Raw genomic sequence first — 110,049 nt, 5'->3', positions numbered from 1 at the left:
CTGTGTCCTGCCTACAAAACATACAGGACACAACCTTTCCTCTGCATTGTGCAAAAACTTGCTGTTTTTGCAGGCTCAGACATCAGGGAGAGTAACTACATTCCATGAGAACATAGCCAGCAGGAGCTCTGATTTGCAGCACAAAGCACACAGAGTGATTCTGCACTCTTTGTACCATAAATGTGACCACAACTGCAGAAACTGATGGTCAGTATCTTGCCTTAAAACTTAAAAAAGCTGGATATAACTGAGTAAATAACTTCTGTCCGTCTTCTCTTTTTTTGGTATTCATCCTTAATCTGACAAGATCAGCTGAGGGGTGCAGAAGTATGTAGGCTACAGTATGAAGTGTGCAGGGTATGTTTGGCTGAATTGCATGCATGGGATCCCCTCTTTTGGCAGCAAGCAGACACTTACATGCACTCCAGGATGTCTTTGTTTACAGTTTTCTTATTTTTTCAATGTTATGTTCTATACTTGCACATATGACCATGCATTAACCTATATATTCTTTTTTCAAGCTGATAGGATGGTTCCTGATAGCCAGCATCATGACTGTGACACTGATTTCAACATGTGTCACCCACTGTTGCTCCCCAGTCAGCTATCTTCAGCTCAAGTTCTGGAAAATTTACTCAAAAAAAGAACATGAACTCTTTGAGATCAAAGCCAAAGAGCATGCAACCAAGCTAGCAGAAAGAAATACAAATTGCTTTTTTGAAGCCACTGACCCAGCACCATTTCATACTCCCAGCAATGAAGACTGGCAGAAGATTTCAATCTTATATACCTTTAATTCACAAGAGCAGTATTACAGCATGATACACAAGTACGTGAGCACCAACAGAGGCAACAGCGCCAAATTCAGTGACGAAGGTCAGGATCTCACTGTTTTAGCATTTGTGGATGAAACCCAGACAAGTGTTTCAGGGTTGTAATAAAACAAATCCTTTGCAATGTTGGCAGTCTTTTTAGCCCTACTGATATAAGAAGAGTCTTATTCTCTGCTCTTACTGAAATCTATGCAAACTGAAAGTGAAAGCTGATAGTTGTAATCCTCAATAGATTTGCTTTTAAATACATTTTAATCCTTTTGCTTTAGTACATTTAAATGGGAGTTTTCTTATGCTGTTGTCCATTAAGAAGAGTTGTATGTAAAATAATCAGAATCCACAAAGATGTCAGCACATATTATGTCAAATTATTATCGATACCTTAAAAGCACTAGGCAGGTGGAGTGACAATACCAAACCTTATCAAAGAGACAAAAAAAGGAATGGAAGATTTGATCAGAAATTCAGCTTAGTTTATTAGCTCTCTCTTTACAATGAAGCTTTCAGAGAAGCTTAGAGCAAGCTGTAGATCAAAAAATTTAGCTTGTATTAGGCTCATGTATAACATGGCGGTGTAGGTGAAGCTTATATATTAACAAACATTAAAAGCACATTCAAACATTTAAGGACATTAAAAATCTGCAATCCAAATTAGTAAGTAGTAATATTCTTATCAAAGAACAACTTATTATAAAAAATAAAGATACAAGTTTTGAATGAAGAATAATAAAGTTCACTTTTCTTCTGAAAAGCTGTTGTTTAAGAAAGCATTTCAGATCTCTAAGTCAGATTTTTGGTATGGGCTGTCCATTTACTTCTCCCAGAAATTCTCTTTTTCTGCACAATAAACTCAGAAATTATTCAGACAGACATACAGGAATCCCAATAAGTTATCTGTTACATTCATTTTGCAAGGAAGGAAGAAGGAGAAAGTCTATTTTAACTAGCTGAATATAACAAGCTTGGAAGCTTCTTTCTCACTATTAACTAAGAATATAACACATGAAGGCAAAACAAGATTTAATTCTGCTTGTAGAAAAGAATTTTTTAAAAATATTCATCATGGTCACTTACTGGATCAGTCTCTTTTCCTTCCAAGAAACTTGATGATTATAGAGTAACATGCAGGTTGGGGGCTGACCTCTTAGAGAGCATCTCTGTAGAGAAGGACCTGGGTGTCTCGGTGGATGACAAGCTGACTATGAGCCAGCAGTGCTCTGGTAGCCAGGGGGGACACTGTGGTGCATTGGGAAGAGTGTGGCCAGCAGGTCAAGGGAGATGCTTCTCCCCCTCTACTCAGCCCTGGTGAGGTCATATCCGAAGTGCTGTGTCCAATTCTGGGCTTCTCAGTAAAAGAAGGACAAGGAGCTACTGGAGAGGGCCCAGCAGAAGGGCCATAAAGGTGATTTGGGTCTGGAGCATCCTCTTACGAGGGGAGACTGCAGGAGCTGGGCCTGTTTAGTCCAGAGAAGAGAGGATTGAGAGAGGATCTCATTAATGCATCTCAAAGGTGGGTGTCAAGAGGAGGGTCCCAGACTCTTTTCAATGGTGCCCAGCAACTGCAGGGGGAGCAATGGCCACAATCTAAAGCACAAGAAGTTTCACCTCAGCATGAGAAGGGTGGCAGAGCACTGGCACAAGCTGCCCAGGGAGGTCATGGAGTCTCCCTCTCTGGAGACAATTCAGACCAACCTAGATGTGCTCCTGTGTCACCTGCTCTAGGTGACCCTGCCTTGTCAGGGACGTTGGACTAGATGACCTTCAGAGGTCTCTTCCAACCCTAACAGTTCTGTAACTCTGTAAGAAAACAAGGACAGTATAGGTTATTCATTTTCAAGATAATAATAATTTTTAAAAAGAGACTATTTGGATAGTGTTGCTGGAAAAATGGCCATTGCCAATGAACAGCCTTTACTGTGGTTGGCCACATGTACATCTCAACCATCAAAAACCCTACTGAGGGCTCTTGCACAGGCAGTGAAATTCCACAACACATCTCAGCTCTAATTTAAAAAACAGTAAGAATAATTAAAAAAAAAAAAAGTCAGGGAACTTTGTTACTAGTTAAAACATATTGTTACACATACATTTGGCACTTCTTACTGGTAGCAGGTAACAGCAGCTGGGCTGAGACCAAGGCTGGATAACAAATAATTTAGTTTTTGTTCCCTACAAAATTGCACACTTAAAGCTCCGTTCTGCTATGCCACCACTGTACCACACCATTAAGGCAAGCAAAGGGAGAGAGATTATCATGAGGACTATATAGGTCTGGTAAGAATGAACCCAAAGTAAGAGATGCCCCCACTTAGCATGATGAAGATGTAAACAGACTGAGAGAAAAATAGGAGAAGAAGGTACAAAACACTGATAAAATTGGAGTTAACTTGGGGCTACACTGAACTTAGTTGTTGGTATTCCAGTTTAAAACAAGCATTTTGGTGAGAAGAGGGTAAGCTGGCTTTGTGGGTAGGGTGCTGTGCTAGGACCTGGGGTTCTGTCCAACCCTTATCCAGACATCTTGCATTACACCAAACAACTTTAAACCTTTCCTATAACTTGGGTTTCTCTAAGGCTGCTCCTTCTCTACTTCCCAGTCGTGTTGTGGCAACAAGTCCACTGCCAAGAGGAAGATGTTCAACAGCTGGTGGTGAAGGCCAGGTAAGAGCAGAAAACACGACCACCAAACCAGTTGTGTGGCAATCTCAGAATTTTAATTCAGGTTTCCTTAGGCAGGTACAGATCGACAATGGCTACATGTTAAATATATCGTGCTTTGCTCAGTTTGGTCACAAGATCAGTGCTCTTGGAGAGAAGGCTGACATGAAAAGGCCCATAGCTTGGTGAGACACATGCATTGCTGCACTTGTCAGAGTGCTGAAGCCTGGTGTGTACACAGGACTGAACAGAAGTGACAGCAAAACTGCACGTAGGGCCTGAAGGTCTGGAAAGAACACAACCAGCATCAGTGAAGACCCATCCCTCCCTGGTTTCAATGACAGCAGGATGTCCAGTGTGGAGGACAATGAATGGCAAGGCATTACACATCAAAACATGCACCTGTAAGCAAGACGCTGCATACAGCAGTCACAGCAGAGGAATCCTTTCTGGATAACCACATACAGCCAGGGAAATAAAGTGCCTGTAGCAGCCATGCTTTGAAACATTACTGACAAAATGGGAAAAGGTCATCAGCTTTACCTGAAAACAGCTGATATACAGATGAATAGTTACCACACACTAAATACTGAGATAAAATTTCCATTAAGCTCAAGAGCCTGGGTATGTGAGAAAGAAGGGCAGATCTTTTTGATCTTTTTTACTGATATCTGTGTCACAACAATTAACATTGCTCTACCCCGCCCTGCCCCTCCTCTTTGCTGCCCAGCTCTCTTCACCTTTCAACCAGGTGACTAGTGCAGCTGACTCAGCAAAGCCGTTTTTACCCTGTCTTCTTCTGAAACAAAAGACACAAAATATCCCCCAGCAAGAGTTTCTCCCAATATTTCTTTCATTTGTTCCTTCTGTGCTTTTTGTCTTCAGGCTTCCTTAAAAATGTAATTCCTATTTCTGTCACAGCATCACCCTTCAGCCTGTCCTGCAGGAAGGAAACTTCTGCTGCTAAGTGAACCTGGAAACAATCAGGTGTGATCAGTTAAGCAAAGAAATGCCCAGTTTTCCACCCTCCTCCAGTATAATGAGCTTTTTCTCTCTCTTACCACAAGAGGACCCCCTTTCTCAGATTTCACAGGAAACAGATAGCTAGATTGTTTTAAAATAGCTTTCCCAACTAAGCTAGTATGAAGGCAGTTTATAGACACTGGAATTTATAGCACATTACCCCTCTCCCCAGTGCTTCTGAGACCCTAAATTGCATACTTGATGATTTTGTCATCACAGAATTTCCTGATCATGTACTAAGACTTATGATATAATACTTTTGCTAATTAGTCTTGTATCAGATACTATAATTCTGAGACTGATGTATGTACATAACACCACAGGGTTGAGTTTTTTGTCTCTTGAAATATAAGATATATGCCAAATTTGATATTGACAAAAAGATAAAGGAGCCCAAAAGTAATCTCCCTGAAAAAGCTCTACAGGTCAGAAATTTTCAAATTATGCCCTTTATTTTTTTCTTTGCAAAAACCTTAAATTTAAGAACAAAATTTGGATTGCCATCTGATACACTTCTGATGCTTTGGTTTTAACATTATACTCATCCACACTTTGTTCTCTCTTTCAGCAGGTACCACAGTAACCTAAGAATATTATTTATCTTGACATATTTGGAAAGAATCAGGAATGACTATTACTGGCTACAGCCGTGCAGGGAAGTGTGATAGGCTCCAGGAACAGTGGAGGAACCCAACATGCCCCTCTGTCCCTCCACTTTAAGTGTTACCTGGCTTCCTGATCCCACCTGGCTTTTGCACCCAAGTCAGACACTGAACAAGCAGGCAGGGACAATGTGGAGGTGAGATAATCCATGTGCTTCTCTACCTCAGGATCCAGGATCAGCCTTGTCCTCTTTTATCTAGCTATAGACATTTAACCTGAGAGGTTAAACAATACTGTATTTCCTACTTTTATCTGAACAAGTGATTTTGTTTTCCTGTGCTTCTGTGAATTAACAAAGAATGGAGAAAACAGATGTGCCCTTCCTTACCATTTCCAAGGCACCTCGAATCACCCCACAAAGGAGGTTACAATAGCAAAGTGACGCTCGTTCTGCTGGCAGCTCCTCCACAAAGTCCACTAGTGGGTTTTTGTCCAGTATTAAGGAGAATTCATTCCCTGTGGCACTATTGCAGCTCACACTAGGGGTGACTCCAAGGTACATCTTGAAAGCAACCTGCAAAACAATTAAACTCTGCTGCTTAAATGTGTTGCGTGCAAACCAGAGGTGAAACTTTAGAAAGAAGCATCCTGTAGACAAATTTTACACCAGGAAATAAGTGGGGAGAGCCAGACAGGCTAGAAATCAAGTACATTTGTCTCTTTTGTGATCAGCTTGAGCTAGCAATGCAAATCTAGAGCTATGTGATGCTCCAGGAAAACACAGCAGAGAGCTGTTCTTCTTTGAAGTCCCTATATTTACAACCACACAAAATGGTTTTACTGTTATCACTCGTCTGCTTTCAGTCATGTCATACTCCCTTGGGACCATTAGCATCTATATTAGGTCATTCACTACCTCTCCAGCAACTTTTAGAATCACAGCTCAAGATCTCCCGCAACTCTGATCTCTCCATCTGCAGTCGCTTCAAAAAACAAACAGCCCACAAGACTTCCAAGACTGCAAACTTAGCTGGTTAGACAGAGTGCTGCTTGCTTTCTTTCCACTGCCGGTGAATGCTACTGTGAATGTGCCACATCTGCCCTGCCAGCGCCATTCTGCAGCAGTGACATCACGGCGTTATCTCGGCAGGGCGTGGGCAGGCGGGAGAGCGTCGGGCTGCGCCTCCTCGGGAGAGCTCTGCCCCGCCGCGCACCGCTGCCAACGGAGAGAAACTGCCTCGATTTTCACCTCCTTAGTGAGTACCAGACATGGATGCATTCCAAACAATCCTGAAGTTCTTTATGAACCGGAAAACCGCTATAGGTTACAGTTTTATGGCGCTGCTGACAATGGGAGGTGAACGTGTGTTTTCTCTTGTTGCTTTCAGATGCCCTTGCAGCAATGAAAGCTTCAGGTACGGTTTGGTATTTCTCTTCTCACCAGCTCTTGTTTTGCTGGTTATTGGATACTTCTTGAACAGCAAGACCTGGAAACTCTTTACAGGCTGCTGGGTGAATCCCAGGAAAATATTCCCCAGGGAGAATATTTGCCATTTCTTTTACGTCTTTGGACAAATCACTTTAAATGCTCTGGTAGCCCCAGTGATGTGGCTTTCCGTGGCTTTGCTGAACGGGACTTTTTACGAATGTGCCATGAGTGGCTTGAAAAATCCTGCCTACTTACAAGCACTTTGCCACAGCAAATCGGAGAACTGCTTTGAAGAGCTACACCTGGTAGCCTGTGACAAAAGCTCCCTGCCCTTTTCAGAGAGTGATGAACTAAAAAGAACACTTCAAGCACAGTCCCAGGTAAGAAAAATTATAAATGAAGAGCATTATCTGGGTTGTACTGCTGCTGGGATTTATCTGTGGAAGATCCTGATGTCAGAAGTTTCCTTAAAACTGTTGGCTTCGTGTAAACAATGTTTTGGCAGCCTTGCAAAATACAGTCAATCCATCTTTTGGTTCAGTTTGAGCTGTTCCGTATTTCTTAGGGGTCCTCACTGGTGGCGGGGTCAATAAGACCAGAAAACATAAAGCTTTCTTCCTGAATGGAGATTGTTCTATGGAGAGAAAAAAAAAAAAAAAAAAAAAACCAACTGGATTGCTTAGGCAGCTGAATTAACAGATGTCACCCCATTAAAGGGGTCTGTCCTGTTAAAAAATTTGTGCCACACTCCCACACTTTAAATCGTTGTGATAACTGTAGGGAATTTTTAGGTCACTAACAGCAGAAAAATACTGGAAAATAAGATTTGTGAAATAACATTTGATTGCTTACATAATGTATTTCTATTTGTGTTCCTCATTTTCATGATGCCAAACGTGAGCATGTTTTTGTCCTGCTTGGAGGAAGTGAGAAACAATAAAGCAAGCAGATCATGCAAAGCTGAGATCTTACTACATTCTACAGTGTTTGTGCAGTACAGTTTTGTTCTCTGCATTGTAATGCAAATAAATTCAGAGGCAAAAAATCAAAACGGTGGAGAGAATAAAAAAAAAAAGCTACAGAAAAGGGAAAACACTCTGTGGAGCCAGCAGGTTTTTGTCAGGAATTGTATCCATCTGGAACAATTTCCTTTCCAAGAGCTGGTTTTATTTTTAAGTCCTCATGCAAATAGGACAAAGACTGCACTGCAGACAAAGCAATTTGTTTCATAGTTGTAGAAAGCAACAACAGATAGTGCTTAAGACTTCGAGTTGTATGTATGGGAAATACTGAAAGACCAGGGATTCAGTTTTAGCATGAGAATATATAAGTTCATTTTCCAAGCTGCAAGAAAGTGAAAAACTACTAAAAAGAGAAATTTCTCAAATACCCATAAAAATCACTAGTCAGTACAAAGTGATTGGGAAAAATAAAAAAAAGTTCCAACTATTCTTCCATACCAGTTCCTAAGAATAGTTGTTTGTCAAGCTTCTCTGTTTCACAGACTTCCCTGAAGAAATTTTCTATATTCCATCAGCAAAACACCGATTTTTACTGGTGGCTATTTTTTTAACATCAGTGCAAGAGTTCACATGAGAAAGGATGCAGCTCTCCATATCATCACCATTAGAGCATGGGAAATCAGTTCCAGTTCATACAAGCCTCTGAGTCCTAGAATGTTTGTCCCACACTGGAGCTTTTTCCAGTGCTGGAAAATAAGTTTAATTTTTTTTTTTTTTAAACACATCGCAGTGGATTAGTCAAGTAAAACCATTGGCTAGGCCAGTGGCACAAGGCAGGAAAAAATGTGTCCACACTGCTTTTCTCCTTAGAGGAGAACATCCTACAATAACCATTTCAAGAACATTTTTCCATCCTCTCCCCTTGCTGAGGAAGTAATTGTGGAAGTAGCTCTTTCTTTCAAAATGTTGCTGACAGAATTTTGTCCAAATCTGAAGGTGCTACAGAAAAAAGAAGTTGAGTAATGCTGTTTAATTATGTTGTTGTTTTGTTGGAGGTTTTTTCCTAATAAAAAGAAGTCAGAAAACAAAACATCTAACAGTGGTCACAGTTTAAAAGGTTGGTTGATCTGGGACAAAAGTTACTTGCCCTTTTTGGTTTTGTAGTTCTTCATTATTCAAGATCAGTAATTCTTGTTGGGTAGTTGTATGTAATGCATTCAGGAGTTAGAAAACGCTTTAGTCTTTACCAAAGAGACACCAAAAGGAGCAGTATTGAGAAGCCTCTATGCTGATGGACTTACTCTTTCTCTTCAGTCCTGTCTTGGTTTGAAAAGACAGGTGTCTGCTAAGGAAGGCAGGAGCCTTCCTTGAAATGGAAAATGTAAACCTCCTCCCTCTGAATTATTATAATTTTGAAATTAAGGGGCTCTCAGGCAAATGGGAATGGGTATAACAGTTCTTTACTAGGAAAATAAAAAATACAAATGTAATAGTACAAAAAAGAAAACAAACCACTGACAGAGTCAGAATACAATTTGGCATCCTGTGGGTCAGGCTGTTGGTAGCAGTCTGATTAAATGGTGGCTGCAGTCATAGAGTGACAGATGTGGTTCTGTTGAAGCAGTGATCCTGTAGAAAGGTGTAAGTTTCCTCTGAAAGTCTGCTGGTGGTGTAGATGGGCCTGGTCTTCCCATGGGAATCCAGTGGAGAAAATAGTTGCTCTTCTGGGAATCCAGTGGGAAAAGGCTGCTCCTCTGGGAATGCAGTGGGAAAAGGCTGACTGTGGTGTTCCAAAGCTCAGATTATATCCAGGTAGGAATGCTTGGCTCCTCCCCCTGGGCAGAGCTTTTTACAATGGGATGATGTAATTTCAATCAGTCATGCAGTAAGACTCAATGGCCCATTAACAGAAGATGTCTCCCAGAGGGAGGATTGTTTGTGGAAGGGATAAAGAAAAACTGTCCAATTAACAGAAGATAACTGCCCCACCTTTAACAGATGGGAATAGAATACACATCCCCATTTCCAATCTAAGGCAAGTCCCCATATGGATGTCCCACTAACATCAAGGCCAGCACCAAATGGAAACAAAGTGTGGTCACTTTGTCAGACATTCGTGATTCAAGTAGCATTTTCACTTGGGTCTTTTTAACCTGAAATTGATTTTTTTTGCCTTCCCAGATTTTAGGCTGGTGTGTGATAGTTACCACAGCTCTCCTGTCCCTGCTAACCACTTGCTGTGCCAGCTGCCAGTCAAAAGTCAGCCACCTCCAGCTGATGTTCTGGAGAGTGTATGAGGGGACGGAGAAGGAGCAACTGGAGCAGATTTTCCAGCTGTATGCCACCAAGCTGAGTGAGAGAAACCTGAAGTGCTTTTTTGAAAACAAGGAACCAGAACCCATTTCCCTGCCAGCTTTCCAGGCATGGGAAGATGCTTCCCAGCTCTACTCTTTCAGCAGCAGCAAACAGCATTATAGCACAATTCACAGGCTAGTTGAAGAAGGCCAGAAAGGAATCAGTGAGGAAAGAGAGACAATGCTGGACCTTGCAGACAGAAGGGAAATACCATAGACCATTTCATAGAATATTTTCAGCTTTTAAATATCTTGTTATATGGCACACTTCTAGCTGGTTTCATCTCTATATTTTTTCACAATTTTTCACAATTTTTTTACTCTTTCTTCTTCATCATGTTTCCTCACAGTTAGATATTTGCTCCAAAAGGATGGAATAAAATTATTTCCCTACACGAGTGAAAAGGCTGCAGTACTCCATGGCACCCAGAGTTCATGTCACTGGCTCAGCATCAAGAGCTGACAGCACAAAGAAAGGAATAATGGCTTCTACAAGAGGGTTTTAACAATATGCTGTGCAAAATGTGCTATGGTGTGCTTGTCCTATGTAAATCTACAGATTGTCAACAAGTAAAGTGATTTGAAGTGTGTGAATATAATAACAAGATATGTGTGGCTTTCTGACAGCCCACAGAAAGTAAAGGTTTTCCGTCCAGGTCATTTCCAGGCCAGTTGCAGATACAGCCTTGTTTTGAGGCACCAGTGGTCCCTCAAGGCTTCTCTTTGTATGGATATATCTTTCTCTTTGTATGGATATAAAGTTCTACTTTTGAGTGAGTTTCAGGCACTGGGTGCAGCCTGTAGTGCTATGTAATATTGTTGTTTCTGGGCCTGCAGCCAGTCTACAACAGAGGGCCTGGAAGGAAATTCCACTTTTTAAGACAAGAAAATATTTTTTCAGAAGACTGACTTTCATATTTTGAATATCCTAGGAAAACTTTGTGTCTGGAGCAAGAAGAACCGGCAGGTGAGGGAACTGCACAGTCAGTACCTCGGACAAATGCATTTCACCCCAGAGCCCTGTGCTTTACCTCACCCACTTGGAATTCATTATATGCCTCTCAGGGTGTTCAGAGTATTTGCAAACACTATATAAAAGGAGAACAAAGTTACTTTCCCTGGAGTGGCTGGGCAGGCTTTTGTGCAGCATTTTATTGCCAGTCTCTCCGAGTCTGCAAAGAATCATAGTTTTGCTGTGCTTGAATCATGCTCTTCTCAACAAACCAGGATATCCTGCCCAGTGAGTGAGTTCTCATACTCACTGGTCTTCTTCAGCAGATAAAAGCATCTATATACAGATCATTACTCTTTATGAAATAAAACACAAGCGCTAATTCAACACTCTGCTTAGAATTTTCTCCTTATGTTTTCAAGAACTTGTGACCTTTGAGACAATATTTTAAAGTTCTTTCATCCCAGATGACCCACTTAGCAGAACACTTAAAACATGTTATATGCTTAAATGAGCCTGCTGCAGCTGAAAGCACAGATGCAACACTGCCAAAATGAAAGTCACAACAGCAGATGTCTGGCACTGTGTCTGGCACATACACCAACCATTTTCTCCCCAGGAGCTTCTCCTGGTATATCATCTACCTACTTCCAGGCTATATGACCCCTCCTATTTGTCTGGTTTTACCTTTCCTTATGAGAACTGCCCCAACATCTTCTGTCCAGCTCCATTTCACCTCCTCCTTGCCCACAAGGGGAGATAGCACACCCTCTAAGTGGACAGCTCTGCTACCTGGGCCTAACATCCCTTTCCAAAACTGTCTCTCCACCTCCTTCCTCAGAAAATCAAAGCAAGTAGGGATGCAACGCAGAGGACAGCAAGTAGGTTAATGAATTGATCAAAGAAATATGGGAAACAAGTGGGTTGATATAAAGATTAGGCCTCCAGTATGATATAATAGCTGGGACACAGAGGCAAAAGCATAGCTGGTAGAGGGAAAGGTAGGAGGACAGAATGATCTCACTTAGAGCTTTTGGTATCCTCTTTTCCCTCAGAAGAAGGCTTAGGGCTCTCCACCTGAGTAGCCCAGGCCATCTGAAACAGCAGCACTTCCCAGCCCTATCTATCTGCTTTATTGTGGAGGGGCAAATCCAAGATGAATTTCCCTCTCCTTCTCCTTGCCTGCTTCATGTTTGCAGGTAGCTCATGTTGAGAGTGTCTCCATCCCCAAGAGCAGCTGTTGAACACTTTGTGCTGCAACGTGTGCCTGGTAGGAGCCTAACTCTCACTGATCCTCATTCCCAGGGCTGTGTGACTCTTTTATCTTGCCAAAACGCCTGTGACTTAATGCAATTTCCATGTGGATCCTAGAATACTTCTATAAAAACAATCTGAAATAACAATCAGTTTGACCTTATGTTTTCAACTGGAATGTGGGTTTGGCAAATTTAACTTAGTCCTTCAAGGGGCTATTGCAAAAGCTGCTTCCTATCAACATTGTTCCTGAATCCAGCTGCCATGGCAGCTCAGAAAGAGACAGACTGTTGTCAACACTGTCCAAAACAAACTGGAAAGAGAAAAAAACACCCAACAAATAAAACCAAACAGCAAGATCAACATTTTCTGCTGGAAAATTTAGATTTTGTATTAATTCTGATACCCATAAAAATATGAGTATACAAGAAAATAGAAAACTCGTGTTTAATCCTCTGTGCTCTCTCCCTCAGTTTAGTCTTGAAATTCTCTTAGCTCTTCTTCCACATCTGCTGCTCCATCAAACTTGAAGCCTTTGTTATAAGAATAAAGACTTTTTAACCATGCTAAACTCTCATATGCTCTCAATTTAGTTTCAGCTGTACTTTGCATTATGGTATGATGAATCTGTCCAAATTCTATTGTTAAAAATTCCTGTGTAAAAGAGAACTTACATGAAAACTATGCAAAAGAAGTATCTGGTTTGCACCAAATTAAGGCCAAATTGCAAACCTATATATTGAAAATTGTGAAAATGTCTTGTCAGGAACAATAATTTAAGTGCATAAATAAGCAAATCAATGAATATAAAAGTTTTTTTTTCTTAAAACCAGGCAATAACTGAACAGCAACTACTTTAAAACTACCATTTACAGCTTCTCAGAGGATAAAACAAAGGTCTTTTCAGTCTTTGTGACTCCAAAAGACTAGAAGGTAAAATGAATGAGGTGGTTTAAAACTTGTATCTCATAAATCTGTCTCGTTTTTATCCATGAAATGGAAGAAAAAGAATATCTGTTTAGACATGTACATAGGTTTGCCAGCAAAATTATGCCCATATAAAGCAAAACCTCACTTTTGAAAATGTTATTTGCAACTCTATGACATTATATATTGCTTAATGAGAAAATAAGATCTATGCAGTCTGAATTAAAAATGTATCTCTGCCCTTTTTCAAAAACTCAGTCAGCATTCTATCTCTCTTAAGCAGCAAGAATAAAAATCATTAACGTTTTGATGGTGCTCAAACACAGCCTAGAATTACTGAAATATTTAGGAAGCCACTAACTTTTCAGTCCCTCTACATACTACTGGGGACTTCTCACTTCCAAACTTTTTATGCATAAGTCATGACACCAAGTAAGTAAGTACAGACTGTAAAAAAAAATGGAAACCATTATTTCAGACAGCATAATAGCAAGATCAATGAAGGACCAGAATTCATCTGCTTAAAAGGGGAAAGGCAGCCAAAATGATATTTCTGCTAGCATACTTTTCATTCTTAGCATTTTTCCAGTCAGTGTTTGGAAAGAGGAAGATATATTAAAGGTCTTGCCATCTGTTGCTGATTCCAAACTTCTCTTCTGACCTTTTCTTTACTCTCCACAGTGCAGCACTTCAATGTCCTGTTTACTGTCTACCACAGTAGGCTGTATTACTTAGCACAGCAACCTGCTTATGCATTTCCCTCTCCCTGCTGAGATCTAAAAACCAACATTTACCAGCTTCATAAATTCTGCCAGCTTCTGTCAGACCTTAAAACTGGCCATAAGTCAATATACAGGGACCTTGTGTGGCAGCACCTTCCATGACAAGGGGAAGGACTTTTCCTGTCCTACAGCTCTGGACAGAGGGGTGGCATGGTTGGATTACCCCATCCTTTGTTATTTCCCCCCTCCCCCTCCCTGCCCAGGGAGCTCTCTTCAAAGAGCTCCAGAGATGTTCATTTCCTGCATTCACAGGGTACTGAGTGTCCACAATAAAGCCCATCTCTGCAGCCACTGCTTTTCAGGAACAGATCTGTCCTCAGGCACAGCAGTGTTTAATCCAGCAGCAGAGCCTGTGAGCCAGCTTGCTGTGGACCAGAGTGTGTGACTGGGCTGCTTCCACCTGTGGCACACACAAACAGGTCGTAGTGCTAGAGAAGGCAATATAAACATTAGATCTAAAACCAGAAGCTGTTTTTTGCAACTCATTTGATCAGATCAATTACATCAAGGTCCTTTGAGGAGAAATTAAATTAAAAATTTGATTTTGCAGGATTATAGAGAAAAATTATCAACCTAATTTCAAAAGTAATCCTCAGTTATATTCAGATCCAAATTCAAAATCCCATCTTGGACATTTCTTCTTTAGTTGGGCTTTGTCCTTAATATCATTCCTCAGTTGGTTTCCATTTGTTACCCCAATTTGCCAGAAAGCCTACTTTTACATGTCCTGTTTCATCTCTTTTTTAATTCAATCCCAACTGTAACCCTGCCAAGTCACAGGACCAACATGAGAAGACAGTGAACACCATGGGAACTCAGTGTAGAAGGGCTCACTTTGGCTCTGTGTCAAAACTTGCTGGCCCTTCTCCAGGCCAGTATAAATTAGCAGTAAAGCCCAGGCTTTACAATCTGAACCAGTGGTGGAAGTTTTAAGCTCTCAGTCACTGCTTTAGGTGCACCTTTCCTCCAGTATTTATTTCTTAATCTGGGAAGCTGGCTCTGTACTCCTCATTTTATGTTTTTTTTTTTTTTTTTTCTTTTGCTTCATCTCTTTCCATTTCCACAGGGAACATCCACAGCCTGATCTTACAGACTTTGTTTTCCAAAGAACTGAAGGATAATAGCTATGTTAACAGGAGGTTTGGCTTTAACTACTTGAATTGCTTAACTGTCTTAATTACTTTAATTTTGAACTGGTTTTACTCATCCTCAAACATCCTCTGAAGACTTAATGCAGTTAAGTATTTAAGCACTTTCTCCTGGCTGGGAACACTCCTGCTGAAGAGTTAAGGAGAGCAGCTTCATGATTCTGAACTAAAAAGTTTAACAGAGTATTTGCAGCTCCTTACTGAGTCACTTTAGACATGTTTTGTTGGTATGTGTCTCAGACAAATGTGCTTGAAGATTATTTAAAAATTGTTTTGCCAAAGAAATGTGAAAATGCTGTCCATATCACATTTTGCCTCAGAAATGTTTTACTCCTACTACAGAACTCCTTTTTGTTTGCTAAAAATAGTCTTTCAAAGGGACAGTGTGCTTTAATGTTTGTTCTAATCTTTCCAAGTAATTTTTTACTGTTCTTAATAAGTCTCTTTGGAAGTACAATCTGCAGAGAAATAGTGTCTTTTTCCATTGTTAATTTCTCACTGTACTTTGCTGATGAATAGCATGTATCGAAGAATGAAGGTTCAACTGTAATAATGCATTTGTAAAGAAGGGAACTATGAGGAAAAAGACTCAGAAAACCAGTTATCTAACATATATCTGAAAATAAAGTACCAATATCACCTGAAGAAGAATGTAAAAGTGAACAAAAATGTGATTTTGCAGCCTGGTATCATTTTTTTAAATGAGGCAGTGTATTTTAAAACAGTGACTGAAATGCTGCTTGTCTCATCAGTTTCATTCAGCTGTCTTCACCATTTCCAATGGATCATCTACCCCAGCTCAGCTGCTTACCAGGAGGAACTTTGTTATGTAGTCTTATTTCAATTTCTCTTTGAAACTCCCTGGGATTCTAACTTGCCAATGGGGGCAAAAGTACATCTTTAGAGACCTGTGTCTTTCTTGTCTGACAGAAGTGTGAACAGCTACTCAATAAAAGGGAAATTTCCACCAAAGTAGGTGAAAGTACATGCTCTGATTTTATCTTTTTGATCTTATAATTAGATTTGTGGGTAGTCAGGAAAATATTCCTCTCATTTTCCTTTCTTACAGTTCTTCTTTGCTACCACTGAGCTTTTCCATTTTGCAGAAAATCCTGCAGCTTATTCTTAATATTACCATTTTAAAGTAAAAAGATATCTAAGAAAATTATAGCAATGATGAGAAGAGTCAAATGGCAGAAGTAAAAATATCAAAGTTTAACATCTGTATGAGACAGTTAAGACATGCTCCTAGGAAGAGAAAAAAGGAAGGGAATATATGATTCTAAGCTAAGATCACTGAATCTGATGACGCTTTAGAAAATGCAAATCTTATTTACCTGTGCAATCATGTCTGCAGTTTCAGAGTAACTACGGCACTTTTTCACAGCTGAACGAGCCAAAAAGTCATCAATCAGCCTTACGCCAATGCTGTATCCCCTGAGGAGGAAACAAGGAAAGGCAACATTTGAAATGGGGAACTTCTTTCCACCTGCCATCTCCCTAATGCGTCTCTTGGACTTCCTCAGCAAAACAGCTGCATGATCCTAATTGAGGGACTTTAGTGACAACACATTCTTCTTTCTACCACATTTTACAGCACAGTGGGACTGCTGTTCATGTAGTCATTTAAGGAATCATACTTCTTTAATCATGACAGTCCTGGCAAGGATTATATGAATTGTCTACACAGTTTGTACATTGTCTATATGTATAGACACCAATCCTGGGCACCCTCATTGCAGCATTCAGCTGCCATAGGAAATGCACTCACACCTGATCTCTTTCACTTTCTCCTCTTGCCTCTTCACCTCATTTTTCACTCTTCCTTCACAATTACCTGTTTGTCTTTTTTTCTAACATGTTATCTCCCTTCATCTAACTAGTTGACGAAAAAAAAAATCCAGAAGTTGTTAGTTAATGCATGTTACCGATAAGTAAGGCTTTATAAAGGGCAGGCCTTGTAACATGGCTCCAGCCTGTTACTTAGGCTAAATAGAAGGGAAATATGGGAGAGTGACTCAGCTGGAATAAGGGTAGAGAAACATCAGAGATGAGAACATGAGAGATGTGAGACGTGCTGCGTGACTGCCACATGTCCACAGCATGTCCACATCATGGTGTATGGTGGTTGGTTGACTTGGGCTTGTTGTGCCTTAAAGCTGTGAACTGTAAACTGGTAACATGCTAACTGCTTAAAAAGGCTGGGTTTTTGGCAATAAGGAGCACTCCTTTGTACCTGCCTGGGGTCCCTGCGTCGCTCATTACTGCAACAAACCCAGAGGTTTTGTACACTGCCACCTCCATTTTGTATTTAAAATACTACAATTAAAAAAAAAAAACAAACAAAAAGGGATGGAAGATAATGGAATTTTTATAAACCAAATATTCATTCCTAGCTCTGACATATTAACAAAGGTCAATAACTTCTTAGTGTGCAAAACAGCTGTGACTCCAAACATTTTCTGAAAAATGGAAAGACATCGACACAAACATTTTGTAAGAATAGGTACTCAGCTCAGAAATGTTTTTAGGAAATTCTTCATTCCCAGTTATGTGGATATTGGCAGTGTCTGCTTTTTTGTCGGAGGCCCTACACCCTCAGTGAAGCAGCCTGAACTCAGTAGAGTTTCTTACTGGTTTGTGTACAACATCTTCGGCTAGAAGACAGTGAGCTGATAATGAGACAAAAAAGTGGATTTGGCAGTGTGAAAATTAAAACTGCAGTATGTCATGTGTCTAGAAACAATTAAATAGTTATCTATTGCCTAAGTATCAGTATCAATAACATTGGCAAATGTGTCATCATAATTTAGCAAGGTATGTATTAGTGACATATGAGACTATTTAGATACATTTCAACTTTTATGCCCTAGATTTGTGAAGCTAAATTAATAATAGACGGGTAAGCAGCTACTTAGCAACTGTACGGTGAAAAACACCCTTCTCACTACAGACTATATACGTACACGGAGAGAGAGGTAAGTACACTGTCCCCACATGTCACAGGTCTGCTGAGATGTGAGGTTTCTTTGTGAAGCTGGGCTGTTTCATAATTACAGGAGTAAAGAATACATTGTTTTAATGAAACCTGTCATTATATTATCAAGTCTTCCTCAAAACAAAAAGATTTTCTAGAAACAACTGCAATAATGAAAACATAAAGAGGAAAATCTGTCTTCACATCTTCCAAAACTGTTCTCTAATTTCTACCATGGCATCATTGAAGAAGCCTGTGCATATTTTAAATGTATGATTTTCACCAGAGCTGAATGAGAGATGAATATAAAAAAGTATCTGAGGGATGTTATCCCTTATCAGTTTGTGAATAAATTACTTTTCTTTTTCCTAAACAATGATTTTTTTTGTTTGTTTACTCTCATGGATAGTTATTGGACTACAGCTACTTTGCAAACTTTCAGGTTAATAGTAAAGTGGTCAGGGTATTCTGTCCTCTGTGATTTTTGTAAAGCCATTTTGCATGTCCACTTTGCCCAGAAATACAAGCCTTACTGTTCTGACAAAGGCCTTACTATATGTTCTTGTTGACCAGCTAAAAAGTTGTTTCTTGCTGATTCTCCATTGTATTGTGACTTTTATGGTAGTAATGCCTAGGAATCTCAGTCAGGATGACAGATTTGTCAGGACAGAATGTCCTGACAAATGAACATTGGATCTTCATTTTCCAAGGAGGTTATCCATATAAAAATACACCTTCATTGACATTTTGTGCTATTTCACTTATTGCTGTATGGTCTTTTAAAGGTGAGAGGCTTATTTGCCCCTGACCAAGTGAGGGATATAGGATATAAATTTTAGTTTATATTAATAATTAGCATAACTAAAAGATCAGCAAGGAGCAAGTGTAAGCTATGAAAACAATCTTGACACTTTTCCTCAGAGAATTAAAAAGCTAATTGTTGTTCATAATTCACAAATTAGTGTTGTTTCTGTTGACAGAATATTGAACCTTTTCCCTGTCTTCTCTGTAACCATAGACAGAAGGCTGGAACTTGTGAGATAACAAACAAAAAGCTGAAAGGTAATATATATGTAAACAAGTACAATTATGGATAAAACTGAACATTTAAAGCAGTACTTACATTCTATCTAAACAGTCATTGACATCTTCATCTTTTTCATAGTCCTTGCACAGCTGGGCTACCAAAGCTCCATATGTGAGTACAAAAAGTTCTCTGCTCTGTCAGTAAATAAGAAAATCAAAAATGAAGAGAGCTAAAATCCAAATCTTCCATGTTTTTAAGCTGCTGCTCATTAAAAGCAAGTAAAAATAACATTTAAATTAATAAATAAATTTTCATCCATGGATGCATAATCACTGAAATCCACATTTCAAGCATGACAGAATCTGTATTGATCCTCACTTGAGTTTGTAAGGGATTTTGGTTGTTAGAAATACAATTTCTTGGTATACTCAGAGTTACTGTCATCAGTAATTCTTGCATCTTGAGTGTATGTATGCTGGATTGTCAAATGCTGTCAAGTGCCATCCAAGAATAATAACAAACAGCAGCAGGAAAAGAGGCAATGAGCTATTAATCCTTCTGCAGTAGCACAACAGTTCACAAAGGTAGGGTTCATCTGATTCAAATTATTAGTCACCTTCTCTAAAAAAATTAAAAGTAGATAAAAATTTAGCTCAAAATAATTAAAAATACTATAAATCAGAACAAGTGTAAAGAATAACAAGATGAAGGGGATGGTGAGGATTGCAGCCCCCTGCCTGAGGAACATGGAGAGCAACTGAAGATATCTCTGCAGTGGTCCTGCCACAAGCACTACTGTGGGGTCTTCAGGTGTGCAACAATTTAGAGGAGAGTTTCCTTCTGTCCCTGCCCTGTCAGATCACATCCATGCACTGCACAACTGTCTGTATTTAGCAGGAGTAGCAGCTGTCCTTTAAGTGAGTTGACTCTTACTAAACTTCTTGGACAGGAATTAATTAAAATGCTACAGCCCTGTGGCATGTGGTCAGACCAGAGGTGCTTTTTGTCTCTAGCCTGTGGAAAAAAAAATAGTGAATACCACTAAAAACAACAGAACAAATCACACTAGCAAAGTAAGAACAGCTAGGTGGAAAAATTTCTTTCTGCTCCCTTTGCATCAGAAATTTGGAGTTTAATCAGTGTTGCTGTTTTAACAAGTCACTGTTCAAATTCTTAAACAGAACCAGTTTCCAAACTCATTTTAGTGATAACTCCTGTTTAAAATAATATTGTACCCTTGGCCAAATTCTCAGTAACAAGTTTTCAGTGGAGTAAATGGATGTCATACAGGTCCTCTATTGTTTCGTTATTATTGTTCAGCAAAAAGTCTCAGTTGCAACAAGAAAATTATCTCAGAGAAACTTAAGCATAATATATCAACATAATCAAATTTATCAGCCACATTTGCAATCCACTGGAATACTTTTTGACCATAAAAGAGTGTAATTATATTACACTCTTCCATTTATTTTTCAGTGGAGACCTCTGTCCTCTTTTCAGAAATTGATACAATATTGTCTTAAAGCCTTCTGGAATTTTTCCACTGCCCAGTTCCTGTCAAAAATCACCATTCACCATAGAGCCCTAAGGCTCTAAACTCCTGAAGAAAGGTTTGTGTGGAATAGCACCATTCAAGCATAGAACAGAGATCTCCTCTTGTGTTTCATTGAATGACCATCTAACAACAGAGGTACATAAACTTACCTGGAATTTATATCTTAGACCATAAGCACTTGAAGCACTTAGACTTCTGCTTCTGAATAGACTGGAGTCTCAGAAACTTTGTGCCCCTCTTTCCCAAGCCTGTACAGAATCCCAGCATTAGGAATAGTAGCCATAAATGCTGCCTGCAGCTCTGCTCTTGTACCACCAACCTTATCCCTATCCTTTCAGTACTTTTAGATTGTTCAGAAATAGGAGTGTATAAAATGCATCAATAAAATAATAGATTGTTCTTACTCCATGCAAAATTTTAATAACACATTACAAAAATGTCTTACTATTTTGTGGTTCTCCTGCTTTCTTCCTGGTGACCGAGACATGCTGCTTGTGTAACTCCTGATGTGTTTGATTGTCAGTTTATATCTTTTCTTCCTCAAGCAGCACAGTTTTATCTCAATCCTCTTTCTCTTCTCTTTTCTCCTCTCTGCTCTTCTGTCTTTTGCATGAGATGTGTTTGCTGCAGTCTGTAATGCTGCTGATGCTCCTCCTATTCTCTGTGTGCACTGAGCCCTTTGGGAGGAATTTGACTGGCAACAGATCTGCCACTGTCCACAACATAAATAATCACTCTGTCCATAGGAATGGTTTGTAATCAAATACACAGCTAGCATACATGGGAAGTCAAACAGGACAGGTCTTAAATTTTTAGGGACAGTTGTTGTATTTTGTTGTTTTTATCAGACTTTGGTGTTTGGAGAGCTAACAAAAACTTCCGCTCTAAGGAATAAAAACACAATTGCAAGATGCTGCTGTACCAGGGAAAAAAATTGATTGTTTTCAATCTAAAGAAGCTATAGTAGTCTGCCAACTCTGACTGCTGTAGTCTGGTGAGTTTATATATGCCTAAGTTGGGGAAGTGTGGCTTTTAAGGCACTGCTACCACCACATTTGTGTAAAGCTGCCAGGGAAGATTGAGAGAACTCAGCTTCCCAGAGGAATAAATTCTGTACCTGTACAGCTGACAGGTTGTGCAAATGGCACTTTCACTAACCATGTTTCTAGGGGGTATTTTATCATTCTTAACCTGTTATAGTCCCTATTTCTTAATATCCTTGCAGTGAACATCCAGGCTTAGTTCATCTGTTTTCGCCTGTGGTAAATTTGGCTTATGTGGTAGTTTTGATTTGCAATGAACTTCAACAATGGCCATTGGTGAATTTAGAAATTAATCAGGTAGTTGTTATTCCTTATAGGACTTACCTGCACATACATTCCAACTCTCAGGAAGGGAAGCAGTAATATATGGGCTCCTTGGAATGCCATGCTGTTATTCAATTTCTATTAACTAATAGATCCAGTGCTAGAATAAAATTACAGATCTTTACTATTACAGATACACAGAAGGCATTAAGATGTGATTCATTTGGGATAAGAAAGATTAGTTTATTTTAAAAAATGGTCATTTAAAGTTATGACACAATTCAACCAGGAAAAATAGGGATTTTCAGCTTTTTCTGTGTAAAGCTCAGTCATCCTAACTGCTTTTATTTCACACAGAATGAACTTGTATTGACAATTTTACAATGTAATTGCCTCTTCCATTTTTTTCAGGTGCTTTTCTGACCCTGTAAAACCTTATTCCTTATTATAAGTGAAACAATTTTAGGTGCTTCTCATACCTAAATGTTAATAAATTTTAAAAGCCAGGCATTACAATTCTCTAGATAGTTACTTGCATTTCTAAACTGAGTCTGAGATGGGTTTGTTTCTCTGATTGTCTCCAACAGCAAGAGTGACAAGCACCAAACATGCCCCACATTGCAAAAGTAATCCCATATTCCACAAGAAAGTGTACTGTATTACATTAAAAAAAAAAACCCAACCTGTAAAAGACTATAATTAGTATAATTCAACTTTAGTGAACCCACCACAAAGCACTTAAGACTACTTATAAATGAGCACAATTCTGCTTATCTGGTTCAGAATATATATGGATTAATTACTTCAGCCTGCATTATTAATACCATAATTACGTGGGAACCCCGTGCACCAGACAGTGCAATGTATGGCAAGGACACATCAACATTCTTTGAAAAACACAGACATGCCCACGCGCACACAAGTAAATTCACACATATATTGCTATGTATTGAGTAGAATGTACTGCATTTCAAAAGGTTTGCACATTATTGAGAAAATGAGGCTGAAATGGTGTGTCCAAATAAACTGGGGATTCAACAGCTCCAGTGAGGGAAACAAGTCCTTGGTGGATTGTCTTGCAGTCCTGTGAAAAGAGTAGAGGGGGGCACACATCTGGCAGCTGTTTTAATCCTGAACATATACTTCTTAGGAGTAATCCAAGGCAATTGGAATAGTGAGAAAGTTAGAATCACCTTCCACTTCCCTTTCTGTCCTGTTTTTCAGGAGAGAAATTTAGCCTTCAGACCCAAGGTCAGTCTTCACAGTGCTTGAGCATTAGACTACACCAGTTCTCTTAATTCCCATCAAACTAAAAAACAAAAACCAAATACAAAATATACCCTAAAGCTCAAAAGCACAAATAAAAGCATGCACCAGCACTCTGTCTCTTGCAATGGACTGGCTATTATGGGAAAGCTGATACCTGTAGAGGCAAGTACATGATAAGTGCAACGTAAAAGTAAATAATAAATTAGATATTGCCTAATTAGAAAGAGTAAAAAAGAGAAAAAGTGAAAAAATTATTTGATCCAAAACAAGAATGCATAAACCACAAAACACAAGTGTCCAAATTAGTAAAATACAAGGTCAAGATTTTGTTTGCTCTCCATTTTTCAGATGGATAGACCTTGTATTAAATTTTCTCTGACAGAAAATAGAATTCTTTCAAATTACAAGAAGGTAGGTGTTGAGGATTTGAAGCTATGTGAAAAAAAGAACACAGGTTTCTCATATCACGCATGAATGCTTTTACTAGAAGTCCAGCGTGGCTGCTGCTCTCACCTGGCAGATCACAGGACATGGGCAGTGCTCCCCTCTAGTTCCACAGGAAATCTGATACTTTCATACCATGCTTTCTAACATGCACAGGTGGACTTGACATCCATGCAAAATAGAACTCAAAGTGCAGCTAGAGGAGCCACAGAACATCATCCTTTCAACTGCTAACTCAGTAATGGAAATATGTGTGCAGGACCAGAGAGTCTCCGCATTCAGTCTCCTCCTCCAAACTTCAGTTGGAAAATAGAAGATCACTTCCCTCTTCCTCCCTACCTTTCCCTGGCCATTAGATAACAAAATCCTGGTCTTTTTTTTTTTGATCCAATAAATATCAAAATCCTCTCTGTGGCAAAACTAAGCACAGCTGGTAGAACTATAGCAGGAAAGCTGGAGAAGTCAGCTTCTTTGCAGCACAGTCACATCTCATCACTAATAATAACTGAGCTTGTGGAAGAAAGAGATGAGTTTTTTACTAGATCAGGTGGAGAAGGGAGCTGAAACAAATCTCTCTATTCTGCCATGGTTGCTTTATTTCAATAAAAAGGAGAATAAAAATTGTTTGCTGTGTATGGGAAGGTGAAATATCTATTCCAATAACCATGTTTCAAAACAAATGACAAATTATTCTCACTCCTTAAAAAAATATAAAAATCTCTCCTCATAAGTGAGGTTACTGGCAGTGAGTTCAAGCTGACAGAGCCCTGCAATATGAAAAGCAAAACAGTGACTAAGGTTTGTTAATGGATCCTATTTGCCTCAGATGTCAGCTATAAGCATCTTTTTGCCTCACAGGCCAGCAAGCTGTCACTCAGGTAGTGGTATTTTGGATTGCATCCAGTCCTAACTCTTCCTTGGAATTGGATAAAGAGCCTAAATGTCTACCTTAGGACCCTGGGTTCCTCTGCAAAGGCAAGTACTTAAAGGTTTGAAGTGCCACCCAAGCTCTTAATTGGATCCAACCCTGTAATTTGTTCCATAATAGGATGACCCAGCAGGATCATTTACAGCAGAGCATGAAAGCAAATGCCAAAGAATGAAAATGCAGAAGTACAAAGTTGTTGTATTGATTGTATAAATTGCCTCATTCAACAGCCTTAGGCTGACTATTAATATTTCAGTGTTGGATACCACTTCAGTTTCACATCTAATGTGTTTATTGAGTAAACAAGAGATGCTTGGGAGAGCCTTCTTCCCTTATAAACAAAATAAGACACAGGTTCCAAAAGAAATCTCAGAAGGAATCAATCAGAGATTTTAAAATGAACTGAGGCATAATGGAAGTTTCTTATAAAATGATTTTGTAATAGCCTGATAGGTTTATTCCACTGATTTTTTTTAAATATAATGTCACTAGTACAAAAAAAAAAAAAAAAAAAAAAAAAAAAAAAGTTACTGAAAATCCTGTGATACTGAAAGGTTTAAAACGGCAATATTCAGATAACTCTGGGATTTCATTGTTACTCTGTCTAAACAACTAAGAATGTAACAAGTTCCAGAAAAGCTGTGACAAAGTGCTGTTGGATGTTTCAGCATGTTTCTGTACTGCTTTTAGTTTTGTGTAACAGTGTCACATTGTTTGAGAGCCAGTTACCTGCAAGGACCTCCTTCCCAGATGGGCACTGGGGATGAGAGAGGCAGGCGTCCACCCTAACAGTGCACTGGAGGAACAGGGTCCTGCCTAGTGAACAGGCAAGGCATGTGTAACATGCCATCCTTGTGTACAACAGCTGAGAGAGTTTCTCTGCCATCCAAGCAGACACCATGGGTGCTAAAACCACTGTTCGAGATCAAATTTATTATTAGCAACCCTCTCTGCAAGGGGAGAGAAGAGGCTGTGCAGACACTGTTATATCACACAACCAAGTCCACACATGCTGGAGATAGACATCTGTAATGGGAAGGCAAATTTCCCCATAAACTTTCTGGCTAACTTTTACTTTTTTTTTATTTTCTTAGTAAGAATGTTTATATGACAGACTGTCAGACTTTTCAGTCTTTAAACACAAGTATTTGCATATTCAGATCAGCCTAGGTTATGCAATGCATAGAACTACTGGATAGTGTAACCAAAGAAAGAGTGCAATCCAGAGATAATCATCAAAAGTGAAATGTTTTCAATTTTTCAGACCCCTGCTTAAGGCTTGATTTGTGAGAGATGCTCAGAGCCCAGGTTATCTACCCCAATATCCAGAAGCCAGCTGTGGAAATGCTTAATTGAAAATTTTTTATCTCTGTCCATGGAATAGGACTGACTATACTTGCAGAAAATCTTAGGACTCGTAATCACAAGCACACTATATAAACACCAGCTGGCTTGACATTTTGTGAATAGCAGATTTTATATATACATATATATATATATATATATAATGAAAAAAAACCACCACAAAAAAACCCAAAAAAACCAAACAACAACCCTCCCCCCCCAAAAAAAAAAAAACAAAAACAAAAACAAAAAACAAAACAAAAACCAAAACCAACTTTCCAAAGGAAACATTCAGCACTGTCACAAAAAGAGACACGTGGGCTTCTTGCCACCTACAGGTGAAACACTAAAATCCTCATGATCCAGCAGCTACCTACTTCTCAGACTCTAGTGCTTGGACAATGAATTACCCCAGAATGGACATCAAATGCAAACAGCACTGCAATTCTAAACATTGTGCAACTTCTGGAATATTTTACAAGTTTATTTTAAAGTGGAAGCATTCATTTTTTTTTAACCAGTCCATTTGCCAAGGATTTGTTTGGATGATCTTTTATGAAGAATAGCTGGAAGGCTCCTTTTTTTTTTTTTTTTTTTTCCCTAGTTTCATGCCATGTTTCTGCTATTACTGTTGATTAGCAAACAGCTTGGCAATTAACGCTGATAGGTTAGCCATCAGTTTGATAGCCCTGCATGTCATCCAAAAGGTAGGGGGAATTTATTGTTACTTTCAGACAATTAGCAATGGGCTGGCAGAGCTCACAACAGCCTAAAAGCTCAATTTTCCCAAACAGCTGAGATAAATTACTGAATCAATTAAAACACATCAGTGGATGTCTGCAAGCATACTTAAAGCTAGCAAACAAGCCACTGAAAATTAGTGGGAAGAGAAAGATTAGTAGGGGGTGTTTGGGTGTTGTTTGGTGGTGTTCATTTCAAGCTGTTGCTGTTTATTCTGCTCTGCCATTGACACTAGTAAAATATAACTAAAAGCTAGTACTGACTAAAAAGAATTTGGTAAAGGATAGGATCTAAAATGGCTTTCCTTCCAAAGTGGTTAACTTTTCTAAAGGGCAAAGAGGTTGTTATTGCCAATGCAATAATTGCAATATTGACAATTGGTGGGCAGCAACTTTTCTCTTTTTTCACATTCAGCTGTCCTTGTCATGTTGGACAGAACCTTATCTATGGGCTGGCTTTCCTAGGAGTGCCTGCACTGATCCTTCTGATTGTTGGCTATGCCCTGAACAACCAGACTTGGAGGCTGGTTATGGGCAAAAGGTCTCATTTTGAGAGGGAGACTTCATCAAACTGGCTGCTGAAATGCAAACTAGTCTGCTTTGTTTTGTGCAGCATCACAGGGAGGGCACTGGTTGCTCCAGTCACGTGGCTTGCAGTCACCCTGATAAATGGCTCATATTATATCTGTGCTGTGAGCGAGTACGTCCCTGTGTATTATTACGGAGCTGCTCCTAACCTTACCGCTAGTGAACGCAGTAGGATATTGGCTACGTTTCCCTGCAGGCAGCTGGTTCCTCCAGAGCTGACCCGGGCAAGAGATGAAGTGATTCTCCTCCTCCGATACCAGTCACAAGTGAGTAACTTCTGTTGCCTGTAAACTTGATGGTAAGAGGTGAAGCTAATTCAGCAGGCATAAAACAAGATCAGTGTCCTCTGTCTTGAGTGCTAAATCTGTGTGTTTTGAAGCATGTTCTTTTCTTTTAAGTGGAACAGAACTTCAGGTATATAAATTACTATACCTGCTTGTCCCATTTGTTACCTGCTGCCTGAGGATATGTTCTTCCTTGTGTAGTATCCTGAAAAGTAAGAGCAAGTACAACAAATAGAAGTTTAAGAGCTGGGGAGGGTATGAAGTTTCTTCACTAAAGCAGAAGAAATGTGACTAAGAGTCTCAGGCTGTGAGAGCTTCTTGTGAATTCATGGAAAATCTTGGTGTTTAGATCAGACTCAATTCCAAACGTTTGCATACTGGGTAAATAATAGAAGAAGCATTAAGTTGTCACTTCAGAGAATTTTTTTTTTAAACAAGCTATAAGCTAATATAGTCTAGAACCTGCATGGCCTATCTTATAACAATAATAGCTGAGAAAGCAATAATCTTAAAACTGCACAACAGAACTTTCTTGAACTTGAAAGGAACAAGTGATTTTAGTACATGGCTGCCTCCAGTAGGCACGGACTGGGTTTGGTGGTAACAGATGGTTTCCAGGCTTATACCTTGTTAATGCTATTATTTAGGAAAAGCAAGTTAATCTTATGGGTTTTCTGGTGCTCAAAAGTTACCACTGTGAGGATTTTCAGGTCTAACAGTTTTTTTCTTTTGGTAAGGTGGCTGGCTGGCTTTTGATTGCTGTGGTAGTCATCACTGTGTTCCTTTCTTACTGCCTGGCAAGCTGTTTCTCCCCACTCAGCTTTCTACACTTCAGATACTGGAACAGCTATGTCCACAATGAGCAGGAGCTCTTTGATGAGGCAACAGAGCAGCACTCCAGGCTCTATGCCATGCAGAATGTAAAGAAGTTCTTTGGCTTTGTCCCAGGAAGTGAGAATGTAAAGGAAATTCGTATCCCATCTCTCAGGGAGTGGCAGGCCATTTCTGGACTGGCCTTTCTAAAACGAGTGGATGAGGAACACTATGATTACAGCCTCCTCCATGACTGGGCACTCAAGGAGCGTGCAAGTGGAAAGTATCTGAGGATTGATGAAGACCTTGGGATCATAACACAGCTCTGAAGATCCAAGACCCCACAATACTTCACAGAAAAGCAGGAACCTGTCTAGCTCTATATCAGACCTGAGCTGTGCTGGAACTTTCCAATACAGTATTACATTGATGTATAAATTATGTGAGCAAGTGCATCTTGTTAATGTAGTCCTTCAGCACCTGCTTACAGATGCCTTTACTGATGGCATTTTGATTCCTGTGGGATGTGGTGATATATGCCTAGATTAGGGTGGCCCATTTCAAGTTTCAACTCTCTGCTTTCTAATAGTTGTGCTGAAAGGATAAGTTCGTACTGAGAAAGTTATTTACAAATGCTTTTTTAGTTTTCTTTCCATTAAAAGGATCTTTAAGATGTAGATCTTGGTTGAATCCTATGAATTGGTCCATTCTGTATGGAGCAAGGGCACCTATCCAGCTTTTCCTTAGTGGCACCTAGAAGAAATTACTTATTTCTCCTCTTCTGCTATTTTTCTTTGTATTATATAAGTAATCTACACTGAGCTAACTACTAGTTAAATCTGGGGCTACAGTAGCATGCAGGAAACATATGGGGAAATTTTATCATCAAAGGCTGAGTTTAGATACAATGATGAGAGAACTTTTAAATTCTGATAAGGAGAGAAAATCCCCACTGAGGCACATGGTGGGGGTGTGTAACAAATAGCAGCTGTATGAACAAACACTTGACATACGGCAAACTGAGTTGAAATGTATTCTGGCTGAAAGAAATAGCAAGGTCAATTTGGAAATGCTTCAAAATCTCCAAGGTGTTTGTGTGCTTGTCTACTGTACAAATAGCAAATGAGGATGGGAAAAATCTCAGTCTGTACAGTAGGGTTTGCTTTGCCTCTGTAAACTTGCAATTTATACATAAACTGGGCCTATGAAAATTACTGTGATTAAAAACTACTGAATTTTGTGAAAGAAGGCTTAATGGTGTTTTTGTGTTAAGTCAGTTTGGTATGATATGATATTAGTCATCTCCTCTCTAACCCTCTGTGCAGATGCTTCTAACTCTAAGTGGGAGGGAAATGCGTGCCATAATTTTTTTAATGCTTCCTGTATTGTCCTGCCATGTACACATATACATGTGGGCTCCAAAGCCAGATGCTATCTGCTACTAATAAATGACCCCAGGGGCTTGAAGTGGAAAAATCGAATTATTTAATACATTTTACTAGAAAATGCACGAATCAGAACTGCTTTGTCCCTCCCCTCCTCATCTGGATAGGGGAGAAAGACTATAAGGAAAGGCTCATGGGTTGAAATAAGGGCAAGGAGAGCTCACTCAGGAATTACTGTCAAGGGCAAAACAGACTCCACTTGGAGAAATTAATTTATTTTATTACCCATTAAATCAGAGTGGGATAATGAGAACTAAACCTAAATCTTAAAGTACCTTTCCCCACCACCTTCCTTCTTCCTGGGCTCAATTCCACTCAGAAGTTTTCTAGCTCTTCTTCTCCAGTGGTGCAGGGGGTGTGAGTGAATGGGGGCTGCAGTTAGTTCATCACATATTGTCTCTGCTGCTCCTTCCTCCTTGGAGGGAGGGCTCCTCACACTCTCCCCCTGTTCCAGCATGGGATACTTCCTCCCAGGACGAAGTATCTGATGTCTCCAGTGTGGGTCCTTTACAGAAACTGCAGTTCTTCATTAACTGCTCCAGTGTGGGTTCCTTCCACGGGGTGCAGCCCTTCAGGAACCACCTGTTCCAGGCTAGGTGTGCTGCAGGGTCACAAATCCTGCCAGCAAACCTGTTGCAGTGTGGGCTCCTCTCTCCACAGGTCTTGCCAAGAGTCTGCTCCAGCACAGGCCCCCGGTGGGGTCGCAGCCTCCTACAGGCACCCACTTGCTCTGGTGTGGGTTCCTCCAGGGGTTGCAGTTGGATGTTTCACCAGGGACCTCCCTGGGCTGCAGGGGCACAGCTGCCTCACCGTGGTCTGCACCAGGGGCTGCAGGGGAATCTCTGCTCCAGAGCCTGTAGCAACTGCTTCCCTCCTTCCTCACTGAGCTTGGTGTCTGCAGAGCTGTTCTGCTCACTCCTCTCTCTCTGACTGCAATTTCTGTTGCTCGGGATTCTGACTGGAATTTCTGTTGCAGTGTTTAGCACCGTGGCCCTTCTTAAATCTGTTATCCCAGAGGTGCTGCCACCATTGCTGCTGGTGCTCAGCTTTGGTCAGCAGCAGGTCCATCTTGGAGCCGGCTGGTGTCAGCTCTGTGGGACACAGGGGAAGCTTCTGGCAGCTTCTCACAGAAGGCACCCCTGCAGTGCTCTTACTACCAAAATCTGGCCATGCAAACCTAATAAAAGGTAATGGGGCTGCATTGTTTATGTGAACTCCTTAGGAAACAAAGTGGTAAACACAATTTCTGATTTAATTTTAACAATATTTGTATTTTTTTATTTAAGATGGAACACATGCAACTGATTTGTGTATCTGAAAGTTTAGATAGAAACCCCTATGCTGATGTCTGGATCCAAATGACAAAAACCTGCTGCCTTTAGTCCACGTGAATTCTTTCCACTTCTATTGTTTTTACAGTACTACTACAAAATGACTCCATATTTGCAGTTAAGAGTAGACTGTAAAATTCTTCTTAGATCTTGCTTACCTAATTTTTAAATTAGGCTTCATGGTTTCTGATTTTGTCCCAATTACTACTTGCCCTGTATTTTTCATAAGAGTAAGTAATTTAAAATACAGACTGGAAATACTATCTGTCACTGTGAAGTCAGCTTGCCAATATACTAACAGACTATCACCTTCTTAGCATATATTAATCCATATACTACTAGAGCTGTAGTATTTTAAATTTTGGGGTATATCCCTTTACTCCTTGGCTCTTTGAAACATGTCATGGATTGGTAGCAAAGGCACAGCTTTTAAATTAATTCATGATTACAGACAAATCTATGAGTTGGTACAGTTAAACAGTCAAACTGTGCCTGCTGAAATGAGTAATCTTCTACCCAGGAATCCACTTAGAACTCCAGTTTGCTCACTTGAAATTTATTTTCTTTATGCCCATGGTAACTTTTCTGGAAACCTTGGGCTTATAAAATATACCTGTGGGAAAATTGCCAGCCATGGGGCCAGGAACGGGATGCACTGTACAACCACTCTGTGTACCACGTACCCATCAGGTCTGCTGTTGTTTAGCCCTCAACAGTCTTAAATTCATCGTGGCAGGCAACCCCAAAGCATGGCAGCTCCCAATACCATTAGCCTTGGCGACTCCTATTCTGCACACACATCATGGCAATACCGCCGATGTGATGGGACTCCTGAAATCCCGGTGAACGTTTCCTGGGAAGTTTGCAGGCGCTGTTTAACTTCAAGCTGCAAATCACCAGTGGCATCTAATAAACTTCCAATTTCTGGCAGAAATAGCATTCAGCTGCCTTCACGGTACCCTTACGCAATACCTAGAGCGTCGGGTTCGAATCCCCTTTAGTTTGCTGATCCCTGTAAATTTTCAAGGGAAGAACGTCCAAGAGTGAACCATACTATCACTAGTCTGTGTCACACAGGGACTGCGGACCTCAGCTTTGCCAAGGCCGCCGCTCCCGGGAGGCGCGGGAAGCAGCGCGGGCGATGCCAGCAGGATCCCTCCTGCACGCCAGGTACTCCGTGCTGCCCGGAGCTGAGCGGCAGGCAGCGAGTGCCGGAACTGACGGAGCTGCGGGCACCGCGGCTGTGAAGGCGACCGGGGACCAGCCAGACCGGCTCCCCGTGCGCGGCCTCCCGCCACGGCAGCACCGCCTCCGTCCCTCCCTCCCTGTCTCGGTGCAGCCCAGCCCAGCCCAGGGGCGGCATTCCCGCCTATCGCGAGCGCGAGGCATGCTAGGAAGGGCCGGGACGGGGCCGGGACAACGCAGGCGCGGGCGGGGGTGGCGGCGGCGTCGCGGTGCGGGCGGCCCATGGCCGTGGGCGGCGGGCCACGATGACCGACTACAGCGAGGAGCAGCGCAACGAGCTGGAGGCGCTGGAGTCCATCTACCCGGACTCGTTCACGGGTGCGGGGCCGCGCCGGGGCCGCGCCGGCAGCCGGCGTGCGGGGGGAGGAGCGGGAGGCCGCGGCGGGGCTCCGCGGGTCCCGCGGGGGTTCCGAGCCGCGCGGCTTGGGTGGGTGCTCGGGATGTTGGTTCGCTCTCCCCGGCCGGGAAAAGCAAAGCGCTTGATGGCCCTTGTGGCCCGGTCCGTGGGCGCTGCCCCTGCCGCGTTTAGCGCCGTGGCACAGCAGCCAGCCCGGCGTGGGCAAGCCGGTCCCCTGTGCTGGAAGGATGCTCTTCGGAAGAGCCTTTCAAAAGATGCAGCCCTAGGAATTAGTTTGTGTGCCGACCGGTTTTCCTTTCCGGTAGCGAGTTTGTCGCGATCGTGAGGCACTGGATGTTTTGGGGTGCTTAAAGGTGCTGTTTCCTCCGTAAATGTATTGCCAGTACCTGCCTCACTCTATTGCAGATGAAAAAAAGGCAAGCTTTAATTCCCTGCGTGTTATATTGCTGGAACTTTCATGTTGTGGATACATTGGTTCGTCAGTTTTCAGGATTTTCAATTTACCATCAAACAATCAAGAGTGTCTACCGTGCTGCCTAATCCAACATGATTTTTGGCATTCTGTATCCAAGGAATGTTAACAGTGGAAACATTGGGGCATTTTTTGTTTCCTTCCTGTGCAGTATCTACTCTACCTAGAGTTCCACAGCATCTTACTTGGCAGGAACTTCACCACACAAACATTTGTCCAGTACAATTCCCTATTGTTTCAATCTGAATTTTTTTCAGGTCTTTGGTTTTATGTTAAAAATTACTTAAAAGTATATGAATTGATCTCTGGTAGCTGGGGATGCTGGCTATCTGATAGTGATAGGGAAGTCATATTCTTTCATACAGCCTTTACTCTGATACTTACTCAGAGTTATTGTTCACTCATGTAATGCTTTTATGCCCAAGAGAAGAGAGGGGAATAAAGATCGTAGTAGTACATTAGCAATTAGGCAAAATTCAGTTGATACTTTGAGAGCATGTACGCTAAGTTGGGCATAGGTTATAACAGACATGCAGAGCAGTCCTTACATGACTATATGGTCTGCAACCCACAATTGTGCAAAGAGGGTTTTAGCCTGTGAAACACAGGTCACAGCTCTTCCTGTGTTGTGTTGTCTGTCTTGTAGCTGCCTGATTCACACACTTTCATTCTAGTACGTTGCTTGGTTAGTAGCATTTCTTGCATTAAGCAAGAAGTTTTATATATAGGTTCAATCATTCTGTAAAAATAGTCCACGGTCAAGAGTGCACTGGATGCTCATCAGACACATTTAGTGCAGTAAAGCAAATTAGCTTTGGTGGCTTTCTGCACGCAATCAGTGCACTACCAGGAGTTGTTTGATTTGATTTGCACTTTCTGGAACACTGAAACTTCCAGAAGAGAAAGTTTTCCAAAAGTGGTATTGTTTGATGTATGGTCTCATTCAAAGAGCACTCCAGGCATCACATCGTATGGAAAATAGCTCTTAATTGAAAAGTATTACCTTAATAAGTTAAAAAGGCCCTTAACACTGTATCAAGAGCTTGCTTTCTTTAAGAAGTTCAGTTTCACTGATGTGAAGAAGTAATTGATTTAAGGACTCTCCCTGACTCTTGCTTTTTTTCTTTGAACAGTATTGTCAGAAAAGCCAACAACTTTCACAATCACTGTGACATCTGAAGCTGGAGAAAATGATGAAAGTAAGTTTATCATGTCTTACTCAGAAACTTCTCCTGTATATGTTTAAATCTAATTCGATCACCAACAGCTATGTATACCTCCACTTAGATCCTTGAAGGGGCCTGGTACAGCAAACATTCCTTTGCAAATGTAGTTCAAAGATTTGGGTGATCCTCATTTAGCTTGCAGAAACGTTATGCTGTCATTGTAGCACTGCTTTCTGCTGAATCTCAAAGGCTTTGTAGCATAGCTTCAAAAAGTATGGGTTGTCACCATCCTTCCAGTGGCTTACAGACACGTTGTGAGGGGTTTGGCAACTGTGTGTATGCCAGCTACGTGGGAGAGTTGAGTCTGTGTGCTGTGAATGTGCAGCCTTTAAGGAGCAGTTCCAGAGCAGAAGGCTGTGGGTCCCAAGTCCCTGTGTATTTGTTAAATACCAACAATTGTGTGGGCATATTGTAAGCAAGCCTTACTCCAAGTTTGAAAGCTGCTATTCGGGATACTATAACAGAAGGAATAAACAGGTGCTGCCTTACTTAGTTTTAAAGGAGTAAGTCCTGCTTGGAGCAGGTGTCTGTGTTGTACAGACTGCTGTGCTGCTGAGAACTGTGAGTCTGGAACTAAAGGAAAGCTTCTTCCTAGTATTCTGGGAGGATGTGTAAAAGGAACTTGATTCTCTTTTGCCTTGTTTCCATGTTACCCTGGCTCTGGACAGCTTCAGATTGAATGCATTTTTCTTAGGCAGTTCTCTGCTTAATAATTTCTACTGGACATAGTGTGTTTGTCCACAGTGTGGAGCCCTGGAACCCAACACAGAGGTTGATACCTCAGCCAGGCACACAGGATCTGAGGTGTTAATATGCTGAGATTTTCTCTAGTTCTGTTATTATGACTCTTGCTGTGTTCCAGCTTTAAGTAGAATATGAGGGAGATTATTGCTCTAGTACCTGTCATAAAAGATTTTTCAGTCTTTCTAAAGACCTTTCAGACATGAGAAGGTTTTAATAGCTTGTGCAAGTGCAAACTTTATCATCTTAATTTCTTTGGACTCTTGGGTTATGTTTAAATCTGTTCATATTGTTTTAACATCTGTGTAAGAAGACTGTCCCTTTGGGGCAAGAATATTTTATATTCTATAATCTTTAGACTGTTGATGCAGTAGGAAAACATACCATTTAAGTTATACAGAGTTATCACCATAAGAATATGTGTTTGTTTATCTTGTAGCTGTCCAAACAACCCTTAAATTTACCTATCGAGAAAAATACCCTGATGAAACTCCACTATATGAAATTGTCTCACAGGAGAATCTTGATGATAATGATGTCATGGACATAATAAAACTGCTAGAGCAGCAGGTAAGGAAAACAGAGTATCTTGGAATAGCTTGATACCACTTCACACATTGGCTGAAATTTCTCTCAAATCACTAGTTTTTGGAGGTATCTGCTACTGATCTGAAACTTGTTCCATACTATAGGGACCTACTTTGTGGTTTGAGTGTGGTGAATGACATCACTGAGGTAAGATATAGGGCTAATTCACTGTGCGCAATAATGTAGAATAATGAAATGGAAGTGCACTAGGGCTTCCCTCTTTTCCACTTCTAGCTCATGGTGAATTTGTATATATATATATAATTTGTGAAAATAAGCCAGCTCAGTTTCATTTGGAAATATTAAAAATGCCACATTGATTTTTGATAATGTAACTGTTTGAGGGTGGATCTCATCAACCTTTGGGATCACTGAGAGTGCATTGTGAAGGAAAGAAGGAAGCACTTCTTTGGTTTCAGGAATTTTTGACAAGTCCTCACTGCCTTAAAATTGCCATAATGTTTAATGGGCATTTTTTTCATTTTCCGTTTACTTCATATAAACTTCCTTCCATCAGCTGATGTTTTCTGATTTTCCGGGGAAACTGTCTCACTTCAAAGGAGCATGTAATAGAATTAAGGAATAAACTGTTCCAGGAGAAGAAAGGTTCTCAGTGACTTGTCTCTTATGATTTCTGATATTTAAATTTTACAGTTGTGTTTCTACTGTAGGTTTTGTTTTATTAATGAAAAAGCCTTTCAGAAGATGTCTATAATGTGTTAATAACCTGATCACAGACATTCATCTTTGTGTTTTGCTGCACACCCATTTGGGGATAACTGACTGGATTAACTGGCCAGTGGAATTTGAAGTTTACAGCAAGCTTTTAAGACTGGTGCAGAATGTGTCAGCTGTGCCCTCTGCATTTGCACAACATCCTGCTTTCTATAAACGTATTGATGCATTCAGGTTCTTCTGTTTGAAGTTGCCCTCTTTGTGTTGTAGGCAGAAGAAAATTTAGGAATGGTAATGATCTTCACTCTAGTCTCAGCAGTACAGGAGAAATTAAATGAAATAGTGGATCAAATAAAAACACGAAGAGAAGAAGAGAAGAAACAGAAAGAAAGAGAAGCAGAGGAAGAAGAGAAGGTATGTAAAATAATGTCTTCAATGAAAAAGAATTTCAGCTTCTTTAAAATGCATTGGTTTGATGCAGGAGCAGTTCTCAGTTGCAGTGGGAAAGGAGCAGCTATCCTAAAGATGACTTAATTGAAACATAAGATTGTTTAATGAACTTAAGTGATATTTTTTCCCCTTTTTTCTTAAGCTGTCTTTTTGGAGTCTAACTGCATGTTCACAGTCTTCTAGCTTTACTTCCTAAGGCAGGGATTTTTCCCAAATGAAATCAGATTTGCTGTAGACGTTTTTTTGCTGGAAGAAGGGGAAGCAAGAGGGAATGGAGAGCAAAAAAGGCTAGAATATGTCATGCTGCACACGGGCTCCATGGTTTGAGGAAGGCTGTCTTCCTTGGAAGACTGAGTGGATAGGGTGGAAGCAGTGGGACCAATCTTCAAGACTGGTTTGCCCTCCTGTAAAACAGTTTCACTGTTCATGGATCGTGCTGTGATAAGTCCAACTAATGACTCCTCACTCACTTTCTGAGAAATAGCTGGAGGGTGATGGGACTTGGAAGGTTCTGTATTTCAGAAAATTGGCAAAGAAATGTCTGAGAAAAAATACTATTTTTTTCTGTTTCAGCAATACAAAAGGATTAATATATTTTAATAGGCAGTATTTTGGTGTAGATTGCACTTACGGGTTAATAAGAAGTGCTGCCTACTTATAAATAAGCAATATTAGTGGGGAGTTGTGAACTATTGCACTCTAGGTCCAAAAGGAGTATGCAGGGTTCTTCTTTGAGTTTCCACCTCAGTATAGTTCTCTAAGGGGAAAGTCCCATGACAAAAAACACAAGAATGTGTTCTTTATTTACTCTCAGAATTAAGATTAATTTCTCAGAATACTTCACAGCAAGCAGTGTTTCTGGACTGTTGTAATTTAAATAATTAAGAAAATGCTTATCTTCACCTGTAGCTTTGCAAGTTGTGTTTGCAGCCTTGTTTTCTATTCTTCCAGCAACGTTTTCATGGCACTCCTGTTACCATTGAGAATTTCCTTAATTGGAAAGCCAAATTTGATGCAGAACTTCTAGAAATAAAAAGGAAAAAAATGAAGGAAGAAGAACAAGCAGGCAAAAATAAGCTAAGCGGTATGTTTTAATACTGGTTGTGAAATTTCTGCAATGCTACCAGCCGATAATGACAAGTCTAAAAGTAATTTTTACACAGATGATAGGTCTTGGCATCCTGCTCCATAGTCTACATGGCTTAGTTTTGAACTGGTTCTCCTGTGATGTTGGATCTACTTTTGACCTGATACCTGAAAAAACATAACCACTGTGGTCATGCTGTATCACTGTTCTGTTTTCTCCTCACTTCTGGCTAGTTTTGATAAAATTTGACAGAGATGGAAATTGTAATGGTATTAAGCTTCATAAACAGCTCTACAGGACAGGGGACATACTTGATTCCTCTCTGAAGGATATGCGTTTGGGAATCTGCAAAGATAACAGAAATCACGCTTCTAATTTTTCTGTTCTTTTAAAGTATTGTTAGTATGTGGTGTCTGTTTTCCTCCATACAAATGTAGTTTATAAAAGCTTCCCTATAGAAAACCAAAACCAAGCTTATTCTTGGATGTCATTAGTGTAATTCCAGTATTACCATGGACACCAAGCAGTGTTGTTTGTGGAAGCTTGCATGAGCAATGTAGATGGAAGATAAATGATTTATGTGGAAAGAGTCCTGAGCTTTTCTTCCTGTCCTTCCCAGTCAGAAAGGCTTCACTCTTCTGTGTTGTTGTCTTCAAAGCTGTGTGTGTGTATAGGAGCTGGTGATTTGTGCAGATCCAAGTTGCTTTTTGAATGGGAGAATATATGAAAAAAGGTGGAGGAGTCAGCTGATTTCCTTCCCAGTTCCCACAGAGGATTTCTTGTGGAATGCAAGATGAAGAGTAAAGCAATAAGGACTGAACACAGGCTGTGGGGTGTAAATATTTTCTGCCCCCCATTGTTAAAGTCTTAATAACATTACAGTGACCCATTTCAATTGTTGGCATGGATGAATCCTGGATGGTTGTTTTGAAAAGACTGAAATACACATGCTGACTACTGTTGCCTTGGGTTGATAGTTGCTTCAGAACTGTACTTGCTTATATATTGGTTTTTATTTTATTTCTAGGTAAACAACTGTTTGAAATGGATCACAACCTCGACACCTCTGACATCCAGTTCTTGGAGGAAGGTAAATTCCTGTTTGATTCCACAACTGAAAGTCAGTGGCTTAAAAAGGTCAAAATTCCTAAGGAAAATCTGTGTTATATTTCTGACTTAACATCTTTTATCAGAATCCCTTTTACATTGGAAGAACTTTCTGAGAAGTACTGCTTTGCAGAGTGAACAGAAGTAATTTTAACTTTTCTCAAAAACAAAACCTTTTCAAGAGGATGAAGTGTCTTTATTTGCAGCCTTGTGCTTGAGGTGATCTTATTTACATTGGGAGCAAAAGAAAAAAAAAAAAAAGAAAATAAAAAACAAACTAAAAAACCCCAACTCAACCCTGATTTTTCTTTTTTTTTTCCTAATACCTAACCTGATTTCAAGCATAGGTCTTGAACTTTTGTCACTTTTTCTCTGAACCTCAGCACCAATTATAAACATCTTGCACATCAAAATAAATGTTATTTGCTTCTGTGCAGTGCATTTCTTTTTCATGGTTTCTGCAGATGGGCCTGCCTAAAATACAGACCTGGTGCCAGATGAAAATTCTGTAAGCCTGTGCCAGAAAAATATTAAACTTGGAAAACCAGTTGGAGATAAAGCACATAAAAACATATATACTCACAGTAACTGTTTAATTTGCTGTACCGCTTTTTAGTATCGTAGTTTAAAATACCTGAGTTTTGAGGTAAGACAGTTCTTTAATACAGCTGCATTATCTACTGGTATCATAAAACACAGGCAGAAGAGGGTCAAGATTCTTCTCTGCAAGTAACAATTAAAAAAAAGTTTATGAATGTCAGTGAGTATAAACTTGAAATTGTAGTAATAGGGAAGTTTAGTTTCTTTTACAGGGAATGATTTAATCTTGTCTTCCTACAAAATACCTAACGTGAAAATGGTTTGTTGATAGCACATTTGACTGCCTCAAGGGAGAAACAGACCTCTACCTGGGCTATGTACCCAGGTGATTTGGGATTAATGCATTAATTTGTAATCCTGTTGCTACTGGTGATTAAAACTCCCATTCTTATTGCTGCTTGCATTCTGTCATAGATGCAATAGGTCGCTAAGTCTGTTTTAATATTACAGTAGCATGTACTACTAATTTTTAGAGGATAATGGCATTATCTTGTGTAGGTGCCTTCAAGTCCAGTGAAATAATAGAAACTATATTTGGTGACCAGAAGATGTCACTGTTGATACATAAAAATAAAATAGCAGTCCTCAAGTTTTATCCTTAGGTCAGCAGCATCTCTTTCAGAAGAAAATGTGAAAGTAGCCAAAGCTTCATCTTGCTTGTAAAATTTAAATCTGAAAGCAAATACATGTATGTCAGCATATGATGTGTAAGGAATTTTTTATGAACCCTGTGCATTTATCTCACTAGGATAGTAGTAATTATTCCAGCTGTGAGGTCCAGAGCTCCAGCTTTGGCTGTCCTGGGGAGATAGAATCTCTGCTTCTAGCAAATAGAAATGTTAATTTCATGCTCCCAGTGAATTCTGAGGTTCTGTGTGACATTTCTCTTGACTGGGTTTTGATACAAAGAAAAAGATAAAATGTGGCATTTACTTTTCCATATCTATATGATGTATAAAGGCCAAGTAAGTTAGCAGCTACCTGCTGCATTGAAGAACTAATACAAAAAAATCTTGTATGTTTTGTTGTTAATATTTTCCTTCTTGCATGAAAATAAAGTATCTTTCTATTCCTTACAGCTGGAAACAACGTGGAGGTTGATGAATCTTTATTCCAAGAAATGGATGATTTAGAGTTGGAGGATGAAGAGGATGACCCTGACTACAACCCTGTTAATTTAGATAGTGATTAGACTTATTTGAACTGATTCTGTCATCAGTATGGACATATGTAAGAAGAGAGGGCCAGGCAGGAAAGCCACAGCATCTGTGGTTTTAGTAATGTGTATTGTTTTTCTTTTTTCTTAAATTTTTTTTCCAAAGAAAAAAACCAACAAATTTTAAATCCAGGAGAATGGTCTTCTGATGACTTTCACTATAAATAAATTTAATATTTCAAATGAAAAATTTGAGAAATATTGATCTGTCTGAAAATGCTTTTCTATTTTCTCTCGGTTTTTTCTCCCTACTTCTGTAATTGTCCTTTGAAGAGATGTGGCAACATGCAAGATGGAAGAATGTTACAGCAAGCACTAAACACACCTGCATCTGAATGCTGAGAAGCTTTTCTGCTGTCTTCCACCTGGGATAAACATGGGCAGCTTTGGTCAATAAAAGGGATCATATACTATGCAGTTATTTATATTTTTTGTTTCTTTTTCCTGTGGAATTTTTTAATAATTTAAGTCAGTTCTGGTGCCCCAATTTATCAGCTCTAGATAGACAGCACTAGTCACCTTTGTTGTATAGCCTTATTAAAGTCTAGTGGAAACCATTTCATACAATTAGAGTGAGATTTTTTGCCATAGTCATGAACAATATTTTCAAAATGGTGAATTCAGGTCAGTAGGGAAAAAATCATAATGTGAAGCCTCTTGAAGCTTGGTTGGTTTGTTCAGAGAGGATTTGGTTTTTTTTGAATGTGTGCCTCAGTGAACTTCTACGAAAAATCAATACTCACCTTAGGAAGATTAGTTTGCTTTTAGCAGCAGACTGTATTGAAACACTATGAGTGGAGTGCACATTACAGCAGCAGGGTTTGTAGAGTGCTCTATAGGTTTGAATGTAACTGGTGTAGTTTTAGAAGCATTGTGTTGGCAGCCTGTGAAGGTTAGCACAGAATGCCGTCAAGCTACACATCAACTTGGGGATGTTGCCCATCCTTCAGAGTTGTTTCTGGAGCTAACAGCTGTTAGACTCCTCCCTTACCACCCCCAAAAAGCCCAAACACTGCAAGAATTGCAGTGTTTAAACATGCTGTATTTGAAACTGCAGCGCTGGAAGGATGATGGTGTCAAAAAACAGCTTTCCAAACAGAGAGACAGGCACCTCAATGATTAAACACTGTGTGCTGAATTTTAAATACTGTTAGTAGACTGCCTTAACTGTGCCAGCTTCAATCTTTGAAGAGGGTTGCACTAAAGTATCACATTGCTTAGAGGAATAATAAATTTATGAATTTTAGTATTTGAAAATTCCATAGTCAAGATGAGAAGTTTAATTATGGAATTAATTTAATTGTTATAAGATTCTCTGCTCATATTGCTTGAGAACATCTGTTTAGGATGACCTCCTTTAACCTTTTTTCTTTTTTTTCATTCAAGGTAAATGAATTTCTAGTACATAGAAATAAGTGTTCAAGTACCCTGTAAATACTTTTATAAATTAACCATGTGCCTTTGTTCCTACCATCGACCCTCTGATCTTTTTAATTTTGGCTACTAAGAACTCTAGATAAGCATCTAGGTTTCAGTGATGTTTTATGTTTCAAAGCAATAAGTAGGATCTGTGCTCCAACACCGTTACCAGATACATTAAAAAAATTGTGAGCTAATGTGATATTAAATCTTGTCTTTTCCAAATAGACAGTTGGATTGAAAGCTTCATAGTTACTACATCCAGTTTCCTGTGTAATTGCTAGGATGCTTTAAAAAGCTCTTCAGCACTGAACTTAATTTATTTCTGATATGTCTCAACTCAGCTGCATAAAACCCCATTTAATTCCTAAGGCTGCTTTCTATTTCCAGCTTTGTATGTTTAAAACTGGTGTTTTTTCGTAAGAGGAGTGAATTGGAGCTCTCTAAATTTGGACCAAATCCAAGAATCCTGTGTAGTCTGTGCAAATGTGGTAATCAGAAAATTTTCCAAGTGGATCACTGATAAGTCATCTAAATATGAAAGTTTCTCATGAATTGTATTTCTAGAATAATGAAATTTTCTAGTCTGTTTTCACACTAACATATTTATTGGTTTTCATGCAGAGAATGTATAGCTTAAAAATGTTAAAATTATGTAAAACAAGTTAAAATGTGAAAATGTGTTTTTGCTGTTAAATTTCAAAGCAGAGGAAATAATAAGGGTGAAGTGACAAAGAAATTGCATGAAGTCTGTTCCTCCAGGTCTTTGGAAGAAGTTGCAGCGACTCAGTCTGAACTGCAGATTTGTTTAGCTTTGTTAGCAATTAACATCTGTGAAATAAAAAGGGAATTTGAGAATAAGCTTGGCTCTGTGTGTATGTTAGTTTGCTGAAATGAACAGAGAGAAGGGGTCTTTTGCTGGAAAAAGTTTAGCTGGGATATTTAAATTTGCTTATCTATTTTGGACTTAATTGAAAACTAATTTGTATTAACTAAATAAAACCCCATTTATAAACTTTGACAGAATTACAGTAATCTAAAATCCTCAGGCTGACAACCTCTTTTGTATATTGTTTTTAACTGCCTCAGTCCAAAGCATGCACTGTAATGCATGGAGGCAATAGTGAGTTGCAACACTGCAGCTTGACCAGAGCGAATTTAGTTTTGATCAGGCTGAGTGTTTTGAATAGTTGGTGCCAGAGCTCTGTTAAAATTCAGAGGATGGTGCCTACCACATCAAGATGCTGTGGGTAAAAATCTCAAGCATGCTGCAAAGCCTAGGATTTTGCATCCAGATTATGATTGCATTATTGGCATCTCCTTTTCTTTCCTTCCTTCCATTTGTTTGAAACCTGCATCACAGACCAGGGCTAACACAGGAGCTGAAAGTCCCCCAATTCCCAGGAACTCTCTTCCCTAGTCTGAGTCCCTCTAGTGTCCTAAGTATTTAAACTTTTCACAGCTTAAAGGCCACTTCTACATACTTACTGAATGAATGTACTTTCATAACTATGTTTTAAAATTTTATGTGTATTTCAGAAAAATCAGTGATTTATGGATTGTAATATATCTGTACATGTTTACATGTTTCACTGCTTCCAAAAATGACAAGTTCTTATTGCCAGAGCACATGAAACATGAGAGAAAGCAGTTATTGGTAAGGCTCTTATACCTGTATTTAGGTGTCAGCATAGAAGGCAGTCTAAATGAAAAGGATGTATCTAAATTTACTCCAATTACAACAGGTGGATGCCAGATACAGCTGGTAAAGCAAAACCACCCTGTGCTACCTGCAGCACACTTCACCATCCCACCCAGCCTTCAGCTCCTCTCCTGGAGGGACAGGGCTCTTACATTCAACCAGAGCGACACATCCTAAGTACAGTAAAGTGCCTCAAACACCCAAGACACTTGTTTCAGCAGACAGCTCAAGTCTCCTAAATGGCATTTACCCTGCACAACAAAGGCACTAGTCAAAAGGCAGTGTCCTTTTGGGATATACATTATAAAACACACAAAACCCAGAAATGTTAAAAAAAGGATAAAGTGAAGATGGAATAAGCACTTTTAAAAAATATATTAATTTTATTCATTCATGGTAAAAAAGGAATATTTTCTTCCTCTACCCCAAAGGATTGTCTTGCACAGCATCTAAAGCACACACACTCTTATTCTGGACACCACTTTCTTAGACGTCTTAGCCAATGCCAACACTGCTCCACTTCCTAAGCGCATGTATTCAAGTGATACATCTAGAGGAGCCAGCTACTTGAAAAGAACTTTACTAGTAAACTAATCCCTGGTGCAACAGACTGAACTATGAAGAAATAGAGGACTGGTTACAGTGGCAACATATACACATTTACAGAGGCAAACCATGACCAGGAACTCCAATGAAGTAGTTCCATAGTATCTTTATCCACTGCTGATTACCAACAGTGCATAATTTGCTACAAGACAGTAGGTGTTGCTAATTCTAAGCAACTAAGAAAATAATACATTTTCTAGTAAGACAAAGACCACAATACTTCAGAATTACATTTGTATCAGGGTGCCAGAATTGTCTGAACACAAAAACTACAGGTTTACTCCAGTGTTGTGCTTTCCCAGAGCTCCCAATATGTCCCAAATTATGGAGACATAATTTAAGTCTTAAAATTGCTGAGTTAGGGTCCACTGTCCAGAAGTTTAATGTTTTGCACCTAGCAAGTTCCAGGTTACAAAGGTATCATTTAAGGAATCTTCTCTGATGTTAAGACCTGAGAAGCACGGCAGCGAGCCTAAAAATAGGTGGGGAGAGAGGAAAAGAAAATACTTTAATGAACAAAACTAGGACTTTAAAGAGCTTCTTCCAAATTATCAGTTTAGTAATCTTAATGAGTGTTAGGGATTACATTCCATCTCATTTAAATGGGAGCTTCCAAAACAACATTCTAAACAATGGATATTTTTAAATATAAATCAAATTTCTGAAAAGAAGAAAAAAAAAGTGGCAAACCAAAACCAAATGAACACCACCACCCACACCAAATCCCAAACAACACCTTTTTTATGCTGTGTCCCAAACTTTAAGGCTTTTTTTCCAGTAGGAAGAGAGGATGGTCATGTTTCACTGATATTTCTGATATGTTCAGAGCCAGAAAACACTTAAGACAACACCTCATTTCAACACAAACATTAATATAGCTGAGCAAGTGATTCAGTTATTTCATAGTTTAAATAAAAGTGTGTCCTGAAGCTTGAACATGCTGAACAGTGCTGATACAACACCACAGAATTGGAACATGGGTCCTCAGAATCAATTTTTTAGTGTAGGAAAGAAAAAGCTTAAGAAACAAAAACCACATTTGACAATCTGCTGAAAACTTCTAAGGTCTTAAAAAAGGTAAAATGCCCCAAAGTCAAATACATGGATAGGATTTATAAAAATTTCAACAGCTCAAACCTCTGAACGAAATTTTGCACTGTGAATGTAAGTAACTTACATACTCACAGTCAGGTATTTAGGAGAAAACATTGTAAGAAAATGGAAAATTTAAAAAAGCCTAATTTACATCTGGAAACAGCTGGAAGATTCATACAAGACCTAGAGGTTGTCAGTTGCATCAAGGTGGCATCCATTTACATGCAAAATGTTTTTGGTTTTGATATTCTGGGATTATATAAGCAGAAAGCAGGAGAGAAAAAGATCAAGGAAAGTGAAAAGATGCAAAAAGTTCACCATGCAACCATATATGCATATGCATTCAAAGAAGAGATGCAAATGGTCTTAAATTTTCACAAACAGAAACTGTTTTCTGAGATACTTACAGCTTTCTCTTCCAAAGAGAGCACCCCATCTACAGCCACTATCTGATATTGCTTTTCTTTTAGACTACCCACAAATTTCCGAAGTAGTCTGAGACCAGTTCCATCACTGTTTTGTTTCAGCAGTTTCTGCATTTGTTGGGAAGAACATCCCGGGTCAAACAGCAGCAAACATAAGCTTTTGTTCTTCTTCTCCTCTATTCCAACAACAGTACGACTATGACCTATTATCAAAACAAGAGTTTCCGTAGTTTAGAAACACATAAATCCCATTTACTACCTTGTAACTTAAAACTGATTTTCAGATCAAGGAAGGCATTACTCAAAATTTAAGAAGATCATTGTAAGAGTACATGTCAAAAAGTTGAGATCCCAATCACGTTCAGCTCTTCCATCCAATAAAAATACAAATTTAATGTTGCTCTTACTAAATAGGAAAATTACAGGAAATAAAACTATGCCTTCAACAACGAAGAAGGACTAAAAAATGCTGTTCTGAACTGCAGTACACATAAAGAGAGATACATAATAGCAAGAAACCAGTATATTGTGACACTGACCTTGATGTTGTAAGTAGATAGGTGGTTTGGAAGTACACACCACCTTTGCACCACCTTCGTTATCTGCAGAATAGTAATGCAAAATCCATTCAAACAAGCGAGGATGTGTACCCATAGTACCAGTGGGTTTGTGAAAGTCAATTATTTGGCACCTACAAAATATTGAGAATTAAAACAATAATAAAATTTCAAGCAGGTTGCTTCTTTTCACCTCTGGGTCCCTGCCTCCTGTACCCAGTGGTCCTTACTACTTTCTTATTTTTTAATACAGGAGTAGGGGACACATAATTACAAAGCAGTGAAACATACTGTCAAAAACTGGAAAATTTGTTACATAAGAAAGAAGTGCTCTACTCTGTTCAGTCTAACAAGGGCTTGTGAAACTTGCAAAAATTAATGTTACATTTTTTGGTATGTTATACGTGTACACTAGAGAATCCAATCAAAAGCCACAGAAAATAGCTGAAATTCAGATTCTTCTTGAGAAGAAACTTTCAGAGAAATTAAGTTTTTAATCAATGCTTTAATTTATGCATATGTGGCACAACTCTGCATCAAGTCTCAATGATCTAAGCAGTTACTCAATTTATGTACCTCCTATAAGTAGTAACATGTACCTGTAAGTAGTTATACAGCTTCATGCTGCATTAAATCAGATTTGTTTATATATGGTTAAATTTAGTCACTAAGGTGGCTTTGTCATCACACAGTTGGGAATTCTAACCTTCAAAGGTACAGCATTTAAAGCAGCAGTTAATAATAACAACCACAACAAAAAGCAATATTTACTTTATCCTGAGACTGGTTAACAGTGAATAAATTTCACATGCTCCTATCCATGCTTTGGAACCATGTAATCTGTTGTTGAAGTGAGATGCCCCATGAGGATCAAAACCTTCTCTCCAGGCATCTTCAATCATGGACTGAATCTTTGGGATACTAGGAATTAGTGTAGTATCTGGAACAGAAAAGCTTTTGAATTGTTGTTACAGTGACTGAAATAGTCTATTAATTAAAACTATTCAGCTTCTTTTATAACAGGCAGTTGATGTTACAAAGATGCACCAAAAAAACTAAAGGTAAAACTTCAACCACATCATTTCTTGCCAGTATTCACCTCTGACTCTTCCACAGTTAAGTACCTTGTGAGACTTGCTGTGTAAATGAAAAAGCTAAACATCAGTCAGCAGCTTGTCATCCAAGGTACGTGGAACAAACAGCATTTTGTTTAATACCTCTCAGGCAGTCATTGTAGAAGCTGTTTTGCAACAGTGAGGAAAGGAGCATTTGGAAATTCCTGTAACCACAACCCCAGCCTCTGTCACCCAAAGATGAGTGGAAGTGATCTACTCCCGCTGAAAGCCACACACGCCTCACATCTTTGTTCTCATTCTGATAGTACTTGCACAATGCTTCAATGACTCCTAAAGAAGACAAAATAAGAAGCTTATTTGTAAAATGAGCTACTAAATATACCAGAAGATTCCTTCCCCAACTTGGAACAGATACAGATTAATACAATTTGTTTTTAAACTTCATTACATTTAGAGCCCAAATCACAAAAGCAGTGGATTTTGCCCCTATTTAATTTCAGTGGTCTTTACTTTGATGAATTTATGTACTATGAAGCCTTCAAAACTAAATCTATTTTTTCAGTGTTGCTACACAATGATTATTTTAAATGAAACAGCTTGGACTAAATGATAAACTGTGACAGTCAAAGGAACTATGACAATGATATAGAAAAACTATGTTACCCGTAAAGCATTCCTGTGCCCCTGCCACCTCTAGTACAACATCATCTTAAAATCATGGCAATACTTATGCATACTATGTAAACCTTTTATTCCCCCTATCTTATTTTTCCTGGAGAAACTAAGAGGGAAAAAAAAAAAAGAATTACAGAAAGGGCACAGAACTTGAGAATTATTGTAAATATTTTGAAATAACCCTCCTGCAGGATATTCTAATTTCTCCTTTATTACATGAAAATAGATGCTTGGGAATTCTCTCTCCAATTCATGCCTGTAAATTCTCAAAGCCCTTTCATAGCCATGCTGTTGTGAAGAGAATTATTCCATAGTCACCACAAATTATTTTCTAAGAACCTCTCTGAAATCTAAATCATTACCAAGAATGAAAACTTTAAATGTGTTATTTCCACGCAATCTGTTTGACAGAAGAAATTTTATTTTATCTGTCAAAAAACAAGTGGATATTTTGTTAGCCAGAACCACTAGCAATAGGCTCAAAGACCTTTGAATTGTGGTCTTGTGGAAAGATAAGGGAGAAAGGGTCTCTGCATTCGTTTGAAAGGAACACAGAGACCCATCTGCCCTGTGTTTCTGCACCAACTATAAAACATTTAAAAGAAGATGTATCAAGTAGATGCCTACTCCTCCCAGTCCTCTCTTAGGCATTGTAATCAGGTGAACACTGCGCTTACCTGCAACCAGCTTACACAATATAACAATTAACAGAAACACAAGACAAAAAGCTGCTGTAAATTTGAACAGCTACACTGGATTAGAAACCAATGAGTACTAAGCAGTAATCAAGCACAGAGTCAAGGGCAACCAGCTTGTGATAAGACATTTGCATCTTCTGATACATACAATACATCTATTTGTGCCCTTAACTAGACAACTTGGTTCCAAGTTCCACAGCAGAAACAAAAAAGACCAAAAAAACAAAAAACCAAAAAAAACAAAAAAAAAAACCAAAAAAAAAAACCAAAAAAAAAAAAAAAACCAAACAAAAACAAACAAACAAACAAAAAAAAACCAGCCTGCAAGCTACAGTGCAGATTAAAACAATACCAAGATTTAACACTTGGTATTATATTTGGTATATACTTGGACTATTATACTTGGTATTATACTTGGACTATACTTGGACTATATACTTGGACTATAACAATTTGGATTGATCTAGAAAAAAATGCTTAGAACTAGGACATAGCAAATATTAAACAATGAATTATATGTTTTGTTAAAGACTGGTTTGGTCACTACAATCTAAGGTCTAGAAAGTACAGTTTTAGTTGTACAATTTCAGCATCTTTACCTGATGTCTTCGTCTTCCCATCATCTATACCAGAAGCCAAACTTTCCATCATGTCAGCTTTTCTCTTATGATATTCAAAGGGCTGCATCCTTCCTCTATCAACTTCTCTTTCCATATTCTTTAAAAATTGCTGCTTGAAACCACCAGAATTATCCAAGCCATACTGTCTCTGTTAGGGATGCAATGTGCATGATTTAAATCACATTTTTAAAATTCATCTTTTGTCCATGCAATTTCTCAAAATCACTACCAGTAACGTTGAAAAATTTTGACACATAAAAACTTCAGGATTACAATTATTTTAGACCCAAAGACCAAGCCTCATTTCTGAACATGAATGTGAGACTAAGGAAGCCACACCTGGAAGAGCAGATGCATGCCTCTGCTCCCTCTTGGCAGAGCCATCAGCACAGAGGCAGTCTGGCAGGGAGATAGTGTGAGTGGGAAGTGAGTTACCAGGGCTGTGAGATGGGAGACAGAGGGAAGCAGGACCTGGAGCAGGTGATGGTATGCCAGTAAAGGACAACCAGGATGCTCAGAGCCTTTGGCACTCTGGCAAGGAATATGCTCTAGGCTGCACTGCAAGGCAGAGCACAAGAGCTGGCTAGAGTACAGGCAGCAGGTGTGTTGAGAGAGCAGAACAGCAAGCACAGGGAGCAGCCAGCCCCATCACCACTGAAGGCTATAAAGTCAAGTAGCTCAAGGCTGTCATGTCCAGCACTCTGCCAGGATCAGCATTGCCAAGAGACTGAATTTGCTTCCAACCCATCCCTACACCATTACCTCAACACAGACTGTGTGGCTTGCACAGTCTGACCTGGTAAGGCCATTCCAGGACATTACAATTCCAAGATACTCAGCTTCTAAAGGAACAACTGGTTTTAAGTTTACCATTTAGAAACAAGAGTGTACCTGCAGCTTTTTAAATTCTTCTCTCTCTCGCTTCTCTTCTTCTGATCTCTGCCGTTCATCTTCTTCAGTTTGGAGTTGCTGAGCCAGCTCTAGATCTCTAATGTTTCCACCTACCCCAGGACAACATTGCAAAGTGAGGGGACTTGGTCAGGAGGGTAGTAATGCTTTGAGGGATCAGTTGTTTAATTTTTAGAGATTCCTTTCTAAGCAGACATATGTAAACGCAACCGGGCATTAATTTTAGGAGATGCACCCCGCATTATTTTGAGCTATTAGCAACAAACACTGAACAGGACTGACTGCATTCAGTCTATCAAGACTCAGACTCTTGACTCGCACAAAGTTTATGCAGTTACTGGATAATTTGCCACTTACTTGGCAAATAATGCACATACCTGTAGCACTGAGAAGACAGTTTTTGTTTACTGTGTTTCACTTGCCTTAGCAAGAAGTCTAAGTTCCTTTAATATCACTTATTAGCATCTAGGACCATTGCTAGCAGTCTCACAAGGAAGTGACAAAAATTTACAATTGGAGAACTGATAGGGAATCTCTAAGATTCTCTTAGATGTGTTATAAAATAAAATTTAGATTTTATACTTTAACGCTACGATTAATGAATTGGCAAACTATTTGCAGAATTTAATTGAGAAAAAGAAGTTTTCATAAGCTATAAATTCTCAACTCATCACAGTGGAACATGCCACTGTAAACTCCATTTATGTAAACCTTCTATAGAGCTAGACAAAGAAATATATAATACTCTTGTCTTTTAAACATTTTTTGCTCCAAGTTTTTCTTTTGGCTAACATGCATTCATTTACTTAGCAACCATGCACAGACAAAGATTTCCTTATTAGCATGGCAATTAAGTAGAGCACTTGGTCTAGTGATAGGACCTTAGCTATATTAAATTCATTATACCTGTGTCCAAGTTCCCTTTGAATACAGAAATATTTTTTTTTAATTTCACATGAAATTCTACATTACAACATGCAAATATCCGCAAATGCTTTCAAGTATTATCAAGCCTGTACCCTTTCACGTACCTTCTGAAAAGTTATGTTCCTCTAAGTGTAAATCCACATGTTCTTCAAGAATCTGAATGTCTGTACAGGTAAGGCTACACATAGGACATTCATACAGCTGTTCACCATTTCCTGTGTCTGAAAAAGAAATGCAGTTTCTTGATTAATGCAATTCCTGTGGTTCTTTGATGGAATCATCCCCTAACTAATACACAGTCTAAAACAAATACACAGTAATGAAGTTTGTGTTGCCACTGAAATTCCCCAGTGAAAGGCACCAAATTCTAAACAGCTGTTACTCTCTTCACCACTTAAGAATTTGTATCTAAATACATGAAAATTTTAAGACATATCTTCCTTCTTTCAATTTTTTTCCCTATTTAACTTACAGATCACAATTTGCTATGATAATATTTGTATCAGGAAATGCTTAGTCTGAAATATCAAACCATTAATAAGATGTGTTCTGATAATGGGAAAAATTTAACATTCATGTAATAACACAGCTGTTTTTGGGCTGAAAGAATAAAAAGTGCTGTCATTCTTATTTTGTTGGTCTTCCCACATCTCCTCAAATAAATGTTCTTTCTGCAGTTTTAGGATTATTATTGAGGGTACCATGTAGTATAGGTAAAGTTCAAAAGAATTTCTGGAGATCATGTAGTCCCTGGTAGAATGGTCACATGAAATAGCTTAAGTTACACATAGCTTTTCCCAGTCATTTTTTTTTGAATAATTCCAAGTATAGACTCTCCAAAAACTCCCCAGAGGAACATATTCTAGTGTTTAACCACTTCTGCAGTAAAAAGAAGCGCTCTTGCATTTAAATATCATTCCTCTTACTGTGACTTGTGCCCACTGCCTGTTGTTCTGTCACTGGGCAGCACAGACAAGTGCCTGACTCCACCTTTACTGCTCTCCTCGAGTCCCTAGGATTTATCTGCACAACCCTCGGCTCACAAGACACAAGAACTGATATCCTGTGTTAGCAGTTTCTGGAAGGCATTTGTCCCAGCTAAAAGTTTATGACTGGTTGGAGGAAAACTTGGTGGTATAATCATCTAAATTCACCAGAAGCATTTAATGCAACACTGCAAAATACAGTTTTCTGAAACCTGTTAAATACATAAAAAAACAAAATACCTAATAAAAAGAATACAACTATTTTAAAAGCAGAAACTGGCATGCAGGCAAGTAAGTTATTCAAGCTCTGCATTATTTGCACACATGGAGGTAAAATGCTGTTCAATGCTACGACCTGGGGGGTGGGGTGGGTGTGTTCTTGGGTTTTTTTTTTGTTACGAAAAACATTTTAATCCCAGATTACGCAGTGTGGTTGACTGTAGCGGCATATTTTGCATCCTAGCCATCATTTCTCTAGTTGGTCAGTACACGCAGCTTGTTACATCACAAATGCTAGTCTTCTAAGGGTATTACCCATTATATATATATATAGCAGAGACCTTTAAGTTTCTGAAATAACTACCAGCATTCCGCCAGTTAGTCAAAATAAAACTCTGATCACGCCCAGAATAAACTACACTATCTAAATACGTCACTACTTCCTTCGTTCCAACTTCATCCCCCGGTCGGTTCTCCGTTGCCACCTCCGATCCCCGCGGAGAGATCCCTCCCTCCCCGCCTCCCCGCCGCCGCTCACCCGTGCCCGGGGCGCCCAGCAGGTGCCCGTGCCGCGCCCTGACGTGCTCCTCCAGCTCCCGCCCCGCCGCCTCCCCGCAGAACGGGCACTCGGGCGGTGCCCCGGGGCGGCGGGAGCCCGGCGGGCCCGGCTCCGGGTGGGCCGTCTCCACGTGCCGCCGGAGTTCGTCGCAGCCCACGGAGGCGGCGCAGAGCGGGCAGCGGGGCTGGCGGCGGCACAGGGACGGGCGCCGTGGGTGCCGCCCGGCCGCCGCCTCGGAGGGCAGCGCCCGGCCGCACGCGTCGCACAGCCCCATGGCGGCGGTGCCGCGGCCGCGCGGCCCCCCAGCGCCTTCCCGCCCCCGCGCGCACTTCCCGCCCCCGCGCGCGCTTCCCGCTGGGAAGCGCCGTTCCCCGGCCCGGGGCGGGCGCGTGCCGCGCAGAGGCTGCTGGGAACGGCGGGCCCCGCCCACCGGCCAGTGCGGCGCGCGGCGGGGCGGCGTCCGCCATCTTGCATCGGTGTGTGCTGCCGGTGCGGAGCGCTCCGGAGCGGCGATCTCGCGTTTGGACGGCGCCGGGCGCCGGACGTGTCCGCCGCGATGGGTAAGGAGGGAAAAGCGCTGAAAGCCGGCGGGTAGGGACAGCAGAGGCTGCACCGCTTGTGGGGCGGGGTGCCCGGTGCAGGCCGGTCTGCCGTTGGCTCCGGCGGAGCGCTGCCCGCATGGCAGCTCGGTCGGGGCTGGGACGGCGTCTCCGCTTCCTCAGGCAGGAGGGCTCTGCCGTCCTCCCCCTTCCCTGCCTTGCTGCTGGTGGAAGGGGCTTTCCACCTGTTCTGCTGGGGACATGGGTGCAGAGCGCCGCTCCTCGCTGTGTGTAGCCGGGCTGGCTGGCTGGGTGAGTGCCCGGCCTCTCGGGCTGACTGGCCGGTCACTCCTGGCGCTATCGGACTGGTCAGTCCTTGCGGGCTGGGCCGGAGCGAAGCCTGTGGGCAGCGTCCGGCCGGGGAGGGGGCGGAGGGACAGCGAGCCGCCGTGTTTAGTGAGCCTTAGGTAGACAAGAAGGAGGGGAAAAAAAAAAAAAGTATATGATAGGTGTTAGACTATGCACAACAAGTGGATGCAATGCAGGATGTGGTGGGTGGAGGGATTTAATGTTAAAACGGGTGTAGTTTTGTAACACAGAAGTGCAGGCTGGCTTGGATCTGGATGCAGAAGGTGTGAAAACAGGGACTGCCAGTCTTCTTGCCCTTATGATGTCTATATTAAAAGCCTTGTGGGGGGGATCCTTCCTTCCAGTTGACCTTCTGTAACTTTTCAGAGGAGGTTGCTGGGTTACTTTGAACGTGCATTTCTCTTGTTCAGTCAATTTCTTGGTCTGACAGTTTCATTGGCACAACCAAATTAGCAAGGCATGAACGATTAAGAAAGGGATGGTGTTCAGTGGCATTGTTGGGAAAATAAAGTTACATGACTGTTGCTAGAAATTGGCCTTAGACAGTGGCACACTTAGCCTTGTTGTGCAGAGATGTCAGTAGTTTACTTAGGTTCTTGTGAAGCAGATACTTGGGTGAAACAGGCTGCCGAGTCCTTGCAGTGGTGCCTTGGTGTCATCCTAAGTCTGCTGTCTGTTTTCCTCTCATAGCTTGTGTTTATTGCTTAGTGGTCCTTGGTACTGCTGATAAAAAAAAAAAACCCCAAACAAAAACCCTAAAACAAATTGTCTCAGCATGGAAGTTGACAGGGAATTGTGCATAGCTCAGGAGCTGTAGTTTACATGTTTTCTCTTTGTAGAAGAATTCCAGAGTGATAGTTTGTGTGGAGTCTTGGTTTTGACAGTTGTTTCTCAGATGAAGGCTTCAGTTCTGGCTTTAAAAAAAGGCACCATGCTATTAACAACCTTTTCCACTCCATTTGATTGTTCTGGTGACAGAATCGTGAACTATCACTTTTATCTTTCCACAGCTGATATACTTGAAAAGACAGTCAGATTTAATCTCCTAAATCTATTAAAAGAACTTATAATTGGAGTGAGACAATAATTTCATTTGTTTAAAATGGAAAAGAGTATGCCTGTCTGGGTGCTACTGACGCTTAAATTGTTTTTCTGCACACAGTTTAGAAGGAAAAGCATAGCCCTTAGATTCCGTTAAGTTTGTGAGATAGTGAAAGTAAAGAAACAATGCTATAAGGTATTAAATGAAGCAGTATAGTGAAAGTAAAGGAACAATGCCATAAGGTATTAAATGAAGCAGTAATTACTGCAGGTTTTTTTCTTGGGTTTGTGTTTATTTGTAATACATTTAATGTCATCTTTATGAGAGGAGGAAGGAAATTTTTTTGCTTGCTTGCTGACAGAATCAAAATTTAGCAGCATAATGTCTTTGCTTTTTGTTTTTCAGTTTGCTTGTAAGATGCATAGTTTCTTTTTACAGTAGCTTATGCCCTTTAATGCTGTATCTGCTTCTTGAGATGAGCTGTAGTTTAATCTGCGGTTTGGAAATGCCTGTCTAGGCATAGGTTTTCTGTGATTTCTGCATTAAAGATTTTTCTTGATGAATTCGATATTGCAAACAGATGCAGGAATATATAGCAGCTGCTGCAGATATTTTCATTGTACAAGAGATGGTAGGTGTGGCCTTCTGGAATAATTTTGTATTTTTTCAATAGACAACATGGCAAGCCCAGGTAAAGATAACTTCAGAATGAAAAGCTACAAGAATAATGCACTTAATCCCCAAGAAATGCGCAGGAGAAGAGAAGAGGAAGGAATCCAGCTTCGGAAACAGAAAAGAGAAGAGCAGGTAAGCATTTTGGTGAGCTGTTCACTGTTCAGTGCCTGTGGAGTTATATTCAGGGGCCTGAAAGGACTTGAGCAGACTCATCCTCTGGAGTAGAATCTGGGAGTGCCAGGTTGAACGTATGTTTTCTTTGCATTTGTAGGAAGCACCAGGCACCTCTCAATAGGATCATAAAAAGATGAACAGAAGCCCTTTTAAGTTACTAGGGCAGACAGAGGAGAGAGCTGTGATTTTTAACATCAATCCATAGTCTATGTTTATACATGTGAGACTAGACAGAAAGAACAAAAGAACACTCATATTTCCAGTAAGAATTTGAAACCTTGCTTTCTCTGCTAGAGCTGGAGTCAAAGTTTTGCTGTGTGAAGAGAGGGCATTATTTTCATTTTTGATACCATGCTTCAAATTGCCTGAGAGCTTTTCTACACCAACTTAATAAAGTGCCTACCCGTTAGTGTCTCTGAACTACTATACAAACATTTGTAGTTGATCTCGTTGAATTATTAGTGATTAGAGTATGTGGAACATTGTATTATTTAATAGTTTGTCATAGTTCCTCTTCACAGAATGTTTAGTAGTTTCTTGCCAGGAAGGTAGTTTGTTTTTCTGTTTGGTCTAAAGTGGATGAGTTTGTCTCCCACAGACTGGAGAGTGTCCCAGGTTCTGATCTAGTCTGCTCTGAGGTGGGAATGCTTACCCTTCTACTGGGAAAGTGCTGAATGGAAAAAGAATTTCAATTATTTGGGCCAGAGCGGTAAGAGTCAGAAGTGGTGTGGTGCTGGAGCACTTAGCTGTGAATGGGTAACTGCATTGCAGTTCCTGCTGAAAGTTTTGTTTACATATTTTATACTAAATGCTCCCTAGATAAATTATGAAAATAATGGGTGTTTCCTTTCCCATGCTGACTATTGCAACCATGAGACTACTGTTATGGTCTGCTTGATCTTAGTTTGTTGGAGTGGTGTTTTTCATCTCTTCCTGACCTGAGAATGAGTTTATGCAGGGAGATGAGACTGCTTGTGCTCCAGAAGAAACTGTGTCTGGTAGAAAGACCAAGCAAGTTTATACTTTTCAACCAAGAACTTGTGTGTCTTTGTTGAGCATTGAGAAAGAATGGCTGGTCTTCCAAAAGTGGAATATTGTTTCTTGTTCCTTTGTGGGTTTAAGTGGAATTAAGCCTCATTTGCATTCAGTATTCTGTAGTTGTTTTGTGTCCAGAATTACACGCAACCCATAAGTGTGTTGAACAGAGGAGAGAATGCCTTGATTTAGGTTCCTGTTGAAATAAAGGTGGATGTAAACATGGAGTTGTTCTGCAGTTCTGTACATGTAGAACAGCAGAAACCTAGGTCTGTAGACACCTAGAGGGACAAAACTGTCAGGATTCGTAGGTGGTTTCATTATTATGCTTACAGGTGAAATCTTAGTCAATGGACTGAGAGTCTATAATTTCTTTCTAAAGGTACAAATGTAAATATTCTTAGAATTGTTGGTTACACTAATTGTAAGTGTAGTACTGGAATAAAGATTGAAATTTAGGTTTGGTTTCTAGAAGAGAACAGATCAATGTGGATGTTTTGCTTGTATGCCAGAAAATGAAGAGGCACTCATTGAATATAGTTTATTAAATACTGCAGTGCTGGTACGTATTCTGAGCATAGGCAGTTTGTGCAGCTAATTGTAAAGTGATTTTTGGACATAGAGTGTTTAATGTTGCATGGTTCAGAAGTTCACCTTGAAGCTACACTATTTTTTTCTCTTCTATATGAAAATTATGTTTCTGGTTTAATCTTTCCTCAGCTGGGTGTAAAATACAGGTGCTGCTTAGTAGTCTTCTGTAGAAGGGAGGAATGCAGTATGCTGAAACACAAACATTGCCTCTGTGCTGGTGATTTTTGCCTATAAAGTAAGAAAGGGGAAAGTATCTTGTACAATACTATTTCTTTCTTAAAATGCATGCTAATTATAAGGGATAAAAGACTAAAAGCAAAAAGATCTGTATCATTTTCTTGTGGAAAAAAATATGGATCTTTATAACTAGTAAGAATCTAGTTCTAAATGTCTATCTGAAGTGTTGCTATGCAGTTTCTAAAGATACAGGTATGATCGTTTTTCTCCTTTATGTCATCTAAACTTTTGTATAGTATTCCCCTTGTGTGGGTGAATAGGAAGGTGAGTAGGTGAAATTCTTTGGTATTGGTGAAAACATATCTTCAAGTATATGTCATCAGTACCCACACTTTGGTAACTCCTAATGTCTCCCAAAAATTTCCCCTTGGTTCAGCTGTTTAAACGCCGAAACGTGTCTCTTCCGGGAAATGAAGAATCCATGGTAGAAAGCCCAATTCAAGATCCTGATGTCAGTTCTACTGTTCCTATTCCAGAGGTAAATACTTCGGAGTGTGTTTAGAATGTTATCTATTAGTGTGCATAGTACTACGCTATAAGAAATCTTCCTTGCATTTTTAGGAAGAAGTTATTACTGTAGATATGGTACAGATGATTTTTTCAGATGATCCTGATCAGCAACTCACAGCAACTCAGAAATTCAGAAAATTGCTCTCTAAAGGTAGGTAAACATTGCCTGTTTTTTCTAGTTGCTTCCTTCTGTGTTATTATGAATGATACTTAGATTCAGTTAACATTTAGTTATGTTTTATTTTGAAATAGATCTTGCAGAAACTTGTAGTTCTGTTTATAAAGAAACTGTGCCAAATCTCTTCTGACCTAATGGCTAAATGCAGAAATCTTCATTATTTCAATATTAAGTCTTTCAAAGTGAAAAACAAGGATGTTTTTGATTGAGGTGTCCAAGGCAGTAACTAACTGTGCACTAACATACTTTGAGTAATTGTTGCAGTGATTCAGCTTCTCACTCCCATTCTCTCCTCAAGGGGAAAAAAATTACATGGGCGGCAAAGAAGAGTTGTAACTTGTTTTTCTTGGTGCTGTAAAACATGCAATCTTAAGGTGATGCTGGTATGTTTATAGCATGATAGGTAAGGGTGTGCTTGGTCTTTTAAAATAGTATCTAGTAACCATAATTGCTCTTCCACCAACTGAGCTGTTGGTGGAAGGCGCAGTGTTTTGGGATGAGTTACTAACATGCAAATGGATACTAGTATGTGTTACTGTTATTATATGCAACAAGGTGTTTACTACATTGTATCACTTCTTAGAGAAGATCCTGCAAGTGAAAAGTTTGTAATTCCTTTTGAAAAGAAAAGGAGTGAATGAAAGAATGAAATTTTGATAAGATCTACAAATCATGTTCATGGCTTTTGTCATATTGAAAAAGTAATTTATTTGGTATTTTAACAGAAATATGTTCGTTTTTATTCCCTAGAGCCTAATCCACCTATAGATGAAGTCATTCAAAAACCAGGAGTAGTACAGAGATTTGTGAAATTTCTAGAAAGGAGTGAAAATTACACTCTACAAGTGAGTTCAGCTTGCACTGATTGAGGGTTTCAAATGGGATAAGAAACCTTTCAAAAGACCTTTGGAAGGCACATGTTGTTTTGTTTGTTGGGGGTTTTGAGTAACCAGATATAAATATTTTTCACCACCAAAGCTGTATGTTTTCATTATTGCTGCTAAAAATGTGACTTGACTTTGTGAATTTCATAGTAGTCTTTAGGGTCATGTATTCAGCTGGACAAAAACTTGGGTGTTGAAAGCAAAAGTTGTTCAAGAGGATTTACAGAGTGGTATATTGAGATCATCAACAATGATTTGTGAGCAGAATCTGTCTTGTTAAGTGTTGAATATATTGTAGTACTTTTCAGCTGAAATCTTAGAAAAAAAAGTTACTGGAAACTGACAGGCTTGTTTGAAACCTTTTTAGAAAATATTTGAGAAAATACCTAATTAATGGTAGGAGTAATGAGTTCTGTCTACTCCTGCATGGAAATAGCACTTGGGCCTTGTGGACGTTTGTTCTAGAAGAATTAACTTAATATTGAGTAAGCAAAAGGTATTTGCAGTAGTTAATTGTGACTCGAAATCTTTCTTAGTTCTGTTACCCAAAACCTAAAAGTAATGTAGTTACTGAAAGTTCTTACTAAAGAGAGATTTTGTCAATATCAGGTTTTTTATTGTGTAGAGTACTATAATAATAATTGCATGTCAGTGGAAAGGAAAAGAAGTTGGAAAATTAACCTCTGAAACTCTTATGTCAAACTTCATGTCACGATTTTTACTGCTGAGTGGTTTAACATGGTTATGTTTATGTTCCTCAACAGTTTGAAGCAGCTTGGGCTTTGACAAACATAGCATCTGGAACTTTCTTACACACCAAAGTTGTAATTGAAACTGGAGCTGTTCCCATTTTTATTAAGTTGCTTAGCTCAGAACATGAAGATGTACAGGAGCAGGTAACTGTTTTCTTGAGGGGTTTTATAACTACTTAAAATTCAGTTATGAATGTCTCTTTCGGGGTCTGTGGGGTTAGAGAGGCTTTGAGCTGCAGTTGCCTACTAGCTAGTTGATCTACCTCCAGGAAGATAAAAATTTACTGTCACTATTTTTTCCCGTAATGGATTTTTTTCTATTCTATAATATTTGCTGTAAAAAGTATAGATTATCTGTAAAAGTTGATTTGCAAGCATGTATAAATTCACTTGGATGCTTTACTTTTTAAGGCAGTTTGGGCTCTTGGGAACATTGCTGGTGATAATGCAGAATGCAGAGACTTTGTTTTGAACTGTGGAATATTGCCACCTCTCTTAGAGTAAGTATTGTAAACTATAATAGTGTATATGTAAATGAAAACTTCAACTTAGAATTTACTTGAAAAAAAATGCAAGTTTTTGTTTTGTCTAAATTGAGAATCATAACAATATAATAAGAAGCAATTTAATATTTTGGATTACATGAGCTTCATGCATATCTTTAATTAATTAGTTCATGTCTGGAAGCTTTTCAGTGTTTGCAAAAGGAGAGAAGCGTTACTTCACAGATACGAATTTTCTGTATTGTGCCAACAACTCTGTGTTGTCAGATTCCTGAATGTATGGGGTGGGAGACATCATTTAATTCCCACTTGTATTTGTATGGTTCCATCTGCCTAGGCAGTAGGCTGTGTTCTAGTCTTCCTATTTATTTATTTGTTTGCTGAGATGAGCTGACAGAGAAGTTGTTACATGAGCTGTGTTCCACTAGAAGATTTCTCTTCACTAGGAATATCATTCCAGCATTTACTATGTGCTTACCATAGTATTTTCATCACAGGGAAAAATTTGCCCAAAACAAATGTTACTCAGCTTACTACCTCTTAAAGTAATAAAACAACTTAAAACATTTGCAAAATAGCTTAGAATAGCAGAGGAGAATATGATTACCTTCACCAAGGGCTTAAAGAATTAAGATTTAACATTTTAGACATTTTGTTATGTATCTGAAAGTGAACCAGGTTTTTCAGGTGTTGAATCTTTCATGTTCTATTTGGCAAAACCAGAAGTAATGTGATGATTTTTTTACAAGAACTTCCAAGTTACATCTTTTTATGGAACTATTTTTATTATTATTTAATTGCATTCTCTGAATGAAAACATCAAAGTTTGTTCCATGCAGGGTTGCATCTCCTAGCCCCTTCTAAAGACCCTCAGAAAGGTTTAGTTGAATGATTTTTCATATAAGCAATTGTTTACTCTGTATGCATGTATGTGATTTGGGGATGAGAGATCCCAAAATTATGTTAAATAATCTCAGATTCCGTTGATTTTAAGAACATAGTTGCAGCACGTAAGATATGACAATAAATGAATTTAGCCTAAATAGAATTTCTCTTCCTTATGTGATGCTCTTTTGGTAACAATAGCCAGAAAATTACCTAAATTTTAATAAGAAATTACTTTTTATCTTATTGTTGTCTCTCACAGATTGTTAACAAATTCAAATCGTCTTACAACAACTAGAAATGCAGTCTGGGCACTCTCAAATCTTTGTAGAGGAAAGAACCCACCTCCAGACTTCAGTAAGGTATAATAAAGCAGTAATTTTGAGAAATCAGAAAGCTAAAGAATATTTATGTTTGTAGTATTTTATAATAAATAGAATCTTTGAATCTGGATATAGATATACCCTTTATGTTTTTAATGTCATCACACAGTTTTGCCCGTCTGTTGTACCTTTGAAAAATCATCTAATTTGGCACTGATCGCAATGAAATTGTATCACTTAAAAACTTGAGACTATAGTCTGGTGCAAGTAGTCATGCACTGGTGTGAAGTGATGGACAAATTATACATTCAGCACTAAACCATGTGGGGCTGTATTTTCTCCAGAAGTTTTGTAGAGAATGTGAGTTATATGAGTTATATATGAGTTTATAGTTGAAGCTTCCTCAATTTTTTTTTTTTTTGTTCTATGATTGTGAATGCATGCTGCATGAATAAAATTTTGAATTTCCTGCTCTGTCAGATGCAGTTAAATCAGACTGTGATGACAAAGAGAGCCTATATGCTCTCCCTTTTTTTTTCCTTCTCTCTAGTATGTGGCTGTAAAGACTATAGAGACTAGTAGGAGTTTTAATTTATTTTCAGTATGAAATTAATTTCTGGTAAGGTTAATGACTTTAAAAAAGATTAACACTGGATATTCTGGTAGAAGAGACTGAGTTTAAACGATCATTAAAGTTAATCTGGAGAGAGTTTTACCTCATGAGTTAGTAATTACTAAATAGTAGTTATTGATACTTATTAATTCTTGAAGAAATATTAACAAAAAGGGAATTTCTGATATCAGTTAATTGATCGCCTCACAATGACACTGTCTAACCTATATCCTTTAGTAGTGTTTTGTTCCAGTAGTGAAAAAACAAGATTTTTTGCTATTTGAATACAAAACCTCACAGGAAAAGGATGACCTATAGGCAGCTGCTAATAAGAATAAGTCCTCTGCTTCTTGCCCTTTGCAACAGCAGCAGTTGCACATGTAATAGAGACTGAATTTACATAACCCATGTAAGGTAAAGAATTAAGTTCTACAAAGAATATGAAATTCCCAGGCTGTACAGCAGACGCTGTCAGGTTCCAAATGGTGCTAAGATGGTCTAATTCATTTGGCTTTGCAGGTAAGTTACAGAGATTAAGGCCAGAGGGTACAGCAGCAATGAGAACTGAAATGTGACATTGCTTGTTTCACTGGTTCAGTGAATGCTGGGTGTGTGTGAGTTACTCTAGGTTGGTTATTACAAATAACTGCCAGTACTCCTACAAAGCTAGCAAAAAAAAACCCCCAAAACCTTTATTACTTTGAGATTCTGCTCCCTGAATGATTAAAAAAAGCATCAGTAATTCCTGTAAAAGCAGATGGTTTTTGTTTGAGCTGAACAATTACATACTTAATACAGTATTTCTCAATAAATAGGCTGTGAATCAGAATTTATCCAATTTGCTGGTTTGAATTGGATATCTGGTTTAATCAGAAAGTGTTCCCCCTGGGTCCTCATTCATTAATGACCTCATGTAGCTGAGCAGTAAATAGTTTTGCACATTTATGCCTTTGCACAGTGTTCTCTGAAACTTGAAAAGTATGGAACACCTAATTTTATGCAATATTTTTCTTTAACCTAGGTTGCTCCTTGCCTAAATGTTTTATCAAGGCTGTTGTTTAGCAGTGACCCGGATGTATTAGCAGATGCTTGCTGGGCCCTCTCTTACCTTTCAGATGGTCCCAATGATAAAATTCAAGCTGTTATTGATTCTGGAGTGTGTCGGAGATTGGTAGAGCTGCTTATGTAAGTCTTCTCACCAAATAAATGTCTTATAGTACTGTTAATATTAAAATTGAGCTGTGTTTTCTCACCCGATGTCTTAATTTATTTTTGTGAAAAGTGATGAACGTAAATTCAGTCTGAAATCTTTTAAGCTGCTTGCTAGGCTCCTGCAATTGTTTCTGACATTGACAGTGAAAAAAGCTTTTTCCAAAGTATTCCATTATATTCCTTAGAATTTAATGTAAGATTTCATATGCATGAAGGAATAGAAGGGCAAAGACTGAAGACCAGTGTTGAATTATAAATTATTTTTGTTGGGTTTTTTTGTTTTTTTTTTTTTTTGTTTGTTTGTTTTTTTGTTGTTTTTTTTTTTTTGTTTTTTGTTTTTTGTTTTTTTTTTTGTGTGTGTGTTTGGTTTTTTTGGGTTTTTTTTTTGGGGGGGGGGTTTGTTTTGTTTTGGTTTGTTTTTTTTTGGTTGTTTTTTTTTTTTTTTAGTTTCACTGTTGTGCTTTCCTTTCTAGGACATATAATTGCTTTACAGACAGTTCTTGGACTCAGTGAAGTCCAGAGGCTGGCTACAGCGATTTTTAAACTGTTCCAATATATTTGGGTTTGGGTTATTATTTTCCTGGAAATAATAGTTCACATGGGATTGCAGAGTAGGTCTGGGATAGTAGTTCCCAGCACAGACAGCTCAGCACACTTCCTCATGAAAAGCTCATTTGTATAGCTGTCAGGACAGGGAAGATTGCTTTCTCTTCCAGTAGAAACTCTACGACTACTGTGTCATTTCCTTCCCCCACAAATCAGGCAGCTGAATATGGATTTCATGTGCTGGCTTCTAGGATTATTAACTCACAAAAGGAGTAATTCTGCTTACAAAACATATTAAGCTTTAGTATACACCTCATAACAGCCCCTCTGTTGCTGTGGCTATTGAAAGGCACATGTTCCAGTATCATATTTAAAAATACTTGAGCTGGGTGAAATGGATCTGCTGAGCAGGTTGCTCTAAGTTGTGGTGTTCCATAGAGTTGCTCGGTCTTTGACTCAGCAATTCAGTTGTGGGGTTGTAGTAGACAAATTTGGCTAAACAGGGAAAGTGCAATAAGTAATACACTTTTTTTGATAAGTAAATACTTAGCACCTGAAGTAAGCCCTTGTTTGCTGAAAATGCAGAATTATTCTTTTAACACTTAATAATATCAAGCAATATAATATTTGTCTCCAGGCATAATGATTACAAGGTGGTATCCCCTGCATTAAGAGCAGTTGGAAATATTGTTACTGGGGATGATATCCAAACACAGGTAAGACTAGTTGATTTAAGAAAAATTATTTGGCAAGACAGAATTTTGTAAAAACTTTGACAAAATACATGTTCAGTACATGTATTTTGCATATATCTCTGAAAGAGGCTTTCTAGAAATCTGTGCTGTTGATTTGATAGTTTAGGCTCTTATTTTAAGCATTATGTTCATGCGAGAATGAACATTTTTTTACAGCACTGTGTGTAGGGGAATACTTCATTTCTGTATAGTACTTTGTTGCTTTTTTTGGTTTTTTTGGTTCTTTTCCCTTCCTTTCAGGGGGTTCAGTTACTTATTATGGGTCCCCTTTTTCAAGACTTAAAGAAAGTCAAGGTTTTCACTTCTGAGCTATGCTTATACTTGATTTGTCCATGAACTTTTATGTGATAGTCTTACTGATATAATTTATTCTAAATATCTATTTTATTAATTTTAGGCAATGAAATTGATTTTGAAGCAATGCAGGAAATAGGAAGACAGGTCCTACTTTAAAAATAATTATCTCTAAAAGGCTGACAGTACTAGTGTCAAAAGAACGTAAGGAAAAATGTTACTTCCATAATTTGTGAGCTGTAGAGAAAAGGATATTGCTAAGGAATTCAATAGAAACCCTTATCTCTTAAAACAATAACAAATAACTATATAAGTTAGAGGTGTACTTGTCAATCATTTTGACTAACTCATATTTTAGCCTTAAGCAGCTTTCCTTAGTTTTACTATTGTCAGTCTTTTGGTCTGAACTTAATTGAAAGCAGATTCTTACAAATTGCTGGATTGTCTGATCACACACTACAGCATTGAACACTTTAATTTTGCAGGATATGGCACTTCGTATAATATAAATATAATATAAATGTGTTGCAAGATCTTTTGAAGTCCTCTGTAAAATGCTTTTATACTTATATGTGTGTGTATATGTATATTGCACAAGGCTATATGTATATATAGTACAACCCAGTTTTCAATTTTTAAATGATTTTAGGTGATTCTAAACTGCTCTGCATTACCGTGTCTCTTGCACTTGCTTAGTAGTCCCAAGGAATCTATCAGAAAAGAAGCATGCTGGACTGTTTCTAATATAACTGCAGGAAACAGAGCTCAGATTCAGGTAAAGCCTGGCAATTTGTTACTTGGTTGGTTTTGTTTTCATTTTACTACTTTGATTTTCCTTCACAAGATGTAAATGGATACTGCACTGACTCTGTATTATTTGTTTTAGTCCTAACTGTCTATAAATTTACCTAACATAAATGGTTTGTTCTAAACTTCGAGATACTATTTTAAATATAAATAACTGTCAACAATTTGTACTACAAATTTGTCCAGTGAAAAGTGAACTAGTTTGTAAATGGTGAATATTTTGCTTCGATAAAAGCCTAACATGTCATCAACACTGAGTTGTATTCTTGTGGAAACTACTGCATCCTGAGTATTGTTCCAGGTGACTGGAGCTATCTGAAAAAAGGTTCTGATGAACAAAAATGAAAATTCTGAATCAGAATATGTATTCCAAAATTATTTTTTCCCCTTCTATTTCAATCAGAGATGAAATGTTACTTCCTGATGTAACTTAAAACATGTAGTAAAGTTTCCAATTACAGACATAGTCTCTCGATGGAGACCACAGACCTCAATAAAATGGAAAATTTTATTCCGAGGCTTGAGCTTCAGTTCAAAAACTCAGAATGTGTTGTATGATTTTTAAGTAGGCCAATCCAGTAATTTGGGCTCTGCCCACCAGAAACAGAGAAATAAAAACCCCAAGGTTTTCTGATGGCCACTGCAGTGCAATGTTGGAATAGTTCTAAATTTCACTTAAGCATTTCTAGTTTGTATGCCATCATCTGAACAAAATCTTCTTTGTTTTGATATTAGCAGGCATCACTAATTCTTGTAGTTAAGGCTGTAAGTGTCTGAAATCTTTATTACTGGTTGTAAAATGTTACAATTTCATCTCTTAGGCAGTTATAGATGCAAATATTTTTCCAATATTGATTGAAATTCTCCAAAAAGCTGAATTTCGCACCAGAAAAGAGGCAGCATGGGCCATAACTAATGCAACATCAGGAGGAACCCCTGAACAGATCAGGTAAGTTTGTGTGTTTTACTATTTTCTCTGCTTAAAGATCTTCTGTAGGGTATTTGGATTTCTGCATTTGAATCTTGACAATCATAGCAACAAAATCCTAAACATAGCCTCATTTCCTTGAAAATCCAACTTGAAAATGTAGAAATTCAGATAAATCAAAGAAGTACATGCAACAAACTTAATAAATAATTAGGTTTTTTTTCCAGGGATGTTGCACCCTGATGAACAAACACCTAAAGGGTGCAACAGGCTTATCTTCTACCGCTAATGTTACATTGTCAAACACAAGTGGAACAGTTGATGAACAGTTTCAGTGTTTGAAAATGGAAAACTGTGAGGGATTCTTTAGAAAACTTGTGCAGTAGGATTATATACTTAGGCATAGACTTCAGGGATTTTAGTGGTTTCTTCATGTATTTTAACTTCACTATCAGTATTATTTTAAGGCAGATATCTAAACTCCTTGCTCAGAACTGAGTTTGATTAAACTTCTGCTATCAGTAGCTATTTATATGCTGCAAAGATAGAATTGCTAGCATAAAATACTCTCTGGTTTCTCTGAATACTATAGAATAATGATCACTTTGAATCAGCTGGTAATTTGATTTAAAAATTACTGTATTATCTGGAAGCCAGAACTGAAAGTGATGTGATAACTTTTCCAGCATATTGGGAGATCTGTTGCAAGAAATATGTTCTAATGTAACTATGTAACTAATCCTGAATTTCTTATAACAGGGCTAACAAAGGAAAGTGTCTTGTTTTCTTGAATTTTTTTTAATTGCTTGTATAATGCAACATTTCAAAATCTAGCATTTTAAAAATAAATTTTAATTCAGGATCTTCAAATAGTAGATGTGTATATAATGCCATAACAATGGCTCCTCATCAACAATACATTTATATTATTGGTGTCATGAAGTTTTAGTCCTTCTAATGTCCTCAGGGTACTACTGCCTAACTGCAGGATAATTTTTAATCACTTAATTAAACTGTATTTAGGCAAACATTGCTGTCATCATTTTACTTACATGGTAGAAGCAAGGACACAGGTTATGACTTATGAAAGTTCATACACAATTTTTTTCAAAATTGTGAAAAGGAGTGGGATACTCAGAATCCCAGTATTTTTGACTTTGTACTTAGAGTGACATCCTTCTCTTTATAGTAGGTGATGCTAATATCTTAATGGACTGCTAGTGTGGACTGTGTTAGCACAGAACAGTGCCCAGTGTTCTTACATGTATCTAATGTGCTTACTTGATATTTTTACCACTAGAAAATTTCAACTGCCTGCGAAAAGAATTTCCTGCTAAATTTTTTTCTCTTATATTCAGTTAAACCCACATGAAGATTGTAGGTAACTAGACTACAGATTTTACACTCCAATTAGGAATACACAAATTCATTTTGTGTTATTAGGATAAATTGTAATATTTATTTCATTTTGGGCTAAGTTTCTCTTTGTATTGTTGCGTGTTTTAGAAATTCTGTTATTTCAGCCACTTTTTTTTATCAAAAGTATTAATAGCAGTACCTGGTATGTCAGAAAAAATGTGCTGGATTATCAGTTCTTTTCCCCTTCCTCTGTTTTTTTTAGGTATTTGGTAGCACTAGGTTGTACTAAGCCTCTTTGTGACCTCCTGACTGTGATGGATTCAAAAATAGTACAGGTGGCTTTAAATGGACTCGAAAATATTCTACGTCTTGGAGAACAAGAGTCGAAGCAAAATGGAATTGGCATTAATCCTTATTGTGCCCTCATAGAGGAAGCCTATGGTAAGAACACACTGGTAAAACCACATACGTGAACTCCCTTATTCTGGGCTATTCTAGGTAAGAACAAAACCACTGTGAGTCATTTTGAAATTTGCAGGTAAGTTTTAATCTAAGAATTACAGAAGTAAACATAAAGTATCACAAAGTGAGTAATGTACCATTTAGGGGAAAGTGGTTAAATGCAGAAAAGGTCTGGGTGTTTGTCTGCGGTTGGTTTAAATGTCCTTCTAGAGAAGCATTCTCAGAAAGGTTTAACACAGGTGTCCCAGTCCATTGGAACCATGCTTTGCATAAATTTATCAGCCATTCCTAAATACAGTTTTTAATACATTGTCTTGTCTGCTACAGTTTCATTACCAACAGGGATGTAAGATCAGGTTTTTTTTAATTGATTCTAAAGTTGGATCACTTTTTAACATAATAAATATCAGTAACAGCAAAATCAACTTCAGGTCATAAACCTAAATAAGTTTTTACTTTTGCAAGTTTTTTGTTTAGTTTTTTATAAAAGTTCTTGAATTGAACCTCTATATAAAGGCATTTTAATTTGTGGAATTTCATGACTGGATTCTTTTACAATTGACTTATAATGAAACTGGCATTCTTTATGGAGAATTGCCTTTTTTGTAGCTCTGACAAAACAAAATTGTCAGACATTTGTATTTCAGAAACTGCTAGTAACTAATAGAACTGTAGTTCTAATTGACCACATTGTATCTGATTAGATGGTACTAACTTTCCTGTAAAGCAGTCTTTACATCTGAATTCCCTGTTACAGAGTTCACTTTTTTAAATCAAGTGCATGCTTGAAGAACTTAGCAATTAAATGCAAAAGAGGAGTAAGTACTGAAGACTTTAATGGAATTTATTGTATTACAGATTTTCTGTCCATTCATAATTTTAAGTTTTGACTCTCTAGGTTCTCTTCTTACCTTTAGCACTTAAGCATAGGCTGCTGAAGCTGTAGAGTATAAATTCAAGTAAGGAAAACAGCTGATTATATCACCCCCATTGCTTTGGCCTCTGCAGTCACCAGGAAGGTTCATTTGAGCTCTTTCTAATCCAGCCTAAGTGGAAACAACATTGCCTTAAAAAGCTAAGCAGGTATTTTATATTAACCTGACTGCCTAGCACTTAACCTCTGCTCCTTTCACTGAATTATGTATTTTACTTGCAAAATGGTAAGCTTTCCAAAAGGTAGTATCTTTAAATCTTACAGTTAAATTCAAAAAAAGATACCAGACTGTGCCCAGTGACAGCTCCATGAGTGGAGATAGAATTTAGAGTTGGGGAAGACTTAAGAGTAGAAGAACAGAAATTAGGATATTAGTTTAACTGAAATGCTTCTAGCATAGTTTTAAAATGAGTTTCGACAGCAGAAAATGAAGACTAGAAATACATGGGTTGGGACATTAAGAACCAGTGATATCAAATTAATTGAGGTGACTTCAGATTGCATCTTTTTTGTCTTAAGAAATACTGCTATACTATAAGCTGCTTCCATTTGAATTCATCATTCATTTAAGCAACTATATATTTGAAAATGTTCTATTTTGAATTTAGGACTTGATAAAATTGAATTTCTTCAGAGGCATGAAAACCAAGAGATCTACCAAAAGGCTTTTGAACTCATAGAACATTATTTTGGTGTCGAAGAAGAGGACTCTAGTATTGCACCTCAGGTGGATGAAAGTCAGCAGCAGTTTGTGTTTCAACAGCAGGAGGCTCCAATGGAGGGGTTTCAGCTCTAAACTACTGAAGTGAATATAAGCATAAAATTTAAACACTTGTATGGTGTGTTTTTGTTTTTTTTTTTTTTCTCAGAGGTCTTTTCTTTATGGCCAAAGTTAGAGGAAAAGCTGAATATGTTTTACAGAAATAGATGAAGAAACAGCTCATGCACTTTTATATATTATGTTAGAGACAACTGTTCTCTGTTTTGTATTTGTGTTCTTCATTATCTCTTATGTACAGAAAACAACTGTGAGTAATCATGTCTAAAAGCATTAAATGTGATTTAATAAGAACTGTTTAGCTAAGACTTGGTAGGATTTTAGGTAGTAGTTCTGAATTTTTCATGTAGTCTCAAACTTCATATCAGCAATACAGTTACTGACAGTTGAATTTTTGGCAGTAGGCTTGACTTGCCCCATCTCTACCAAATCTACCTCTTGTATTGAAGCAGAAACATTGCTTCAGAACTAAGGCATGAAATAAAGATGAGCTTGTAAGAAGCTGAATTGGAATGTGAAAAATATTTATTTAAATTGTGAAACTTTTATGCATTACTTACTTTACAACACACTGTTGGAATTTATTTATAAAATGTATTTAAAGACATAATAGATATACATATATAATGCTAATTACCTAATATAATATTGAATATATTAAAAAGTTCTTTCTGAATTATGTGGGAAGAGGACTATTTCAGAGGTTTTCAAATTTGAATCAGCAGAGACCTTGTTGGTCATTAGATGTTGGCTCTGTAATGAAAGCTGCTAAATGGCATTACAAGTCAGCCACAACTGCAGTACTTTGCAGTGGAAGCAGCCACTGCAGTTACCACAAGAAATCTGCAATTAGGACTGACAGAAAGGTGATGTGCACCAATTACCAAGCTGATGTTTTACAGCTGTCTTCTGTCAAGATGTGGTAACACCACTTTAGTTTGAGAAACATTGCAATGTTTGCCTTTCAGTACAATAGCTTCTTAAAAGTTTAGACAGTAGGTGTTGTTTTTTGACCAAGTATGCTACTGCCACTTGAACTGTTCCTTAGGTTAATGAATTTGGTTTGCTTTTGGTAAGACAATAGAAATACTGCAATGAAAAATGAATAGTGAATCACACCAGTTGAAGGAAAAGTTTGTTGTACTGTAAATAGCATTATGTGGACACCAAAACTAACTAGAAGTTACTGTCATCTAAATATTTAGGCTCTACAATATACAGTGTTTGCTGTTAAACACTAAAAGATACAGAATTCTAATATTTACGTTAACAGTTTTGAGTACAGAAAAATGTATGCTCTGCTTTGACTTGCATATAAGTAGTGTTTCTGGTGTATTAGTAGTATATCTCATTTGGAGAAATTAATACTTTGGGTTAACTCTGAAGTATTGCTGGTTTTTATTACCTGTAATTAATGTACTAACATCAAACTCCTGGGTTAAGTGAAATCTGTGACATATGAGAGCATTTCATGCTTCATAAAAAGCTGCAATTCAGACTTCAAATCACTTACCCATGGCACTGTGCTTGTCATTAAATAATATTTTAATGCACTGAAAAATACAGGTTAAAGGTGGTATCATTTACAGTACCATTTTATATTTAGAATTTTTTTTACATGCAAGTTAAGATTCTAAGATGTTTCACTTTGATGTTACAGCAATATATTCTATATTGTAATTGAATGTGGGACTTGAAGTGGATTTTCTAAAATTAATGGTCAGTTTTGACTAAGATATAACTGGGAGGGAAGCAACCTTCCTTTGAAGTCTTTTTAGTGGAAGATAGACGTGTAAGAAGTGTATATAGGAGTGCTGTTACTTTATAAACTCTGAATAATGAGATATTTTAGCAAATGACACTTTAAACCTAGATTTGTACAGCATACAACAGTTTTGAATAGTGTGATAATATTGAGTACAGCTGCCAAATTTTCGTATAATGTTAGGTGATTGTACTTATGCCCTTTTTACTCTCATAGTTTTAGGTTTTCGTACACCAACCTTCATTCTTCCCCATGGTCTCTCCACTCCCCATCTATCAAAGAACAGGGTAACAGTCATGGAAATCTACCAAGATTACTAGTAAATGCTGAATTTCAGTGTTCTAGTGTAAGAAAATTATTCAGGTAACAGGGTGTTCCTTTGTTTCTAACAACCTTGTTTTGATAAAAACCAGCTGTGCCTGCTTTTTATTTGGAGAACCCTGTAAAACTAATTTATAAGCCTCTCTTATTTAAACCAAATCTGAACTATGAAAATCTGAATTGAAAGACTTGAAAATGAAGAAAAGAGGGGAGATTTAAAGTATTATATTTGTTTTGAAAGAATGTCTTCAGTTTTGTGGATATATTATTCTACCTTGTGGACGGTTAGTGACTGCACTTTAAGCATTTACACAAACTATATTTCATGCCTCTGATACATTTAAATGGAACAGTTTGAAAGGGAACTAAAATTGATAGACTTAGGATTATGAAAATCTTTATTTAAACTTAACATTTGGTTTACCTTGATATTGTTAAAAAATAATAATGAAAATTGTTTAAAGGATGGTCTCTCCTATTTTATCACTGGGTTTATATCATGCTTTGTTAAAAGCACATAAATGAACAAAATAAAACCAGAGATTATGACTTAAGGTCAGCTCCGGTGTACTCATTTGCAGGTAGGGGCATGATTACGATGATGTTACCTAAACAGATGAAACTAGTATGGAGAGAGAAAACTATGATATGAAAATCTTTAAGTTTGGCATTTTATATGCAATCTGCAGTGCCCCATCAGTTACAACATCTGTTTAAAAATACAGGGGTTTGGGTTTAATTAAAAGGGTACCATTTGTTCTGCTTAAATGTGAATACTAACTAGCTGATCTATGCAACTATGCAGAGCATAAGATTTTTTTATTAGTTCCCTACTCTTGTTACACTGAATCATAGCTAATTTTTTCATCATTGCACTTTTATCTGAGGATTGGTTCATACAGCCTTTTAATTTTCTAACATTTGCTTTACACACTGTTCCTAGCAGCAATCAGAAAATAGTAATAATGTTGGCACAGAAATGTTTGCTGTAGAACAAGTTTGCAACTGGAAACTATTTATTGTTGGGCCTGTCTTTAAAAAAAAGTAAAGATGCACTATTGTCTTTCCTCCATGGTTAATTCTCAGTAGGTTTAAATTTATTAAATTGTACAGCTGAGGATTTTTGTAATAGGTCTGCAAATTGATACATGGACTTAAACTGTGACCTCAAGTTTTTACTGAAATCTGTAATGAGAAATTCTAGTTACTTATGGCACAATGTCTTCAATACATAATGCGGGAAAATTAAATTACCTGTAATAACTTCACATAGTAATAGTGCATCTTTAAATCCAGGCTAAAGGCCCATTACTGTAACAGAACACATATAAGTAGTATGCAATATTATGGAATGTTAAATCTCCAAATACCATACAGAAACAAATAAAACCTATTTTACAGATGTTTACTGTATTTATTTAGTGATTCAATAAGTGTTGCTTCTTAAAGCTAAAAAATGCAAATACCATTTTGAAAACATCATTGATGCCAGTGAGTTCCAAGTGACAATTTACACTGAAAAACTGCACTATCACCAGTGAGAAAACTTCTTTGTGGTTATCTAACCAAAGGTACCTGACATTCTTAGGAAACTACCTCTTCCCTTTTAAAGCTAATTACTGCTTTTAATCATATGCAAAACATTCTAAATAGTTTTAATTATATGAAACAAGTATCCTGAATATCTTCCTAATGAAAGCACCCTTCCCTTTCTTTTTGTGGTGCTGTAGCTGCCCTTATTAGCTCTAGGGGTGTGCATGCTACTGTTGTCCATTTAGGGGTGAAACTCACTAATTGCTCTCAGCAGAAGTTAGTTACTTTTGCTCTTCTGAGGACATTGAGCATTTCAGATGAAGTTACTTGGTCTTCGCCTCCGCGGCCAGCGCAGCCTCCTTCCTCCACTTGGCCTTCTTTGCCAAGTTCAAGCTCGTTAAGGACTCATGCCGTGCAGCAGCCTGAGGAAGTAACAGCATAGGAGTAAGGATGCACCCAGGGAAAGCTAACCAGCCTCGGGAATGGGCAACAGCCACTTAGGGTAGGGGGGGTTACAGAGACTAGATAGCTAAAGCATGGGCAGCTATAAGCTGCTGCTCTTGGTTTAGATTTGTGTGCTTTTCTCAGAATTCCATTATTTTAAAGTATGCTACACGGTCATGTCTCACCTTCTTAGCTGAAGCAATCACCGCAAAACAGGCAATAATTGAGAGCCCAATCATGATGTAACAGGCTTTCACTCGAGCTTTGTTTCTTGCCTTGTCTAGCATCTCTGGTCTACAATTAAAGTAGTTGAGTTGAGTCATTAAAAAAGGCCAAGTATCTCTTCAAAGCTTTGCAGACATAACATCACAATATAAAAAATAAATATAGAAATAGCTTCTGAAACAAGCATCTTCAGTTTGCTGTGGTTAGTTATGTATCAGCCATTTTCTGATCCTAATCCATTTCCCATGGCAAAGCAACATTTAGTGGAATTAGACTGTTTTGGGGTTTTTTAAGCTGGGAAAAAAAATGGTCAGGCAATAAATGTTTGCATTTCAATGCTTGGGGTGAATACACCAGAAATCATACCTTAAACTCTAAACATAGTGAAAATTGAGCGGGGTTATCTGTTTAAAACAGATGGAGACATCTATGTCATGTCAGGTGGAGTAAAAGCAAGTTCACGTTATTCAAAGTTAACTTTAGAAATCAATTACTGCTGTAACTAACCTGTTCAGATAGTGTTCTGTGGGCTAAGGACTTTACATCCTTGGATTGTTGATTATTAAAGCAGTTTGTACTACTGTGAGTTAAAGGTTTTAGTTCTTAATTAAAGCAGCAGCCTGACAGAAAGTGGGCAGCTGATGTCAGCCACCTCGCTATTTCAAGAGCACACACCTAAACAAGAAAAATCTACAGGATTATTTTTGCTGGTCATCAAAGGCAGAAATAGTGAAAACTGCTGTCCTCTCTTTGGCAGTAGTCAGTGCAAAGGAGGCATTTTACAGGCCAGCAATCTGCTTTGGTACAGCCCCCATTTCCACCCTCCTCTCTTCTGAGCCAGCAGCATGGCCCTGGGAACCAGCAGTACAGGAAATAATGAAAATTGTCCCAAAACATTCAGCTAAGTTTTTCCAAGTCAAACATTATACTTGGGAGTACAGTTTTTAGGATATTCATCATAATACTGCTGGTGTACCATTTTCCTTTCATAATTCATCATGTGAATGCTTTATATATATATATGTATAGATATTTGTAAGATTTAAGTATGTGTTTTATAAACCCACAAGTATATGTGTAAAAAGAATAGTTGCATAAAGAATTGATTTTGTGTTCTAAGTAAACATGGTGTAATGCTCTCTTTCCTTCCAAAAACCTTTAGATTTACTTTAAAGAGTAATGTGGTGGGGATGGGGCAGAGCTGGGGATCTGACATGCCCATGAAAGCCTGCACCAAGGCTGAGGGCTGCAGTGCTTTGCTCTAAGGTTCGGTGTGAGCAGCAGTGCTGTACCAGCCCTTCCTTGCCAGCGCACACAGGAGGAGCACATTGTGCACAATCTATTTCTTGCAGGTGACTAACAATGCCTGTAGTTCTAAGGAACTGCTTCTGGTTTGTACAGTGATAAAAATCATCTTCAAAACAAACTGCACATCAGACTGGCACGTAGGATCATTAGTCCAATAATCCATTTGTGGCAACAAAAGCAAAACCGTAAATGTTATTAGTCTGATGTATTAGCCTAATTATATTTCACAGTGCACTAATTGAAACTCCTCTGAGGCAGATTTTCACTTTCTCTCTGCTTTCTGCATCTGTTTTAAGGAAAACAGACCTTACAATGTTCTTTCCTAATTGCATATTAGGGTCTTTGCTATTCAATCCTTAATCAAGACTCCAGGCAAACCTCTGCTGAAGTGAGCAACAGCTTAAAAAAAAAACCCAAAGAAACCACAACAACCTTGAATAAAGCCTGCAGATTTTTTTTTTTTTTATAGTACAAACTATCTTCAGCAGTTAGGTTGTGTTCACAGGTAGCAACATCTTGCAATTCTTTTCACAAGAGTTAAAACAGTGCCGCAGTTCAGCCTCAATGTCTTAACAATCAACTACTTCCAGTATATTACTATTTACATTATGATATAGTATAATCTTACAGTTCTAAAAATACTTTGCTTACCGGAAAGCAAAATGGTGATGCTCACCTGCCAGGCCAGAAAGGAGTGATTTTTGTGCATGTGTCTGTGTGACTGGCAAATGCCATGTCTTTATAAACATATCCTGACAACTTGAACAGCATTTACAGCTCCTGAGACATGTCTGAACCTTCCTCTAGAGGAAGATGGTGAAACTAACAGCACAAGACAGGCTAAGTTGTCCAGAAAGCCACTGTCCAGCTCAGCAAACTCTAGTGAAACTGTCAGGAACCAGCAAGAATAGGCAGAGGTTGCATCTGTTGCTTTGCACACTGTTTATTCTCAATGTGTAACCCAAGGCAGGGACATATGGTGATGATAAAAGGTAGTGTTCTGGAGAGATGTCTAACATGCTATGTAACATCCTAAGAAAAGGGAGCCTTAAACATGAGAGAGGTTTCGGGCTTCCCTAGTTTTCCTCATATTCTATAATAAAAAAATTATTTGTGTAATCATTCAGTGACAGCTCCCTTAGAACAGTTTATTCAAGCTATATACAGAAAATACTGTTTACCAATAACATCTTTCTCTGCACTTTAGGAATAAGCAAAACAAACAAGCCAGTACATAAATGTAACCAAGGCTGTCTACTCAGATGGATCCAGTTCTTAATCCCAGGCTCTAGGGACTCCAGCAAGGAACATTTTCTCATCTTAACCTCTAACCAGGACAGGAAATTCTCTTGCCCTCTAATTTGTTTCCAAGTCTCAGTGCTGTAAAACCAGCCGTTTTAAGCTCTATGGAAAAACTTTTAATTTTCCACAGAATCAGGACCACACTGCTGCTTTCCATTCAGCTCCATGTTACCCTTGGACAAGGCCAGCACACTTACGAGATCCTCAGAGGAATCTCTTCTTCTGTCTTGAAACGTCCAGTCCAGAGGAGGATTTTTTTGTCAAACTTCGAAGGTTTGTAACTTGCAACCACCCTGTGAGCCTGCTCAGCTTAAAGAGTAGAAAAAAATCCCCACTTTATAAACTGTACACTAAGAGAGAATTATGACTGATAGAAGGGAAAAACCCTCCCCATTTTGGTTGGAAGAGTAATTTAGGGATTACACCTCCAGGTCTCGGCTACGCAGAGTCACCTCCGCGCCGTCTCTGGAATATCACCGCACGCAGCGAGTGTTTCTGCGGCTCTGATTCGACCTCCCCGCCGCCCGCGGCTGTGGGTACCCAAGCGAGCCGGAGAACGCTCGGAACCACCCGAGCTGTGGTGCCACCGGCGGGCCGCCCCACCGGGCAGCCCAGCCCCGCTCCGTCCCGGTCCCGAGCCGCCCGCCCGCGCATCTCCCCGTCAGCCCCGGGACGCCGCCGCGGGGCCGACCCGGGCGCCTCCGCTTCCCCCCCGGCGCGGCGGGCAGCCCCTTACCGCGGGTGGTGCCCGGGCTCCGGGCGGGATCCCCGGCGGCCGCGGCTCCCCGCGCGGGCGGGCGGAGCGGCGCGGCGGACAGCAGCCGCCCCGGGCGGAGGCGCGCCGGCAGCATGGCGAGGATGGCGAGGAGCGGCGGGACCCTCTGCCTCAGCCGGACCCTCTGCCGCAGCGGGACCCTCTGCCTCAGCCGGACCCTCTGCCGCAGCGGGACCCTCTGCCTCAGCCGGACCCTCTGCCGCAGCGGGACCCTCTGCCTCGGCCGGAGCCTCTGCCGCAGCGGGAGCGACCCCAGCCCCGCCCGGCCCCGCCCCGCTCTACCCCGCCCCGCGAACCCTTCCCGCCGCGCCCGGAGGAGAGGCGAGGAAAGACGGGACGATCGCCGGCACCCGGCGGGATCGGTCCTCCCGAAAAGGCATCCTGTTCACCTACCGCACTCACGGATTGCAACTCAAGTGAAGAAGGGTCACCGTCTGAGACAAAACTCGGCTAAAGAAACAGACGCGGCAGTTCAGCTTCATGTTAGGACGGGTACGTGCTGGAGCGAGTCCTGCGGACGGCCACAAAAACAACCAGAGACCAGGAGCAGCTCTCCCGTGAAGACAGGCTGGGAGAGCTGAGGTTGTTCAGCCTAAAGAAGAGAAGGTTCCAGGGAGATCTTACAACACCTTCCAGTGCATAAAGGGGGGGCCACAAGAAAGATGGAGAAGGGCTTTTTACAAAGGCATGTAGTGATTCCTATACTCTCATTACAAGAAGTAATGGCTTTAAACTGAATCAGGATAGGTTTAACTAGGAAGAGATTCTTTCCTGTGAGGTTGGTGAGACACTGGCACAGGTTGCTCAGAGAAGTTGTGGATGCCCCATCCCTGGAGGGTTGGATGGGGCTTTGAACAACCTGGTCTAGCAGAAAGTGTTTCTGCCCTTGGTAAATAGATGATCGTTAAGGTCCCTTCCAGCCCAAACCATTTTATGATTCTATGTAGAGTATAAGTTCTGTGACAAAACCTGCCTACATCTGTGTTTCTGTCATTTTACTGCTTTCTCAATGCTCAAATATACTGATTCTCATCATAGGCTTTTCCATCTACTTCATCTGGGAAAAAAAAAAAAAAAAAAAACAAAAACCTTTGTTGTTTTTCCTTTCATATCCTGGACAGAGTTTTATTAAAAAAAAAAAATTATTCAGAGAAATTACTAAGTAACAGCCTGTGTCAGCATGATATTCATGACAGTGTAAGACTGGCTCAACAGAACTGTGTCTGATGCAACAAGCAGTGGAAGATTTTACTTGCATCAGCCAAAGCCAGAATGGCTGCAGATGAACAGAGGAAGTCCCACTTCCCAGGGATGGATCACTGTCTGGCAACAGCTTAAGTCCTGTGCTCAGTGTGATAGCACAAAAGAGGAGTTTTGAACTATTTGTAGCCAAAACCTCCAGCTATCTTTTCTTCAGAAGCAGAGCATATCACAAAAAGGAGGAGATGCACCTCTTTACATGCACACACACTCCTTGAGCAGCTGTGCCCTCTTTCAGAATGTTGTCAAGGAGATGAAGACATATCAATAGAAATGACCTAGAGGATGATACTTTACCTTTGCTCAAAGAGTGTGGCATAATGTCAAGCAGTGCTCCTTGTCCCTGAAGACACAGCTGGGAAGGGTAAGGAAGAGTCAGCACATCTGGGCTGGGCTCAGTGTCATTCATTATGAGCAGCATGCCAGACACTGCTATCAGTTGCCCCTCCTGACGGTCACCCACACGTGTCACTGTAGTTCCAATGGCCATCAGCAGAGCTGCTGGGAGGAAGCCTGGAGCTCACGTAGTTTCCAGCACTCGCCAAAGAACTGCTCTAAAGATTGTGGGCAGCTGAAAGGCATCACAGCCAGAGCTACGGAAATCTTGAGGGAATTATGCTCTGAAGAAGAGGATGTCAGACACTTGGTGACCTTCATGGTCTTCATTCTCCCTGAAGATATTCTACATTGTATGATAGTGGCTTCAGAATGCATCATTTAGCATTATTAACAATGGATGACATAAGCCCTAAAAATGTTAAATAATGTTTACATCCAGAGCAGCCTCCTGCTGACCTTAACAAACAGCATTTTCCCATTTGATTTCTCTGTGAACAGTGCTGTATTTGGAGACATTTGTTCTCTCTATTGCTCTCAGAGATGGAAAACGTGCCTGTGCAATGTTAATGTTTTTGAGAAGTGATTTCAGGACCTTTCCAAAGTAAACAAGCAGAATGTGCTCTGGGCCAGAAAAAAGAGCTGGTCCCTTTGGCCTCACATGGTCTGACCTATGGGCCATGGCTCTGGGAGCACTAGGATAAGACTTTGCCATGACTCTGGAAGGTGATTCCTGTTCTGTGCTCTGGAGATGAAAATCTATTTCAGGCTCATTTAATGTCCCTGTGACTGACAAAAGGAATAGTTAGATTGCTGGAATACTTACTGCCCTGGGCAGGAGAATGTGCACAAATGCTACTTTAGCATAATAAACTCATATTTTAAGCTTTTTAATATCCTCTGTGTAGGGTAGCACAATCCCTCTATGTTCTACCTACATATGATCACTTGCTTCTTGCAGAAAAGGCATTTAAAACCATGTAACACATCTTGCTATACGGTCTCTTTTTTGCTGTCAAGTCAAGCTCCCAAACCTGTTACATCCTCTCTGCTCTACCATGGACTGTGCTTTGCACAGAAGATCTGACTAGCTGGAGAATTAGATGGAGCATGTAGGGTTCCTTTGAAATTCTGCCATATGTGATGTCTTTCCTCAGAGATACCTCAGTAGAGACCTTCACACTGCTGTCAGCAGGCCCTGTTCATCAAGACATTCTCCTCATTGTCCTGCAGGATAATTTCCTACCACACACAGCTTTCAATCTAAAGGATGTTTCTATGCAGGCTAAGGTCCATAGTGGAAACAATCTCACAGGCGAGTGTATTGTTGTTCAAGGCCAAACAGAAGCTCATGGGGAGAGGTAAGGAAATTAAGTAAGCAAACTCAGTTTTAAACATCAATATGGCTTTAATCATTCCCTTTCATATAGCTTCAAGGCATGCTACACTCAACACTTTTGAAAACAATAAATACAGGTACAACATTCCAGCCAAATTAACTTTTCTAACCAGCTGATTGCTGACAGTTGTGCAATGTAAGCTTTGCTTCTCTCTTTTAGGGGAAGACTTCTCGCTGCATTGGCTGTCACACTGTAGACATTTAAACCTTATGCATAACCCCATATGCAGAAAAGTATTTGCAACAACTGAAGTATAAATAGCATTCAACATATAAACATATACACATAACCCTTAATTCCTACAATCAGCAACAGAACATATGTATTTACACAAATCATATGTGAATTGCACTCTTGCATTTCAAATTACTTTAAAATACCTTCATAGATACACAATATCAAGGATTTTAGTATTATTTTACAGTAACATGGCACAGAACTTAAATAGCAAAGTTTCTATGTTCTGGGCTTTATGAATATGGAAAAGTATTTTCCTGTTCCTGTATTGACAATGTAGTTCTGCTGTTTAAGCTCTGTGGTACCATTACCCTGACAGAAAAAATTCTTCCTTCTCTGAATGTGCCCTTTCCCTCTCATACAGAAGGCACAGCACAGCTGTGCTCATGGAGCTACAGAGCAGAGACTCATTCAGTGCAGATCATGCTAGGTCATCCTTGTGCTATTTCTGTGTATCCTAATGATGCATTGTCATGTTCTTATTGTAAATCACATTTTTTAAAAATATATCACAACCCCCTTAAATTTTCCAGGATGCACTCATGCAGATACTGGTCATTACATTATTTATGCTAATGAGGGGAATCAATTAGTGATTTTAAGTTTTGACATTACACATTAACTTTACATTCTCAAATAAAAGGACACCTGGGGCTCGCTCTCCTCATGCATCAGAGGAGGTGCATGAGGTGAATCAGTGTGTTTCTTCTGAGTATGGGGAAAAAAGGCAGATAAACATATGTATAACTACAGAGCTCCAGTAGAATTCTCTAATTTCTTTATAGACCTGCCTGTAGTTCATTACTGTGCTGGTAAACACAAGGAACCTTAAATGTTACTACAGCACTCATCTGGAATAAGCCGTGCAATTTTGGGGAGGAAAAAAAAAGATTCACTTATACCAGATGAAAAGAGTTACTTTTGGAAGTTCAGAATAATGGAAAGCCTATCTTAAAAGTGGAGACTAAAGGACTGGATTTGTTTATTGGGCAAACAAAGGCTGGGACAAGGTTCTCTTTGATCTGTAAAACCAAGATGAGAAGAAGAGCTCCTTAAACAACTGAGCATCAAAGAGGCAAAAGAAGTGGGGAAATTCATGTGTTCCCATTTACATGACTGTGAGACTTAATTTTGTGATGCTTCTGCCTCACGTGAGGAAGGGAGGTTGCAGAATAGGTCCCACAGAGGTTGCAGAATAGGTCCCACAGGTCTATGTGGGCTGGATGGGAAAGGAAGGGGGCTGCACATCAGCGAGTTTGCAGGAGCATGGGATGGACTCTGTGAGTCAGGAAAGCCTTTCAGATCTGGTAACAGATAACTGCCTAAGTACAGGAAAAGGTGTTTCACGTGGCCTGCTCTCCTTGGAGATAGCAAAAGGAAAGAGATCTGAAAGACAAATGTCTCCCTAAAATGGCTTTTCAACTTCTGGTGGTTTAACACTGGCCAGTCAAATGCTGGAAACTCTTTTCCTGACCATAGTCCTTGCAGCATTTTTAGGAAGAACTTTTCCTTTTATTAGTGGCTGCCCAGGCACTTGGTAATGGCAATTTCCATTCACAGAGTCATTCTCAGTTTTACACGAATCTGTGATAGTGGCTCGGAAACTGGAAGACTTTGAATCTAAAGAAACCTGACTAACAGCAACGCTGCCCGCACTCTTAGAGGAGTAAGTGTAAACCATTTTGAGAAAGGCAGATTTTGTGTTTGTTTCTTGCTTGTAAATGATGATATAGCATTTTGGAAGAAAAGTGCAGCAGAGGATTCCATAATTAGATATTAAAACAACAATGATTTCCACTGCTGGCAAGTATTTGCCAAATGTAGTTGCGTAGACAGGGATAAATACAATCCATGCTATAAAGTAAATTAGCATGCCAAAAGTGATGAATTTAGCTTCATTGTAGTTCTCTGGCAACTTCCTACCTTTAAAGGCAAATATGAAGCAAATAAATGCTAGGGCAGCAATGTAGCCCAACATAATCCCAAAAGCTACAATAGACCCCTCATTGCATTCCAGAATTATTGCTCTTGGGATTGAGAAATTTTGATTTACAAAAGGTGTCCTAAATATTAGCCAGAAAGTGCAAATGATAACTTGAATTCCAGTGCAAGTGACCACAGTGGGAATAGGTTTATACATGCATTTCAGGAAATTTTGAAGCTTGGGATCAAAACTGAAAGCTAGTAAAATTTTTAGTGACTTTATTAAAATACATGAAATGCAGAGTGTAAAACTTATACCAAAGAGTGCTTGCCTAGTTTTACATTTGAATTCTGTGGGTACATCTATGAAGAAGACAGTGCTTAAAAAAATTAAGAAGTGGCTGAAGAGAATAATATAGCAGACAGTCAGACCACCAGACGCCTTTACAACTGGCGTGTCCAAGTTTTTGGTAAATATTACACAAATGGACAAGACCAACACAACCCCAAAAGCGGAGAGGAGGAGGAGGAAGATAGCAAACCAGTCAGTCCAGGCAAGGAAATAGATTGTCTTCCTGTAGCACGTGCTGCTGTTGATGGGAGCCCAGTAGGTTTTGTTGTTACATCGGTAGCAGTAATCCATATCTGGAAGCAGAAAAAAAAGGAAGATATCTTAGAACCTCAAAGTTAGTAAACTGCAAAGTGGATTGTAGGGACTTGAGATACAGGAGCAATGTGGGAAAGGATGATTAAGGGAAAAGATGGGTCTGACTGCCTCTGACTCTGGCTGTGGCTGTCCAGGGAGAGGAGCTGCAGGGCTGCGGTGGCTGCGGTGGAAGTGGCACAATGAGCTAAGGACAAACGCCTGGAGCTCCCTGCCAGCTGGGAGCAAGCCTTGCCTGCAGCCAGAGGCGAGGAGGGAAAATGACCAGGCTTCTAAATCTGTCTTGCTCATCACCGACCAGTGAAAAGTGACCAGTGAACTTTAAATGAAACCTGAACAATGACTCTAGAGTAATCAATTCTCTTGTGAAAATTTGAATTATTTTTCTTTCATTTGTCTCTTTTAACAAGAAAATTCTCTTTACAGATAGCTTTTAAAATACAACAGCAAGAACAAACATTGCTTTAGATAATGATTTGAAAGGTATTTTTGCTTTGAAATTCCTATTTTCTGATATGGAAAAAATTCACAATTAATTGAATAAGAAGATAACATTTACTTTTCTTCTGCTCTCAGGATATTAAAAAGTACATGCTACCTTAATTTTCTTTATTCTATCTCTCTTCTCTATATTTAATTTTCCCCTTTAAAGGATTTTGCTTAAACCAATGGTAAAGTATACATCACATTTGATACTAGAAAATATTGCTGTACAGTTCTATCAAATTACACAGCACTCTGTGGTAAGACACAAAACGCGCAGCTAAGCAAAATACAAAGCCCTTGAACTTCATAGATTCATAGGCTCCCAGAATGGTTTGGGTTGGAAGGGACTTTCAAAGACCATCTAGTTCCAATTCCTGCACCAGGGGCAGGGACACTTTTCCCTATACCAGATTGCTCAGAGCTCTGTCCAACCTGGCCTTGAACACTTCTAAGAATGAGGCAACCACAACAACTTCTCTGGACAACCAGTGCCTCATCACCCTCAAAGTCAAGAAATTGCTCCTGACTGGACTGAATGTGCTAAGGAAAGACAGGGAGGAAAGGCTCTATTTAATAAGAGTAAATTTCACTAATAAATCAGCCAGAATTTCCATCCTCGCAAAGGGTAATGCTAGTCTGCTGGACAATCTAATTACTTTAAACTTGGCCTTTTAAAAAGCATTTATACCAAGTTTTACAAGAAACTGATCATTAATAAATGTTTAAATCCCATTCCAAAATTTAACCCAAGGTTCTCAAGGCACATTACATCCAAGCAAAACAACTGCATTGATGTATAAATAAACCTTTACCTGGGTACAATACAATTTTTTTTACCTGTTTGGTTGCTGTAATGGTTTTCTGGGCAATAAATACACTCATAGCAGCATGTGTGTGGACTTTCTGTAACCTTTTTCACCTGGCCTGGCCTGCAGGGCTGGGAGCATGTTGACTGAACCTTCTGCAGTGTACAGAGGGGAAAAAAATAAAAATAAAAAAAAAAAATAAACCTCCAAGATTTTTGCAATTAGTATTTTTTTATCATACATATTTTAAGGAACTCTGAAAAAGATGTTGACAAATAGACATTGTATGGTCCATATATCTTGTATTTTCTCCACACAGTCAATGAGTAATAGAATGGGGCATTATTTACCCAATAATTTTATTTTTGGGCCCTGAATGCTAATTCCTGGATTTGTGCGTATCTTTAAAATCTAGATCAAAATCTTTCATTCAGCTTTGAACCTGTATTTAGACTACAGAGGATCATCTTCAAAGAATGCACAGAAGCATCTGAAGGGGAATTTGAGTGAACTGCTTTAAAAATGAGTTCCTGATACTCTGCTCAGCTGCTCAGAGCCCAGGAGGGACACCTTGGCCTGAAGGAGATGCTTTGGAGATGCTCTGTGCTCTTACACTCCTGACCCTTGCCAGCTTATCCCTGAGTCATGAAGCTCCATTCCTGGGTGTGTGATCAGTGTCTTCTCTTGAGGTCTCACTTCAGGTCCTCCTTCCAAAGACATTTTTTTGTCAAATGATCTGTCCTGAGGCACACTGCAATTTCCTCACCTTCCAAGATGGTGTTTAGAAGGAGGTGGAGACATTTCCTTGCACCACAAAGAGGAACAAGGTTTGAGGTTTCTTTCTGTCCTCAGCTAAGTTCACATGTGGAGACCAGAATTCAGCCCACCTGGTAAGCAGCCTCTGCCTGTCCCATTCGTGGGGAATGCCTTGCAGCACAGAGCTGTGCCATGAACTCAGACATCCACCCGTGCACAGAGGACAGATTATCCAGCTGGAACTGGCCAGGGCCACCCACCAGTCCTGTCTACACCGGTGCTGGGGCTCTGGGTGGCACCACCTATTCATGTTGCTGACCCCAGCTCTAACAGGGGCAAATAAACAGCAAAACTTTTTTTTTTGTTTTTTAAACAATGAAGTCAACACATCTGAATCTTCATGTAAAAAAAGTGGTACAAAAGTGAGGGCTTTTTTATACACCATCATTTCTTATTTTAAAATCCCTTTGTAAGATTCTGGAATAGCATCCTTAGGACAGACATAACATTCTAGGGGCATTCTGGAGAAATAAATAAATTTTGTATCACTGAGCCTGCTCATAGGCTAAGATGCATCTCAGGGTGCATGAAAGGGTGCATAGACTCAGAAAGGATTCTTTGCTCTAAAAGGAGAACATTAAACCACACAAGAGATTCCTAGCTGGCACATGTTCCAATAGCAAGTGCTGCAGGGAGAAAAAAACTGTCTTAAAATAAATTTCACGTATTATGTCAATAAATTAAAAGTTACCTTTAAAGCCAGAAAATCTTGTTTTTTCTCTTCATCCTCAAAGATAAAGCCACCTTTCTCTGCATTGTATTCTGCCATAGTGGTGATTTCCATGTGGCCATCAATTTCTTTCCAAAGAAGGACATCATAACTGGTGCTCATATCTCCATTGGAGTCAAATTTGACTTCCTTATCATCATCAATGATTACAACTCTTTTAAGTTCTTCAAGGAGCTGCACATAAGTGTAAGGAATGATAACATACACCCGTATCATGTCAGTGTGACAAACTGAGTAGTTTAACATATGTATGATAGTATCAAGTTAAAAAGAAATTTTTAATTTCTCTTTCTCTTTTGGGACAAAGAAAAATATTAAAATTCAAATTAATTTTGTTTACAGAATTACATTATGCAGACAATCATGTTGGCCTTAAAAATCTATCATTAAAAAGAATCATAATTTCATAAAATCATAATAATAGTATTTTTTCCAGCCTTGAAAATTTTGGTGTGATATTCAGAGAAAATATTTTTGCTTGCAAAAACTGAGTCTTTTAGCACTCCCCTTCTTGTAAAGACCAGTGGTGAGCAGTGCTCTTGTTGTTACTTTACTGTCAGCAGAGTCAATCTGGGCAACATTTGCTTCCAGAGTAAATTCTCCCAGCATGTCTGGGAGTATCTAGCACTGCTCCCAGCTGCAGCTGTGACTGAAATTGTGTGTTACAAGGTGAGACTCAGAACTGTTAATAATCAATGAACAATGTATATGCTTTGTCAAGACAACTGTCCAGCTTCATATTGCAATCCATTCTGTTCAACAGGGGAAAACTTCTGCCTCCCTCATCACAAACAGATGAAACAGGCCTGTGTGAATCTATAAAAGGACAGGTTAAGGCACATTATATATCCCCACTCCCAGCTCATGGGGAGATCATAGAAGTACTCCTATTAGCTGCCATGATTCTTAGTTAAAGCAAAAGCTTTACTATTTTGCAGGCCTAGTGATTTTTTTGGCAACAGTAATTAACTGTCAAGAAAAAAATTCAGTGTTTAGTGAAAGGCTGAGTTCAACTGCATTTGAAAATCATGCTGTTACATGGGTCCATTTGTGACATTCATAGCATTTAACAAAAGTGCTGATACGTATACTACCTCAATAAGCTTTGTCAAATTTATGTAGCATCTAGTAACACATACACATCTAGTGTATATAATATGCCATCTTGTCATGTATAATGTAATTTTTTGAGTGTTTATATAGTTTATGAAGAACCAGTGTGTTTCTAACCAATTTGATTGGTGCATTTTATTTGGATGCTGCACAGTTATGTGGAACTGAATAGGATTTTTTAAATTGTATATACTCAGACTAGTAATTTAATTTTTCTGTTCTTCACTTTTTCAATTTATCTAACAATATAAGAACACCAAAGCTTTTTGAATACATCCTGAGCTTCAGACAGAAGGGGCTAATATTTAGTAACATCTTGGTGCAACTGGTTTTTGGAGCTTTTTGCAAAGTCTGTAAAACAATCACTCTATTTTTTCCCTGTATATGGAGATGTATGATATGGATTATTTGGATCCTAAAAGTTTTCTGTACATATCTATCTTCCTTCCTAGAGGGTTGAATTTTCATGTAGAAGAAACATGTTATGAAAACATCACGAGGGAAATAATTATCTCTCAGTTTTCTTCATGTCTGCTTAACAACTTAAAAGGTGTTAATCTGGATGGCTTGGCATTTAGTTCATTTATGAAGTAAATGTAGCTCCATAAAGCTGCATTCCTACAAAATAGTCCTGAATTTGTCCCATTAGTGTTTACTAATTCATGTAATTAGTCTAATTGTTACTGGGTTATTAGTTGGTTGGTTTTTATTTCAAATCTCATATCTTGGTTTGACCTGCCCTAACCTAGGATAAGAGGTCAGAGCAAATCAGAGTGCTTCAGAGGTTGTTTGACTTTTAAGTGAACATTTGTTTAATCTTCTGAGTAAAAGTGTGTAAAAGTGAATAGTCCTGAGCAGGTCCTTGGGTAAAAGGTCAGGTCAGGTTTACTCTTCTGATTTTCCTCTTCCCACCCAGTAGTGTGATAACAAGTACCTCACCCATCTAAAAGATTATGTCTTTATATATGTCAAGATCAGGCAGAGGCATAATGTATTGCATTTTCAGTTTCAAGTAGAGACTCTTTGTAGAGGAAAATACTTGAATTAAGACAAAACAGATACAATGGTGAGAGAAAGAGAGAGAGGAAAATTGAAACTCTTTGTTGAATGTTCCTATCCTGCAGTATCCCCATCTCTCAAAAGCGCTCACGATGTGTATCACAGTGGTTTGCAGCAACGGGACCAACCACTAGTACTCAAATAGCTGATAAGAAGTAATTTAGTAAAAGGACCAAGCTTTTATCTCCAGGAATATGGGAGCAAAAATGCAACGAAAGTTAGGCAGAGAGAATGAGACCTGTAAGAATTAGCATCATACCTCCCAGGGAGTGAAGGCAGATGGATCCTTGCAGTCTCTGTCTTTGCATAGCCTTTTAATGGCGTGAGCTATAGCATAGACTGCAAGCATAGTACTATGGATAAATCCTGGTTCAACATTAGCATTCAAAAAATCATCTCTCCAGATCTGAGGTTTGCTCCAATCATTTTCTAATAGATTATCCTGGGACTGGTTTGCAATGCATGTTTGAAAATCATGATATTTCAGGTGTGCACAGACTGACAAAAGCATAATATATTCACGTAAAAACTTGTTGTTTTCAGTGGGCTTTTCATGAAGGTTTCTCAAAAACTCTTGGAATGAGGAGATGTCTCCATTTTTAAATCCAAATCCCACGACTGTTCCCAGCTGTCTGATATTGGGAATTGTACTGATCTTGACTGCAGCTGACCAGTTATCACTTGCAATCCAGATTTTATTAACATTCCTCTCAATTGCCTTCTTGAATAGTTTGAGCACATGAAACTGTCTCATAAAGACAACAATAACATTTACTCTTGTTTCTTTGACAATCTTCTCAATTGCTTGATCAACTTTGGTGTGAAAGGTGCTGTCAGAGAGATAGGCTGGCAGCATCTCCTTAAAAGCTATGCAAACGTTGTTTGCCATGGCCTGGACCCCAAAGCTCTCCAGAGCAAACCGCCCATTGTCATCATCAGTGGCTATTACTCCGATCCAGTTCCACCCAGATTCACAGATCAAGCGAGTCATTGCTCTTGTCTGGTGAAAATCACTGGGGATAGTCCTGAAGAAAGAAGGAAACCTGATTTTGTCACTGAGGATTTCAGCTGATGATGCAGGACTGACCTAGGAAGAACAAACAATTCAGTTATGGATGTGGTCCCCTCCAAAGGATGCCGAGAGATCCAAAGCTGCTATGGTTGCTCTTTCTTCCCACCTGACCCAGACTCCCTCCTCCTGTGAGTGAGCATCAACAAGGGGCAGCCAAAGGGGGCAGGTTCTCTCTCCCTGCTCTAAGGACACAGACTTGTGCCCAACAGCAGTTACACTTTTTTTTTCACTCTCTTCCACATAATTCAGTGAGGGCTGAGAACAAAATCTTTCAAAATGGATATGACAGTAATGATGGTATAAAGATTTTGGTTTGCTCTGTTCAGATACCATCAACATGTTTTTCAAAACAATATTTAAAATATTGGCTATTTTCTGAGTCTCTATTCAAATTGCTGGTACTCTTATATTTTGTAGTATTTTCCTATCACTGAGTGTGATAGTATGGTTCACACATATTTTTTTTCTCACCAATATTTAATTATTATATTTCAAAAGGATCATTAAATCGTTTGGAAGAACATCACAGACAAACAAACAGTAACCAATAATACAAAGTGTTATAATTTTTTCATACAAAAGATTTATTATCTTTTTCTTGTGAATGTAGCTGGAAAGGCATAAAAAGAACATTGCTATTTAAATCTCTCCAGTTTTAATCCTTTCTTATTTTTTGTTGGAACTTTTTTCCCCTATATTTCTTGACAGTTCTTAAAAAATAAATTTTAGGATTTCCAAAACAAGAGTCACCTGTCTGGAGGGGATACCAAAATATTACTCTGTCAGAACACTGCAGATGCTATTGATAAGAAAAATCTGTTGCATCCCATTTTCCATCTATGCCCTACTGCAGATTTTTTAGACACTTGCCTTTTGATTATGTTCAAGTGTGGCGTTTTAATTTTCATACTTACTACAGTTCCTGTGGTGGCGTTGGAGGTCAGAATTACTTCCTACCATTGCAGAGGAGAAGATTCAGTTAGAAGTTATCTTTAGTTCAGATTTTATGTCTTTTCCACCTATTTGGTTAATTTATATCCATTGCAAAAACCAAAGTGCAAGACAGGATGGTGTGAAAGTGGATCTGTTTCTTCCTTCTTAATCCTGGCCTTGACCTCAATTCTTTTACAAAGGTGACAGTAGGAAGGTAAGCACGGGCCTAAGCACAAACGTGGGACTGTACTAGTCCTAGAGAGGTAAGAAATAGAAAAGGATGTTTTGGGAAGGAATAGTGTGGATCTAAACTGTTGTGTTCTTTCACTTCTACAATTGTTTGAAGAGTACTAGGAGAAAAATCTTTGTTTTAGAGCAATCTTCCTCACTTCCCTGTCCATAGTTTTAACTGACTCCAGCATTTAATTTCTCTTGGCCTGGAGAGAATTCCTGAATTTCTGGACAGATCAGATCTGATCTGGTCTCTTTTTTTTTTTTTTTTTTTAAGCTTGAGACCTTGAGATTGAGTATTGTCATATTCACCACCAGGCAAACTGTACATGGCAGCTGTAACTTTGCTGCCTGAATGAAGTCCTTGAGTGTCATCCAAGGTACATTGGAGTAACCAGGACTGACCAAAGGCACTGCCAGGCTGACAAGAGCCCAGCACGTCCCTGAAAAAACACTTGGATAAATGTGCCTCAGGTATAGAAAATATCCCTTACTGCCTTTGGGTAAATGAATCAAGGCCTCCGCTTGGAGCTGAAGCCCACTGGTCCTGATGCCCTTAGAATAAACCAAATCCTGCCCTGTAGTAAATATGTGGCTTTTGCAATTCCTGCGATTGGAGCCTTAATTCTTAGCATGATAAATCTGAACCTCTGTCCAAAATAAAATAATTGCCTCAAACCTACCTGTGGGATTAATTGCAAAGCCAACAGCCTTGACACTGCCATCGACACCTCTGAGTAGCTGGCTCCAGTGACTGCCTTGACTCTTGGGATGTAGTCTGAGTAGTTACACTTGAACTCCACGGCATCCTCCGAAGAATTGAATTTAGACAGAAACCTCAGAGCAGACGCCATGGCTTTTGTAACTTCTGCACACGTGTCATAGATTTCATAGCCCAGCGTAACTCCAGATAACAGTGTTGAGTTGTTGATGGTTTCAATAGCGTGTATCATTGCAAGTGTCTGAAGAAAAACTTGAATTTCAAAGCTGTCGGAGAAACATGAGCGGAATTTTTTAGAAAAACTTTGTTGGAAGCAAGGGCGAAGCAAAGCCTGTTTTGAGTATAACCCTTAGAATTTTACAACTGCTGAAAAGAACTGATGGGTAGTAAGTTTTGTGTGTTTTGTTTGGATTTAGTGTACAAAATATTAAAAACCATTTTTTCCCTCATTTAACAGGAGACTAAATAAAATAAACACAAAACTGAAAATATACTTGAATAAAAGTGTTTTTCTGGAAAAGAAAAAGGTACTAAAAGTTTAATTTTCATGATACATGAAAATTTGCAAGTGATATCTTCAGAAAGCATCCGTCAAAGTCAGTGAAGTTATTCTAGTTTACTACACTTGCCCACTAAGTTTTTTAAAAATGTATTTATTTTCACCAGAAGAATGAAGCAAAGAAAAGGAAATACTAAATATTTCAGAACACAAGAAAATATTTCAGAGGTCAAGGTCTCTAGTGGTTGCATTGGTGTTTCTAAAACACTCTTCAGACCTGATGAAGTTAGCCCAGATATTTCCCCTCATCTCCAGTGGACATTATAATAGGTGATTAATCAGAACTGAGCTAGCTCAAAATGTCTACAATACAACCAACCCTCCTCTCAGGCAAGCTTCTCTAAAGATTACAAATCTTGTGATCTAAATTAAATTTCAGATCGACCTGAGATAATTTATGTCTCTATAGAAAAATAATTGAAGACAGACAAAATTATCAACTTAACATTTTGACATAAATCCAGACAGATACCTGCATGTCTAGCTGATTATTAGATTCAGATGTGGGATTAAGTTGTAAAATTCAAATAAAATTTGAATGAATTCAAAAAGTTAATTAAAAAAAAATTTGAATTTGTGGATTTGCACCTGTATTTCAATTTTTAAAAATGCATGTTTGGAATTCCTGGTCTTAGGAAAAGTTTATTATGTACTTAAAATAAAATTCTTCACCAGGTTTCCTTTTTATGCATTCCAGAAAAATGGATGTTTCAAGCACGGTAGGATTTGGAGCCAAAAGAATAAATATTCTGATGCACAGAATGCATGCATGACAAGGTGTATATATGTAGGCTATCCTATAAAATAAAGCCACAGTTATAGTTCCAAGTGTAATAATTATGTTAATTTAAAAAATAACTACAGTGTCATCATCAAGGCACTAACCTAGATTATAACTGAGCTGCCCAAGAGATGGAAGGCAGACTTTACTATGGGCTTGGGTAAAATGGAATAGTATTCCTGTGTTCAAATCATGTAGGTTCAGCTTCATAACAAAAAATGAATAGATGCCCAGCTTAGTCCTTCAGACCTATAGCAAATTACCATTTCCATGGAAATCAGATGATAACACAAACATCCAAGGCTATTTGATTATCTGTGATGATTGAAATAGGATCAAATGCTCATTCCCTTCCTCAGTAAACTGCAGTATTTTTTATTGTAACTTGGCCATATTTTGTCATCCTGTATTAATTTACGTGAAATTTATGTGATTCCCTAGGAATTTTTTAAGACTTAGCAAAGCAAAAGAACCAGAATTTGTTGACCTTAGCATAAGAGTTACATGTTCAGTGTCAGTGCTCTCTTCTTTGCTGTATGTTTAATTTCCAGTATTACTCACCCAGCACAATTCTGAATTACTGGCTTGATGGGGTCTTCTTCTGGATGCAGCATTTCGCTGTGAACTGCAAACAAGCCTCCAATAACGATGTCCCCCGGAGAACTGGCACCCACAAAGTCGTCAGCATTCTGGCAGGAGAAAGCGATGTCGGTGCTGACCACAAAGCAAGGGATCAAAAAGATAACAAATGCCATGTGTCTGTTTTGCTCACTCACTCCCAGCTTTGAGTCAATCAAGCTGCAGCGCCAACAAGGGCTCCTGTGTCATCTGTAAAGCGTAGCAAAGGACAAAGGCTGCACTTGAAAGTGGTCACGCCTCATAAGGTATTTGCCTCACTGGACAAGACTTTTTTATTGAAGGTACTAAAGCAGTGCTGTCACATAAAATGTGAGGGTGTGGTGGTGTGAGAATGGAGAGGGAGGGAGAAAGATAAATGAGTTTAAAAGGAAATGCTGGACATTAAATCTCTTATGTTTTGTTCAAAGTTTTTGATACCTTATCTGAAACACGTGGCAAATATTTTGGTATAAATTTGGGCTTGTTTTGAATTCCTTCTAGCTGAGTGGAGTGTGCAAAGAAGTAGTTATATAATATGGTACTAGTGATACTGCTGTGACCATGTTTTAAGAGCCTAGTCTAAGAATGCTAAAATGTAAAAAACTCCCCTGTCACAGTGTGCTTTATATCAGACTCTGGTTCAAAAATCCCAACTCCAAACTACCAAAAGACTGCTTTTCTCTCAAACCCTTATATGTTTTTAAATCCTAGTATAAAAATTATTTGGCTAAGTTAATATTCATGGTTCTGAGGTACATGTCCTAGGGACTTCAGTAGGTTTTGGATCAGGTTCCATATTTACAAACCAGGCCAAGTCTGCTGCTGGCTAATGTGATAAACAGAGAACAGTGGGAATCAATAACATTAGTCCTAGTTTTTGCTTTCTTCCCTGTCTGACTGAGGACACCAGTGCATGAACAGCAGCTCCTGTGCTGTGGGAGGAATGGGAAGTGGCTGTTCTCACCACCACTGTTCCCCTCAGACTCACAGGAATTAAATGCTGTGCCAGAAGGGAACTCAGGGAAAAGAGAGGCAGAAGCTGGACTCTCAGCTCTGATAAACCCCAATCTTAAACATCAAAGTGAACCTCCTTAGGACAGAAACATGACTTATGCTAATAAGTCAATTCGTGTGAGTGACACTGATCTGACAACAATCCCTCTCTGTTTCTGATATTGGTTTATTTCCTGTTTTCTCTTAATGGTTTCTTCAGATTTTGCTTCTTTTGGCAGTATGCCAAAACACTCCCAAAAGAATGGGAGTGTTCAGTCATAGTATATATTGTCTCTGATTGCATAAAATCTAGGTTTACATAGAAAATGTCAACCAAGGTTTATTTACTGGCAAAGAAAATTAGAAATGGGTTGTTATGCATTCTTTCCAATAAGCATAATGCATACTGTATAAATTATTCAAATTACTATATTTTGTTTGTTTTCTCAATAGTCTCTTTGTAGTAAAATATCTATTTACAACCAAGATACTTCTTGTAAATGCAAATGCAATAGACAAAATACTTGCAAGTGCAAATGTTAATCCCTAGTTAAGTTAACATTTAGGCTTTTAATGAAACAGTTTGCGTTTCTTTCATCTGCCTTCTTTCTTTCCATGTGGCATTCTCGCTGCTGGGTCAGTGCAGATAGTAAAGAGCTGCCTGCCTTTTTTTTAATATAGCTGACCACATTTATTTATGGGCAGATGTTGATACCAGTTTATTCTGCTTCTGCACTGACTCACAAAAATTCCAACTATTCCAAAGGTTTTCCTCTTGACTTATAACAGCATTAACAGTAGTCAGATGCTGGCCCTGAGTTATGAGACATGCACCTCCAAATATTCATGTACTTGCTCCTTTCCAGCCATGTAATGCAACCTAAAGCCTGGTTCCACATACTCTAGTGTTTCCTTTACCTTCCATATCATTCTGTATATAAAACTTGTGTATACTTAGATGTAACTAAGGCATAAGACTGGAGCTAGCCAATTCCTTAAGCAATAAAAATTATTAGTATAAAATGTAACTTTTAAGGGCTTAACACTAAGTATTGTAATAAAGACACAATGGAAACACAGTACTGATAACTTTAAACTTCAGATTTGACATGTTTTATGATTAGAAGCAGAAAAGGAACTTTACCCCAGCCAGTCTCTAAAAACCTATTTATTTCTATAGAATACAAATAAAAAATCTTTACTTGGTCACTTTGGAAAGTGGAAGTTGACAAAATAAACATCACATATAATTGATGCATAATTTCATGTTATTTATAAAAACACCATAAAAAGAGGTGTGCTTTCAAGTCAACTACACAGATTTTATTTTATTTGTTATGTCACAGTGTTATTTTCAAAAGAAAGAGGGTTTTCAACACCTATGTCTCATAATTACTACTAGTGATGAGAGGTATGTAATAGTTTTACTAAGATACCTCAGCCTATTGAGTATTGCAGAATTGACTTGAACCATTTGCAAATATCCTTTTTCTTTGGCACTTGGATGCAATAGAACAAATTTTATAGTACAAAATGTTCCTTGTTTCAAATGTAGTGACATATCATGGACATAACACTAGACTTTCACAATTGTCAGCACAGGAGTATTTCCTGGCAGGTAGATTCAAACACAAGAGTCAGTGGAATTTGGTGAAGTACCACCATCATTCGAAAGCTGCCTCTAATGGACTGTGCAAAGATGGAAAACAGGAACTAACAATCCCAAAGCTACTGTGAGAGCCATAGGTGAAATCTAAGAGGCTTTAGAGGATCTTGTGGGAGACAAAGAAGTCCTGTCAGTATCTCTGTGTGCCCCAGAGATACCTGTTGTCATGACAAAGTGGTTACTTCCACTCAGACTTTGAGAAGGACCAGAATTGGTGAGGTTTGGAGGATGGCCCTTACGAGCCCTCAGCACTAATCCTTCAGGTGACCTCTTGTAAATTTATGCCCAGTAAATTTTTGGCAAAGTGTTGAAAAGACCCACAATTAAAAGTGTACAAGAGAAGCTGGGTGTGACTTGAGTGTGAAACCAACAGGATGTACCCTCACAGCAGTGGACACCTGGAAATGGATCACCTGCTCCTCCTGTCTTTGCAGCCGCTAGACCTGGGCAAACAGGTCTCTCTGCTTTTGTGCAGAAGGAAGCTTTGCAACTCTCAGTTGCTTTGTCCAGCAAAGAGAGACTACACTGTACATGAAACAAAGACCAACATTTTGGCTGAACTTCTTTGTCCTAGCTGTTGCTTCTGATAATGGCTTAGATTCCAACAGGAGTATCTTTTCTCTGAAGCCCATCCAGTCAGGTATTGTTAAAGGAAAGAGACATTTTTCATTAATTTCTATTTTAAACTGATTTTAATTGTGCTGCTTCCAAACATACGACACATAGCAAAATCCTCTGCCAGACATGCACGATAGATAAGGGAAGAAAGAAAAAATTTGGATACTCTCATTGTTATTCAGAGGAGAAGGGTAGCCCCTCCTCCCTCAAGCAGGACTTGCACTGACACAATGGCAATTGTCCTTTTCAAAGAAACCAGCAACATTCAAATAGAATCCCATCATTTGCATTAAGAAGGTTAAATATTGGTTTGGATTGCCAGCTTTCTTGATCAATAGAACCATAGCGTTTAACAAAGTTATTTTGATTTACTAAGTTTCTTTTAAGGACGTATAAACAATGGGGGGAAAAAAGAAGGAGGTATTTCATGCACCTTTTAAAAATTCTTCCATTTATTAGGATCCATATAGACTAATATTAAATGAAAATTAAAGAATGGGAAGACAAAAGCTTTTTATTTTGATTTGTGGTCTGTTATAAAAAAACAAAGATAAAAATTAAAAATGCACAAACAATGAAATGGAATCTGGATGGAAGCCAACAGCTCACATTAATTCCTGAGAAACAAACTAACTCAATTTTCAAGTTCATTGAGTTTGTCCTCTAGAGGGTGTCAGCTGAGCTGCATGGTGGGAAGGACAAATCCTATTTTTCTTTATCAGGTCACAATATTGTAACGTGTCTCCTGATGTTCCTTGAAAGTTGAATTTCCCCTGATGCTAATGGCCTTGTGGGAGTACATCTGGTGGAAAATTGAGATGCTGGGACATGGCAGTGCCTTCAACCTTCTCCCTGGACTGTCAGGGACATCCTGGGTAGTCTCACAACAATTTCTTTTACAGAAAGTGTTTTAGTAATTAGTCCATGTTGTGCACATTCAGTGCACCTCTGCTGTTTATGCTAGAAAAAGAAATTAAAACAGAGTTGTGAAAGGGCCTACATTTGAACTAATGCCTACATTTTTTTTTTGTTCAGATGAAACGTGTTTGTTTACTTAGCCTTTCTCTGGTATTTTAATATACTTAAATTAAATTTCAAGTCAAACACAATTTTAACGTGAAAAAATCAAGGGGATTTTAATTTTCTGATGCTGACAGGCATTCTAAAATTTAATTTACTTGTAAAATACCTGGTTTTGTTTTTTTTTTTTTTTTTTGTTTTTTTTTTGTTTTTTTTTAATAATCCAGCAAGCCTAATCCTATCCCACCCAGCCAAGATAGTCAGCTACATAGGTTGGATGCAGGGCAATTTTTCATAAAAACCAGCATGGTAGGCATGACCCAAGTTATTGAGATGACATTTTCAGAATTTTTCAGGTTTTTTGTCTCTCCTTTGTTCCATCTCCTCCTCTTTTAATTGAAAAACAAAAGAGCAAAAATGTCATTCATCTGTTGACAATGCAAATATTTGGTTCCAGCCTGTAGTGAAAGGGCCACCCAGAGGGAAAGAAACCTCTAACTGAAGTATTTGGGCTTTCTCCTGAAAGGCTGGAGGCCAGGGGTCCTTCTGCCAGTGACTACTCTCAATCCTAGAGTGACATCTTTGCTACATAAAAGGAGGGGACGCATATCTTTCTTCTTCCAGTGTCCTGTACTTACTAGAATGTCATTGACAATTTGTTTGAGAAAGCCCTTCTTGCCAGAGCAGCAAGAACCTTCCTAAGAAACTCAGCATATTCAGAAATTCCTGGGGTGGTATTGCCTAGTATATCTAGCATGTTTTGGAAATGCCTATCAGCAAGAAAGTTGGGCTGGAGATCATCTCACACAAAAATGTCAATGGCAAGCAAGTATGAAATTGTGCTAAGCAACTCTCAGTATTATTAATAAAGAACACAGCTCAAAATAAAATTAGTTTTACAGGAATTTTAAAATCTAAGTGGTTACACCTTTTAGACATCTCCAAGGGTATTGATTGTGGAGGATCTGAGAGTGTTGGTTTTGTATACAGGCTGTTAAAGGGACAGGTAACCACATAAATTGAGATAGCCATCTTGGTGACCTTGTGCTTATTCTCATTAAATCACTTTTGCAAAGAGCACTTAGCAATTTTTTAACCCTTGCACTGCTGGTCCCACATAAGTTCCTTAAAAAATATTCACATTTTTCTTCAGTCATTTTAGAGATAAAACAGAACTGCTAATATTAAACAGTAATTGAATCAGAGAAATTAAAATAGGTTTTGGAAGCAGGGACTGAAAATCAGGTGGACCCTAATTTTAAGGGAATGCCTTAATTACTAAAACATACAATGAAAATACTCACCTAAATGTTCAAGTTTGTTCAAATATCAGCAGATATCTATTCAAATATCAGCAATGATAAGAAGAGAGAATTAATTTGCTTTTGTCCCTCAGCGTACTTTAACAAGAACACATTTGGAAAACATGGATTTAAAACTCTTCAGATAGAGAAGAAAATCAGGTCCATGTCTCCCAAATATGCTGGCTGACAGGACCTAGAATGGCACACCAGGAAAAGAGCATGTCTTCACTTTCCAATTTCATAAACCCTTATCTTGTCACTGTCTTGAAACCATGTATCTTTTCCATGAATACTTAGCTATCTGACACAGACAAAGATACTTTAGGATACTGCGGAGAATTTCCAGATATCCCTTCCAACGTCATCTATTGTGTAGTTCTGTGATAATTCCACACTCAATAGTGTCTGGGAATAGGTGTCCATAGATGCCAAACTGAGGAAGACACAAGTGGGATTTGAGGCTCCTCACAGGACAAACTACTGTTGGCAGTCCTGAGCTCAGCCAGCAGGTCTTGGGGAACTCTGTTTCTGAGAACCTAAATCTCCTTATGTTTGTACAGGAGATAAGCTGTTAGGAGCTCCTTACCAAGCTGTGAGAAGCTCTGCAGGCAAGGAACAAGACTCCTGAAGGTAGAGAGGTTTTATGCCTTAGTTAGCTCAGTCCAGGTTTGATGCTTATTGATTCAAGTTTCTCATTGTCACCCCTATTCTGGACTTAACTTTGGTTAAGATCTTTTGAGATTTCAGTTCATCTTAGAAGATTTAACTGATTGTATTATAAAAATAAACATATACCTGCAAAGAGAGTACAGGCAGAACAGGTGACGCTCATAAAAATTCCTTTCAGATAAGGAAGAGAACCCAAAATAGCAAATCCATAAATCACTCTGGAGGCTGACTTCAACCTTCAGATTGAAAGACTGAGGAAAAAAGAAAGAGGTTTCACACATTAAAACCATTGAGAATGTTCACTACTAAAAGGTTCGCTGTTATAATATTGTAGAGTAACATAACATTCTACACACTTCCTACAGAATATTGTGCACTATTTTTTAAAGACAGCTTACATATACAAAAATACTGCATTGCTGATTTTGACTAACAAGAAAATAGCAAAGAAAATTTTGCTGTAAGTCATTTCTGTTCCCTAACAAGAAATTGTCTTTGAAGAAATACCTCAAGAATGGATAAACCCATTCATCTGCAGTTACTCTCACAAGCATTCTGCTTATACACATTTTTTTAGAAATACAATATGAAATGGCTACTAGCACATAAACGAATTTGGTCTTAAGTTTGGTATTAAATCTCTTTGCAATCACCCAGCCTTTAAAGCTGAGGGTGATAAAACAACTGTAATGACCTCTATTAATTGGAAGAAAAAACAAGTTATGTCAGCAGCTATCCAAAAGACAGTAAAAATTTACTAGGATCAACCAAGGACAGAGCAAAATCACATTAGCTATGTGAATTTTTATTTTATTTGTTGCCAGAGATTTGTTGATATTTTCTCCAGTAGATTTTCAGGTATTCAATTTTCTGCAGGTTTCAGGTACTTCCATCATGACCTACATAGATGAAATGGTTATTGCCATACTGCCAGACAGAAATTTCCTAATTTCATAGAAAAGCAAGGAAGCTTTATCTGAAAAAAAAAAAAAAAAAAAAAAAAAAGAAAGAAAAAAAAAAGAAAAAAAAAAGAAAAAAAGAAAAAAGTTAGTATTTTCCTAGAGGGATACTTATATATTTCTATGTTTAAAAGATAGAAATATTTACCAGTCTTTTCTGTTAGATGGGCCCACTCTAAAGTCTGAAAGGATAAGTATAAAACCTTGTGCTACAGGTTGTTCTAAGGATTCCCATTCTTTCAACAGGAAAAGGGGTTTCTATCCTTTATAAGTAATCCAGAGGGCAGCAAGAAAAAAGAACTTACAGAGTTTGAGGCCCATTCATATAGTGCTTTTCCATCTGTTTTTTTTTTTTGTTGTTGTTTTTGGGTTTTTTTTTGTTTTGTTTTGTTTTTTTTTTTTTGTTTTGTTTTTTTTTTTTTGTTTTTTTGTTTGTTTGGTTTTGTTTGATTTTAAATTAGAATGGTTTCCTTCTTTTCATGCATCAATTCCTTTATGTAAATTTCCACCACCCACTGGGGGAGTTCTGTTTTAATGTAACTCCTAGTGATAAGAAAAATCATATTTGTGTGTCATCTAATATCTAAATTGTTAAAATCTTTACCTCTAATACATTGAAATGCAGATACTGCTTTTTCTAAATCTGTAGAATAAATGTACTTATGTGGATGCAGAATTCTTTAACATTCATTTGTCTAAGCAGTTTAATAAGGGCAGCAGATTCTTATGACATACATAATGGTTTGAGCTGAAAAGAACCATCAAAGATTATCTAGTTTTTTGGGTGTCCATGGGCAGGGACACTTTGCACTTTGACCAAACTAGTGAAAGCCCCATCCAACCTGGCCTTGAACACTTTCAGACATGTGGCATCCACAATTTCCCTGGGCAACCTGTTCCAGTGCCTCACCACCCTCATTGTAAAAATGTCTTCCTTATATACAGTGTGAATCCACCCTCTCTCACTTTTAAGTCATTGCCTCTTGTCCTGTCACTACAGAACTTGCTAAAAATCTTTCTTCATCTTTCTTGTAAGCCACTTTCATGTACTGAAAGACTGCTAATATTTTCTTATTGTTCCTGAACAATATCTTGGTTAAAAAAGGTAATGTCATTATTTCTACATGAATGCATTCACAAATCATCAACAAGGCGCAATCAAAACCTGATGATGATAATAATAATAATAATGATGATGATGATGATGATGATGATGATGGTAGTTCCCATTAGAGCCTGTGACTATATCTGTAGGTTAATGAAAAGTGATTTGTAATATCATGATTACAAGAAGCGAGGCAGTAAAAAAGGTCTCCGCACAGGTGTCACATCTAGTCCTATCTCATTAATGAGAAATTAGGAAACAGAAAACTAAATAATTTTCTGCATTACACCAGAGTAATTTACAGCCTAATTCTGCAGATGTGTTTAAGCTACACTCATCTGTACCCCTCAGGACTGAAACATGACAGATCTCCAGATAATGTGTGAGACTATCGTGTTTCGAAATGCCCCAATAAGCCTTTCAATTCAAAGCACAACGTGATCTATTAAGTACCAAAATCTTTGAAGACAGAAGTTTTAATATGTGGCAAGTAGCATATGCATTGCATTATTAGGAAATAATTGTTAATGGAAACATGAAAGAAAATAAATGGAAAGTGAATTTTAGTGTCAGAATTTTTTAATCCCATATATCCAACACAAATATTTTGAAAAACACCCATAGTCACCAGAGTTTCTCATCAGGAATTTAATTTCCATGAGAGCTTTCTCTTTCTCCAAAGGTCTAACTCTTATTCAGTCTGGTTTATTTATGTTATTTCCGATTCCTAAACTGAGCATTTCCAAATGCCTTGTTTTTAATGAAGTGTAGCAGTAGTATTTGATTGGAATTTTGATAAATGTGCGGATACATCCATGCATATTTCCTGCAAGCTTATATGCAAATATATTAAAAAATAAAAATGTACTTAGATAAAGACCAAGGGCTGGTCTCTGTTGCTCTGTTATCATTCTTCACTCCAAAACAGAATATATTATAATATCTACAAAGTTTCTCTGTGGAATTCCCCTGGCTATTGAAATAATGTGACGTGGTTTAGTGGCTGTAGTGGTATTCAGTCAAAGGTTGTACTTTATAATCTTGGAGGTTTTTTTTCAACCTTAATGATTCTATAACTCTAGGAAATTATTCCATAATTCAAACAAGGGCAGCAGAACTGGAGAAGGGTAAATCCAACACACTAAAAGCATGGAATAAACCTGTTTCTTGAAGTACCCTTTACTACCATCACAGTAACCCAGGCATCACTTCAGGATGCCCTTAACTCAAGTTAGTTCAGATTGCAGTGGGATGTACTGCTAAATCCTGCACAAATGCTCTCTGCCCTTAATCACAGAATCCATTTGTTGATAAGAGACACAGCAAAGACCTTTCTGGTGTTTTCAAAACATGTAGCAGGTGGAACAGGTGGCGTTGAAGGTGTTCTGGGTGAAGGAAAGGACTAGATCAGGCTGGCTGGAGCTGAGGAGATACTCAGCCTCCTTTGGCTTGGTGTGTTAAACGAGCAGGAAACAGGCAAGGTAGCTTATTTAATGTCAGTGATTTGGGAAGCACCCTGACCACCAGGAACCTGTCTGTTACTTAGCACATCCAGTATCCCTTTATCAAAGAACCCTTATCAACTTAGATCCTCTGCATCATGCAAGGTTTGTGTGCCCTCCCCAGGGCATGCCTGGCTTTGTGTCCACTATCCCAGCTACCCCAAGGATCTTGTCCTTGGTCAGGATTTATGCTCAGAATTGCTGAAAACAGTATGACCACTTTGTGGTTGAAGTTAGATCTTTGACAGTAAGCAACATAACTCCTCTTATGCAGATATTTGAGTTAATTTTCCTCCAGACGAGATTCCAGAATCTGCAAGAAGCAACCAGCAAGAAGTTGTGATTTTTCTTAGAGCACAATACCTCTCTGTGTACATGTGACAATGTGAACTTTTATTGAGTGTTTGCTTAGCAAATAAGGACCTAATCAAGAGCCCATTGAAGTCAGTGGGAAGGATACTATTGCCTGCAGATCAGGCATTGAATTGTTTTCACATTGTCAATAAATATAATGTATATATTAAATACTTTTAAAAATATTATCCAAATATACAATGAAGGGAAAATTTTTTTTCTTCTGTCCCACGATTTTAAAATAATTGGCTGTATCTCCTTCATTACTGGGAAACACCATTTCATCAGTGAAAAACAGGGAACAGTAACAGCAAACACTTGGCTCCTGACCTTAGAAAACACTTGCCTGAAGTAAGTCAGAGGCTAGCAGTGCATGAATGTCTCTCCATCCAGGAAACTGCCTCACCTCCTCATCATTCAAAGCCTCGCTCCTGCAGCTCAAAACTGAGCACGTGCTAGAAATGGGAAATGCAAAGGACAAGGAGTGGTTTTGTTTCCAGATTAATTGAGGGCCTGAGCAACTTCCAGGTGAAGGCACTATTTGTCCCTGTGGCTTTGTGTAGTGTGGCTAATTGATCTCAAGAAAAAAAAAATATTCTGTAGTGAAAACCAGAATTTTTCAGAGTAACAGAAGACTAGACTCAGATACAGAGCACTTAGTGGATTCCTAGTGCAGCATGCTTTTGTTCATGCCTAGCTGGAAGAACAGAGGTAATATTCCTTTAGAAAGGAAAGGAAAGGAAAGGAAAGGAAAGGAAAGGAAAGGAAAGGAAAGGAAAGGAAAGGAAAGGAAAGGAAAGGAAAGGAAAGGAAAGGAAAGGAAAGGAAAGGAAAGGAAAGGAAAGGAAAGGAAAGGAAAGGAAAGGAAAGGAAAGGAAAGGAAAGGAAAGGAAAGGAAAGGAAAGGAAAGGAAAGGAAAGGAAAGGAAAGGAAAGGAAAGGAAAGGAAAGGAAAGGAAAGGAAAGGAAAGGAAAGGAAAGGAAAGGAAAGGAAAGGAAAAATGAAGAGGTTGGTTCTACATGACAGAATTGTAAAGTTGCACAGTAACTGTGTGTGATTATTTGTTCAAAGGTAGCTGTATTAATCTAAAAAGCACATTTTGCACATCACCCATGAACAGGTCAGGAAGTTCAGCAGATTTTATTTGCAAAAGTGAGGAAATCTTTCTCCCCTCCATTCTTATATATCCTCTATCCTGACTATCCTCCTTCCCTTTCTCTCAGTCCCAGTGGTACCATCACACCCACATTCTGGCTCTGATCACATTCTGGGCTCATTTAACACTTTGAAATATCAGAAAGCCCTTCATTGTTTTCTCTTGACCTTGTTTCCTGTTACTTCAATAAATTAAACTGACACAGAAGTGTCTATAAGTGCTGAATACTAGCAGAAGGAGTGTGTGGCTAGGAACAGGGTGGACAGAGAGACACAGAGGGGAAAAAAACTTGTTTTGAGAAGTGGTGAGCTGTCTGTGAATGTAGCAGTTTAGTGAGCTGCACCCAGCTGGTGGTAGAACCTTCGGGACACAGCTTTGCATAGAGAGAATAGTCCCTTGACTTTAGTGGTTTGCTTCTGTTAACACCTATTTAGAAGTTGTTTGCAGATAGGCTAGTTATACAAGAAGTGCTGCTAATAGACCTGTTTGGAGTATCTGCAGAAACTCTCAAAATCACTTCTTTAAGGGTGAACATATCCTCTAAGCTCAGCTTTATTTGGATAATTCACAGAAGAACACAAGATGTTTGAATAGCTGCTGAGTTAAAAACTCTTCTGGTTTCCTTAATATTTTTTTCCTGAATGTGCCCACCAAAGCACAGTGCAAATACATGAATGGTGAAGTGGCTGTTCAGTCAGTAAGCTTGTAGGAGCATGTACTTATATGAATACAAACATTTTCTCCCAATTTGGTACAGGAGAAAAAAATACATATTGAAAAATGGCATTTCAAAATCAAGATAAGTAACCTGAGACAACTGTTTAACATTACCTGAAGAGACATGAAGAGAGAGGTAAGAATTGAGATTTTTTTCTTACATGTAGCCACATAAGGTCAGAACTATACAATTTACCTCAACTACCTACAGAGAATAGAGTGTCCCTGCATTTGTAGAGGATAGAGACATGTGAACTGTGAAAGGGTTAGTGTAATATATGGTTTATTAATTTTGAAGTTTGTTCTTTGGCAAGAAAAATAAAAAGGCCCATTTCTATACAAAACAGAATGGGTTTTCATTTAAAGATCATAGGAACAGGCAGTGAGTAAAATACCCAAACATAATGAGACAGAGAGACGGGTCTGGCTTTATCAGCTGGAGACAGACCAGGAAATACCTTATTAAACATCACCATCTACTGGATTCCAACAATTGTTCCTTATAAAGGAAACTGTAAGCTTCTGTGCTGAATTAACTTGTCAGACAAGCTGATGCTTTCAAAGATCTGGCCCTACTTGTAAAGTTATTGGCAGGGCAAGGTTTATGGATCTTTTCCATACCAAGTTGGGAAAAGATCTTCAGAATTATGGAAACTCAGAAAGTTCAGGGTGATATATTAAAAGCTATGAAATGGCTAATAAAGCAGAATGAGAACCTACAGAAAGAAGATGGGAATAGTCAATGGGAATAGTCAGACATGGGGGCAATCCTTTGGGTGATCAATTTATTTTCTTGTGGTATTTTTGTGTAGATACACACACACACACACATTCCCCATGGAGTTGAATGTTTCTCCTGCTGGGTAGTTTGTGCTGATTGCTGTTCCATAGCTTTGAATATTAACTTTTCACTCTGTTGGCTGCACAGATAAAGTTCAACCATGCTGATTGGACTGGCAGTTCACAAAGCTTGTTGAAGTCAAAAGGCACCATTGTAGACTGCACTCCCCTGCTATAGCTGTTGAGCTGGACTAGCTGGGCAATGAAAGATCCTCCTTCCCTTCCCACTGAGAGCAGAAATCTCCAGCCCCACACTGAAGGATGCCACTTCCCTTGTCTGGTGCCCTCCCTTCACTTTCACATCTTTCTCCACCTTCTTCTTGTACAAGCACCAGAGAAGCCACAGCACAAACTGGCAGCAGTGGGTGGTCAAGTATCTTCCTCTGTGGTAGAAGAGAGACCCAATGGAAAAGTGCTAAAATTTGAGGCCCCTCTTCTTTCTTTCCCTTTGCTTTCTCTACAGTTTCATTTGGTTGCATGCACAAAACTGGTGACTCAAGACACCAGAAAGAAGCAAATTCTTTAGAGAAATCACTTAGCAAAAATTGCTGATGTATAAGAACCTTGAGAAGGGCTCAGAAAAAAAAACTGCAAAGACAAAGAATTTTCCGTTATCACTGAGTGATGTTCTCAAGCCATCATTAATTTATCAAAAGGAATGATTCAATAATTATTGGAAACAATAAAGCTAAGATTTTGAAGGATTTAATTAATAGAGATTCTTATCTAAGGAAATTTTTGTGATAAAAATCTATTCTTGGATATATGCTTTCAAAAGGTGTTGCCTGTGACACTGTCAAATGCAGGAGCTCTTTGCTTAGTGCACCTTTTTACTTTTTTTTAAAAATTTTAAAGATGCAAATACTCTCAAAAAGTAAACACTGAGATGTGGAAAGGACCAAAATAAATGGGAAAGCTATCGTGTTTGAATTGGTGGTGATTAAAACTGTTTCTTGCAAGGAGTCACAGAAAACCAGAAATGGAGTTTCAGGGAGAGCTAGATAGATTCATGCTATGTCAAAGCAGAGAGAATGACAAACACTGACAATTATGACAAATTAATTTATTATATCTTTGTAGAGTACTCATAGGTATCATACTTTACTTTTATTATACTATCAGCATATTTGGAAAGAAATAGGTGTCAGAGTCTACCAAAGAGTCCTGGCATCAACACCGTATCAGGGCTTCTGTGTAGTTCATTTGTCTGGGGAGGATATGAGGTGAAACAGTTTCCAACACTTAAGTAAACATCATGCAGGATTACACAGGAACAGATCAATAACAAATTGTATTTCTATTGCTGCATTTATCTTCCAAACATTTTGCAGTTCAAAACAGAGAACCCCTCAGGCAGATTGTTATTAATGGCAAGTCACACTGATATGAATAAAGTTGAAAAATATTTTGTTTTCATGTGCTGTGTTGGCAACAAGGAAAAGAAACACTGCAGCAAGATGAAATGGTGCAATACCTGAGTGCTGATATAAAAGATATTTCACATGTACGTTATAGAAACAAATAATTCTGTTGTCCTACAAAGCACCTGTATCTGATTATTTGCTCCAGATTATACAACAGACTGTTGAATTTTAGTGGGATTACATCATTACAAAATTCACCTAAAACCTAGCAATGCTTCCTAAGCTCTCAGTACAGACCTAGAAGGGAAACAGATTTATGAGAAGATGATCTGTTTCACTGGCTATTGTGCCTGGTATGAATTACCTCTGAAAGACACCTTTTCTTCTCCACTGACTCTAAAGGGAGACTGAGGTGAACAGATCAGACTAAGAAAACTAACTCTGAGACAAAGTTAGGCAAGACGTGTTGCATGCTTCAAGTACAAATTATACAGCCATAGATTAGTTTGGGTTGGAAGGGACCTGTGAAGTTCATGTAGTTCAATCCTCCTGCAATGTGCAGGAACATCTCCAACTACATCAGGCTGCTCAGACTCCCATCCCATCCAGCCTTACCTTGAATATTTCCAGGGATTATGCATGCTATATGCACATACCTTGGCAGTCATCTTTGTGCATATATATATATATATGTGTGTGTGTGTGTGTGTGTGTGTGTATGTATAGGTCTGTGTGTGTATGCACAATTTTTGAATAGGAAAATTCTAAAAAACCAAATATACATGGATATATGTTTTAACAGTTCTACTTCATAATCAGATTTTATTCAGTGATAGGCAATATGGACCATGATTCTCAACAGACATACTCCAGAATGATATTAAAAATTTCTAGGCACAAGCAATGCTATAAGGTTCTTGATACTTGTGGTTTCAGCTAGCCCAATTCTATAGCTGCCCCATCCTTTCTGTCTCCCAAAGGCTGCAATCATACATTTGGGTGGACTGCTGACTCCAGCAAGAGGGAGCTTAAATGTGGGGAAGGACTGTCCACCTGCCATAGCTTTTGGTGTCTGTCCTTTGCTTCAGCAGGATTACAGATGCTTGCTGCAGGGTGGAAACTAGCTGGTCCCTAGGCTGGACCCCTTACTCAGTTAATCCCTGTGTTGACAATGATAGATAGAATTCATTAGTGTCACTGAGGATATTCTGCCACCATAAGAATCCTGCCCTTTAAGAACAGATATCTACATTTAGCTCCATAACACCAAAATACCATGTTCAATGTCACATTCGATTTTTATCACAAAAGATTCAACACAACAATATGTAGCTGAGAGGTTTTATTATACCATGGAAATACTGGCCAGGGTGGACCAAATTGTGAGCACCTGTGCTAGTGCTCAGGCCAGCCAAAAGACAGAGGGTCAAATGAGATTTTACTACAACCTCAAACAAAGGCATTGGAACCAGATGCTGAACTGTCCTGGTGAGTTACACTAAGAACTGGCACAGGCACATGTGGTCAAAGCCATGTGTAGCATCACTTAATGAAGTAGGAAGGGAACACGTAAACAGGGAAGAAATGTAGACTGGAGTTAACCGGTAATGAAAGAAATATACTTTACACAGTGGAGGAAAGAGGTGTAAGCAGATTAGCAGAAAGTTTGGGCAAAATGCCATTTTTGACTCTGGGACCCTCTTATAGGTCTGCCCTAGGACTAAAGTCCATAATTTATTCTTATGATAAGGTTTTGGGGCTTTC

The 110,049-nt window shown here is 38.8% G+C and overlaps 8 protein-coding genes across 13 annotated transcripts in view; 4 read left to right on the top strand and 4 right to left on the bottom strand.

Annotated features, from left to right (window-relative positions):
• Positions 1-1,161, top strand: part of CALHM6 (calcium homeostasis modulator family member 6) — a 3,016-nt gene extending 1,855 nt beyond the window's left edge. The window contains exon 2 of the mRNA XM_053974099.1: positions 522-1,161. Coding sequence (XP_053830074.1) covers positions 522-938 — 417 coding nt within the window. The 3' untranslated portion in view covers positions 939-1,161. The remainder of the gene's footprint in view (positions 1-521) is intronic.
• A 3,176-nt stretch (positions 1,162-4,337) lies between these two features.
• TRAPPC3L (trafficking protein particle complex subunit 3L) lies at positions 4,338-20,971 on the bottom strand. Its single transcript, XM_053974387.1, has 5 exons — positions 20,930-20,971; positions 19,026-19,123; positions 16,263-16,362; positions 5,506-5,691; positions 4,338-4,464 (listed from the first exon to the last, which is right to left on the bottom strand). Exons 1-5 carry the CDS (start codon positions 20,969-20,971, stop codon positions 4,345-4,347), a joined length of 546 nt encoding a protein of 181 aa, XP_053830362.1. The 3' UTR covers positions 4,338-4,344.
• LOC128805588 (calcium homeostasis modulator protein 5-like) lies at positions 6,387-29,449 on the top strand. 3 transcript variants are annotated; one of them, XM_053974385.1, is made up of 2 exons: positions 6,387-6,926; positions 9,690-12,596. In XM_053974385.1, the coding sequence occupies exons 1-2, from the start codon at positions 6,387-6,389 to the stop codon at positions 10,077-10,079; spliced, it is 930 nt and encodes a 309-aa protein (XP_053830360.1). In that variant the 3' UTR covers positions 10,080-12,596. The 3 variants fall into 3 exon arrangements, with proteins under 3 accessions (XP_053830360.1, XP_053830361.1, XP_053830359.1); XM_053974386.1 differs by lacking the exon at positions 9,690-12,596 and adding an exon at positions 28,126-29,449 and having other exon boundaries at positions 6,452-6,926; XM_053974384.1 differs by lacking the exons at positions 6,387-6,926; positions 9,690-12,596 and adding exons at positions 26,813-27,370; positions 28,126-29,449.
• A 2,924-nt stretch (positions 29,450-32,373) lies between these two features.
• RWDD1 (RWD domain containing 1) lies at positions 32,374-43,022 on the top strand. The gene is made up of 7 exons (XM_053974613.1): positions 32,374-32,540; positions 34,186-34,251; positions 35,459-35,589; positions 36,553-36,696; positions 37,684-37,816; positions 38,847-38,909; positions 40,606-43,022. Exons 1-7 carry the CDS (start codon positions 32,468-32,470, stop codon positions 40,716-40,718), a joined length of 723 nt encoding a protein of 240 aa, XP_053830588.1. The 5' UTR covers positions 32,374-32,467; the 3' UTR covers positions 40,719-43,022.
• Positions 43,023-44,226: 1,204 nt separating this feature from the next.
• ZUP1 (zinc finger containing ubiquitin peptidase 1) lies at positions 44,227-53,489 on the bottom strand. The gene is made up of 9 exons (XM_053974612.1): positions 53,195-53,489; positions 51,556-51,672; positions 50,507-50,616; positions 49,595-49,763; positions 47,764-47,952; positions 47,318-47,486; positions 46,529-46,680; positions 45,972-46,192; positions 44,227-44,941 (listed from the first exon to the last, which is right to left on the bottom strand). The coding sequence occupies exons 1-9, from the start codon at positions 53,487-53,489 to the stop codon at positions 44,894-44,896; spliced, it is 1,470 nt and encodes a 489-aa protein (XP_053830587.1). The 3' UTR covers positions 44,227-44,893.
• Positions 53,490-53,638: 149 nt separating this feature from the next.
• KPNA5 (karyopherin subunit alpha 5) lies at positions 53,639-70,651 on the top strand. 2 transcript variants are annotated; one of them, XM_053974611.1, is made up of 14 exons: positions 53,639-53,775; positions 55,839-55,972; positions 58,254-58,355; positions 58,439-58,538; positions 59,316-59,410; positions 60,214-60,345; positions 60,613-60,701; positions 61,852-61,951; positions 63,547-63,710; positions 64,921-64,999; positions 65,982-66,107; positions 66,961-67,088; positions 68,689-68,867; positions 70,431-70,651. In XM_053974611.1, the coding sequence occupies exons 1-14, from the start codon at positions 53,772-53,774 to the stop codon at positions 70,616-70,618; spliced, it is 1,620 nt and encodes a 539-aa protein (XP_053830586.1). In that variant the 5' UTR covers positions 53,639-53,771; the 3' UTR covers positions 70,619-70,651. The 2 variants fall into 2 exon arrangements, with proteins under 2 accessions (XP_053830586.1, XP_053830585.1); XM_053974610.1 differs by lacking the exon at positions 53,639-53,775 and adding an exon at positions 53,947-54,041.
• Positions 70,652-73,488: 2,837 nt separating this feature from the next.
• Positions 73,489-78,427, bottom strand: FAM162B (family with sequence similarity 162 member B). Its single transcript, XM_053974614.1, has 4 exons — positions 78,235-78,427; positions 77,696-77,807; positions 74,849-74,957; positions 73,489-74,641 (listed from the first exon to the last, which is right to left on the bottom strand). The coding sequence occupies exons 1-4, from the start codon at positions 78,347-78,349 to the stop codon at positions 74,543-74,545; spliced, it is 435 nt and encodes a 144-aa protein (XP_053830589.1). The 5' UTR covers positions 78,350-78,427; the 3' UTR covers positions 73,489-74,542.
• A 4,437-nt stretch (positions 78,428-82,864) lies between these two features.
• GPRC6A (G protein-coupled receptor class C group 6 member A) lies at positions 82,865-94,155 on the bottom strand. Of its 3 annotated transcripts, none has more exons than XM_053973438.1 (6): positions 93,962-94,155; positions 92,023-92,326; positions 89,363-90,190; positions 86,893-87,105; positions 85,417-85,540; positions 82,865-84,074 (listed from the first exon to the last, which is right to left on the bottom strand). In XM_053973438.1, exons 1-6 carry the CDS (start codon positions 94,153-94,155, stop codon positions 82,954-82,956), a joined length of 2,784 nt encoding a protein of 927 aa, XP_053829413.1. In that variant the 3' UTR covers positions 82,865-82,953. The 3 variants fall into 3 exon arrangements, with proteins under 3 accessions (XP_053829413.1, XP_053829415.1, XP_053829414.1); XM_053973440.1 differs by having other exon boundaries at positions 89,879-90,190; XM_053973439.1 differs by lacking the exon at positions 86,893-87,105.
• Positions 94,156-110,049: the final 15,894 nt, after the last annotated feature.

This window comes from Vidua macroura, chromosome 3, assembly GCF_024509145.1.
Source record: "Vidua macroura isolate BioBank_ID:100142 chromosome 3, ASM2450914v1, whole genome shotgun sequence".
NCBI classification, from domain to species: domain Eukaryota; kingdom Metazoa; phylum Chordata; class Aves; order Passeriformes; family Viduidae; genus Vidua; species Vidua macroura.
The sequence above is the reverse complement of the archived record's forward strand: the minus strand, read 5'-3'. Positions and strand labels throughout refer to the sequence as shown.

Bases quoted from the DNA above. Each gene is read 5' to 3' on its own strand.
- TRAPPC3L (XM_053974387.1), bottom strand. From the start codon at position 20,971: ATGTCTCGGTCACCAGGAAGAAAGCAGGAGAACCACAAAATA. The intron at 19,124-20,929 runs GTAAGACATTTT...ATTTACTGACAG, and splicing joins AGCAGGAGAACCACAAAATA to AGCAGAGAACTTTTTGTACT. The intron at 16,363-19,025 runs GTAAGTACTGCT...TTTCCTCCTCAG, and splicing joins AATGACTGTTTAGATAGAAT to GGGATACAGCATTGGCGTAA.
- LOC128805588 (XM_053974384.1), top strand. From the start codon at position 26,813: ATGGCTTTCCTTCCAAAGTGGTTAACTTTTCTAAAGGGCAAAGAGGTT. The intron at 27,371-28,125 runs GTGAGTAACTTC...TCTTTTGGTAAG, and splicing joins TCCTCCGATACCAGTCACAA to GTGGCTGGCTGGCTTTTGAT.
- RWDD1 (XM_053974613.1), top strand. From the start codon at position 32,468: ATGACCGACTACAGCGAGGAGCAGCGCAACGAGCTGGAGGCGCTGGAG. The intron at 32,541-34,185 runs GTGCGGGGCCGC...TTCTTTGAACAG, and splicing joins CTACCCGGACTCGTTCACGG to TATTGTCAGAAAAGCCAACA. The intron at 35,590-36,552 runs GTAAGGAAAACA...TTTGTGTTGTAG, and splicing joins TAAAACTGCTAGAGCAGCAG to GCAGAAGAAAATTTAGGAAT.
- ZUP1 (XM_053974612.1), bottom strand. From the start codon at position 53,489: ATGGGGCTGTGCGACGCGTGCGGCCGGGCGCTGCCCTCCGAGGCGGCG. The intron at 51,673-53,194 runs GTGAGCGGCGGC...TTTCTTTTTCAG, and splicing joins GCTGGGCGCCCCGGGCACGG to ACACAGGAAATGGTGAACAG. The intron at 50,617-51,555 runs GTACGTGAAAGG...GTCCTGGGGTAG, and splicing joins GGAACATAACTTTTCAGAAG to GTGGAAACATTAGAGATCTA.
- KPNA5 (XM_053974611.1), top strand. The intron at 55,973-58,253 runs GTAAGCATTTTG...CCCTTGGTTCAG, and splicing joins AACAGAAAAGAGAAGAGCAG to CTGTTTAAACGCCGAAACGT. The intron at 68,868-70,430 runs GTAAGAACACAC...TTTTGAATTTAG, and splicing joins CCTCATAGAGGAAGCCTATG to GACTTGATAAAATTGAATTT.
- FAM162B (XM_053974614.1), bottom strand. From the start codon at position 78,349: ATGCTGCCGGCGCGCCTCCGCCCGGGGCGGCTGCTGTCCGCCGCGCCG. The intron at 74,958-77,695 runs GTAAGTGTGCTG...CTTTAATTGTAG, and splicing joins GAGATTCCTCTGAGGATCTC to ACCAGAGATGCTAGACAAGG. The intron at 74,642-74,848 runs GTGAGACATGAC...TTACTTCCTCAG, and splicing joins TGATTGCTTCAGCTAAGAAG to GCTGCTGCACGGCATGAGTC.
- GPRC6A (XM_053973438.1), bottom strand. From the start codon at position 94,155: ATGGCATTTGTTATCTTTTTGATCCCTTGCTTTGTGGTCAGCACCGAC. The intron at 90,191-92,022 runs GTAGGTTTGAGG...TGTTCTTCCTAG, and splicing joins CTTTGCAATTAATCCCACAG to GTCAGTCCTGCATCATCAGC. The intron at 87,106-89,362 runs GTATGATGCTAA...ACTTATGTGCAG, and splicing joins CTGCCTTCACTCCCTGGGAG to CTCCTTGAAGAACTTAAAAG.